This window comes from Parus major, chromosome 1A (genome assembly GCF_001522545.3).
Source record: "Parus major isolate Abel chromosome 1A, Parus_major1.1, whole genome shotgun sequence".
NCBI classification, from domain to species: Eukaryota; Metazoa; Chordata; class Aves; order Passeriformes; family Paridae; genus Parus; species Parus major.
In genome coordinates, this window is record NC_031773.1 from 40591185 (window position 1) to 40735363 (window position 144179).

General features: G+C 37.4%; 1 protein-coding gene across 2 annotated transcripts; it reads right to left on the minus strand.

Annotated features, from left to right (window-relative positions):
- Positions 1 to 47033: 47033 nt before the first annotated feature.
- On the minus strand, positions 47034 to 103248 carry KITLG (KIT ligand). 2 transcript variants are annotated; one of them, XM_015629187.2, is made up of 10 exons: positions 102974 to 103246; positions 77539 to 77652; positions 68497 to 68559; positions 63857 to 64036; positions 61864 to 62026; positions 60907 to 61002; positions 54280 to 54389; positions 53694 to 53770; positions 52196 to 52279; positions 47034 to 51018 (listed from the first exon to the last, which is right to left on the minus strand). In XM_015629187.2, exons 1-9 carry the CDS (start codon positions 102986 to 102988, stop codon positions 52240 to 52242), a joined length of 858 nt encoding a protein of 285 aa, XP_015484673.1. In that variant the 5' UTR covers positions 102989 to 103246; the 3' UTR covers positions 47034 to 51018; positions 52196 to 52239. The 2 variants fall into 2 exon arrangements, with proteins under 2 accessions (XP_015484673.1, XP_015484674.1); XM_015629188.3 differs by lacking the exon at positions 60907 to 61002 and having other exon boundaries at positions 102974 to 103248.
- Between the last annotated feature and the right edge of the window lie 40931 nt (positions 103249 to 144179).

Genomic DNA, 144179 nt, shown 5'->3' on the forward strand with positions numbered 1-144179 from the left:
AAAAAAACCAAAAAAACCCCAAAGATGGGATACACACCCATACTCTCTGTTAGTTGTTTTATTCTCTGAAAAAATTACTGTATAAACACATAATCAACTCCCTTGTAAAATATTTTTATGGATGTTTTCTGGAAGCTTGCATCCAAGGCAGAAAACCTCTGGCTGATAAAGCAGCATTTAGATCCAGAAAAGTTTATAAAAACAAGAATTTATTATTCATGCTTTATATAAGAACTGCTCCAAATCATATAAGGCTAAAATAAGATTAAACAGTTTCGTCTGAAGACAGACCTTAGATAGAATCACTTAGTATGACCAAATTTTTTTTAATTGTAACCTATAGACCCCACAAGAAGCAGTACACACACACACACACACACATATATATATATATATATATATATATATATATAGACTTGGAGGCATTGGATGCTTTGTGTTTTTGCAACACTAACTGGAGAACATGAAGAACAGCAGGCAAAACAAACAAATTCAAATCAATTGCTAAAATACGACATAGAAGAATAATTTAATCTATCAATCTTAGAAAAAAGAATTGGGAATAGTCAGAGCTCTTAATAGTGTAAAAAAATTAATCTGTTTTTGTTTGATGTGAAATGTTTGATTTTGGAATTTGCATATTGAAAAAAATGAGCTATTAAGAAGTCATTGTTTTCACACTGAAATATTGTGAAAGGCTACTATATGTTATCCTTGTATAAGGTATACTAATGAAAAGACATAATAATGACTAATGAGAAGAAAATATTCCATATTTACCATAACAGGAGATATTATGAATTAAATCAGAGCAGAGAAAACTTCAGTTTCAAAACATATGTGTCAGGTGGGGCAGATTTTGAAGTGAAGATGTGGAGGGAATAATGCCAAATATGCCAGAGGTTAGGGAACATGTGGTAGCTGTGTTTTAATGATGGCTGATGGACGTGGTATGTGACATATTTAGCAGCCTGTGTAACTCCTAGTAAAAATGCAGTAAGGTTTGCCTTACTTGTACTTTCTTGTATTTACCATCAATTGGCATGCTATTCCAGAGTTTTTTTTGCAGTACAATGCAAAATGTTTAGTAGTTTAGACAGTTCAAGTAATGCAATGTAAGTATTTTTTGGTTTATATTTCTATATCTATATCTATATCTATATTTATGTGCACATTGGTCTGTAATGAGAGTCTGTGAGTTCATCAGCATTTTCATTTATTTTCTGACAGGTTGTGTGTCTCTTCTAGAAGCTTGAAGTTTGACCAACCTCTTAAGAAATTCATCATAAATCCACCTTTTGTTTTTGTTCAGACAGATGGATCTTTCCTAAAACCATATTAAAAAAGTAGCATTAGCTTTTCTGTTGCCTGTGTAACTGGTCCAACTTTGGGATGATCAGCTTTGGTGGATGTACACATGCTAATTTAAAAGCTTGTCTACATGCAGTTAAACACCATAGACATGGCATGCATTCACTTACATGGGCTTTATACAGTGTCAGGCTCCACAGTTTGAAAAACTTGTGATTTTATTTTACAGGGAATGACAGCAAGAAAGGATACATGTATTTTACCTCAGCTCTTTTTAGAATTATAGAAAAGATTAATCCACAGTTCTCTAGTCCTCCAATAGGATGAATATTTTAATATTTCAGACCCTGATTTCAGGTGTCAGGACTAGAGGAAATGCTTTTTATTTTTCTAAAGCCCTCCTGAGGGCTGGATGTTAAGTTGGCAATAGAAATTGTCACACCTTCATCAGCTGAACCATTTTGTGTCTGAGAAAATTTTGATGTCTCTAAGCCTTAAAAAAATTCTGCTGCAATAGCAGCTGAAATTACAAATTTGCCTAATCTGAGGAAGAAGGATTTGGTGTGTTACTTAAGGTGTTGAATCTTTCATTCTGTATATTTGAACATGGCTGCAGGCATGTTTGTTCTCAGGTATGGATAGTAGTTTAACAGTCCTTGAAAGAAATCATAGATCTCTTGCAAAAAACCAGTCAATTTGAACCATGTCAGAGTTTTGTTTACATGCAGACAAGCAACATTCAAATTAACATTTCTCAGAGTTAGGACCACCCTGCCTCCTCCAATAGAAGCCAGTGACATGTAGTTTCTTTCATTTTTATAGATTTATAATTAAAATAGCCTCTGGAAATAAATGTTGAATTCTCTTCAAATTCTGCAGGGTTGTACTAATTCAGGCTGGGATGGAGTGACTTTTCCCTATGGCACCCTCATTTTTCCAGGGTGTGTGTTGGTGCTGGAAAGGTGTTGATAACACACCAGTGTTTGTCTACTGCTGAGAGGTGCTGGAGCAGCACCAAAGCTGATTCTGCAGCACTGTCCCCCCTCCAAAGGACAGTAGGCTGAGTCATGGGCAAGAGATTGGGAAGGAGCACAGCCAGAACACCTGATCCAAGATAAGCAAAGGGATATTCCATACCATATGGCACCTGTTCAGCAATAAAAGCTGCATTTGTTTTCTGGAGTACTAAAACCCTACTTGCCAGAATGTGGCTGGTCATCACCTGCCGGTGGGAAGTAGTGAATAAAATCACTGGGTTTACCTCTGCTTCCATGCATGACCTTTGCTGTATCTGTATTAAACTGCTTCCACCTTGACCCACAAGTTCTTTTTTCATCTTTTTCCTCCCTGCCCATGCTGCTGAGGAGTGATAAAGCAGCTTGGTGGGCCCTTGGTTGTCAGCCAAGGTCAACTACCACATGGGATAAAGAATGATCTAATATGTTCCAGCTGGAGCAGTCTCATCACAATCAGGATAGTAGAGAAAGTGAACTGAAAAGAGGATGATTTTCCTTTCTTTGTGCCACTACCCTCCTCCTCCCTGCCAATAAACCTCTTCTTTTGGAAATCACAGAAAATAGAACCTTGTATTTTCCATGTTACCTACTAGACAAAACTATTTCCCAAAACATAAACTCTTCTCCTCACACCCACATAACACAGTCACCATCCAAAACATATCTTCTCTTTTAACACCTTGATTAGGTAGGATAAATGAACTCTTCCTTAGTCCTAGATTTTTTTGGGACATCCTCTTTATCCACACCTCAGCAATTTTTTACGACTTAGTTAAGGACTTAGTTTAGTCCTTAGTTTAAGGACTTAGAGTTAACTTAGATATCTTCACATAGTTTTCTCTTGTAGTTCTGTCTTGCAGTACTTAACCATATTCTCTAATAAATGACTTCAGAAATTATTTTTCTTCTTTTGTGTATACGTGTCTGTCACGTTTTGATATCCCACATTTCGGCTGTAGAACCTGCAAAAGCCCAAAGTGAATGTAAATATTAACCCTTCTAATTCAGGAGTTAGATTTCTTAAATCTTCATGCATGCCTGCATGAAAGTACCTTGTGCAGTAAGGCAGGGATGATATATTGATAAAATTGGCTCTGTATTATAAAATATATACATCTATGGAGTTAGACATATGGAAAAATGGTGTAGTAACAATTTCATGAGGAAAAAAACCTGAACACTTTTCTTGATATTTTCGTGATTGTCAGCTGTTTCTTTGGAAATTTTACCAATAGTACTATAGTACTATAATAGTATAATAGTACTACCAGTACTGTAATACCTCTGAAAAGTGGAATGCTGAATTCACCGTCACTTTGAAAATGTGAGAACCCTTGACAGCATGGACTGTATATTTAGGGAACAAGAAAAAAGTACAGCTATCAGTATAAAACCTCTATGAAAGAAAACAAATTTTCTTCTACTTCGTTGTAATCCGCATATAGAAAGTTAAAACATCTTATTAGTTTTGATTCTGACATGTCCTTTTCCCTTACGTCTGAATACTGCTTCAGCTTTACATTTTCAAAGGGCTTGCTCTGAAGGTACAATTTTGTCATCAGCTATGCTCTCTGAGTTCAGCCTACTAATAGAGAAATGCTTTGATCCACAGAGATGACAACAGGCTTTACTCTTCTAGCCCATAAATTCAGAAAGTTCCAAGTCTACAAGCAGTCATAAATTAGGTGCACATTTTAGTGTTTATGTAGGGAAGCTATTGTGTTTAGAGAATGAGATTAAGCAGAATGGTCACAGAAAACTGAATAGTAAATCCCATGCTGCTAGTAAAGCCCTAGATCTCTAAGGCATGAAAACAGTGATCTGCCCAAAGCAGGGCTGTATTGAAGGTAAGAAATAATACTGCATGTTTTTTGGTAAAATATCATGTTTATAATAGTAAATTACCCTAGTGAGCTACTCAGTGGATTCTCCCTCTAAGTTCATATTTTCATTTTTACACAGTACTCAAAATTTATAAATGCAAAAAGATAATCCCAACTACTTTGTTGGAAACAGAAAGAAAATGTCAATACAGGGTTCAACAAATGAGACATATTTAACAAAGTAGATCTGTATTTATATGTAAAGACAACATTTTAAAAGCTGAGTCTTTCCTATAAAAGTAAGAATGCATTAAAAGGGTTAAATTTATAGCTATTATTGTCAGGATTTGATTCTTAAGAATTTGATCTGAAATAAGATTTACAGGACCCCATCTCTATTGAAAGAAGGAGTACATACTGCAAATCTATTTATGAAACAAATTTCAGGAGCACAGAAGAACAGATGTTCCTAATTGCTTAGTTACTGTTAGTTGTCAGCTTAGGTATTCTGGCCAGAAAATTCTATAATACAGCAAAAGTAATTGCTGTACTGATAGGCCCAATTTAAATGATTGTTTCTAGTTTTGAACATAATCTCATTACCTGCTAGTCATGTAGAAAGTTTTTATAAAAAAGCACAAATAGATTGATTTGGATTGTTGAACTTAATTATAACTATATTATTTGACTAATGAAAAGGAATAATTTTTATAAAAATGATAAAAAGTTAAATAGTAAATAGCTAATATGCTATTTAAATATCTCTTACTCCCAGGAAGAACAGTTTTGTTGGTTTTTCCCTTGCCTAAAATTTTTCTTCTGTCAGAATATGATCATGTTCTGTCTGAGACTGTAGTGGACAATGTATCATAGAATCATAGAACATTCTGAGTTGGAAGGCACCCACAGGGGTCATCAAAGCCCAACTCCTGTCCCTGTACAGGACACACCATATTCCTGAGGCTGTTATCCAAACCCTTCTGGAACTCTGTCAGGGCTGGTGCTGTGACCACTTCCCTGGGGAGCTTGTGCCAGTCCCCAGCCATCCTCTGGGGAAAGAACCTTTTCCTGATATCCAACCTAAGCTTCCCCTGAGATGATTTCAGACCATTCCCTCGGCCTGTCACTGGTCACCACAGAGAAGAGATGAGTGCCTGCACCTGCTCTTCCTCTCATGAGGAAGTTGCAGACTCCAGTGAGGAGTCTCCTGTCTCCTCTTCTCCAGGCTGAACAGACCAAGTGACCTCAGTGATTGCTTGTATGGCTTCCTCTTAAGGCCCTTCATCACGCTCATGTTCCTCCTTTGGAAACTCTTTAATAGCATGATATCTTTTTTATATTGTGGCACCCAAAGCTGCCCCCAGCACTGGAAGTGAGGCTGCCCCAGCTCAGAGCAGAGCAGGACAATCCTTGCCCAGCTGGCCATGCTGTGCCTGATGCCCCCCAGGACAGGGTTGTTCCTTCTGGCTGCCAGGGCACTGCTGGCTCAGGTTCAACTTGCTGTCAGACATAAGGCCCAGGTCCCTTTTCACAGCTCTGCTCCCCATGATTGAATTCTCCAGCCTGTCTGCTCATCCAGAGTTGCCCTATCCCAGGTACAGAATCCAGCCATAGGAAAAGGCAGATGAAGGTGGTACTAAACTACGTTTGTTTTCAGTTTTTCAAATATATATGAACCACAGCAAAAGATGTAATCTTAGGTTATTTATACCAAAAATATTCTACATTTCTCAACAATTAGAATAAAAATAGCTGCTTACAGCAACTTAGAGGATCTGACCCTGGTTCCACAGTTAATTTAATCATGCTTCTGGCAACCTAACATGGTCAAGTGCAAACAGATGTTCCACAGCAGTGAGATGCAGTTCAAAACTTGGACACATCAGTGTGGGTTCTGCCCAAGCTAATTAGCTGTGGTGAGAAAAAGCTCAGTATTTTATTAAAGCCACATGTTTTTAATTCTTATATCAAGAATTTGAAAGAATAAACTGAATGTCATAAGCAGTGAACAAGGTATAGTAAAGAGTTTTATTAGAATATGATCCATGGCATTTCATTACCTGGAAAGGCAAATGCTGTGGGTCATATATGCAGCCACAGCTAAATACTTTTTCTCTAAAGCGTACTTACCTGTGTTTAGGATCAGAGCCCTCACCTAAGAAAAAACCCACCTGGAGCAAAACATGAGGATGTTCCAACCAATTATTAGATCATTAATTAATAAAATAAATTGTTTGTTGTCATTTCTTTTTATTTACTTTTGCTTTCTAATAATTGAGGATACTTCGAAGCGCATATGAAAGGGATATTTTGATAGCATGAAAATCATTGTTTTACCTTTTTGGTATATTTTTTCTGTAAGTAACTAAGATATTTGATATTGATGGGACTAATTGTATGCAGCTTTACTTTGGGGTATAAATCTTGATAAGCTTTGCCCCTTACTATCTTAGATAATCAGACTTATAAATTATAGAAATAAAAGGCTAGAAGGAATTAGCTTTCTAGTAGCAATCTCTGATTGCCACCAACCCTTTAGCCTATTTCCTATTTATTTTTAAACTTTTAAAGATGTTTTGCTTTTTGCTTATTTATTTTTAGATTTTTGCTGTTCCTTTCAGTGGATATTATAACATATGATGTTCAGCTGCAAATCATCTACCTGCTCAAATCCTGTCTCCAAACCTCTAGTTGTAGACTAATGAAGTTATTACTGATTACTTTAATAGCATATGGCTAATGAACACAACTGACAGAGCAGTACTGACTGTTTAAATACTGTATAAATACAGAGAAAAGCATTGGCAACTTCTGAAGGCAGTGCCCATAAACAGAAGAGCAGAGATATGAGTTCAGCACTGACAAATGAGTGGTGATGTAGGCGTAAATGTAAAGGAGATTTTTAAAGAGGAATTTAAAGGGAAAAATAAATTGATTTTGTGAGTAGTTATGGAGACCCCAGGTTGGCCTTACTGCGCTAAATCAGTAAGAACTGATCTTCTAGGAGTAAATGAGATAAGAGGAAGGGTAAAGGCAATCATGGTCTTGATTTTATAGCTTTTATATAGTCATACAAGTAGCTACTTCTAATGAGATTAAAGAGGGAGAAGGTGGAAGGATACAGAGTTGCAAAAAGAACTGAGAAATGGACCAAGGAAATTATCTTTGAATTAGCATTTTGCTTCATTTGTTTTGATCAACTCAAGCTGTTTGTTATAAAGAAAAGCCATTGAGATGATTTAAAAAGTTATTCTTAACCCAGCTGTATCCTCTAGTTGATGTCCCTGAATTCCTTGCTATTTGTTAATAACAATTTTTAATAGGAATTTTGTTACCATTCCTATTAAAACCTCTGGAAATACTCTGACTGATACTCCTCAATGGGGTTTCTCCAAGCCAGTAAGACAGTATTAGCTTAATCACACTTCCTCTAGACCTCTTCCTAGGTAAACTATCCTTTCACATGATTAAACTTATAAAGGCACATGAATGTAAAAAGAAACTGATAGAGTTTGAAAATATTTTAAATATATCTTCTTACTTTAGACAACATATATAAGAATACCCCCCCATGAAAATATAGGAAAGATAAAATGCACTTTCATATCTCATTTTTCTAAACAATACTGAACCATGCACTAGTCAAGCTACCCTGAAAACAGTATTTCATACATATAAGATTTCTTAATAGAAACTTCCACTTCTACCTCTAATCTTACATCCCAGTGGCTTTGACAAGAGGACCTTTGTAGCAGGATTCTTCATTTCCAAATTCCCTTTCATCTATGCAATTTATTTTGTACATCAAATATTTCTTTTTCTGTCAACGACTATTAGAAGCATCTCCTCAGATTCAAATTTCTCTTTTTTTATAACTTAGTTAGCCTTCCTGTCTTCCTAATAAACTCTCCTGTTGTTGTTTGAAGAAGTCAGTGCTTTTGGAGTTTTATTTTGTTCTTTGTAAATGACTTCCTAAGAAAATAGGCTGCCGTGTGAGGCACCTTCCTCAAACCAATTACTGAACCATAATTCCTCACTATGAATGCTAATAGCATTCAATCTCTCAAATATAGTAAGAGTAAAATCATCCACCCACTAAAAATACCAAAATTCATAATAGCCTATCTCTCACTGGCTAACTTTCCAGACAGCAGCAAGATCTTACAGGCTGAAGCAATGTTTTGCCCTTCCTCTAGAGATGTACTCTGAGTGACTTGGCATAATACATTGAATTTAGGCAGGTATTTCAAAGGCTGAGACAGGGAAAAGGAAACTTGAGTTTCCATTTGATTGGTGTTTTTGAAAAGCCACCTTCCCACAATCACTGGAGAAGGAAGAACTGTTACTTTTCCACTGAGGTGCATTTCCTGTAACTTCCAGCTTTATTTTAGAAAAAAGAGTAGAAGAAAACTCAACATTACCCTATAATTTTTATTGAGGTTAGGAGTGACTAATTGCATAAATGCAGTAATGATGGGCATTACTATTGAGAAACCATTATAGTCATCTGAACACTGATTTGAACTCACATGTGCTACCTCTTGACCACAGTACTGCTGGTACCTTTAAGTAATAAATCTCATATCTAATCAGTTCAGTTCTGTTTTCTGTATTGGGACTAACTAGCCTTATTCATGAGAGAATTTACATTAAATTTTCTTGATGCTAGAAAGTACACTTTTAAATCTGATCAGCAAGGGTCAGGATTTACCCCAAAACTTAGTTTAGATTCTTCTAGATAGTTGCAGTCTCTCTGGTATCAATGAAGCTGCAGGCTGTAAAATAGCCTTGATATATTTTCTAATCATGGCTTATTTGCTTCCTTCATTTTTTGAAGGAGGAAAATTCCTGATATAACTTTTGGGAACCTACTGCAACAAGTGTATGCCTATGACAAGTACATGATCAAAGGCATTATATTATCAATTGTCACTGCGGGGGTATTGCAAGAGATATCAATCACTCTGATCCCCATAGTTATCATTGCTTGAGGCATTTCAAAAGGACAAAATCTAGCAATTAGGTGATTTACATTTGGTATTAGAACCTGCTGTGTAAAAAGATAACAAAATGCTAGAAATCTCCTTTATTAATTTCGTGTTTCCATTGCTTTCTTGTTGTTCTTTTATTGTATACTGTTTTCTGCTATTTCTATCTCATCAAAAATAAATAAGGAGATAAAATTATAGTCAAAGATAATTTCACAACATTTGAATATAATGAACTCTTTTAGATGCTAAATGTTCTAATGCCTGGTTCTTAAGTAATTACTATGATGAGACTCTGTGTTAATGAGACTCATTTGACAGATTAATTAAAAAAATACATTTCTTTGTTATATAATCCCCATTTCATCAGAGCTTGAATGCTGGCAGAAATGTAACCCTACAAAGAACTATGAAGACTGAATATGAAAATGTTGCTAATAATTTGGTTGAAGTCCTTGCGTAAATTTCAGTTCACATCTTTTCTTGTATACTGTTAGGAAATTTTTCAGCACATATTTCACACACCCTTGAAGCGAAAAGGAAAACACCCAGCACAGCAGTTTAATGCAGACCTTCACTTTGCACTGTTAGCTGCCACAGAGTCCAAACTGAAGTACTTTTTTCACTGATACTTAAGTTTTCCCTAATGTTGCTTACAACTGAAAAAAATAGCTGGAATGCTTAAAAGCATTACTTAATCAACAATTGATCAATATTTGTTTCATATACACTGTGTTGTTTCAACTTTTGGCTAAACTGAACAGAATGAAAGTGTCATTTTGTGGAATTCAGGATAAAAATAGCCAAATTTAACCAAATTTCAGCTAACAATTGTGCAATCATAAAGGAGAAATTATACCTGGCTAATATGATAGACTTCTGTGATAAAATGACTGATTTGATAGATGGAGAGCACTAAATGTTGCTTATCTCAATTTTAACCAGGTTTTTAAGACTATCCATTAACAAGCTCATAGAACCCCTTATAAAATACAGGCTAGAGAAATGGTAATGTGGGCTGAGAACTGGCTGAACTGCTAGGATCATAGAATTGGTATCAACACAAAGTCCACGTGGAAGACATGTGGAAGTCACCAGTGATGTGCCTTAGGGATGAAAACTGGCACGTATTGTGTTTAACACCTTCATTCACGACCTGGATGATGGAAGACTGATCTGTCAGCAGATTTGCAGCTGGCAAGAATCTGGGAGCAGTAGACATTATGTCAGTGGATCATGCTGCCATCCAGGTGGACTGGAGAAGGCTGGAGAAATGGGCCAGCAGGACTCCCATGAAGTTCAACAAGGGCAAGTGAAAAGTCCTGCACCTTGGGTAGCAGGAGGAATAACCCCAGGCACCAGTGCAGATTGAGGCCAAGGAGATAGAAGGCAGCTCTACAGGGAAGGCATTTGGTGTCCTCATGAGCAACAAGCAAACCAAGAGCCAGCAGTGTACGCCCTTGCAGAAAAGAATATCAAAAGTACCCTGGACTGCATCAGAATAATGTTGTCATCAGGTCAAGGGAGATAATCCCGTACTGCTCAGTGCTGGTAAGCCCATGAGTGGCTGGGTCCAGCACTGGGTTTCCCAGCACAAGAAATATATGGACTTACCAGAGTGAATCTGGTGCATCTTGCATGAAGATGAGTAAGGCATTGCAGCAACTGAGAGCCAAGACTGCTGGGAGTGGTCAGCCTGGGGAAGAGAAGTTTCAGGAGGATCTTATCCATGTGCGCAAACCTGGGAGGAGGGAAAGAAGAAGAGGCAGTCACCACTTCTCTCAGATGTGCCCTCTGAAAAGGGCAATTGGCACAGATGAAAACACATGAAATTCTATCCAAAGACAAGAAAACACTTTTGTTTTTTTTCCTGTGCAGGTGATCAATCACTGGATCACATGGCTCAGAGAGGCTATGGAGCCTCCATCCTTGGAGGTACAGAAAACTGGAGTGGTCCTGGGAAACCTGCTGTGGACTGGGGGACTGGACAAGATGATCTCCAGAAGTCCTTTCCAATCTCAATCATTCTATGATTCTCTGATTGTGTATGTCAAACCATCTAGTTTGAGTTATTGTCAACATTGTTTCAAATTCTTTGAAAAATGTCTTCTAGCATTATGATAGACATGGGAGGATGTTTAAAACAAGAAAAATATTCTAGCAGCAACCTTAATTTTCTTGCTTTTACTAACTGGTATTTTGTTGTTTTTTTGCTTTTCTCTATAATTTCTAGCTTGTGAGAAAAGCTACAATTCAGTGTATGTAGAGTACAGAAATTTACTATGATTTCTTTTGACTCTGGCATGCCTACAGAAATACTAGAAAAAGTGATTTAAATGCATCTATTAGGACTAGATATTTCTGGTTTAAATGCTAAAATATAGACATATCTTTAGTTAAAGTTATTTATGGTTTCTTGTTTTGCAGTAAGGAATTCTTCAATCTGTTCTAGAAATATTTTGGATACATAAAACACTGATGCAAACCATGTAAAAGCTTAATTTGTCAATGTATAGCGAATGCAAAGATAGCGTTGAAAAATGAAGGCTATTCATATTTGTGTACAAATGTGTCTGATTCATTACAAAAGCTAAGAAACCAAATAATACTTTCAATTTAATCCCTATAAATATTAATAAACATTTAAGATTACATTTTGCAGCCCAACAAAGTTGCATCCAGGCTAGTGATGAAAAGTTCATCTTTTCATTTAAAAGAACTACTGAGAAAAGTTAAAATGTAACTCAGACATAAAAAAAATAAAAATACTGGAGAATATATGATGATAGCAGTACTTGAAAGGTTAGTTTATGGCATAAGCAAACTACAGACACCTGCAAGATACCAACAAGCTGATAATTTGTTACTGGTGGAGTCATATAACATAAACAAATAAGACAATTAGCAACATTTTTTGTTTTGCATATACAAAGAAACTTGTGATTAATTATCAATTACAAAGTCTTGCAATCAATGACAGCAAACATACAATAATACCACTGTGAAATAATCAAAACAAGTTTCTGCCATAGACCAAAAAGATCTTTCATGCATTCCTAAAATGGCAACTTCTTCACAGGAACAATAACATGCGTGCACTACGAATAAATTTACTCTAATATTTACTAATATTATTCTAAATTTCTTCTTGGCAAAATTCTGTGGAACAAAAGAATCTAGAAGAGATGTAAAACCATTCAGAAGTGAAACACAATTTTTCATGCTTTAGTTAAGTTTATTTATGTAGTTAAAATGCCACAATATGAATCATTGGTTTATAAGACACCTACTTTGATGGGTAAACAGCAGCTCAAGTCCCAACTGCTTCCAAAGTTAATCAGACTTGGAGTAGAGATTTTCCAATGGGTCTTTTCTCCTATTATCATCATTTATTTTCATGTATTTCTATAAGAATATGCAAAATATAGAGAAGATATTAAGCTATAATACTTTTCAGGAAGTAATTTCTTTATAGTTCACTGACTTGAAAAAAAAACATATTCTAACTAAAAGCCATATGAAAGTTAAAAAAATTTATATATTATTTATATTTATACATATATATTAGTTATCTAACATTTTAGTTAGCTATCCCATTTTTAATGCAGGAATTTTTGTTTTACTCAGCCATACCAGTGTACAGTAAAACTTGTTTTTCAGAAAGCCATGCAATGTTTTCTAATAATTTTTAACAACACTCAAAAATGAACAGACTAAAGCTAGAGAGAGTATCTCAGCACCTCAGTAAGTACATATGCAGATGTAAAATGCACTTTATTTATGCTGTGGTGGCATGCATGATAAAGACATATTTTCAATGGAAGTGCCCTGATAGACTAACAGGAGTTAGAGGGCAGAACGTGATTACTATAACCCCAAACAAACATTGGTGTATCCTGCTCCATTAGTGGTGTCATATGAATGCTGTACTTTTCTTTCTACCAAACTACTTCTAAAGAATACACAAACTATTTCATTTTCCTTCAAAACTATTTAATCTGAAAATTAAATCTATATACACTACCTAATGCAGAGTCAGAGACAACAAACTGAGGAACTATCTAGGTAGCCAATTAACTGATGTTCAAAACTGGAGGCAGAGCTCTCTGTAGAGCAGAGCAGCAGTTCTGTTGTTGGTGCATAGGGTACGAGTGAAAGAAAAATAACCCTTCTTGAAAAGTAATCAAAGAAAAGGTTTGGGTTGATTTTTTTTACTTTTTTTAAGAGAGGGGCAAATGTTGGAGTCTGGAATACAGAGTGTGTGCCCTTGTTTCTGATACTTAATTATAAGATCTAGAAAAACATTGAATTTCATATAATATGAAATTCATGAGCATGTTTTCATGGTGATACATGAAAACAAATATTAAAGTTAGATGAAAAAACTAAAAATGTAAGTGTGTAGATTAGAAAGGTTTTTAAATCACTGGGTGAAAAAGTTAGTTTAGAGAACAGAAGATAAGATGGATGATTTAAGGTGTTGTCCCTTGTCCCTTCTTCTTTCTTCTTCATGTTCATCTCCTAGAGGTTTTTGGGTAATAGTAAGTGATTGGATAGAAAATGCCACAGTGCATCACAGATGTGATGGGTCATTGGGTCATTAAGAAAAATAATATACGTGTCTATTGTTAATTGGGTAAAAATAGGTATAAAGATAAAAGAACTGCGTAGTCTTAACTTTGGAAGTCTTCCTTCATAAAGGAGCAAAACTTCCTCCTTTCAGGAGCAAAACTTCTGTTTATCTTCATGCTTCATGCTTCATGCTCCCATTCTGTCTTTGGCTGCTTGCCCTATGCTGCTGTTCAAGGCCTTCACTGCACTTATGCTGTGTTCAGCCTACCTCAGTGGAGAAGAACAAACTCCACTTCCCTGTTCCTTCCTAGAAGAGGTGGCACCAAAAAGCACAATCCCAGCCAGCTCTGGCAGCCTTTCTCTCCGCTGCTCAGCCACAGTCTTGTTACAAAACACACAGTTTGCATTTATGTAACGCAGGGTTATGTCAGTTGTCACACACAGGCTGGAAGATTGTCACGGTGGGATCTAGTTTCAGACAGCCTGAAAATAAGAAGGGAGAGCACAGAAAGTAGATTCTAACTGATATTGCTAAAGATTATTATAAAATGTTTGCACAGACAAAAAGAAATACAGACAAAAAGAAGCACAGTCGAAAAGTCCAAGGTGCAAAATGAATGAGCCATAGGGATCAGTTGTGACTCAGAGACGAAGCCTTGTTTCTGAGGCAGGACAGAGAACTATTATCTTGATTTGATCATGTGCTTTATGTTCTCATTTTTTGTTTGTTTGGTTTTTTTTTGTTTTTTTTTTACTTAAAAAGTCAGTTGTAGTCAGCCGATTGGTAGAGGTTCAGCAGCGCAGACAAAAATGGGTTTACACTGCTTCAATAAGAGAAGAATGGATTACAAAGTAGCTGCATGAGTTGCAAATGTTTTGAAGACCTAACAAAATCATCTAAATGTATCTAATAAAAGCAAGGAACTAGTCATTGCTAGGCTAGCCCATTTAATTTCTTCTCCAAAACAAACAATATGCTGAAACAAAAAGGCAAATATTTTGTAAGCAAATAAAACATAATAAGAAGTTAAGTAACAATCAAGATATACTTCTCCAAATATGTTATTTAAAAAAAAATAAAAAGTAATGTTCTTCTATTTGGTAGGTATCCAATTTTTTTAATTTTTTTTTTCTTTTGCAAGAGGGGAATTGGCAGATATTTTGTGTCTTACCCACTTATTCTTAAAATGCAGACCCATGACAAAGCTAAGGAAATGGCAACTGGATGAGGCAACTGCACAGCTCATCGGAAATACATATCTAGAGGATCAGTCATTCATGTTCCACAGTCAGACAGGCAGCTAAATAAAGGAGGTTTCTGTGGGAATCTCTCCTGCACCTGTGAGTGTTTGACACTTCTGTTAGTGACTTGGAGGAATGGCTGCGTACATTTTTGAGGCAAATTTAAAATTCCAGATCGTCTTGGCAAATGAGAGAATCGGTCTGATAAAAACATGCTGCAATTCAATAGGATAAGTGAAAAATCTGTCTTTACAGAGAAATGTTTGTCTGTACAGATATGGCACGGGTGGAGATACACAAATACTTGAGAGCAGAATGTACAGTTACAGTAAATCAGATGATGAAAATTAAGTACATCTCTCATATTATTATTAAAAAGGACAAAAACCATACATTACAAATGAATCAATTTTCTGTTAAATGAATGAAATAGATCTGTGCTATCTGGTGCAGTGTGATCAAAGTTTATATAAAAGATCTGAATTGTTCTTGAAACAAAATGGTATATTTACTCCAGAGGAAAATAAGTAGAAGGAAGCAGTAAAAAAATAAATAAAACCAAAATTGTTTGTTTCTTTTTATATAAACTACAACTATAGTCTCCAATAGTAAAAATAGAGTGAGCTGCAGGAAAGTTCACCTCAGGTTATTAATTTTCCATGGTTGCAAGATATTACAGAAATGTTGGGCAAATCTTTGGCATAGCTGTTTTTATCTCTGGCTGTGGAAGAAGACTTGTGAGAAGGTGAGGAATAATTAGAGAACTGCGCTGCTTTCTTTTCCCTACCACTCCATCAATAAAAACATGGGCTGGGAAAAAATATTTGTAAATATTGTGGCTTTTCACCAATCAAATCCTTTTTGTGTAATATTTCAAATTTTTCACACACACTCACACCCTCCCCTTGAGTGTATTTTGAAGTAGCATGCAAACTTAATTTGAAGATTGAAAGGGGAAGAAGCTCGCTAAGTACAGACCATCACCCACTATTTGTAAGGGTTTATATACACATAGATTTTAATGCCTAATTACAAATTTGTGACAATTGATTCTTGCTCTCAGAGCTCTGAGTTGAACACTTAAAGGACATTTCAAGATGAACATGGACTAAATGGGAAATTAGTCTCAAAAGACTTTTGGAATCCAGATAAACACTCTAGCAAATTGATGTTGAACAAGCAGGAAATTTTATATTTTTTACTTCAATGTGTTTTTTAACATCAACATTTTTTGGCTGTTACAATCCCTATTGTCTTTAACACAAATTATATCCAGTTTATTAAATTTTTCAATATTTAACTGTTAAGTCAACTGCAAATGGTCAACCAAAAAATGCAGATATTTTGGGTTTGATTCAGTATCTCATGTCCTTTAAGCTGAACATAAAATGTCTAGCAATTAAAAAGGTGTAACAACTTTACAGGGGGAAACTAATCAATATATATTAAAAATATTTTAGATAACAAGTTTTTCAACATCATAAGGAAAATCAGAGTTGTATTGTTATTTGTCATACATTCAGGCCTGGTTTTGCCCTCTTCCATGTATGAGTTTTAGCTATTCTAATAAATTCCTTTGAAATAAAAAAAAGTTTTCTGTTCAACAGTGACTCAAATTTCAACAAGCTTCCTGTTTTATAGTCTCACTTTGAAGCCTTTCACAGCCTATTAACTTGTTATTATTATTTATTTTTTAAAAATAATTTTACTGGAAAATATCATTAATTAAGCCAATAGGGCATAAGTATCTTTCTTATTCCTAACTGTATCATACATGTCTCTAGGGAATATCTTTTGATCTCATCTTTCTTTAAAAAGATTCAGTTTCATTCTAAAAATTCCCTCATGTACTAATGATTAAACTAACTTCTCTAGGGTGCAATAAGAACTGAAAAAGTGATATTTAGCATAAATTTTATAGAACAGTTTCTTGTAACAGCAGGAAAGCAATAAAAGAACATTGCGTATGAAATATTCCATGTACCATTCTTCTACTTAAAAGCACACATGGGGATTGTTAAATAATAATATATTATTAGGTGTTCATCATACTGAATTCTCAATAGAGACAATTACCCTTTTGTTTCCATCAGAAAGCAAATTATTCTTTGTGGTGATGAGTCTTGTGCCTTAGTTATATTCCCATGTCTGATAAAATTTTTGAATAATTCAGTTTGCAGCAGAAGTTAGGAAGAATAGGAGTTTTTTTGCACGACACTACAGTCACGTATTGGGAAGCAAAAATTTCCTGACCTGTTTTACTGACAGTAGTCAAAATGGCCAACACAAACAGCTTTATAACATCTCATGCCTTTTCTATTGTCTTCAATCTCTTCACCTTGTTTTTCACACAAATATTTTTGATCAAACCCTGTTGTGTTTCTTGAAAATACAACTACGCTGAGATGTAATTTGACAGTGCTGTTGAATATCCTTGAATATCCTTCAATAAGGACAACTTGAAACCAAAGGTAAGTCACAAATTCTTGTGACCTGCTGTCTAATCCCTTAGCACCTGGAGTTAAGTACAGTCTCCTTTACTGTTGTGTGGCTTTTGCCCTTGTGTAGCAGGTGCAGTGCCAGTCACAGAGGGGAGCAGGGGCAGGGCTGCAGAGTCAGAGAAACACAGAATCACAGAATAGATAAGGCTGGAAGGGACCACAGTGGATCATGTGCTCCCTGCTAGAGCAGAGCCATCCTGGAGTGCCTGGAGCAGGATTGTTACCAGATGGTTCTTGAGTATGTCCAGTGAGGGAGGCTCCACAACGTGTGGTTATACATACTCAGAAGCACCTCTCCATTTGCTACATAAGAAATAATATGACAAATCTTGGCTGAATCTTTTCTGAGAACTCTTGGCTGTGATTTTCTCAAGAGAGCTGTTTGCCTTTGCAGGGAAGTATTCACTGAACCAGAGAAAAATTAAGAAAAAAAATTAAATATTAATTTGAGCAGACTTTGGAGTCCAGTTCTTCTTGTTCCCAGGTGAATTCCCTCAGGATCTCACTTTTTCTTACATTATTTTGTTTCATGAATGTTTAATTCTACTATCTAAAGTGGAGCAGATTAAATGGGTGATGAGAAACCTAATACTTGAACATATAATAACCATGTTTTTCACCCAGGATGGTAGGTACAACCCAAACTTCTGAAAGTGCAGTGAAAATGTAAATGCTAATAGCTAAATCTACAGAGCAGTGAGAGAAATGAGTAGGAAGCAGCCCTGATCAGGGTACAGGAAAGTAAAAAGCAGAAATATCCACTCTGGGATGATCATAGATGGATCATAGAGAACCAGTTTTCTCTGTGATTGTTTTGCTACAAAAGGCTTGAAAATTGCTTCTTTGGAGATCCCTGTGTGATATAGTGGGTGACATTTAATAGGAAAAGGAGATCTTTACTTTTCCATCCCAAAGCACCCTGAAGTTATTTGGCATGCTTCCTGTCCTTGGGTCCATTGGGGTGCAGTGAGGCTGCCTACAGGAAGCACAAGGGAGAAGATGTATGTCCTGTCTGAATTCTGACTAGTTTTAGACATGAGGCAGATGTCTAGCAAAAGGTTGGATACACCACTCCTGGTCATTTCCAGAGGCTCAACTTCAAATTTCTTATTTGCAAAGTCTAAGTGTCCTTAGTATTTTAATGCCTTTGGAATTGGGCAATAACTTAAAAGTGATTTAGAGAGTTTTGAACAGGGTGTTTACTTCCAAATTTTGCCATTTAGATCTTTTCTGGATATGGTCTTGGTGCTACACTACAATGTGTTTTCCTTTGTTTCAGTTAATAAGAACCAATATCTCTACCTATAAGCCTGTAAAATATGTTCTAAAGATTAACAAACATCAACTGCTTTGAAATGCCCTGCTCATGAGTTATTTTGATAAGCGTCATTTAATTAAATCATTTTTAAGGCAAAAGACTGATGAAAAATAGAAACATATCTGGCCTGTCATATAAATATTTTGTTACTATATTTACATGGTAGAAAATTCTGAAACTTAAAAATCTTTCAAAAAACGTTGTTGTTATACCAATGAGGGATGTTTCACTTGCTCTGACAGAGTTGTGTTCTGACATGTGCTGATCATACTGAATATCATTAGCAACCATAATATTTTGCATAGCTTTCATAAGAGAGACATCAGTACTCCACAAAAAAAAATTCTTTTTTTTCCCCATCAAAATGCTTCAGTCATGAAGTTGAAGTGATACAAAAGTTTCTTATATACATGAGATCCTGTTGGCAACAATTTTCACTTATAACAAATTAGAAACAGAAAAATTTGAGACAATTTGATCAAATCTCTTTTTCCTTTTAGGCCTACCTCTCATCGCCTACTTTGGGAAAAGGGCCAGTAAGGAACTGAAGCACATCTGATCCTTGTTTTGCATAAAAGAAAAAACAGTAGAGGTTTTGGAACATCAGAACCTACAATTTTAAGTTGCTTGGTGAAAGTAGGGCTCTCTCATCTTTAAATGTGGCTTAAGGGAATTTGGTTGTACTCAGTATAACTGAAACTGATGCTTCTGAAATTTCTCACACCTCCGCAAGAAGAGAAGCCACTGAATAACCAAACCATTCATACAAAATATGTTATGGCCTCTCTAATTTGGAGGTAGAACTTGAAGCTGGGTCTCCCACTGAAGGAGCAGCTAGTTAATGAAATCTTTTATTTTGTGTATATGAAACAGCTAGTCATGAAAGTGGAGAATCCAATTATCAGTTTTAATTTGTAGAAAATGCAGATAGAACAAATGAGTAAATGTAGGAGCTGCTAGAGTCCAAACATTTTCACAGCTATGTGCTGAGCTGTTGCAGTCCCTATAGGGCTGCTACAGGCATGATCCATTCTAGTTGGACTAGTTGTCATCAGCTATCTCATCCCAGAACTGAGTAACTTCATAAAAATTTTGGCTCCAGTCAATCAGCATCTTTCAACAAATGTTATTTCACAGGAAAATTCTTCGATCAATTTTAATTACGACAGACTTGAGTCTGTGAAGGTGTGATACTTGTTTTGTTGACTAAGTGAAAGAAGTCAGAATGTCTGGTAGATTTGAATTCTGCCCCAATTATCTGTAGGATAATAAGTTACAGGATGTGTATGCAAGTTTGGACAAAGTTACACAGCAGGCCAAGACAAAAAAGGAAGGGAGGAAAGGTGGGAGGGAGGGAGGAAGGAAGGGGTTTTTTTCCAGGGAGAAAGATGACAAGGCCAAAGACTAATTATATTTTTGTGCATTCTTCCTACAGCAAAATAGGGGACTCCTAGAAAGAGGGGAAAAAAGAGGTTAATAGGAAGAAGTTATTTCAGATGACAATTCAGAAACTCTAAGATGTTCTGAATTGCCCCTCTGGAATAGCTCATGTCTTTCCATTAACTAAAGAAAGAATGTAGCATGACTTCTCTGGAACTAACCTCTGTGTACAGTCACTCAGCACTGCTGTGCAAAGCAGTAATGCATACATTTGTACACAGTGTCTCTGACTTCTGGAACTCATCACACATTCAAAATGTTCCAAGTTTCTATAGGAAAAAGACAGGATTTGTTTTATGTTCAATTTCTAGGAAAAAAAAAACAACCCAAAAACAAAACCAGAAAAAATCTAAACTATTTTACACAATTAGACTCTTCAAATTATACTGGCCTTCCAAAACATAATCAATTTTCCTTACAGATTGCCAAAACTGCAAGTGCAGTCCTAACCTGCTATAAAATCCAATGTGGGAACCATGGGCACTTTTTCAGCCTTTCTGTTGGAGCTTGGCAAGTTCAGCAGACCAGAAGCTAGTGAGCTGCTGTGGGAAGCTGGAAGACAAATATCTTTCTCTGGCATCAGTTTTCCTTCTCGGTTGTGCTCATGGCAGGTGAAGTGGTAGATATGGGATGAAGATATGGGTTCAATATTTTCACCACTGACCCAGCAAAAAGAAACTTAGATTTATCAAAAAAAATGTGCTAATGGAAATACAACATCCTCATAGCATCACAAAATATAACATCTCTTAATCACATTGTGGGGATGAAGTGGATACACTGCTGTTCTCTCCTCCTCTCAGAGCAGAAGGAATACTCATTTGGAAGCCTGGTGTGTCCATGTAGCAAAGTCTGAGAAGATTAAATTGCATTCCTACAGAATACAACCCAGTAAACAAATCTCATCCAGTTGCTTAAGGCTGAAGCCCAGCAGCACACTGCCATCTACAAATACAGCAGGGTTGATGGCCCACAGGGCAGCCCAAGCAGAACTGAGCTCAGCTGACCTTGCTGCAGGGGATGTTGTTTATCACTGCTTTCCATTATTTCAGGCTGGGGCCAGGAAACATTGGCTGTGTGAGCATCCTCAGCATACTGCCTTTGTTCCCAAACACCATGTGGTGTGGCACGTGGGAACAGTCACCATACCACCCCCTTCTGTGGGAAAACAATGTGGATGTGACCTGCAGGAGTGTCTGGCATCTTAGTTTTGTTCCTGGTGGTGAACGTCTTTTTGTCAGTAATATGCCTTCTCTTTTTTGTATACTTCTGCTATTAATGTTGCTGTTGTTATTGTGCCTGTCTTATTCCACTGCTTTGTGCTTCTAGTAAACTGTTATCCCATAGTCTCTCCTTTTTTGTTCCTCCCTTACCGAGGAGGGGTGAGGAAAGGGGAGTGGCTTACTTGAGTTTAATTTCCTGCTGGTGTTAAAACCAGCACGGTGAACTCCTGGGAGCTACCCTGATCAACACTCAAAACAGCAGGAAGCCTTCAGGCATTCTGAAGTCTTTCAATGTATTATGGAAGCCCTGAGTGCAGACATTTCAGAGAAATAATGGTGATAATGATTTTTTTTTTTAATTGTAGACTCCAGGCTGTTTGGTTAAAATGTTCTTACATTTGCAGCATTGCTCATTGGGCCATACTCTCACCTGGTATAAAACAGCTACATGCCTTTAAAATCAGTGGAACTGTGCCAAGTAATACCTAGAAAGGATGTGACCCATCCCTTTGTAAATACTTAAATGAAATTTGTTTGTTAAAGCAAACAAACAAAGTACCTTTGGATTCTGAGAATTCTCTGACAGATTTCACAGAAATATAACCACTTATCTTGTCTTATATCAGTCTGATTCATAGTCTTAAGAAAGTGTGCCAAAGGAGCACCCAAACAGCCAAACTGTTTGACTCCTCTCTAACAGTTAAAGGTGTGTTCCTCCTTCCTGCTGCTCTCACATTCATCCCTGTCCCACCCAATTTATTTCTCACTTTGTAAAATGTGTACTTTTACTACTATATTTTAAAATTACCCAGTGAACACACCATTTCAGAATAGTTATATTTCAAGAAGTAAAAATCATGAGCCTGATTTACTAAAGGCCATAGGTGTCCAAATCTCAAATTACCATCTGAAATACCCAGCAATGACCCAAACGTGAAAGTAGCTAAATATATGATCTCTCTCCCATTTTGACTTGACAGCTCTCTTTTTTTGTATTTAATGACTCGTTTTGTGAACATATTGCATTGTCTATCAAGGCAACTGAGTGGAAAATTTCCAGCATGGGTTTTCAAAAATTGCTTAGAAGGAATACAGAGAGGGAAAACATAGTAGTGTTGCTAATGTGCTTTGCTAAAATTCTATTCTTCTCAAAATGAGTTTATTGATTACCCCTCACCCCTTTCTCCCTCCCCCAAATAAATATATTATAGTACGAAAGAGTTTGCTTCTGATGTCTAAAAACTTAGAGAGGAAGTGAAAAGTCAAAATTTAATTATTTTTCTTACTTGAGAGAAATTGTTCTCTGTTTTTTCAGAAAAATCATCTTCCTCTACTCTGTAAACCATCACAGGTCTTAAAAAGAAAATATGTTTGCCAGGAAATTTAAGTAAATATTTATGGTTTTCCTCAAAAGTTTTCTTCCTAGGTGAATAGTATCAACTAGAAAAAGATAATCTTATCAATATTTCTTGTCAAAGTTTTAATTCTTGTATTTCTAAGTAACTAGACAAGATTATTAACCAGATATTCACTCTAATCAGATTAACAGTCCTACCATTATCTTCTTTACTCTAAGAAGCCCATTAAAAAAATGAAGAAATAGCATTATCATTCTCAGCTAAACACCTTTGACCCAAAATTTCCCTCACTTTTTACTTCAGTTTTGATATGATTTGCTGGAAATAATTTTTAGCTCCTTTGAACTGTATAATTACTGTGAATTTCACAAGTAGGCTGGTACGTGCTCCCTAACTATGATTGCTAACTCTTAGATTGGTTCCTAACATCATTGGAAATATAGGTAAGTCCTTTGTCTTCTAGCCTAGCTATATCAGGTAATGTAAAGCCTCAAAAGATGACATTTTACCATATAGGGTGAGTATTCTATCATTTTAGCTAGTTTTTGTAAACATTAGTTGCACAACTGCTACATTATAACCATTCTTTCTCAACAGAACATCTGATATTTGCATTATGTATTGTTCTCTATATGATCTGAGAAATTCCAGCTGTCAGTTATCCATAAGATTATTTATTCCCCAAGTCAATTGGGGAATAAAATACTGTATGATATTTTAATGACTCAGATGCTCCATACAGAAGCAGAGTAGGTGATTTTTTTTTCTCTAACACATTTTGTCAAAGAACATACTTTAATGGTGTTTTAGAAGATTAGCCATATTCATTTGGAGCTAAGCTTATTACTAAGACAATCTTATAAATCCTGGCTTCTATGCATCTGATAACAACACAGACACAGCCCCTCAGTGTAAACAGTGTTCCTGTTTAAACAATCATCATGATGCACTGAAAGACGTGTAGGTCCTTCGCCTTCTCCTCACATTGTCTTACCCTATTGAAAGGATATGGATTGACCTAATCTATAAATAATTTATATAACCTTCAAATTAAAACAACACAGTCATTCTTTTTACCTCCCTTGACTTCAATACTTAGACATAAAACTCTGGATTGCATACAGAATTTGTATTCAGCTTTTTGTAATGTATTATTCAAGAAGTCTGCCGTTAGCTACAGTATATATTGCAATACCAGCTGCTGTTGCAACATAAATAGGGAACTGCCACTTCTCCATTCTGTGATCAGGAGTATATGCTGAATTAGTTTATGTAGTGAAGAAAGCTTTGCTCAGGTCTCTTCTAGTGGGTCTCTTTTAAACTCAGAAATTATCTGTGTGATAGGCTCCTCAGCTGAAGTGCAAGGCCTTGATTTCTCCTGTGTATCACAGACCTGCAGATCCAACTGTCTGACTCATGTAAATGGCAGAGTAGCTGTGAATGTGAGAGAGAGACACACACTACCAGACTGAGATTGCTGCCACAGCATGGAGGTTGTCAGATTAATAAGTAGTACATGAGTAAGAAGGCAGCAGACCTCTTAACTCTTGACATTAACATCATATTTATATATCCCATTTCACAAAATCAGCCAGACATAAGTGGCTTGTGCTACACTGATTTGTACCATGGCAGCATGGTCATGCTAAAGTATAAACTCATTGACCATATCCACTTCCTAGCTCTTGGAAAGCCTTTTGTAATATGCAAAGGGCTAAAACATCACCAAGGGTTAGATATTAGGACCACTTAGCTGTTATGCCCACTGAAGTATTTTTAGAAACAGTTTGGAAGATGGATACACAGTTTTGAATGATACTACTTAAATTTAACAGAAGTCATTGTAAATGGACACATTGCTTGTTTTGAATATTCAAGGAGGCATCCTGGGAAAGGAAGTATATATGGCTGAAAGATTCTTTACAGCTGTTTACATCTCTGATCAGAAGATGAGCTGTGTTATATGAGGGTGGGAAATCAGTGGTGAATGAAGGAGAAAATACTTCCATCACAAGATCAAAGATGGGAATAGCTGCTTGGAGGTGAGAGAGAGCAGAGGAAGAACAGAAGAAACTCTTTTGTCTCAAAAAAGGACAAGCTCAAGTAGACCTGTAGCAGGAGACCTGAGGGTAAAATGTCCATAGAAGTGACGTCTGTAACAATACATTTATGTTATCCAGAAGTTTGGAAAGATAAAGGAAGTCCATTCCATTACAGAGAAGCAAGGAGGAAACAAGAGGGGAACAAAAAACTTCTGACTTTGATGTGGCAAAGGGATTGCATTGGCCTCATGTTACTGAGACACCAAACTGACTGTAACATCTACTAGACTGAGTAGGACCATTATCCAATGTCAAGTTATATGTCTATGGAAAGAGGCAAGATCCCTCTTTCCATAGACATTTAACTTGACATTTTTTTATGGCAGCAGTATTTCTTATCACCAGGGCAGGATAAAAACATGCCACAGACATGGTGAAAAGTGACAGTCTTATCTCACATTTTTAAAGGGCACAAGAGCTGGGAGTTAGAGGGGTTTATGACTTCACAGGTTCCCAATATTTGACAATCCAGCCAGACCAGAGAAGTTGTTCTCCCTACTGAAAACATACAGGAGCCATGCTTAAGGTTTCCTTAAAGAGGAACTCGGTACATATCCATGGTCATGTCAGTCTTGGCATTCAGTCAGAACAGTAGTTATGCTGCCAGAGGCTTCCTGACCTAAAGAAATAGCTTTTGTGACAGGCAGGAAGAGACAAGGGAGTGTTTGGGAATTATGCCTGGCAGGATGCATCCATAGGACAATAAAAGTCCAACAGATTTCTCTGTTCTCTCCCATGGACAATTTTTACTGATGGCTGTCATGGATATTCCAGTTCCAACAGAGGAGAAACAACTCTATTTTTATAAACTGCTCTTTGGCCTCAGTTTACTGCTGTAGGTGAGACTTTATTCCTTAGTTGCCTTGAAAGGCCAAGCAGTAGCATTGCATTTATGTGTATTCCATTACTTCCTCTGAGAAAACTCCCTACACCATAGCTTGAAAGAGGGCCTCTGGGAACATAAATCTCAAAGGCTTTGAGAGAGTCCAGATGGCCCTGGTAGGAAAGGGTAGTTTTCACTGATGTGTTCTCATTGCACCGTGACTAATGTGTGCTGGACAGTAGGAAGGCCTGGCCAAGATGTAAATATTCTCTGTTGTTTTCTATTAGCTTTCCAAGAGCGCAGTCAGTCCTTGAAGATGAAGTCAAGCATGGACTGGTTTTCAGGGCCAACACAGTTTGTACTCTCCAAAAGAAAAATATTTTCATATTTGACAATAAAATATTTCTGCACTTCAAAACACTGTGTCTGTTCTCTTGACTTCTATGGAGAACTCTTAGCTGTCTGCCTTCCACCTCTCCTCCCCACTTTTGGTGGAGTCCAAAAGCCACTGACCTGCACCTTGATCTAGGCAAAGAGGATCTCTGCTCCTGTGGGGGGAGGACTTCATATGACCCTCAAGTTGTATACTTAGGAGAATAAATACAGAGATAATGAGAGTCTCGGCAGTGAGCACCAAGGGACAGGAGGCAAGACAACCCCCACAGAATTGGGTTTGGAGGAAATTTGGAGGAAAGTGGATGGATGGTTATATTTTAGTCACTTATAAAGAAATTTTTTTTTCATATATATATAAAGAAGAGAACAGGGAAGACCTGCATGGGCTGAGCACCCTTAAAAAATTTTATGGCAACTGAAGGAAAGCCTCCACAGGCAAATGAGACAGAGAAAGGAAAAACTGTCAGAATGAGAAATGAGAGTTGTCTTGGAGGAGTATGGAGGGTTATGTGGTGTGCATGGTGCACATGTGAGGAAGAAGCTATGTGATGACTGTTGGATGCTAACATAGTTCTTGGTGCCCCAAGAGGAGCTCGGTGTGAACATGTCCATCAAAGCTGGAGGGAGCTTGCAAGTCTGCTAAATTGCAAGGAAGGAGCAGCAGTAGAAGATGGTGGTCAAGCACAGCACATCAGCTGTGGATGTGCTGGGGGAGGACACATAATTTTCACTCTAGGTTAACTTCAAAACCTTATTTTAAATTTCTTTTTCTTGGCACACTTTTGGATGCTTCAGCAAAAGCAAATAAATATGTCTCATGAGCATTAAAATGAAAGGGGGTGGATATTTGCCTCAGAGCTATCTAGTTATCTGTATCTAGGATATTTTTATATTGAATGGGCTTAATAGCAAGGATAGTATAAAAATTTTACATTAAATTTGGTAACCAAGTTTAAAATTAGAAGATGTTATTTTTTTGCACATTTTTATTTAAATGTATTAATTTAATTTATCTTAGAAATAAGTATCTTACTTTTGTAATACTTGTGGCATTTGCTTTTTCAGCCACAATACTTTGTAAGTCTTTTTGAAAATTTATGTCTGGGACAAGCTTCTCAGATTAAGGACAGAGGTCTTTGGGGTACGATTATTTTAATGCTGGAGAGCTGTTCTGTGCCAGTCTCTGCTTGTTTCTCCAGCTTGATCAATACCAAATTTAAAGAAAACCCAACCCAGATCCATACATGCAGGTGTTATGTATGTCCTATTTCTACTAGCTCTTCAACTAAGTTTTGAAAGCACTGTTTTAAACTCAGGATCAAAGTTCATTATGTTTACTGGGAAGCAGGGATGATAGCTAGCTCTATTGTCACTGAAGAGCATTCCCTGGTGGCTCAGACAGCAACTTCCTAAAATTACTATATTAATTTGCCCATATATCTGGAAAATGAGAAGCAGAAAGTTATTTATGATTATGATGATTTCATTTACAACAACTGGAGCTTTCTTCAGCCATGTGCAATGAAAGCAAAATGTATGGGGTTTATTTTATTAATTCTATTTATGGAAATAAAAATATGGTATGAGAAAGTATGCAATGATAAAGGGAAATTGAAATTAAATACAGTGCAAGTATTATTAGTGGCACCTTTACTATATTGCATTGACTGACTAACTTGCATTGCTACACTAATGCTGCATTCAATAATATTCGTGTTCATCACAAGAAACCTGAGGTGTAATTAATGAAAGAAATTAATTTTTTGCTAGAAATGAAATTATATTAGCACCTCACCAGAAAAGTCCCTTTTGCTCTCAGACATTTGCATTAACATCCTTAAAAACTGCTTGTTCAGCTTACAAGGCAGCATGCTCTTTCTACTGCTCTTCAATCCTTTAGTGAAAAGCACTGGGGAACTGAATGTTGTTAGCCTGGACCAGGACCTGCTTTTAAGCTCTTCATGTAAGTAAGAATGGAATGCTCTGGGGTCAGGCAACACACTTAAATTAGCCTTTATCTCAAACTGGGCTATGTAAGAACAAACAAAAGAAGTATTTATTTACCAAGTATAAATACATGGCACTGTTTCTCAAACATTCAGAAATAAAAGGAAGTAACATATATCTATGTAGCATTTTAGCTTTCAAGGGCTGTTTCACCCTTCAGAGGTCAGCTAGGAAGCTGAAAGATGCTTCACAGCTTTCATGTCTGACGTCTGTTTTGCAAACAACCTGACTTAGTCTGACTAAATTTGTGGAAGAAAATCCTGGATTTGCTGTTCCTACTTCACAAATACCATAATTCTCCTGATGAGGTTAAACAGAATTAAAGTTCACTCTGCAAGACATAGGAATTTTGGGCAAAGTTTCAACTTTGCTGCCACCAGAGAAGTGTCTGCTTAATCTAACCTGGAAAAGTTAATGTTTCTTGGGTATGATCCAGGGCTAACTTTATTTTTCCATAGAGCAAATGAAATATTATTTTCAAGGTAAGCTGAGCAAGAAGCTAAGTCATTCATTGTAGGGTAAAAGCATTTCCTATTTCCAAAATGAATGGTATTCCTTAACGTTGACCCTGCTATTTTCTAGGAATAGCATTTTCACAACATTTTTGCAAACAAAGCATGTTGATTACATCCCTAGATTTTCACAGTAAACAGCATTAGCCTAGTTTAGACTACGTCTACATGAAAAAGAAAGGATCATATCATACAGGCAGGTAATATTTGTAAACATTGTGGTTAAGCAAAAATAGTTAACATAATTTGTTTAACTTTAAAGTATCAGCTTGGGTGAGAACCTTTTCTGCCTTCACCAACAATTGATCTCCGCATTCGTCACAGTGTGTCTCAGTACTTGGCTACAGCCCTGAGTTTAGCAGCTTATGCATAAATATGTTCCACAGAAATGAGAAGTGGCAACCTATGCAAAACTCGCTTCTACTTTTCCATCTGCTTTTCTTCTATTTTATGTCTCTTTCTCTTCCTTACAAGGGCCTAGCAGATTCTGCAGAACTTCAGGAAGAAAGCAATTTGCATACACAAGTGCAAACAGAATAACACCGGAGAGCAACAGAGTGGCAATTCGATTATCTCTCCTAGTTAAAAGCCGAGAAAATCTGTGATCCAAGGGGATTACTCAGAACATTTTAGGAGGCTGTAAAAACTTTACCCTGATAAAAGTCACTTTGAATATATCATGTAACCTTCTTCTGTGAAAAAGTGCTTCCCTCTCCCATTCTCCCGCTGAATTCTGTCAATCTCCTTATAGTATCTAAAGCCACTGGGATTTCTGCAGCTTCAGGAGACAATCTACAGAATCCCAAGGAATCTACATTAGCATCTCTGGGTTTTGGCTAGGTTTTGTCTTCCTTGTAGACTGCTCTGGGGATTGTATACACTTTATGCCAGTGTGTTGATGGATGTTTCATGAGGCTATATAAATATTTTCTTACTTTTGTGTTATATTAAACATTACAGGTGGAGAGTAGGTATTTCATGTCTCAGCTAGGGTGATTGTGACAGACCTTATCAGAAAGGCCAAGTTAAAATGACTCTTTACATTTTAAAATTCACTTCCATTTAGGACACCAGAAAAATGCTGAGCATGCCACATCAACTTATTCTTTGTTTATATACTTTGCAACTGCTCCACTTTCTCTAAATATTCTGTTATAAAAGCATATGGACATATTCAGAGAAATACATGTCACACTACAGTTTGTTCTAGCTCATTTGCTATAGGGTGCCTGGTATAGTAATTTTCAATTTTAAAAAGGCACTATGTTCTATTTCTGTAGGGCGTCAAGAACAGGATTTTATAAAGAGCTATTCCCATGGGCAAGCCTGTGGGAAAAGTTGTATTAAAGTGCCTCCCACCATTGTATTGTCCAGCAGACAAAAAACAAACAAATACATGTCTTCCTTTCTTTTTAAAGAAACATGTATCTTTGCAATTCTTTTTTTAATCTCCATGTATTATGAGTAATGTACATGAATAAAAACCATTGAAATCTAATTGCAGACAGTTGCAGGATCACCAAAAATAAGACTGGTCTCTCAGAAAAGAAATAATGCAACACTCTTCCAATCCATTGTGAAAAGGTCAACAATCTTAACACCATTGAAAATCTTTTTGAGTGGCCTTCTAGTACTTCTTTTGCTATCACTTTTCTTTAGTAAAGCACCTCTAATTCAAGATGACCACTTAATATCACATCATTCAAAGCTAATGACACATTATCTCATTTACTAGAAAATCATGCAAGTGAAGAAAGAGAAAAAAACACTGAATTTTTTTCCACAAGCAGTATTTTTTTATAACTTTTTTTATTTATATTTTTACTTTCTTGTATAAAAAACACCACAAGAACCTGTACAGCTACCAAACCTAGATACACTTGTAGCTGCTTTTTGAGAAGGATTGCCTGCTTGAGGAGAATTTCCAAAAGGCATTAAAGCCACAGTCTATTTTGGGGAAGACAACAACAGAAAAAATATGGCTCAAAGAGAGGCAAGGCTGATCCCCAGCCTAAACAGCATTTCATTATTGTGGAGAAAGCACAGAACAGGATATTTAGAGGATTTCAGGCACCTGGGCACAGCATCACCCTTCCTTCATGCAAGAATTGAGAAAAAAATCTTGTCAAGGAATATGATTTAGGGGACCAAGCTGCAAACAATGCCAGGGCCTTCCTGCAAACCAGCAGGCTTGGGAACCCTTGGCTCACCCACAGTAACCTTCTGAGGTACTGAACCAGGATGTGGTATCATACCCTTTCGGACAAAATTCTTTTGGATAGCTTTTGTTCCCTTACTAGGTAATAAAAGCTTATTTAGTTGTAGCTAAATAAGAGAAAACTAAGCCTACCCAAAAATTATTCATTGAAAATAATTTTTCTACTTAAAAAGAAAACTATTTTTTGTATTTTCTTTGGGCAATCTCAGAAGACTAATCTTAATGAAAAGTTCTCTCAAGCAAAGAAACCAGCAGATAGCAGAAGCCTGTCTGCAAAGTTTGTTTTTGATATAAAAATATAATCCTAAAAACAGAAACATAAACAGGAACTGTGACAGATGATGCAGACTGTGTTCTGCAGTGCCAGGTTTGGGTAGGTGAGCGACAGGTTCACAGATCCTCTTTGGAATTTGAAAAAGACAAGTGTGCCTCCAGCTCAGAGCAAGCAGACAGCTATTTAGGAAGACAAGCTGCCAGTGACTTCACTCTGCCTTTTCCTTAGCACTTCTTTAGCACATAATAAACTTGATAATTCTTTCCTAAATTCTTGTTTGGAACAAACTTGTCAGTTCTCACTCTGTGTTGGAGCCCAGGAAGTGCTTCGATCCAGTCATGATTTCTCAAAATTTCTCTGGACAAGGCCTGAGTCTCTCTGTTCTGTCCTGCCTTGAGCACTGCCTCAGCTAACTCTCTGCACCTTTACTCCATACTTTAGTGTATGGCATGTGTACCATGGCCATCCCACCATCCTGCTGGGCCCTTCAGCAATCTCAGTTTGGTGCTTTCAACAGCACCATCACAACAAAATAATACAGCTTTCAGCAGGATACTGCCTCAGCATGCATGCTCACCATGCATGCATGCATACAGCTTGTGTGCTTCAAAGAGCATCACCGTCTGCAGTCAGAATGTGGCCCTGGCTCAGCAGCCTGGCCTGGCCTTTGGGGAATGCTCCCAGGGGACCCTGTCACTGCCAGCACAGATGAAGCTATGGCCCAATAATCTGTGCTTTCAGTGCAAACTTAAAATTGCTTAAAAATCTGGGTGCTGTTCCAGGGGCAGCTTCATGTTAGTTGATCAGTTCCAGCTGATATATGTTAGGGCTAAATGAAGGCATGAGAGAGATAATTTTATTCAGTGAAAAACATCATGTAAGCTAAGGTGAATAAATGCATTTAATACTTCCTTCCCAGGCATTAATGAAATGGATTTGGGCCAGCCTGTTCTCTCTGTTTTTCTCTCATTTTCAGTACCACTGATGTGACATCTAATTGTATAAAACTTCTAGGGATATCCACTTTTTAGATTTAGCTCAATGTGTATGTGAATAGTTGATGCGAGTTCTGAGTTTTCATAAGATTATGAGGGAATTATTTCCATCTGGCATCCTCAAAATAATAGCCAGCATACTTTAACAGGAAGTACATTTTGCTTTTGAAATGCAGAATCACTCAAGCAAGGATTGAAATGCTGCATACTTCATAGCCTGTGTTCATATCACATGGCACTTCTGTGTATTTCAATGCTATTTCATGTAGTGAAAGATTATGTCAGTTTTGATTAGTGTGATATGGTGATTTTTTTAGTATTCAGGTGAGACCCTGCAAAATATACTCCTTCTGATGAAAATTATCTGATCCAGCTTGTTAGCAGGCAATGCCTGAATAAAAAGAAAAAGCTGCTTCTATTTGAGGTCGAGTTATTTTTAGTTTGCCTTCCCTCAAATCTAAGTTTATGCAGCTTCATTCACGCAAGAGTTTTTATAGATTTTTCTGAGGGGGGATGGGAAAGGGAGGGTGGGAACAGTGTAGTAGTAACTCCCTAGTTATTTCCAGGCATTCTGACTAGAATATTTATACTCTTTATCTGTAGAGATTCCTCCAACTTAGTGCATTATGGATTCAGATAACCATTTTGTTCATTTAAAAATGGTCCAATTATGAAAACCAGCAAAATTGCAGTTTTATAAATAAAAATACTTTTATTGTGCTGACATACACAATCCTTGAGTTGAGCAAGGGAGAAAGGAGTTAACAAGCTAAACGTATCTTAGTGGCTACTGTTGGCTGTTCCTCACAGTATTTCAGAAATATTCCATATGGAATGAAGCAGATTTGATAAGGTTCCTCAAGAGGGAATCAAAAAATAAGAGATGAAAAAAGACAGAGAATCTTCTGTCATAATTAGAAGCATTTGGTCCCTCAGTTTTGACAAGTTTGCCAAGAGGAAAAGTAAGTTTCCTAGGAAGGGATGGTAAAGAGGAAAGAGAGATGACAGAAATTCTCAGTCTGAGATACTAAAATCAGAAAAATAAAAATATGAAGTCAGTCTTTGACACTAAGATTTTTGAATAATAAATACTATTGTATGTGTTTGAGGTCTTTTTGCCTTTGTCATGTTTTTAGTTTTGTTTTTTTTTTTAATTTATTGTGTAGTATTTCTCCAATGGGATTACATACATCCACATTTATGTGTGGAGCTTGTAAATAGAGAAGTAATTCCATATGTAAATAGTCCCCTATGGACAATAGTCATTATTACATTAATGCCATATCTTAATTAAATTTGAATTCCATTGTAAAAGGGTTTGGTTTGATTTTGAACAGAAGACTATGTGTCACGGTCTCAATTAATGGCTCTTTCACCTGGCCTGTCATGGTTCTTTATGTTTTTCCTCACTGACCTGCTTCTGTCACAAACCTCCTGCAATCCATAGAAAATATTGCAGAATCCTACACTCAAGTTTTATATTTGCATCCCCCTAGGCTGAAGCTGCATGCCTGCAAGCACCTGACTTGATCTTGTACCCTGCCAGAGCAGATGGAAGTCAGGTCCTGCCTCACCAAGTCCTCCTCCTCATTCCCAGCCCTTGTGCTTGGTTCTCCTCACATCCTTCCACTTACTGCCAGCTGCTCCTTTGTGAGAGGAGGCAAAGCTTTCTGGGAGCTAGGAAGAGTTAAGCAGAAACACAAGATAGAGACATGGTGCTTTGAACAGTTTGGTGGGGATGAGCAAAGGAGGAGAGGGCAAGGGGAGATTTTGGCACATGCAGGATGTGTGTGATCAAAGGCAGCAGGAGAACAGAATGAGGGCTGGGCACACCTCCACTGAGGACAGGACAGAGGATGGTCGTGGAGGGCCAGGCAGAAGCTCTCTGAAACTTTTCTGGTATTGTTTGTGGAAGGAGCAATGCTGAGGGCTAACTGTGATGCTGCCAGGGGTCCCCAGGGACCGAGAGCTGTGCTTTTACCCTTGCTGTGCAAAGCTTTCATTTGCTCCCAGCTTCCACTGAGATAAAGGAAAGCCTGAACACTATCTATGGATCTACCTTTCTGTTTGAAGTCTGCTAACTGCTAAGCTGCCCTGAAATGTACTTTTGATCCTGTAAGATTAGTGAAGGCAGAAGATAGGGCAGGATTATAGAAAGGCCTTGATTTTCTCTTGATACTTGGGTATTACTTCACTAAGTAGATTGCCATTTTATAGATTCCCTGCTCTACAACCTATGTCACCCATAAGTGTACTGCTGTTTTGGAGTTTGCCCTGCCTCAGTGCTTTCTGTGACTTCTAAAAATAGATGACCATAATGTATTTTTTATTTCCATCAAAAAACAAATTTTTGCCTGAAAAGTTCCAAATTTTAAGTGAAAAATTATTTACATCATTATAAATACATTAAAATATGAAAAGAGGGAGCAGCTCCAAATATCTAACCTGAGCTTTATGTCAGGGTCTGCTTTTCAGAAGTTATGGAGAAGAAAGCTACCTGCAGTCTTTGATGGCTGTTTTTGATGCTCTAATATAATATATAATAATAATATAATAATAATATAATAGTAACTAATAGAAGTTCTGAGTACCTAAAGAATGGGTCTTGTGATCAAGTTAGGCAGTTAATTTCTGGCAAACACCTTGTAACCCAGATATTGTAATTTCTGGTGTATCTACAGATAAACCATATCTATAAATTTATTCCTATTTCTCTTCAGTACAATATAAAATAGGTTAATTACATCTTTTGTGAAATAATATTACACCTGGAAATTTTGCTGAAATTTTGATACTAAGAGGTTAATTTTTTTCAAAATATATTGATATTATTAAAGGCCAAAATAGAATTCTGCTACCTTTTTTTTTTAATTAAGCTGAAAGGTTTATTATATGAAACACCTATGTTTTAGTAAAATTTTTATTCACAATATAATCACAGTGTTTTGCTTGCATAACTAGAGAAATAAAATTACAACAAGTCAAAACTACCAAGAAGACACTTCTCTTGCTCAAAAACATTCAGGTCTGACACCTGAGTAAGATTTTTGTTGAAAAAGCTTTGGGTTTTTTTCCTTCTTATTAGTGTTATGTTTCAAGTCCATCTGCTTTGCCCTCTCAGAAACCCACAGCTGGTGTTGATACTGCAAATCCTACACTGGATCCTAGATTTGGAAAAAAACTCATGATGAAGTGCTTGAACAGTAACTCTTTTCATTTGCATCTTATTTTATTCTGGGCTTGTTGTGCAGACATGATGGAATACCACACTAAATGGAGACTTATGAAAATCCTCATTGAGTGTTAGTATCTAACATCTCAGTACTCTGGCATTTCCTTCCAAATTAGTTGTTTTAATATTTAAAAGAGATTAATTGTTCTTTTGTTGAGCCTGATGACGTGTGGCTGGGAAAGTCACTGTCTGGATCAGTTGTTCCTTTTGGTTCAAGAACTTGAGTCAAATTACAGCTGTTTGCCTCCTTCTGCAAAACAAGATGCTGTAAATAAATATAGAAATAAAACTCTGAATCTTAGTTAGATAGTAAAATTGATTTGGTAAGAGATCTTCTGTGATGGTTGACTTAGCATGCTTTTAATTTAAAAAAAACTTCATATAAAGACTCTCTATAAATATTAGTAACTTCATTGCTTTCAAAAGAAGAGGCTTGTATATGAAATACATGGAATTGCTGGTATAGAAAAGATCATTTTCTAGGAAAAATTCACATCTCATATGCTATTTATTTTTTTCCTTTTTTCTTCACTGGGGATCACTCAGCCCAGGTAATTTTTGTTTGCTATGGGAAATTACTAAATAATTTCACTTAGCTCTTCCTTTTTCTTCCACCTATCACCTATCATAGTACTTGTTTACAATTGTCATGTGGGTTTGTGGTTTGTAGTTTTAGTTAGGTTTTTTTTTCACTGACCAGTACTAATAAGGAGTGGATACTGAGTTTCACAGAGATTAAATTTACTGAAGGCATAGTGTGTGAGTAGATTTGAAGTGAGACAGAATATAGATTATTGCTGTAAGTATACAGAATTAGACTTTTCTATGCTTTTTACACTTTCATGGGCCAGAAAGGAATGCTTTCTCCTTGGGAAAATAGAGGCAGTAACTGTAAAATCTATAGTGTCTAGGCTCAGGTTTCTGATTCATTCACTCATCATACACGCAGCACAACACTTTACTGCAATGCAATGTAAACTCTTTTAAAATGCTGAAAGCTCTTTCTCTTCTTAGTCTCCCTAGTTAATGCACAAAATTATCTTATGTCTTGGTGCCTATGCAAAAACAAACAAAAAAAAAAACAACCCTCACAGAAATTTTATTTGAGTGTAAAGCAGATTATATGTTGGGTCTAACAGTTCTTCGTCTGAAGGGTGAAGTGAATTTATGCAGTGCTTTGTATTCCAACAAATTTCCTGTTAAACAGAAGGAATGTAATCACTGAGAGTACTTCATTACTTTCTGCTTTTAATGAAGGGGACAGGGACTCACAGTATGAGGGAGAGAGAAACAGATCCTAAAAATCCCTTCAGTGTGGGTATTGTACCCTTCTAAAAGTATGCTAAATATTGGCAAGCTTTGAACCAGGCACCCTCCATGCAGCCCTTCCAACCTACATTCTCATCCTCTATTTTTGGTCAGATACTGTGATTTAAGCATAGACAAATAAATTCTTACCTGTCAATTCTTCCACTTTGGGGACTGAAGTGTCCCTTTTATAGGTCTATTACTGGCTTTGGGGTTTTTTATGTGTGATAACACATGCCTGAGAAAAGATATCCACTTGCTTCCCTGTTAATCTTTGAGCTTTCTTAATGTGCTGTAGGAAAAAATCGAGAGCAAAACAATTCACATCCCCAAGCACTCTCAGTATTCCTGCTAACAATGGAGAACTTGTCCTTTCACCCTCCCCTAAAACCCTCTACATGGTACAGTTAGCCCTGCCTTTGCTTGCCTTTGGTTGAGACCAGCCTGCTGTGTCCAGGCATTGGAAGCTGGCACATGCACAAGAATGTTTCATGGGGCTGTGCATGTTCAGATGAAATATGTACACTCCAGTGTGTTCTGCTGTGCTCGTGTATCTGTCCTTCCCAGTCAGGAGGACATGAGCAGCTTCCCAAATAATCTGTTCTGCAACAGCAGAAAGTCCATTTGGGGAGCTGTGTTCCTGGAAATGCAGTGAAAAATAGGGAAGTCAGAAAGGCATGTTCTGAATCAGACTACCATACTAAGCAACAGTCTCATTAATGGTGCTTTCTGCCAAATGCTGTTTCATTTGCCTTCAGAACTGTCTGCATTAATGACTACTTCCACTAGCTAGTTATTTACATAAAGTATTGTTCTCATGTCACAGCTAGCAGCTATATAGCTGCTCCTTGTTAGGTGAGATGAAAAAGCAACAGATAGACCAAGATGCAAATGAATTTAGAGAAAGCTGGGTTTAATGTGCTGTTAGGAAAGATGAAATATTCCTCCCACAGTGTCCCCACCACGCACAAGGTGAAATACATCAACTCTGGGAATGCCCTTACAAGAGACCCTCACCAATAGATGAAGGGGATAGAGCAAAGGTAGTTTGTGTTTCCTTGGATTTCATCATTTAATGCATTTACTTGTTTCTCAACCTTTTCTGGCAAAAATGGGTGAATTTATGTCAAAAAAAAAAAAAAAAAAAGAGAAGAAAAAGAAAAAAGAAGAATATCAAGATTCTTGAGGAGAAGTCATAGGAAAGAAGAAATTGCAGACCTGCTCACTGTCCATGCTAGGTAGAAGTTTTCCACTGTCTCTGGAGGACAAGCATGGTGTTGAGCCATCATGAGCAGCAGTCATACAATTAAAGAAGTCACCAGGCTGTCTGCCAAGTCTGCTGTTGCCACACTGCTCCCACCCAAGTTTTGAATGAGCTTCAGGTTCCTGGTGGTGGATAAGCAAATGCAAATCAGTCTGAAACTTTAAATTCCTCCCCTGAACTTAAGTTTCTTCCCAGAGAAAAGGAGACCATTCAAATACATTCATATCATACACATTATTACAAATACACTTTGGTGTGATTTAAATTGTGCTCAAAAGGAGCTTCTTTTGTGCTTTTGGCATGTGACACAGAATTGGCTATAGATTGAGAGGCTTTATCTGAAAAACAAACCTTACCATACGTATGTCCACTGATAATAAAAGTCAGTTACAGACAATTCTAATATACTTTGAATAAGTTAGAACTCCAAATGGTGCTGTATTGATATTGCAACTTGATAGTGACTCTTCATCTCAGCAAGAGAAAAACTGAATATAAAGCCCATGTCCAAAACCATAGGTTTTGCTGCAGTTTGCTGCTGAAACATCAGAGCCAGCTGATCTTATTCCAGCGTGACCCAGAGAGCTCTTCATTGTTTTGATTAATCTGCCCAAAAATATAAAAGCTCGTGACTTAAGATGGCTGTAAAGATTGGAGTCCAAAAGTTCAGAGCATTTTGACTTAATTGAACAGGTATTTGGAGATTATATAATTATTATGTAACTTATCTAATGTGCACTTACTGAAGGCAATGAAATAAAATATATCAATATTTTGAAAAATTCCTGTAATCAAATACATTGATATCTTAAGTGAATAATTAGTTCCCAGAATAATGTGTGTTTTCTATCTTTGTACAACCCATTGATCTAAAGTATTTTGATACTTTTCCACTTTTGGCATTTTTATTGCACCAGAAATGTGGTTGTAACAGTGACTTAGCTGCAAAATTAATTCCTATCAAAGCACATTTTAAATTAAAGCAAAAAAAAACTTATTAACCCAACTTAATAGACTTTAAATGTATAGAAGGCTTCTGAAGAGAGAAAGGTAATAGTCTGTTCTCCATGCTTTAGGAAAGCAAGTAATACAGCAAGGGAGCAATAAGTGAGATACTAAAGGACAGTATTTTAAAATAAAGACTGCTGTTACTTGAATAGACCCAGACAGATGATGAACTCTTTAGCACTGTGAAGTAAAAATTACTTATTTCAGAACTGATGAAGACAGCAATGACTGTACTGAATAGAGGATGGATGGGTTATTCTTCTAGCCTGTTTTCCTAAAATACTGAAGTAAGAAACTGAGCAATTTTAAAGCTTTACAACATAGTAAGAACTTTTGATAGAACATTTCATTTTATATTTCTAGACACGTGGGAAAGGAGAACTTAGAGATAGTTATAAGCAGGGGGAAGAAAAGAAGGTGGTATGTCAAAACCTGAAATATCTGTCTTTTATTACTTTGAGGCTTATTAATATTTGTATCTTTGTTATGCTACCTACTTAATATAATGAGATTTATCTAGACCCACCTTATCATGCCAAACCTGAGTTAGATCCACCTAATATTAAATACGTATTCCAAAAAACTGGTTGATTTTTTTAAACTGAAAAGTCTTTAACATTTTTGAACACTTTCACTTGAAGAAATGGTCTAGCTTTTCATTCCTAGAGGTAGGCACATAAGGTCAAAGATTTGAAGACACACACAGTCAAAAGTGGGTTAAATTTAAGAGAAAAAGATTTCAAACTGTTGTGAAGAAGGAGGGGGAAAAAGGGAAAAAAGGAAAGTACGTTAGTCTTTGGAATAAATGCAGAAACTATGCTTGGCTGAATTCTAAATGTAAAATTTTTGTGCACAGTAATCAGTTTCAGACATGGTAAAGTAAATATTCCCAATAGATGGATAAAATGTAACTGATGTTATTTTCTAGGTCAAAAACTGAGTCTTTGTCCTCAAGGTTACTGCAGGAAGCAAAATCTGCACATCAGTGCTTGCAGCAAACAACCCAAGTGACTCAAAAGCTTTTCTTGAACCCAGAGTTGTAATTTTTTAGGAAAAAACCCACACTTTTAAATTAATTTCCATTACATATTCCTTTCCAACTGCAAGAGCCAGTAGGTTTGGTTATTTTCACCCACTGGTGCTCTGAAGTCCTGCCTGTCATTGAGAAACTGGAATGGGTAAAGTGTACCTCAAATAATGGGAAAATAGGCAGGAAGGGAGATTTTAATCTTCTTGATAATTGTAAATCTAGTTTCTAGGGAATAACTTCAAAACTGGAGCTTGTCCTTTGATGTTTCTGAAGATCCTGTAGTATGACCAAGTATCAGCTTTTGTGTTGCTACGCTCAGTTTGTTCTCAGGATGGCTGATTTGCCATCCTGCTCTGTCAGCATGTTTGTGTGTTTATTTTTAGTAGCAGACTGCAGACAGATAATTGCTATTGGCTGCAGTGTGATTTCTTCACATTTTCAGGTGTCCATTATCAGTCCTTTGCTGGATGTTGCCTCTCCCTCCAGAACTGGCAGAATGTATGATGAGGTCTGTCCCCAACCCTTGTAGTGCTCTATAGCCTACCTCAGCTTCATTCATTAAATAGCAGCAATTTTTAAAGTGTTTCAAGTTTTCCTGGTTGGTTTGGTACTGAAACAGTGAGAAAGGCTTACCTGAGCTGTTCTGCCAGCTTTGCTCCGAAAGCAGTAACCTCAGGCAGAGGAGCTGTGATAAATGGTGGGAAACTGTAACACATACAACCACTAGAGACTTCTCTGCAGGTAAGTTTTCACTAGAACTGTAGCTTTGGTTGATTTCCAAAGTGCTAAGATCCAAAACATGTTGAAACACAAAGAATCTTGTAATGAGACTGGAAAAAATTGCAGTGGAGTTCAGTTCAGAAATGTGTTTGGTGGCTGTGAAGGCAAATTGCTGACCTTACTGATGGAGCAGAGAAGTATTTAAGGTCATAAAAAGAGTTGTCAACAGCAGAGATATCTTGCAGTCTTCAAAGAAAAAAACCACTTGAGTTCTTTTGCTGCTTCCTCCTCAAACAGATTTTTATTTCCACGAAAAGTAACACCTTATCAAGTAGATGGCATGTTCTGATATTTCAAACACTTTATTTAATTGCCAGAATCAAATGATGCTTACCTCTATGTCCTGCAGTTGAACTTTGCCCTTACTAGAGCACTCTTATCACTTTATAGAACCTCACAGAAAAGTTTGAAGTGGAAATTATATTTATTTTTTTACATAATGACACTTAATACTTTTCCGCATAGTAAAATTGCTTTCTTATCACTTTCAATTAAATTATCAGATTAAATGGTTATTTGCAATGTAAAATGTCTATTACAAGTTGGCAGATTGAATTCAGGATACCCTGTGTGAAATTCCATGGTTTATGTGCAGGAGTTTCATATAACTAACTGGTAAATATGAATTAATAATTTGCTATGATCTCCTCTTCTTTTATGCTTATTCTGCTCTCCAAAGAAGTCACAGAATTCCAGAACCTGGAAGTAATTTTGTCTAAATAGTGAATGATATGCACTCCTCCAAAACCTGATCTCTTGAATGCATAGCTGCTGTATATGACTTATTTATTGGATGTTGGCTTTTTTAAGTTTTTGGGTTGCTTTCTGTTGCTATTTACACAGCTAGGCAGACTTCGTTGAATTTAAAACATTATCATTTTTTGTAAAGGCTACTTAATTTTTTTGCTGATGTACAGTTTCTCAGTTATTACATTTTCCTAATTTTAAAAATGTAGAAAAGTCAAAGTTTCCAGTTTATTTTTAAGACACTGTCATGATATTTAGATATGATATTTAGAAAACCATCAGGGAATTTGGCAATAATCTTGGACTTCATTCAGTCATACTGACTTCGTGCATTGTTACTTATCTTTTTTGTTTTCTTTAGAAAAGGTGCTTTTATTTTGTTGCTTTCATTTTTAATGTTGGGAATGAGGGACCTGTTCCCCATCCTGCCCCAGTCCCATCATTGCACACAAGAAGAATATATCCCTCCTATTACTCAATAGCTAAATCTCTAAAGCATGTCTGTGAAGGAGGGAAAATTAAAAGCCTTCTCAATCCCCTGCTCACCAAACTGGGTGCATGGCCACGCTTCTCTCCCCCTTTGAATCTGGCTTGCTGTGCAAAATGTAGTGCAGTACTCCTGAGACCAGGGCAGATGGAAGCCAAAGACTGGCACTGCACGGCTTCCCACAGCCTGTGGGGCAGACCTGATGTTGAGGTGTGAAGAAGCAATGGACAGTGTTTGCCTCCAAGGACATATGCCTTTGTGTCTGACTGGTCAGAACATGCAAGCCCTGCCTGCATGGCCATAAGAAGGTGTAGAAGGTGCTGGAATGGGTGAATTGCATGTCTTTGGTCTGGAAACACGTGCCTCAGTCAACACAGCAAGGTTTAGTAATGGACACGGAGTTTTGGGTGGGAAGAGCACAGAGCTTGAATTGACCCATGGTTGGATAGGCAAGGGCCACAGGAGGTGATGGGGATTCAGCAAGCTGAAACCCAAAATGGATGCAGTCAGTCTGAGAAAGATGAACAAGTAGGTCACCAGAAGGAAAGGTTAGACTTCAGTCAGTCTGTTCAGGAAGTTCTATCAGCAGGAACCCTATGAGAGAGGACTGCACAAAGAAACATCTGACTAAATTGACTAGTTCCTGCTATCTTAAATCTGATGGGCAAATATTTTTAGAGGAAAACAGGGTAAACATATTTATTCAGCATAAACTGTTTGTTCTTCTGAGGAAAATTGTGGGAATTTTTGTGCTCTCAGCTGGCACGCATACTGCTGTGCAGTGCAGTTTGCAGTCAGACTAGCAGTACCCCGGTTATAGCTGACCCCAGAAGTCTCATCTTTTGCTAAACATTTTGAAGTGTTCTCTTCCTAAATACTAACCCAATTGTTTACTGTCTACAGAAAAACTGCTAATGGTAGGGCTGCTAACTACTACCAGGATACACGATGCTTTAATTGCAGAGTATGACTCAAGAGGAGAGCACTGGGAGTCTGGGTGGGGGCTGAAGGAGGGCCTGGATAATGACAGGACACAAAGGTGTGTATATGCAAGACAGGAAACCTGGGGCTTTGCCCAGTTTCCAGTTATAGTCCAGGTTGAAATACAGAAGATCAGTTATGCAACCTGGAGCCATATTTTTGGCCCTCAATGAAATAACGTTGGTGGCCTGTATGGGAATATAAATGGATTCATTCCCTGAACCCCCAGGGAGCATGGTAGGTGTGTGTGGTTCTGGCACAGGCAGCCATGGAGCAGGAAGGGAGATGGTACTGAGCTGCCAAAGGCTGGGGAGCACAGCACAGCGTGGGATGCCCAGCAAACCTTTTGATCAGTACATGGAACTTGGCAATCCCGAGGCTCGCTCTTGCCAAGGGTTGGATTTGTGAAGAGATTCTGTGACATGCAGCCATTCCTTCAGGGTATATGATTGAAGTTCATGGCAGTTATCTGATTTGCTAAAAAAATTTGCTGCATTCAAGCACTGCCTCCTCCTCCACCCACACCAGCACCCCTCATCCCACACACGTGCACACTACATTACAGGTACATTAGGAAGCCCACTTAAACTTTGCTATGTATGTGTGCTGTTTCTATTTGAAATGCAGTGATTACTCAATTATGGTGTTTAATAGCATTCTTCATCCCCACAACTCTTTGTTTGATCCAAAGGTTAGAGCATTTAAAATATCATCAACAAAACACAGTGCTTACTGACTGAGGCAACTGGATTCCTCTGGAGCAATATGAAACAAGATTGAACAACAAACTGCCAAGTGGTACCACTATGTCAATGAGATACTTTCTTCTCAACTTCTGGCAAAGGAGTAATTGCCTCTAAGAATTCATTGCTTTATTCTCAGGGATGATATTTAAAAGATTTAGATGCTATGCCTCTGCATTCACTGATGCTATTAATCGGTTTTGAGACACATCCCCATTTTGTCATTTCTAAAGGTGAAGGCTGTTCTGTGTTTTGTTAATGATGACAGCAGTGCTGAGAAAAAGGAAGGTCTAAAATATTTGACTTTAAGAACATGACAGATTAAATAACCTGAGGGGTCCTAATAATCATCATTCACAATGTAGGAGATGACAAGGGGAAATTTCTAAGATGACATTTTGTCACTTGTGGTAGTCACTTAAAATGACAAAAGCTATACATTCTGCTCTGCAGCTTCTTTACTCTAATTGGGCCAATTTTGCTATCATGCTATTATCCAGCAGAGCAGAACTGGTGACAAACAAAGAGGCTTTTGTGATCTCAGCTGAATATTTTTCCATGAGCTGAAGAAAATATCTTGCCAAAAGAGAATGAAAGTTGTCCCCACATTTTGTGACTGGCCAGAAACCTAAGGCTCATGTCTGTCTGGAGAAAGTATCATCTGTATTTTTAGTTCCTGCTTGCATATGGAGGGATTTTGCAGAAGTGGCTACAAGTCAGAGGAACTATAATTGCATTTGGGATTTTTCCCAAGTGAAATAGTGAATTAGGTGAAATAACTTATCTTGGGATACGGCGTGGGAAAAAGAGGGCTAAACTTCCCTTCCACACTCTCCGCAATTTTGGCAGCCTGCTTTAATTCAACCATATTTTCCACTATGCACCAGCACATAATAATTCCCTTTAAGTATGTGATGACACAAAACTTGATTGTGTTAGCACATGCTTCTTTGTAGCTATTGGGAAACTTCTAAAAGCGTTTGAACTTTGGGAGAAAATTTATCATCAAGAGCTACATTGAGAGTAGTAAGGACGTGGTTCTATAAGCTGTTAATGTAGTGTGAAGTCCTGAAACGACTCATCTTGTTAAGATGTAAATATATCTATTATCATTCAGAAACTTTGGGCCAAAATATATGTAGTAACACATATTTGTTAGCATGGAATAAAATTATACTGGAGTGTAACATGGAGTGTATGTGGAATGGGCATATATCCAGCTCATCTAAAAACAGTCATTTCATGGGAGTGTTAAGCTGTTAAAACGTATTGCTACTAAGAAACAGTTGTTTATAATAATAATAAGCATTGTTTTTCTGCATGACAGAAGTAGGAAAATGTCATTATTAATGCTGTCCATGATTTGAACAAAGATAGTCTTTGTTTCTGTCTACTGAACAAGATATTTATATTCATTGTTTTTGAGAAACTAAAATTGGAAAACTGAAGGTAAATATTGCTCTCAATCCTTTAGCACATTTAAGTCTGCGGGGTTCAGATTAAGCAGTGGTGGTGGTGTTGTGCATTTAGTCAGCACTATGTAAGGCACCCAATATTGTAAAACAGACTACCAAAAATATTATGGTTGTGTCACTTTGGCTGAAGAGCTGCATGTTTTCCCAGACTTTCTCTCTTGCCCTTTACTCCATCTGCATATGCTACAATTCATAGAATTCTACATCAGCTTGGGTTGGAGAAGCCTTTTAGAGACAATCTAGAACAGCCTCCTTGAAATGAGCAGGAACATCTTCAGCTCAATCAGGCTGCTCTGAGCTCTATTCAACCTGACCTTCAATGTTTCCAGAGAACCTCTCTGGACAACCTGTTCCAGCATTTCACCTTTCTGACTGTAGAAAATTCCTTCTCTATATCTAGGCTGAATCTATTATCTTTTGCTTTAAAACCATTGCTCTTTGTCATATTGCAAGAGTTCCTCCTAAAAATTCACCATCTTTCTTGTAAGCCCCCTCTAAGTAGTAGAAGGCTGCCATAAGCTCTCCCCAGAACTTTCTCCTCTCCAAGCTAAATAGCCCCAACTCTCTCACCCTTTCTTCATGGAAACATATTTCATCCCCCTAACCATTTTTGTGTTCCTCTTCTGGACCCTCTCCAGCAGGTCTATGCCTCTGCTCTGTTGGGGCCCCAGAGCTGGATGCAATACTTCAGGTGGAGTCTCACCAGAGTGGAACAGAGCAGAGGGCCAGAGTTACCTCCCTCAACCTGCAGCATGCCATACTGCCTGTTTATGCAGCTCGACATACATTTGAGACCAGTCAGCTTGGTGCTGTCTGTAAACATGGTAAAGCAGTGCTTGATCCCTTTTTCTGTGACATTGATGAAGATATCAAGCACAACCCTTCCCAATAGAGACCTTTGAAGGACAACTCTCGCCACCAATCTCCATCTGGACATTGAACCAGATTGAGTTACTAGCTCCTGACTTCAGCGAGTTTTGTTAGCTAAGAGTGTTTGCGTCTCATTTCTTGGTATCCTACTGTTACTTCTGCCTCCTGAATTTCAAGGTCAAACTGGAGTTTTGTTGCATTAATGAAGCTTCCTCATGAAGTATCCTTGTTTCCAACCCAGCAGCTACATGGTACTCATGTAGCCTTAGATGAATTGAGTGCCATCCTACTGCTGGCCCGCCTGAGCCTCCAGTGCTGCTCCTCAGGGCATGACTCCTGCTACACCATCAGGGAGGGCTGCTCCATCAACTCCATCAAGCCATCAACTCTGCGCTTCTGGCTGTGTTCAGATCAGCAGCCATAGCTTTCATTCATAGCCATACCCCAAATTCTGACATCTCCCCTGTTCCCCTGTGTCCTAGTCCATTAATCCTGCTCTACTCTTCCTCATCAGTCCTGTTTGTACTTTATCCTTATTTACAAATCTCCCTGTATCTACCCACTGCAACTTCCCCTCTTTCTTCCTCTTTCTTCATTAATTCTCTCTGAGGCAGGCTGAAAGTCTCAGCAGGTTTACCTCTTTTAGCTGGCATCTTTTCATTCTCTCTCAGGAATGAAGAGGTGCCAAAGCTCCTTGAGGAGCTCAGGTTTTTTCCTCCCAAACCCATCCCCTCCCAGATTTCTTAGCGAAAAAACACAGTAAACTGCTGAAAACTTACAGGAAAGATGCCATCCTTACAGGATAACCTCTGGTTTCTGCTGAAAGATCCTGGTAAATGCCCCTCACTTCAAAAGAAGTGCATCAATACAAAATGTCTGCATCAAATGAAGGAGTCTGTATCAAATAGCACACGTTCTGACAGAGAATTCTTTCAGATGATTACACTTAAAAATGTCTTAACTGACACATGTAATATACTAATTATTTGACAGTGCATAATATCTTTATTTAGAACAATAAAGCATATGTATATAATGTAAATTCAAAATCTGAACTGATATAAAAAGGGATCTGGGAAAACATCTATCTTTAAGAGAACACATATGTACATACACATCACAATTTATAAACTCTGTTGATTACCTTCAGTCAGAATGTAACTATGCAAAACTGTGCTGACATTTACATTAAAATAAATGAATCTGCCCATTATGCAACCAGTAAATGTCTGTGTCTCTATCACTAAAGAGTCTGAAGCTTCTGCGTTCCATTAATTTGATAACAAAATAGCAACTTGACACCATTACTGTAAATCTGCATTTAAGACAATTGAAACAGATTCCTGAATTGAAAAATGTTGGATAATTCTTAAATATAAATCTAACTCAAAATATCAGTATTTTATGAGTACGGTTAAATTTTCAATTTAATAATTCTATTTTGTGTACTGAACAGTTTCAGCATATTATGTAGAGCAACAGAAAAAACAGAGCTGCTGCAGATGAGAATCTAAAAAATGTGCAGGTTTTACAGATACTCCATAGTAAAGCACTTGCTTATAAAATGACCTTGTGATGAAATAAGTACCATTAACTCATCCAAGTAAACACACATCTAAAGTAGAACAGTTACTCAGTATGACTATCTGCTTTTTTATTCTCACAAGGCCACTAGTAATTGCATGCAAATTCAACTATTTCAAAGGAAACCTAAAAATGTTATGTTTCTCACCAAACCACAGATATCCAAAAGCCAAATCTGGTTGACTTTTATATAAAAAAATAGAACCCTTTTTTCCCCAATTTTATTTTAAGAGGGAGGGCGTTGATTTTCCAACAGTATTAATGCATGGGCTCTGTCTACCCAAAAAGAAGATTGAAAAACTGATCACTCTTTAGAAATTAAACTTCTTTAGAAGTTAAGAAGCAATTCAAGGTCTATTTCTGCCACCCCATCTCCAGCTGAAGAGTACCTTAATCTATTTCCATTGATTTCAAAGATGTCTCACAAGTCAGTAGTCTTTCAGAATCTCACTGATGTCCCAAGTAAAGATCTCCTCAGTGGGCACAGAAAGTTCCCAGTAAATTCACAATTCCACTTCAAAGTGCCATGCCATCTGGTGTATCCACGGCTGTCCAGAAGTCTCCTTCTGCTTTGAGAACACCCCATCAGATCTCTCTTATGTTCAGATCTCTCAAAAGGAGGGCACAGAATGGGAAAATCATGTGGTCCAACAACAGTTCTGCTACTCCAGGCGTCATAGGACTTCCGAGCACATTCAAAGAACAATGTTTGTGATGTAAAGTCAGAAGTTTATACATGAGCTTTCTTGTTGTTCTCATATAAATTAAAATTTACCTTGCTCCAAAGAAGAGATTAAAGTATGACATTATTTGGAAGTGACTTACTTTAAGATGTTTTTGATCTTGTTTATTGTATGTTTCAATTCATAATTGATATTTTCTATAGTGCTGAAGATTAAGAAGCCTAAAATATTGTGCTTTTGAATATCAAAGTATAATTTGGGGCACACTAATATGACCCAAATTATCTGTTATTATTTGATTTTCTAGAAAGAATTCATTTAGAAAAATGAACATTTTTTATCAAAATGAACATTAATAAATACAAGATTTTGGTTTTACTGAATCTAATAAAAAAATCCCAAACCTCAAATGCATAAGCTAGCCTCAAGAGCACGTTGTATGAAGTATTTAAGGTTTTCATACAATGTATAAGGATAATCACTTCCATTTACTGTGAATACTTTTCCATTCAGTCAAAACCAATACACGGTCATTCTCTGCATTACCAATAAGGTGCAAATTTCAATCAGTTAGTTCATGCTGACATTTCTTTTAGGGTAACTCTTAAATAAGTTTGAAACTCAGAGTCTGGGGGCCTTTTGAGTAAAGAACTACATTGAGCCAAAGGACACTCAGCTGAGGAATTCCATTGTTTGAGGAATGTACTTGCTTTTTAGAAGTGATGAGCAACCCTAGTTATTAACTGGTGAGTGCTCCAGCATCTTCAGAATAAATATGAAGGTCTGATTCTGACACTGAGCTTCTTTTGATCCAGTCTAAGAGAAGCACCTCAGGTGACATAAACCCCAAAGTTATCCTTAATGGAACTATGATAATTTATACCAGCTGAGTAGGACTTGAGGACCCTTTTCTGACAAACATGAAGTGCAAAAAGGGCCTGACTATAAATAAAAATTCCACATGATCAAATTCTTCCATCAGTGAATTTATGAGAAATTTCAACTTTGATTGCAGTAGGGTCACAATTCCACGCAGTGTGGTTACATGCCACATCATTCAGTATGGTAAGCTTCTGAGATTTTTTTCTTTTTGTAAGTATGAAAGACAGTTTTACCAATAATACACACACACATACACACACACACACACACATACACACACACACACACAAACACACACACGTATATATTATATGTATGACATATTCTTTTTATGCATGTTTCTCAGAAAATTGAGCAGAAGATTAAAACTTTCACAAGAACTCTTAAAAAATTTAGTAACTATACATTTTAAGGAGAACTCCAACTTTATGCAAAATTGTAAAAGGGTTGTTTTTGGTTTTGGGGTATTTTTTTTAAGTTTTCAAGTTATTTAACCTAAAACTCTTGCTGACCTGGTCAGTATCACAACTGATGACAGTTTGTCACTTCATGTGAGCCTCTACCCTTTACCCTTCTGAATTACCACCCCTAATACAGGTAAATAATTCTTATTCATTATCTGGGAAGAGAGAATATGAAAAGATGCACAACTACACTTATAGCTTTTACCACGGTATTTTTAGGATTTACTTGAAAATGCACATCTGTACATCAGTCCTGTTCATATTCCATGGATACTGTAACAGTAATAGATGCAGAAGACAGGTGGGAAACAAAGCCTTTCTCTTTTGTTTCAAAAGAATTAACTTTCAAGAGTGGAGAATGCCAGGATATTAAAGCTTACTAATCACTTAAAACACAATGCAAGCATTAATTACAGCTGATGTAAGTAAAAGCTAAATACACTCTCAGGATCTTTCAGATTTTCTATGCTATACATTTAAAGACAAAGTATCAATGGCATGCATCTTCAGAATTTAAAATGCATTTCACAGGTTTGTCTTTATTGTGACATTTGAACGCAATTCAGACTCTTTACATTGCCTTAGCATGACTGGAAATTTCACCAGTGTTCACATACCCAGCAGTTACTCTTAATTCTTCGAAGCTCCATGAAGTACATTCACCTCCTTTTTACTTTGTCTTCATCCAGTATTTGCTGAACAGAGACCACCAACGCTGAAGATTTCTTGAGGCTTTCTGGGGTGGGCAACCAGCCACCTGGCACCCGGTAGAGACCACGTGTCGCTGTACACACAGCCTTTGACAGGCATGAACACAGCTCCTTATAAGTCTAAGTCTAGAACAAGAGCTCATGGCATGACTTTGCTTTCAAGTTTTATATACAATATTGAAGAGTATGTTATCTGTATCCATTTCTGCATTTTCTGTCAGTTCAGAGACCTTCATCTGAAGACATCAATTTAAGGTAAAGGACACAGAGTTTAAATTAAGGATGCAAAGGTATTTATGATTTGCAATGATTACACACAGTTGGAGGCATTTGAAAGATGCGTTTTTTGTTCAGGACATAGTTTGTTTGCCAGAGTCAGCTGAAAGTATTAATGCAATTTTAAAACCTCAAATGTCACACAAGGTAGATATTCACATAAGATACAGTCCTGCTAAGTGCACACTCTTCTTGTCATCGTTCAATTCAGTGTTGGTTTCACAGTAACAAACACAAATTGTCCTCATTTCTGTATCATGTCTATGGAGTCATGGGCAGCAACAACAGATGCAGACTCAGTCTGTCACTCCAGAAGGAATACGAATGTGCTTAAAGCTGCTTCATTTATGAAGCGAACATGGAACTGTTACCTGCCTGAAGAGAAAAAAAGAAATTCTGATTTTGTTATCTTCCCTTTCTGTATTACTAAGCAGTAGAGCTTTTCACAGAGATAAAACATAGGTATTTTTTCCTTACAGTTTTGGAAATAAATTTAATGACACTTGCATAGAGATTTCTTTACTCAGAAAGAAAAATGTTATAAGGTGTATTTTTCTGGTCCAAGAACACACTTGCCTGCAAAAGGTGATTGATGTCATCTAAGGTAATGGAACAACCCTCATGGTTTTACAGAACTGCTATGTTTGGGCATTTTGGTATCGGCAATCTCTGGCAGCAAACTTCCCTTTGAAGTCATCTGGACAAACCAAACTGAGAATCTTTGGAAAAATGGAACAATGTGTCCCATGCAGTGACAACTTTCCTTTTCAATGAGCACGTGGTAGAACAAAGCACTTAAGAACACTGAAAAAACTCTCAAGTTGTAGCTAAGGCAATCATATTGAATACCTGAGAGAAACTGCTACAGGATGAACTGTAAAACTGAGATTGTCTGTTATGCTCTTGGGCTGCTCTTTCCACTTATGATAAAAAACAAAGAGTTCAGTGCTGTCTGAATTTTCCAGACTCTTACATAGATGCCATGGGCTAAATACAGCACAGTTTCTGTAACAAGAAGCATCTTGCCAGAGAAGTGCTGCTCTGTAGAGGACAGCTGGGACTGAGAAACCTCACTCACCTTTGCTGTTCCCTCTTCCGTACTAAAGCAAGACTGATGTATCTGATAAGGCTACAGGGACTACAGAAATGTGCTGACTAAGCTACAATTAATAAAAGCTCAGCTCTACTTGGCATACTCTCCTACACTCACCTGCTAATTTTAGCAGATTGTGTTTTTTGGTTTACATTGCTTTGCAACAGCTGAAGTGTAATAGCTGAAGGCTTCTCTGTATCAGCTCTAACACCGAAAAGGAGCTGTTCTTTATTCTGAAATCCTTGTAAATTTAATTTTGAAGAATTCAAGTTAAAAATCAGAGGTCTAAATTAATGATACAGAATTAATTAAATTAGCTGCTAAAGATATTATACACAAATGACACCTACTGATAGCAAGACTTCTTTTTTTTCTTGAAAACAGACTCTGAATCACTGTATATTGCAGCAGCTGAAAGTAGTTAAGTCTATGGTAAAACTTTCACCATCACCAACTTACCAGTACACGAAACAGTAACAGTGTAGAGGGAGAAAAAGCAACAGCTACACTTGTAGATGTTCCTTTTCTTTTTGCTGCAACACACTGGAAACAAAAAGGTACTTTATTACTACAGTTATAGTCTTTCAGGGAAACAGAATAGAAGGGTTTGTAAATCAGTTAAAATAAAAAGAGAACCCAAGGAATTATAATTTATATTTGATATTAGTTCTTCCTACTTATAGATGAACATTTCTCAGGGAGGGGAAGTTGTAATATTCATCAAAACACATGCCATACATTTAAGAAGATAGAGAATACAATCTGTTTCAAGTTCCACAAAGGCCATCTCCTGCATTTAACTGTTTCATCTTTTCTTCATATAGAAAAAAAACTTTTGTATTTTCTGTGAAGTTAAAAGGAAGATGTATGTTCCATTTCACACCATTTAACACGTATAAGGATGACATCCAGAATGAGCTATTTGTAGCAACTAATATGCTTGGTGAAATGGATACACAGTCATCTATTCCATATACTGTATATTAAGTAAATTTGTTTAAAGAATTGATTATTTTAGCAAGCTTAAACACTGAAAATTTCAGCTCCTGTGACAAAACTGCTAGATCAAAACCTTGCCTATTTGTCCCTTCACCAATGGGCAGCACCAGGCATTTCACTCAGTGTGAGAACACTACAGGACATGTCCTTCTGCCACCTGCATCAGATCTTTCCCTAAGTCTAAAATAGTTAAAATCTGACCAAACATCATGAAATACAAAGTTAAACAATACTCTCAAAATGCTTTAGCATAGACTATTTTTACTTAAAATTTCCCTAAGTCCTTTGCTGGATTTCACAGAATTCCTCACCCAAGTCATGTCCAAGGAACTTCAAAGCTTCAAACTCTTATTTCTGAGATATATTTGATTGGCTGAGAACTTTTTCTCTTTAAAAATCAGATAAATGAATGTATAAGTAGGAAGAGAGCTGTGAGTCATTTCAGGATGACCTTAAGAAGTTATTAGCATTTGAACGAATTGAATTAGCATTGAAACATAGTACCCTGGGGAATGTAAAAAAAGTTAACTTTAAAAATGTTATTGTAAGAGGTATTTAAAAGTATTTAGGGGCACAACCAGAAAGACATTGCTTTCTATTTATTTCCATAATTTTGACCTAGCTTTGCACTACAGAGCAAATAACAGCATTTACCTTATTTTGCTCCTTTCCCTATTGGTCTCCTTTCTCACAGTGGAAATAAAGACAGACAAAATAATGTCCCCATAATAAAATGCTGTATGCAGAACTATCCTCCATATCAATTTCTATGTTTAAACCAGAAAGTCCTTTAAAGGGAACACTCTAAGCACATATTTTACCTCTGCAGCAAGAGCTTGTTTGGGCTGCCCCAATAATGTTTGGGGCTGTTTTTGTGTTTGTCACAGAGCTAAACAGGAAGTAGTTCTCAGAGATAAAATTACATATGTAAATACAAATTTTAAGTGAAACAACATACCTTATCTCATTTTCCTCTTGATAGTCATGACACTGTGTAGTTTCATCACTTTCTGGTCTGGATTTGGGATGTATTTTCTAGGAAGAAAATGCACTAAATATAAATATTCTAAAACTATAAATATTCTAAAGCTTTCTTTAATAACTAAACAGTTATATGTTTTCATTTGCTTCAGTTTTCAATATCAAAGTCCTCTTCCAAAATGTAGGCCAAATCTTGTCCTATAACATACATCTACTACTGATATAAATTTTGCTATTGAAGTTTCTGTATTGTATGCAGGGGCATAGCAGCCAAAAGCAAAAAAAATTCCTTTCTCAATATACAATAGGAGAAATGGAAAATGGGGTGAATCTCATGATTTTTGTTTCCAATTACAGAGCGATCATGTTGATAAGGAAGGATTTGCTTTTTGATGATGGAATTCAAGAATTTGACACACAGATTTACATCTGCAATTCACAGTTAAGTGAAGATCAAAAGGGATCTCTTGCTTTCAAATACAGAATGGTTCTCTTATTCCCACCTCCCTACAGCTAAGAAATGTAGCATCACTATGTAAACAATTATATGTAGTATCTCTTACCTTCCAGTATATGGCTCCCAAAATAAAGCCAATAAGGAGAGACAGCAATGATGTCAGAGCTATGCTGATCCCTTGCAGGCTGGAGCTGCTAATGAAGCCAAGTGCTTCTTCTGTAATTAAAGATACTCTCATTAGTGAAGACAGATTTATAACAGAAAACTGTCTTCAGGGCAACACTATTAGCAAGAGCACTTTCATGCACCACCTACATAACAGCATCTTAAATAGCAGAACAGATACTTCAAAGTGCAATGTACATGAGATGTACTTCATACAAAATCTTAGAGGAAATTTTTGACCACAAGGATGCTCCACCTACTTCTGAAACAACAGTGATGAAAACTACCAACACCAAATCTCTTTTTACCATTTGTAGAGAATTATCTCTTTCCCACACTTCAAAGTTTTGTATTTCTTAATTTTTGAAAGTCTTTGAAACACAAAGAAACTATTTGGAAAAGAATATATGTTAATTCGTGAATTTGCATTAGTTCCATCAGAGATCTCCCACTGACTGCAGGCACTTTGCCTTGCCACTAATCAATGACTAACATGAGAGCTCTCAAGAGAAGTTAATTTAACAGAATAAGCCCGATCACTTCCAAAGCTTCCTGGAAAGTTACTGCCGACTTCAGCAAGATCAAACCCTTGTACCTTGAGGTTTAACCGTGTGTTATTTGTTTATAAGTATTTCTTGATAGCTTTTAACGTTTTGTACAGAAGAGCATCAATCCTATTATTTTATGTACATGAATAATTCCATTCCCCTCACTGGGACCTGCAAGCATGCTGAAACTAAAATCTGGCCCTTCAGCTATTTCATCAAGAGCAGGATGTGGAAAGTCCTACAGAGTCACCTGGGGACCCTCCTTCTGAAATGCAAAGTGAACCTCAGGAGACTGGTATTTTAGACATTGTCCACCCAGTTTTGGTTCATTTTAAATTGGGTGTCTGCAGCTCCAATGGTGGGTGTATGGACAGATTACAGGAAAAGAACCAAACTGTAACCACTGGAAAAGTGTATGTGATTGGATACACAGAAATGAAAATGAACTGACAGCACTCAAAATTTGTGTGACTCATGCAAACAGTAAATGTCTAAGCACATACAGGATGATATACTGGGTCAAACAATATGTGTTTAGTACATTATTAAACAGCCTTCAAGAAAATAATTTGGTTTAGAAAGGAGCGCTCTTATAATGAACTAGAGTTTCATTTTCAACTCTCAGATTTTCTTGTTAAATTAGTTCAAGTTTTAGACAAATATTCTTTTTATCTCAGAAATTCAGCTGTGTTTTCTAGGGTCAATGTAGGTGGAAATAAAAAAACAACATAAAGTCTCTATCTTACATATACTACATATATCTCTGTGCCCCAAACACTGTTTACAAAGTCTAGGTTCTGACTGTAGCGGCTTGAGTTGCACTTATATCTGGTAGATTTAGCACACTAAAAGGAAACATCAGTCAAGCAGAACCAATGCTAGTTTACCGTGACAGAAATCTGTCTACAGAAGGGAAAGATAGCGGGCAAAATTCTACAGAGGTGAACATCAGCTGAAAAAGAGAGGCTACTGATTAGTCTGCCTCTGTCTGCTCAGACATTAAAGCCAAGAGCAGACATTAACTGGGCGACATAACCTTTCTAACTTTCTGTCCCAGATTAGGCACAGTGGATGTTTGCTTGCAGAACTGATCTTCAAGAAAACTGGGCAAACTCAAGTGGACGGAACCAGCCTGACCAACTCCAAAAATGCTCTCCTGTTGTTTATCTGAATTGTATTCTCAGAAGAAAATTCTGATATTGCTCTTGTGCTCTATGCAGGTAAAAAGCAATCCTCATTTGCCTAATGCCATTCTTCTCAGTGAGAGACTGCTGAGCTTTACAACTAAATTATGTAAATCATATGGGGATGGCCACGTTTTCTGGATTTCACCCTGCAGACTTCAGAAAAAGATTAAAAAGTGAAATAAAAATCAAAGGAAAGACTCTTCAGGTCATGTAGAGCAGAATGTGTTTGATAACATGTTATGGTAGAGGTTAGAGGTAACTTCAAAAACCCTCTGCCTACCTCTGCAGTGCTGGGCAGCATGTCATGGCAAGCATGCTGGTTTTTACATGAACTACTAGAGAAATGTTCTGTATGCAGGGTAATCAGTGATAAATCTGTACCTTTGTTTTTAACTGCATTTTTCACAAACTCATGCAATTTAAGACAACAGAAGAGACCCCTTTACAATGAGGTATCTAAAACTGGAAAAATATGATTTCTGAAAGTTATCTCCAGTGCAGATGATTTCTTCATCATCTATGGAAAACTGAAAGGAATTTATAATTATCTTTCTTTGTGGGGAAATGCAATCCAGGGACTGAGCCTAAATACAGTCCCACTGTGACACTCTCCTTAATCTCCTTACCTTTTAAAAATCACCACAGATTTTTTTTTTTTTTTTCAAAACCTGGCAGTGTATGAATTAAGTTGGAAGTTGAGTAACCCTTAAAAAGCAAGCAACAGATTGCTTTTACTTAATTTCACTTTCAAGTCCAGAAAAAATTCTCTTGAAAGATCTGGGTAGAATGAAATGAGTCATGGCAGGTTTCTTCTGTGCCTTTTATTTATATTAAAATTTATAACAGAACAGGCTGAAGAATTTTCAGTCTGGACCTCTCAGGGACTTGTGTCTTAATGAAGAATAGGGAGAGAAGGAAAGAAAGCTGGCTACCACAGGAACCTTTTCCTCTGTTAGAAACTTTGGATCTACACAGAAAGATTCTGATTCCCATCAGTTGTAAAGGCAGAGCAGGATAAGGAACAGCAGGAACCAGGTGTACCAATAACTTTATCAAATCTTTGGGCAATGCCAAAGGATCTGCTGACTCTATCCAGAAGAGTGAAAAAGGGGAGTGAACACGGGCCAGAATCTCTGAGATCTCTCACTCTACATCTTGTGGAAGATTCCCTAAGGAAGTGATCTCATTTGATGCTGATTTATGTATAGTCTTCATGGACATTGGGATGTTAAGCTGTAAACAAAATATTTTTACATTAAAAGCCACTTAGCTACACAATGAAATTATTGAGCTGCTTCCTACCTTGAGCCATGTGTGATTATGATTGAAAGCACTGGCTTAATTTTTTTTTTTTTTGCCATAAATATCTCAAAGGAATTTTCAGTTTACCTCTGCTCAGTTCCAACACAATTACCACAAGATCTTATCTGTAAAAATGCAGAGCAGCTCTCACCTTTTCATTAGGGTTTTCCATTAGCTATTAATTTGGAACAGAGGAACAAAAAGACAGAAGGCAGCACCAATTGCATTAAGCCATGAGTGAACATTTTCAAATTGTTGTGCAATTACTGAATTAAACTATGGTATTTTTTTCTTAATTAAAAAAGGAGACCTTCTTCCTAATAACAGTTAAAGAGATTTCTGTGTTTACATGTTCTTTGAGCTAGTCAGTACTAAATAATAGGGCTAAATTATTATGAGGAAATTGCAGACAAAAATGGAAGGAGGCAACACTGAACTCTTCATGAAATTATGAAAAACGTTATGGCATTCAGCTGAAGAAATTTAGGCATAGCTGGTAAGTTCAAGCTTTGATCAGAGCAACATGAAATTCATTTGATGGGTTCAACCACTGAACAAAGAGATTAGGACTCAAGACTTCTTATGCTGACACTTCTTCTTTACATAGGATACAATCTACATTCTCTAGATTATGTGTGATATAATCATCCAGAGAAATACAAGCAAGACTGGAACTTTAACAGCTAATTGGAACTTCAGTGGACTACAGTCAGGTGTCATATAGAGGAAAAACCAAACCAGCCCAAATAAATTTGGGATGGTAGCAGTGGTCTTTTGAGAATTTTATGGGGGAAAGATGAAGTGGAAACATGTTACAAGTCTACATTCAATATTACAAGAATGAAAAAAAGGACATATACCATTCAAAAACCAATTAGAATAGCATAATTGTTCTACTTTTCATTTAGCTGGGCTAAGATTTTTGTGTATATTTGGTTGAGATTTTATTCTTTCATTCTATTCTTTCATTTTTTGTTGTGTAAGAAAAATGGAGTCGTGAAATCTGACTCAACAAAAGTAGCAAAAATAAAAATCCATAACTTAGCTCATTTACATACCATTTCTATGATAAATATTTCACCCATTATTTTATTAGATTATGCACTTCAGGTTTGCCTAACTTAAAATCAGAATTGGGGCAGTTCAAGTCATCTGACTACATAGACTTCATTAATAGTTTCAAAATATACTAATCTAGAGGGGTTCTTTTGCAAACACTGAATGCTTCTAAATGCCCTAGAAACTATTAAACCGAAAAATAACTCAAAACTGTTTAAAATTAAAGGGTTAATTAAAAAAAAATACTGTAGTTTGTGTCTGAATATGCTTTTTTTCAGGCTTCCCCTCTTCTCAAGGTTTTCCTTTCTGAAATTTGAATCTAGTGGTTCTTTTATGAGAACAGTACTAAAGCTAGGGGAATGCTGTGCTGGGGAGTCTTCAAAGGGGAAGTACTAAGGTTTATTCACTGTTGTTCCTTCCAAGAAGGTAAGGAGTAGCTAAAACCAAAATTTCCTCAGCAATAAAGTCAAGATAACACTAAGATTTGCACTAAAGGCCATTTCAGGGAATAAAACAGTGATGTCAATAAAGATTCCACAGCTCCCTCCCTGCAAAAAACCTCCAAAGGAGTAACTACAATGTAACCAGTCAGCATCCAAATTAATGTAATTTAATCTGATTATGTGTTCAAACTGTCCCCAGATGCAGCCAGACATGCAGACCTCATGTAATTTCTAAATAAGGCTGTTAACTGATATCCAATTTTCCAATAAATTGCTTAAGAGAATGATAATCAGTTAAAACACACCTGTACAGCATATGGTAGCCAAGCAATTTACTGAATTATTTTAATTAGGCTTTTTTTCCTACTTGATTATCAGTTCCAATTATAAAACAAGATTAATAATCCTGCTTCAGCACTCTCCTCCACAGTACAGATGTAGGTGCCACACTCCAGTGAACTGCCCAGCACCCCTCCTGTTACTGTACTTGGTCAAACTCCTTTCATCTGAACTGCTCCTGTAATCTGTCTCTCTTTTGGCTTCTTGATTCACTACCATTGCTTCAGGCTGTGACTGAATATTTTTCCTCTAGCAATGACAGCAAAAAATTATCACATGTTCAGACCTGAGAGATAGAGACAGGTATGCATTCTTTAACCCCTTCCTAGTGCCTCAGAGTTGGCCCTGGGCTCATCAGGTTATTTGCAGACATGTCTGTGACTTCCTGGCAAAGAATCTACGGCACTGTCTTTTTTCCAAAGACTCAGCCTGGCAGCCAGGAGTGGAGGGGGTTTTTTAATTCCTTCTGAGGGTTCTGGGCTATGATGACTTAAGACCTACTCTTAATTAGAAAGCAATCAAGAAGGGATTCAAATTTGACAGCAGTTGTCAGCCAACTACAAGGTAGCATGTATGGTGCTAAAAGCCCAGAAGGTAACTAGATTATACATTCCAAAGAGGAGCATGAGAAAAAAACTCAGGCCTAGTAGTAACTGTGTCACGACCATCAGGAGCTACCATTGTGCCCTCTAGACTACATCAGGCTGCCCCTCTGCACGTTTCCTTAAGCACAGGGAGTACCAGTCACATACTTCATCATCACACATTCAGATAACACAGATATTTGTGAAGTGAAAGGGGAAATTGTAAAGAGAGCTAGATGCACATTGTCATCTTGACGTGTCTGGGAAACAGGAACAAGGAAGCAACAAGGTTAAACTTTGATCACCATTTCAGGAGCCTCTAAGGAAAATCCCCTCTTGTTCACATGGGAAGCTCCAGACAGTGTTCACCTTGTTGTACATGATGTCACTAAAAGCCCTGAAACTTCACTGTTTCCTTCCACTTCAGATTCCTGTACCCTTTCTGATCTCGTGCGAGGCAATGTTGAGGCTCTGACAGCCACCATTCTGTTCTCTTATCAGAGAGTGGCCATATAGCGCAGTGACCAAGACAGATAAGAAAGATGGACATGAGTATGCCAGAGAGAAGATTACAGCCTGCCAGAAGGGTAGTGCCTTTGTCATTGACCCCAAGAGAAAGCATGCTGACTGTGGAGGTGGCCCTACTGCAACTACAGCAAACAAACCCAGGGACTGTCCTCAGGGCTGGGGCAAAGCTTGGGATGCAATGTACAGGTATCCTCTTTGTTCACGTGAGAACCTTCATCCGATCTAGGATAGCTATTCTGTTCACTTGGAGCAACTTCATTTTCTGAGTAAAAATGAGGTGTCTGGCCAAATTTGCTGAGGCCATATGACTAGTGAGACCTCATGACAGCCAAAACGAAGAGGCCTGCCCTCTCCAACTTGTAGAGAGCTGTCACATAATTGTAACTCAATAGCATCTCTACATTTTGATTAGATAAGTTCATTGCATTTCAGTATGACAGCTGAGAAACACATGGTACACCATCAGGAACATGTAACTTCCCATTAATTTGCACAATTAATGACATTCTTTTCCTCTGAGCTCTCACAACCAGCTAGCAGAACAAAACGGAGACATATATTCAATCACTTGTACTTACTGTTACTGTTAGTGCTACTGCCAATGCTGTCATTCCTAAGAGAGCTGGCAGCAACAGGAGGAAACAAAAATGTTTTTGTGACAGCGACTCTGGAATCTAAATAGAAAATGAATGTGTCAGAATTACGAAATTTAAAATACAGTTCCCTCTATATAAGATGGTGGGTACTGGGCTACTGTGATGTGGCTATAGGGCTGTTTTAAAAAGCTGGCTGTAGGACGGTTCATAAAGTGGATTAAGCCAAAAAAGGAAGTTTTATTAAGAGTTTTATTTATTTTATTATGCTGAGCTGCTGCTGAATAGCTAATCTGGAAAAGCAGTTGGTGCTTACAAATTCTTAGGTTATGGCACTGATCTGCTTCTAGTTATTACTGATGTAACTCTACAGCTGGACACATTGCCCTAATTAAAAAGCTAGTATCTGTCACTAGAGAGAGTAAAAGAAAAGGTAATATAAACCCTCCATTTATATGGAAGGATATGGAAGAGCTGCAGGAGCTTGACCTGAGCTCGTTAACATTTTTTAATGAAGTAAACATTGCCCTGTTCAGGAAAAATGGGATGAAATTGAACGTGACTTGAGGCTGCTGCAATTTACAGCTTGTCTTAACTTCCTCTCCTTTCAGCTGTGCAATCATAGGCTCTTTTACTGCTTTATAAAAGCATTTAGAGAAGACAAGAAGAACAATGTAAAAAAGACAATTCAGGATATATCTTGGATGAATAGAAACAGAGCAGCACAACGCAAGGTTATTTTGATTATGCTGAGAAATGATGTATCTAAGAGTGATGGCGCCAGAACAGAAACATAACCTTCAGTGTCAGTAGTTACTTAAATTTGCAGTAAAAAGGTGGCATGGAGGCATGGTATCAGATCCTTAGCATCTCTGAAATCCAAGGAAAATCACACATTTATATCTGCCTAGATTCTGCTCCCCAAAAAGACACCCCTCTTACCATTTTCCGGTGTTCCTACTGTTGAAGGCAGAATGCAGTCATTCTTATCCAATCTGTCTGCAGACTCTTTGTAGACCTCAATGGTACTATTAAAGTGCCTAAAAAAGTCCTCAGGAATGAAGTGACCTTCTTCATAAAGGTGACCATTTTCTTTTACAAAATCCTAGAGTAAAATATAGAATTCTGCTTGAAAGAAGGTCAAGGGAGATGCTCATTTTGACACCTCAACAAATGATAAAAATATCCAAAGATGATACAAAATCGTTTAAATTTTTAACCAGCAGACAACCAGATTAGCTGTATAAAATCTTCATAAAACATACAAGCCTTCTGATCCGAGGATTTCAAATTAGCTTTGCAAATAGAAATGAATTATTAATACAGTGTTGCAAAATTGCTAAGGAATGAAAGACAGTTTCCCATCCTATACTGAAAACCAAGAGACCTTTAAAATTCTCCTCATTAACAAAAACACCCTTGGTTTCACATTACTTTGGAAAGTTTCACGAGTCTTCTAATCTGAAGTCATGAACACAACAATCACTGGTATTGTCATTAAGAGAATGGGGAAGAGAATACAATAGCTGGGATACACCACTGCTCAAAAACAGGCTGAGATCCCTGATAACGCACCTAAAAATAAGAGCCACTATAAACAAGGAAGCCCAGTCACGCTGAGGTCTAACAGACAGGTTTGTTATGCCAGACTAAACAACATGATTGAGATCCATGTTGATTGATGGTTTTCTTCTTTTTTTTTTATGTCAGCAAGTCAAGTTTGGCCTGGGGTTACTCTGTACTCCCAAGAAGAAGGACAGTGGTTAGAACATGGTCTAAGTATGTCCTACAGAAAACCTCCTGGTTTTGGCTCCAAAGTTATTTTATGTTTGATGCTGAGAGTACTAGACTTAAGATCATTATTCTCTAAGGAAATCAATAGCTAGCTGTTTTGCTGAATTACAGGATATTTACTTTTCCATTCTACAAAATAAAATTCCTCTTCCCCAACCACATCCCAGATGAGTGCTTTGAATCATCAGGACTGAAATAGAAAAGAAAAAAAAATATATATACACTGAGGATTGGAGATAATTCAGTTTGAAATGGAAAAGTAGGGAATATCTAAATACTAAATAAATACTAAATGCTATCTAAAACAATGCAATGCAAATACATAGTGAGCTTCCAAGGTTATTTCACTCTAAATGCACCTGAGTGTTTTAGCTCATTTGATTTATTCTGGCTGTTGAAAAGGTGCAATTACAACAACTAAGGACTTAGCTAATAAAAATAACTGAACATGAAGATAAAATACTTGCTATAATAAACACAGTGGATTTTACCTGTTTTATTCAGTGGGACAAAACTTTGAACTACAGAATTTATTTTTAATTACTGGTACTGGTTTAATTACTGGTCAGATCTGGATAACTAGAAAATTAATTTATTCCCCTCTTCCCTGCCTGCACAGAGAATCAGACATCTCTTGAGTGAGAATCCTTCCAGCTGCTAGCAGAATCCAGAAACAGGAGGAAATGGACCAATATCCTCTGGTCTTTGCTGTGCCTTTGTATAAAAGAGTTAATTAAACCACGGAGAAGCTTTCACACACTGTGATACATACTAAGGGCATATTAATAACTTCAACTACATCATCTTTAAATTTACATTAAGATCACTAGCAAAATACACAAGGAAGATTTCTGCTGGTTTTAAAAAGACCAGAATGAATGAATGATCTTAAAGAAGATTGCTGCATTTCTGACTTTAAATAACTGCATACAGGTCACTGTAGATACTGTAATTCCTTGTAAGCCATTTTTCTTTGAAACAGTGCATTTCTAAACAAAGCAGTATTTCATATCCATGGAAATAGAAACGAAAACAAATCTAATAAAGCCTTGGATATTTCTAAACTATTACTGAATATTGTGCAACAGAAAGTAAAAAAATAAATATCCAGTACAAAAGCTGAAACTCTGTATAAGATTACCTTGTTTTTATCAAAAGCAAGGCATGCCATAAGATCATTAATTATCCTTGTGAGATTGTTGATGATTGAATAGTTGCTTAAAACATCCGACATATCTGGAATATCTGAAAATTTCTGGAGAAGATTATGCAGACTCCTTGAAAATTCAGGCACCATCAAATGCAACCAACAGTGATTAGGCTGACAGGGGATAAAAAGAAAAATTGATGTAAATTAAATATCAGACATTTGTAAAAACTGGTTAAACATCTCAATGTGCAAAAGTAAATTAGACTGTTTTTTCCAATTTAAACTATCTCAAAAGTATAAAGTACAATTCTTCTTTACTGTGGCCAATTTCCTTTTCAGTCCTTTTGGTAATATTTCTATTTTCACTGATACTGACATATTTATGGTTGTCAAAAGCCATCCCTTGATTAAATTCTCAATAAATGCCAAGTGTGATTGTGTTGAGCATTTGAGCCCTGGAACATGTTACTATGAACCATAGTCCATGCTTTCATTAAGCTACTTATTTTCTTATCAATTCTTACTGCCTAAACAATTCTTTAAATATCAGTTTTCATTTATTGTTGTTACCTTACATGACTCAGTTAACCCCAAAGATCCTTAATTTAAATTTCTTATCAGGAGGGTTTTCATAAAAATTTTGCATGAAATCCCTGTGTGCTTTTATCCACCTTTAAACTAGTTATATGGGTTAATTCATTCTCTTCAGCTTTTTCACTAAATACCATCACTGGGAACAGTTTCTGTATCTAAAAACCTTTTTTGTTCCTGAGTCTTTGATAACAAAAGTGTTCTGCACAGCCTGCCACTGTACACTAACACCTATGCAATTAGTTTGTGGACAAAGTTTGTATAGCTGCTCACATGACTGAGACCTGGTAATTCATCTTGCTGTCTTAGAGGAAGTCATTAACTTCTTTTACTTAGATATATATAACAGTAGTCAAATAGAGAAAAAAGTCACCCAGCCCAGGAAAATCCCTAATTCAGTATGATCAGCAAAAGTACAGGTAACTCATTAGTCAGAACTGCAACTTGTACCTTCCCAATAAAAGCTAAATTTTTAATGGCAAAGGTTATGAGAATTTATTCCATATATGACATTATTTTTCCAATATTGAAAATGTCTCATTAGAGTCTTCCAGATACAAAGATCTTGGCCCAACAAGCCCTAAGTATCACTAAACCAGTTTCCAATTGCTGCCCAGTGAATAGGCAGCACCCACTGAATCCACCTTCTGCAATACACAGCAAATGTTTGGCAATGTACACACTTTGAGGCTTAATCTCATTTTACTCAATTTTTTCAACCAATCTGCATTTTCTTTATTAAATCCTTAAAGATTCTTTATTAAAAATAAAATATAAAAAAAAAAATCCACATGTGTTGTTCTGCTTTGATGTGTAAATGTTTCTGACAAGAAAAAATACACTTCACATTTTTGAAGACTAATCTGACTATTAGGCTTCCAGGCTTAGAGAACCAAATGTAAATACATTATTCAGCTCCACCTGAATTTCCACTTCTGTGTACAACTCTTTCACAAAATGATAACCTGTGGCAAGTCAGTGATATAACCTTTTGTAATTACCTCAACAATGACTTACAAAAGAAGGAAACAGAAAGAAAAATGGATAGCATTTGGCTTATTTGGCTTGAGTCTGCTTCACTTTTTTCCTTCCAGGACAACAAGTTGAGGGGGGAGGCAGAAACAAATAAATCAGAGAAAGAAACATATTCCGTTCAAGCAGTGTATGTTGTGCCATGTCCCACCACCCCCATGAGACAGGCAATGCATTTTTCTTTCCTCTGCTTTTGAGTAGGAACACTGACCCAGAACTACTGTGCTTCCTTGAACTGGAAACCTCCAAAACCTTTTCCTTTGAGGTTTTGTGGATGAGCATTCTCCTCTGGCAGGGACTAGCATAAGCTTGCTGCTTCTCCTAGTGAGCATTTGGCAATTCCAGCAGGGAGTCTATTTTGTTGCTCCTGCGGTTTAGCATGCGTGTGGGAGTCTCCTCTAACTGAACTGTTCTGACCTACAAAGCTGTATTTCACAAAAGCTCTAAGTTCTCTTTTCAGAAATGTCAAGCTGTGCAAGCACTTGCTATGTCAATACCTACCAAACATGGGGATAAAACTGCTCTAATTGAAAAATATGACATTATTTGTAAGGAGAAATTGACGTTTAACTCTGATATTTTGTGTAAACTCTGACCAAGATTTACATTTTAGGCCAACAGCAAATGGGATTTCCCTCGTACTTCTCATTTGGCTTTTACTTTCTACATCTATGTAAAAGTTTGAATGTTATTTCTTCCTCTGAATTCAGCCCTTTGCTGTCAGCTCTGCCTTTTAACCTTCAGGTTCAACTACACCGTTCACTCTATACAAGACTTTTAAAGCCACTCAGTTGCCTTGAGCTAGTGCATAATGCAATAACCCTTCTGTTTAATGGATGGGTCAGTCTGTTCTTGTTACATGCACTACACTGCTTTGCATTCACCCTGCCTTCCTACCTTTAGTTATCTACATTTGGGACTTGCTACCTTGGGTACACTTCCCACTTTATTAAGCACGCACTGAAGATTGTAATCTATTGAAAAAAATTGCAGAGCACCATTTCAAACCAGTCAGAGTTGAGCAAAGGGCATTTACTTTAGGCAAAGCCATGGATTTCCCAGCTTGCATGGACCAAAGCAAAGCCTACTTATTCAGCAAGCCTTGCTGTGGTATGCATAACACAACCTGAAATTCCCAGAAAGGAATTTGGCAAAGTGGAATCTGAATACTGCTGAATACTTCCTCCTGTGAAGGCATGTGGCCAAGAGCTGCACCTGCCATTACTGTGACTGAAAGTGCTGTGCAAAGGGAACACGGAAATCTCAGCTCCGAACTTCTTCCCTTTTATTTCTTGGCTGCTTGTTGTAAATGTAGACTAGATCTAAATTTCTGGATATGATACACCAAGATGACATAGAATGGAAAAGAACCTGCATACTGGCAATCGACACTGAACCATGGAGAGAGGCAAGAGTGAGAACAACCAGGACTCATTGCTCAAGCAGGTTTCCTGGCCTTCTTCATCTGCCAACACCCCAAGAGAGCAATGGAGGGAACAGCCTCAATCCAGCCCAACAGCTAATGGGCTGGAAGCTGGGGAAGCAGCACTCAGGCTACAGCTGTCCTCCACAGATGTGAATATCATCACACCAGACACCAAGATAAGTGAATTTCAAAAAGCCCAGCAGTCAGGGAACGGTGGCAGCCAGTCTTGCTTCCTTTTTCTCTAAATATTGGCTATTATAAGAAATGGAAAATTCTCCATTATATTGATTTATAAAGGATCTACTACCTCACTTCCATAACATTTGTTCTGCAGAGTTTTCCTGTCTAAAGAAACAACTTTAAACTGGGTTTTCCAAAGTACTCTAAGTTTTAATAAAAGCCTCAAGCTTCCAGCAAAACTCTTAAAAACACGTCTACATCTGACATAACCCTTCATAACCTCACAACTCAGGGCCCTTCACTGTCCTGCAGCCTCCTTTTCCTCCTGTCATCTTCTTGTTTTTCAGGACTGAATGTTGCTTTTGGCATCATTTTCCAATATCAATGGGAATGTTGCTAGATTTGCCACTTTGTTGTAGGGTAGGATGCATTTTTATATGTGTATCACATACAAATTGGATTCTTACAGTGAAAACTTTGTACAGACACAAAAATAGCTTCTTACATCTAGCAGATAATTTTCAGCTACTGATGTATGTATACAATGATTAATTCTAATACAGGCACAGTATTGTTCAGTTTAACTGACAAAATCATAATGTTCTTACTTTTTTCCTTGCCTTAAAACAACACAGTATTCAGCAAAATTTGTACTTTCACCTTCTTCCCTTTTCTCCTTTTTATTGCAATGTACACAACAACCAACCTTTCAGTACATAATTTCAAATTTTCTTTTGTTAAATTGAGGAAAAACAAAAAATATTTAGTAGATTGAGCAATAAAATAACATGAGTTTTAAATAAAAATGTTATAAAATTTTAAAGTGTATAAATAATGTTTATTTGAAAGTATCACTATGTATTAAATATGGGATTATATAGAAAGAATAACACAAAGCATGTTTGAAATCCTACTGGTTTGTTTAGTTAGTGATGCTAACATTTGCTGAATTTGAGGTTCTCTTTACTGGCTACTTAGTATTTCTTGTGCTCTAATGGCATTTCCATTGGCTGAAACAAGAAGGACTTCTACAGTAAGTTCCAAAGTACAATTACAGAGAACCTATTTCTTTAAGAAAACAGTATTTTTTCAATTGATACAATTAAATAATACTGACAAAATAATAGCACAATGAAAATTTGACTTTTCCCAGAAAAAAAAAGTTAAAAAATTTAATATGAAGAAACTTTTTTCTAGAATTCCTGCAATTAAAATGTTTTAAGGGACTGCAGTAATCTCTCTACATTTCTTTTGAATAAATACTTGGGAACCATATGAAAAGTGAAATAAACATTATTTAACAGTAACTTGCCAAGATATAGGACTAGGTACAAAATGTTACAGCCACCACTGGTTACAGTGGACTATTTTATTGGGATTAACTTGAAGTGGTTGTACATACCAGACTATCCATCTTCGGGACATATTTAAGGGTTATCAGATAATCATTTGGGAGATTTCCAACCTAAAATAAACAGATAATAAAAATGTTATTACTTACTACACAAAGTAAGACTTTATTTCCATTACTGCATTCAACAAAATCTACCAAATATTCAACGCTAATTTTCAGTAATTTACCAGTTTCAGGCAAAAATGGTTACTTACACACTCACTTTACTGTGGAACTGCTGTTGACACTCACTTGCCCACAAGTGAACCATCTTTCCACAGCTCTGTAACATGCTCAGATCTGATCTGATCATGTTCAATGCTACTGCTTCCCAGCAGAATTAAAGTGAACAACGAGTTGAGAAAAGTGATCTGATGTTTTTTATTTCTGCAGAAACTCCACTGCCCTTCCATCCTTTAATGCCTTGAAGTGTTTGCATGACAACTTCGACTGTAGACAGTAGAGGACCCAGAAGAGGACCCTTTATCCTTCAAGTAACATCCAACTCCAACATGCATCTGAACCTAAATATTTGCCTGTCTTGTGCTTAGTTATATACCACGTCAGAAAAACACTTGAGCACAACTTCAGCTTTGGAGTTGTGCTTCTTACTAATGATGAGCAATATCTTTATATCTGAGCAGTGTCCTGGGGCAAAGGAGAGCTTCCACACACATAGGCTGCAGCTTTGCAGATATGGGTGAGCATGAAGTGTGCTGCAGCAAAGGCAAGGAGTGGAAGAAGGGTTCCCACTGGATTATACTACACAGTCTGCCACAGATGCAATCCAACACTACTGTGAGACATGGTTGAACATCTGGGGAATGTGCTGAATTGGGAGATGAACAGTCCAACCGTCACTGGGCTGCCACAAATCCACAGCCTTTTGAAGTATTTTTCCAAAAGATTTAGCTACAATATGACGCTTAATGATACAGTATACCTATTTTCTATCAATGAAAGCATCGTTTGATATTTCTCATCTTGGTTTGAAATCCACATAGTCAAAAACAATATGCACAGATGTAGCTCCTTTGGTGGGAAAGCATTTCTGCTTCGGGTTAAAGATCATTCTGTTATGGCTGCTTTTGATTCTGCTGCTATAGCAACCAGCACAGGGATTTCTTTTCCCCTTGAGCAGTTTTTAGGTAGTATTTTGTTTGGCAAAACATAATGTTTTGTTTCTTAACTAAAATTTTGTTTCAATTAAAAATTAAACCAGTTATTTAAAAACGTTATGGTTCTAGAAATGATCAAGGGTAATTCTTATACACAGCCAAACACAAGTGAATTCCAAACATTTTTTAATTTATGTGGGTTAAGATACAATTTTTCAGATCAATGACATCTATCTTTCTCCTGCTTTAGAACAGTTACTATATAAATGATCCTCAAAAAAATTCCCTCACACAAATCAGTTTTGTTTCTTCTTTTATTCTTCTTTTATTTTTATACCTACACATTCCTAAAGCAGAAGTGCCACAAAAATTCTCTATATTAATTTCTATTTATCTGACATTTTGATTCAAGATGCTATAAATACTGAAAAATATTTCAATATACTTGTTCTTTCTTCAGAGCATCAGATTTATTCTAAATCCTCATGCAAATTTTTTGTCTATTATTCCTTTCTTTAAAACATCACAGCATCGTGGCATACCAATAAGTATTCCATTTTTTTTCTAGCTTCCTTTGCATTACTGGAGAGGTAGGATTAGCAGCACTTCAAGCAGCATAGATAGTGAAGATGCTACTCTATGTGAAAAGTTTCCCTTACTCACTCTAGAGGGATTCCACACTTAGCAATGGCAGCAAAACCACTGTTCTATAAGAAAGGTCACTGGAAGATTAAATTTGTTCCATATCAATGAACACTACAAGAATTGATATGCATTATGTATACGATCTACTTTCCTGGCATCAGAGCACTTCAAGCACTTTTCACGCACAGTTAAAAAAAAATTAAGTGCCCAAGAGCTCTTACACCTTCTCAATCAGAGCTGGAGCATACAGCTCAGCCTCAGATATTTCTCTCCTTGACAGACTGTGAATCAGATAAGATATTTTTGAATTTACTACTAAAAATGAAGATCACTGGGAGGAGGGTGTCAAAATACATGCACTGCCTCAAGACAAAATTTGTTAAAGTTTTGTTGACTGAAGTCCACATGTCAGATGCAGTGCTGGTAAATGATGGATCTCAAAGAGATGAAGTTACATTTGTGTCTCACTTGGACTTCCCAACTCACACACAGAAAATAGGGTAAAGCCCCTGATGTAAGAGTGAAGGGTATGTCTATACTAGGTCTGCATTTTGTACTCTCTTGCTTTGCTGAAAATGTATCTCGAAATTTTGTTGAGCACTAACCACCAAGACTGAGCCAAACCCAACCACTCAACTTTCATCTGCTGAAATGATCCTGAAAGGAATGAATGGACTCTGCACACCCACTCTGTGCAGGGTGCCTGGCTGCTGTGGCTTCCAACAAGGAGCAGATGACAAGACAGCTCTGACCTGCCTGAGAAAAGGTGTTTGGAAAAGAACTGACCCTTCAAAATACCTGAGTCCTGGAATGGTTTTTTTGTCAGTTCCTCTAATCAGCTCCATGAGTACAGTGACAAAGCCGGGGGGGCCACAAAACACCTGCCTGCGTGATTTACCTTGGTTTAAACAGAAGTAAGTTTTGGTTGATATAGAGAATGTGAACTGATAATCTTGCAAAGGAATATGTAGAACCAAAAGCATTGAATTGCAATTAAAATGTAACTAAAGTTTCTCTGATTAAGTGGCTGTATGTGATTTCAGATATCCTAAGCTAACAGGCTGAGAAAAGTTGAAGAGCAGGGAATCTAGACTTACATCTTTAAATCCATATAAAACCAACAATAAGTGCTATATTCCCAGCTGTAACAAAATCTCAAACTGGGGAATGTAAGATTGCTTTTGGCATAGAGAGGTCTGAATATTTAATACAGCACTGTTAACATTGCATAACCCAAACATGTTTTAAAAAATGCTCACGGTCACATAGAGGGGGAGATGAAAAAAGGAGGTAAAAGTGATTTGGGTTCCATAAACTACTCTTTCATCCCAACAGCAGACATGAGAGATGACCTATCTGCAATCACGCTTTGAAATGAGCGCTACTGCTCTTGAAAATTCCCTTTATTGCGATTGTTATGAAAATTGTAAGGAGACAAGCACAGATATAGATTTTATACACATATAAAAAAATAAAGTATGTTAATAAAGTAAAATATACCATTTTGCATTTTCAGTGTTTTCTTTTTTACTTTGAAGCATATGATGGGAAAAAACATACTTTCCTTTTAGATATTATTTCAACCCTAAATTTCTGTCTATTTGTTTCTCTTTTCCTGTTCTTTTCATAGAATAATAGAATGGTTTGGGTTGGAAGGGACCTTACAGGTCATCTGGTTCCAAACCTCTACCATGGACAGGGATATCTTCTGCTACACCAGGTTGCACAGAGCCCCACTCAACTTGGTCCTGACTCTTTTCCAGGGAAAGGCCACTCACCACTTCTCTGGGCAACCTGCTCCAGTGCCTCACCATCCTCACAGTAAAGAATTTCTTGCTTTTGCCTAGATTTCTCCTCTTTCAGTTTAAAGACGTTCCCCCTTGTCCTAGCACTACGTGCCCTGGTCAAAAGTTCCTCTCTAGCTCTTTGTCACAGCTTCTCTGGCTTTTGTTTTCCTGCAGGAGCTTCCACTGTCTCCTCCATCTCTGCAATCTACTCCATCTCATCTGCTAATGAAGCAGTTAATAAAATCTTCATCATTTGGCTTAAGACAACATGCTAACGATTTCCGTTCACACTTTTTACAGTCATAGTGGCAGATTATTTGCAGCATAACAACTCTGGATAATTTTTTATAACCCCTTCACTCAGGAGAGTTAGATCCATTTAAAAATAAAAATCAAATGTGGCAGAGAGTGTAAAGTACATATTTACAGCAAAGATGTAATGTGAAAGCAAAGTATTTGACAGCATGTCTCAAACAAGGAACTGGTCAGTAAATCTCGATTATTGTTTGGGCTTCCAACATTCAAAAGAAGAAAATTACTTTAGGTAAGTAGTTCATGGAAGAAGAGGTATCTTATATTTTGATAATGGATGAAATAAAAATATGTAGGTATATCCTGTACATACTGCACAGCTCAATGAAAATTCTATTTATATATAGGTTTTGATGTTCATATTTAATGAACATATATGAAACTGATTCCTAATTCTTATGCAAAATCAAATGCACAATTACAGCGATGCAGCTTTCTGTTGACTTACTGTGCTGAAAAGAACAATGGGGACAGACATTATTGACAGGAGCTGCAATTACAGTTTCATAATACGGAACATTTGCTCATCAAGTAATGTGCTTCCCTCCAGACATCTTCATTACAAAAGAAGCAGGAGGTCATGTGATGAGTAGTGCAGCATGAATAATCTCTAGATACTTTAATTCTCTATAGGTATGAAATTATGCCCTTTTAGAGTTCTCATCATTAAAAAACAAAAATTACTATTCAATTGTTCTTTGCCTCTTAAGATCATTTTACTTAGGCTATATTCTTCATATGATAAAATTATATTAGCTAGATGTGAATAAACTTAATCTTACAGAATACACAAGTCATTTTTTTATGAAGACATCCCAGTCTGATTTGGTCTTACATTGATTAATGTCCAGAAAACTAATGAATTTATTTCTTTCTTTCCAATTCTTTCTTCTGGTGTGAGTCTAGTCATGAAAAAATCCAGATTAAGACCACTGAAAACAAGTTGTGCCACACATCTGTTCCTTAGTTTATTATTCAAAACAAAGTTGATTAGGCAAATAACCCACATTTTCAGGCACTGCACAGCATGCCTTACTTTTTTCTCCAGTAGCTTAGGCTTAGTAGACATCTCACATCTATATTCACCGAGGGTCATGACTGAGGCATGTTCTCATAACCCTTTAGCACAATGAAGTTGAGCAGAACACAGCCACATGCTCAGGAGCTCTCTACAAGGGATGTAGAGGGTTTACAGTACTTGAAGCAAGCCCAGTACCAAATAAACAAAGACGAGGTAGGAAATTGTGGCACTGTTTAGCAAGCTGTAGGTTCACTGCAGTGTGTGTGGTGGGGGGGGAAACACATTGGAGAAAAAGCCAAATGAGGGATATAGATTCATACTGCAAAGAATTTTTAGCATGAGATAGGAAGAGGATGGGAATCTGCCTGGAGTTCATCAAGGAGCATCTTTCCTGCAGCCACAAACAGTGTAACAGATACCATGGAAATAATGAGGAGAAGCTGAGGGCAAACTCAGCATGTGTTATGACAACACAGGCAGTGTTAATAGTACCTTTGAAGATAAACCCAAGAAGCTTGCCATTGATAGTGGAAAAAAAAAGGAGGAACAGCTTGAAGGAAATAAGTAGGTGATAAAGGGTCAGAGCAGCATGTGAACAGACAGAAGAGCAAAACTACAGAAGCTGAAGCTAGAAAAAGGTTTATCATAGACTAGAGTTTAATCCACTGAGAATTTGGAAGAAAAATCTACTTGTTTGTCCAGAGAATTACAGACTTTTTTTCTTCTATTATGACAAGAAAGACCATGAAAGTTTTAAAAGTGAACTTTGAAGAGTGGGGAGAGATGGTAGTATAACTTTACAGTGAGAAATGGCCCAGGAAAGGCTAACATTTTGGAGAGATGAAAGACATCCCACTCTGCCTCCAAGAAGGATTCATACCAAACTAGGCTCTAGACTAGTTATGCCTGACAATTTGTGATGAGACAGGAAGAGAGGCCAATATCCTAAGGTAAGTGATGGTATTTGTGCACTACTGCTGAACAGATAGTTTAGTGCACACAGAGATGGGACTATACTCATAAATGTGGACAAAAAGGGTTAAAGAACATGACACTCTGGCTGAGAATAAAGCATTTAGGAATAACTATTATATCACTGTGTCCAAATGTGACAGAGTTTGTGGATAACATCATAATAACTATGAGCAATAACTGTACATGTAACAATTCTTTGAAATCCTCCGGGCTACAATTTGTTCTCAGTGTGAAAGGGGAGCATATTTACTAAAGACCCTGTGTTCTACAGGCACAGATTCTTTGGATCGGTGAAGAAATAAAACTTTTACTTAAAGGCCAATAGGATCTCCAGACAAAGGGAAAGGCTGTGGGTGTTGTCTACCTGGCTTTGGTAAAGCCCTTGATACTGTCTCCCACAGCATTCTACTGGAGAAGCTGGCAGCTCATGCTTCGGACAAGTACACCTTTCACTGTGTAAAAACTATCTGAATGGCTGGGCCCAGAGACTGATGGTGAATGGTGCCAGAACCAGGTGGTGATTAGTGTTCCCCAGGGCTCACTATTGGGGTCAGCCAGTATCAGTTTATTATCTTTATTGATCATCTGGGCATGGCGACCAAGAACACTCTCAGTCACTAAGTTTAATGTTAGAGCTGATCTGCTGGAAAGTGGGAAGGCTCTGCAGGGGGAGCTGGACTGGCTTGATAGGTCGACTGGCACCAGTTGACTGAGGTTGAATAAAGCAAAGTGCCAGGTCCTGCACTTCTCACAAGAACTCTGCCCTGTGCTACAGGCTAGGGGAACAGTGACAGCCTGGAGGAAAAGGACCTCAGGGTGCTGCTGGAGAGCTTGCTGAACATGGTCCAACATGTGCCCAGGTGGCCAAGAAGGCCATTGGTATCCTGGCCTGTATGAGCAATACTGTGGCTAGCAGGACCAGGAAAGTGATTGTCTCCCTGTACTTGGCACTTGTCAGACCACAGTTCAAGTCCTTTGTCCAGTTCTGAGCCCCTCACTACAAGAGGAACAGCAGAGAAAGGCAGCAAAGCTGGGGAGGGGTCTAGAGAGTGAGTCCTATGAAGAGTGGCTGAGGGATTAAAGATATACATCATCAGAATATCCTTCTTTAATTAAGTGAGTATATTGTGTTTCAAAAAGCAGAAATGGTACAAATTTTTTGCTTCAATTTGCAAGAGTTCTAGGGTCTTCTGAACCATATTTTTAAGCAATGTAATGTTGGAGTCCGTTTTATATGTGCTAGGGATATAGTTCGCAGAGCATAAAAAACCTGTACTGGCTACAAAGTAGTATGATCAGTCAGTATTCTTTGTAGGCTTTTCCCTTCTCATATTCACACTGTCAGCTAACAAGGATTTGCTTTAGAAGTACTTATTATGTATTTTTAAAATTTTGTTCTCAATGTCTAGTTGCAACGTTGTAGAATTTCAAAAGAGAATGATCAACATGCAATATAATCATATTAATTGAAACAAAGAGTTCTTATACTAAATTGAGGGCACTAAACTTAATTTTATCTTATCCTTTTAATTCTCATATGGTTTGATTGAAATTATTTCTGCAAATATTAGCACAGAAAAAATAGGGAGATAGACTTTCCTCAAAACATTCTCAGAACTCATGCAACTCAAAACAGAGAGAACCAAAGTGTCCAGGGCTTTGCATTTTCTGATCACTCTGCTATTTCTCCAACACAAAGTATCTCTGAATTTGCTTGGTAACTTGACCTCAATTTTGCATTTGTGGGGCGATCTGAAAGCCACGGGTCCAAGTCAGGAGAATGACCATAGAGCATCCTAATGGAGGAGTATCCAAAGAAGTGCCCAACTCCACTCAGGCTTGGTAGTAGCAGAAGAACAGTGTAACCTGGACAGTGTAATCACACTTTTACACACACACAAAATTATTCAAGCTGCTTGCACATTTATTTATTTATTTTTTTTTTTGGTAACCTATATTTATACAATCTTGATGTTTAAATTGTACTAAAGGGAAAGTTAAAGCATTTTTCCTCAGGACACATAATTGACAAAAAGTTGTTATTATCTCTGCACTACACAATTTCACCAGCCCTCACAGGAATTCTGTTGTTCTTGCATGCTTTATACAGGTTTACATCAAAGCTTAATACTCTTCCAAGAGATGAAATATTATCTGGAATAAATATGCCAATACTTCAAAATTCTGCCTAAAGATATTTGAATCACTAAACATTTAAGTAGGACTAGAGTACCCCTAGAGATTTATACTATGTGCCAATGTATATAAAAAGGACCAAAGAAAAGAAGTTAAGAAGACTGCACAGGCAGCAAATGCTAGGGGCTCCAATTTAAGTGTATGATAATAATAACACGGATGTTGCAACTGTTTTCCCACAATAAAGCTACAGTTTTCAGCTAGATTCAATATGCAGATGAAGATATGCTTGTTAAGTGCTCAGTACATATTATTTCTTAAAATCTTCAGTGTTATATCCTGCACTACTGCAAAATAGCCTAATTATTAACTTCAGTGGAGCTAAAAAAACAATTGACTTTACAAGCAGATGCAGTTTTTCAGGTTAATGCAGTGGTCAATTAAGTAACAGTTACAACTTCCTTAAATGAATTTAGTTTTTATATGAAACTGTGAGTCCTTCAGACTTAAACTTCTGGGTACAGCAAGTAGCAAAACATATAATGCATGTAACCCACTCACACCCAAAGATTGCTAAATCTGTTCAATTGTTATTGCTTTGATTGCTACAATGATGTTTGCTATCACATTATTTTTATATATGGCACTTATCTTTCATATACCCACAGTAAAGACTTCTGCTTCAACTCAGCTGTGTTTGCTGGCAGTCTGCTATGGAGCAAGTCAGTAACACAAAGACAATAACCTTTCATCTGCATGGGGAACAGTCTGCTCCGAAAGAATGTTTAAGGAAATAAATATTTTGGACAATTTTTATTGAATTTTGGAGTCAGGAAACTACATATGTATATATACTCCATTTTGGTCACGGTAATCTCTTCAATTAACACTGCAAAAAAGGGTTTCAAGTTCAAGTTGTTCAAGTGACAGATGTTGATGGATTTTCTTTTAATATTCCCCTAGTTCTAATACAGACTTACTAACTTTGCTTAGAAATGTAAGTGCCCCTAAACACTATTTTTAACATACAGAATAATGTACAATAAAAGGTACTTACCAATTTTGCAATGTCATTCACATCATCTGTGACTGGATTCCCGCAGGAACTCTGGGCTTTGACAAGAGGATTAAGTAGGAGTAGTTGAAGACAAAAGCAAGTGATAATCCAAGTCTGTTTAGTAAAAAAGAAAAAAGGAAAAAGAAACAAGAAACCCCAAGTGAGCAATCACCAAATATGAAGCAACAAGAGATTGTGGTAATGGTTTTCATATGTGAAGTCTAGAGGCAACAATACTCTTTATCCTTCATGAAGGCATACTTGTACTATTACAATATCATCTTAATGGAAGGAATCCACGAAATTGCACTTAATTGATCTTTTCTGGAAGCAAATATCTTTAGAGTATTAATGGAAAGCCTAGTACTGAGGCAGCAGGTTACTTGCACAGGATCACACTTAGCTGGGTTTTTGCTAAGTTTATGGCTACCAAAGAAGAGGAAGACACAAACTTTGCAATATTCTTTATCACCAAAATACAGTTATTTACACACTTGTCATTCACCTGATAGATCTGCGGTCGTAATGTGATAAATGATAAGGAACAAAATTATACCAGATTACATCAAGACAAAAGGAGAAAGTTAATAATCACAGCCATTTTGTTTGAGTACTTAAACTGCAAGCAAACCCACAACTGGACTCTGCCCAAATACTGACATCTCAAGCAGCAGTACAGTACATCTTCTCCAAGTGACGTGCTCTGGCCTCTCAGAAGTGCCAACTTGGCTTTGGCACTACACTCCCCTCCTAAATCCTTTTGGAAACAGCAATGCAATGTACTCACACAGCCTTGTGAGACTCACACAGAAAAGCACCAGATAACTAACTAGCTGCGATGCACCTGGGTGTCTCCTTGGCTACACTGCCTGAACTTCCTCGCCTTCTGTTGTTCCTTGTGCTTCACTGGTTTCCCACAGAGCCCTGTGCCAAGTTTAAGCTGCAGATCTTTATTTCCAGAATGCTAAAGCATTTAAGTTATGGATAATCAAAAGTTGCCTCGGGTTGTGAAGCTTCTTGTGCCAGCTGACTGAAGCTGTCAGCAAAAGCCGATGATGGTGTACATTTATGGCAAGTATGGAATTTGCCTGTGCAGGCTCCTAAGCCTCCATAAGGGCAGGACTGAGATCAGAATTTGCTTTTGCACAAACTAAGATACAGCTCAGCTCCGTCTGTTCTGTGTGACAGGTAGAGAACTCCAGCCTCCACCCTTGCCTTCATATGCTCCCCAACCTTTTTCCAAGTAAGACCAAAACAAATGAACCAACAGCGACACAATTCTCCAGGAAAACAAGAGAAAAATCACAGATTAAAAAGATGAGCTATCATTATAGTAATCTGGAGGGCCTAAGAAAGAATGATAATAAAGATTGTTCAGGAACTTCATAAACTTGACAGAACAGTGCCAGGCACTTTACCTAAAAGAGCTGTTAAATGACAAGAGTAATCTCTTTCTTGTATCTTTTATCTCTTAAATCTTGTATCTATCCTGCAAATAAAACTGGTCGTTTGCTTTCTTAAAATACAGCTTCCTGACACATTTAGGTAACATCAGTGTGGGCTGCTGGTAGAAAAGACAATCCAGCTTCCTCTCCCTACCTCTGGCACTGGTACTGATGGTTCAGTCAGTTGTACCAGGCTGACAACCTCCATTTTTGTTTTCCTGTAGTATTCTTCAGCTTTTTGATCCAAGTAACTGACACAGTTGAAATGCTCTGTCAAAGATGAGACAAGCCAGGACTGCAGATTTCAGTGGAGCCTGCACTTGCAGGCTTTCCCTAAACTGTACTCTCAGACACCACAGAGAAAGAAATCAAAAGTATTCTGAGCAAAGTGAATTTACAACATTCAAGATGTCTTTTGTGAATGTCTCTTGCTTCAACAAAACTAACACTTAGAAATACTTTTATTTTAATATTTGTACAAATAATTACTGAACATATTTACCAATGTGAAGGATTGAGAATAATGAATAGTTCATCTTACAAAATTTCTGTATTATGCTACACAAAGCTTTGCAGTTATATATATATATATGAACAATTTGAGCTCTGGGGAAATGCAAAGATGCTCTTAGTTTTAAAAAGAACCTTAGAGAGCTCCTTGCAGTGCATTAGAGCTCAAAGATATTTAAGAACTGGTTTTAAGTGAGCAAGAGAAAAGTCTCCCTTTCCTACATAAGCTCCAGAATCACAGAAGAAACAAAAGGTGATGTCAAGTTAGCAGTCTACTACCTCATTCACAATTTTTGGAAATAAATTGCTGCAAAAAAGGCAAGAAGCTAATGACAACTAGCTCCAAAATGAAATAACAATACTGCTTTCAAGAACAAAAACTCAGTAGTTCAACCTTTGGAGTAAAACAGTGCATTAGCAGTGACACTGGCAGGGACCTTTCCCTGACGTGTTCATTGGAGATGGAGCTCACACCAGGAACTGGCAATTTCTTTATTGGATTCCTCAGCATTGATTAGTATGTAAAGATGGAATTTGTTCACTGAACTGTGTCATGGTCATAGGATGATGTTCAACCTAACAGTCTAATAATCAAAAATATAACAAAATTCTTTAACTAGAATTTAAAAAAAATCTTTAATTAGAATTTATCTATTTTTCAGCAGATCAACTAAGTAATATTAATAAACACATTAGCACACTCACACAAATAGAACCAGAACTTTGAAGCACCTTGTAAATTTTTGTACTTCTGAATATAAAGACAGCTCATACATGAAGCTTAAAATCACTATACATTTTATTATTATGTAAAAAAAAAAGAATACTTTCTCTCTTATGAAAATAATGGGATTTTGAATAATTTTATAACTGCTATTCAAACCAAATGATTTTTAAATTCTGAGAGTATTTGAGGTTTTTCTTTATTATTTTCTCCCTGTGTCATCCAAAAGGAACTGAAAATCTTCAAAATACTGCTAGTTTCAACATGCCTATTATACAAAATCTTTTAATTATTTGCACTTACAAAATATTTATATTACGCATGCCTTCAGGCACATTATATGTAAGGACTGTACAGATCAAAGTGTTGAGCTATTTTTGTGTTATTTACTAATGACCAAACCTGCTGTTTGAGCAAAACTTGACTAGACTGAATTAAATCAAGGACAGAACAAAAGGGAACCTTAAACAATAGCTTTATAAATAGAGATGCCCATTTTATACTTTACTAAGCATAAATAAAAGTTACCTACACAGCACTCACAACAGATTTACATATTTAATTACCCCCAAGTTAACATGGGATTTTTCAAAGCTGGCCTCAGAATTTAATCACACATCATCTACTAGCATCAAACTGAAGACATATAGAGACAGGAGGCAGACCTGTACACCAAAGCACCTCTTCCTATTTTCGGCTCAAAAATCATTCAATAGTCTTTAGATTCTGAAATCTCTTAAATAATGAATATTTAAATTTGAGCAAGGGGAAAAAAATAACGATTAGACTCAAAAGGATAAACTAAAGATTTCAAGTATACACGTTTGTTTATTCTGCAAATGATTTGCGCTATTGCTTGTAAGCCATAATCTAGAATTTCAGTAAACAGCATTTTAGAAGCTTAGCTAGTGATCCAATGTGTTGAAGACCATCCTTTCAGTAGTAAATCAACATCCTTTTCATTATGTCCTTCGTTTACAATCTGAAGTGTTGACAAAGGCTGCTGAGTGAGTAGTTTAGCATCTCTTTCACTCTGTATGCTATGAAAGATAATCACGTTAATGTTCAGCCAATTCCTTAAGTGGAAAGCAGCTAGGGGAATACCACATTGCTTTATAAAACAAACGTTGGAAAGTCTGGACATTTCCAAACATCTAGTTTGTCCTGCTAACAATTCTAATCACAAGTAGGAAGAAGTCATAAAAAAAAAAAGGCAAATAACAAACCACAAGAAAACATTAAGCACAGGGAGAGGTAGTAGCTACACAGATGAATGGGTTTTCCATTTTAAAATTTCTTGTATTCAAATCATATTAGGCATGGAATTTTTCAGCCCAGTTTCCTGAGCAAATCATCCAATTAACCACTACCAAGCCACACCTGAAGTAGGTTAGCTGACAATATGGAACAATATTCACCCTGGGCCAGGCTTCCCAAATTTTTTTCACTTCTGTTAATGTTGGAGTAGGAGCATCTTCCAATATTGGCCCCTCAGACAGTGTTCACATGCTGCTTTGCTGAGACATGGCTTGTGAACTTCCACCACAGACAATATTGGTTGGTCAGTCATGGACAGCTAACTTAATGTTCATACTTAGACCCAAAAAGCCTATTAAGACAGTTTAGAGAACATGTAAATAGCAAGAAAATATATTTCTTGGTTTTTTAAATTTTTTTTTAATCACACAGCATCCAGATGCATAGAAGCACAGTAACTCTTTCCTATGTCTGTTTGGTTATTTAGCTGTGATAGAAATTAAATAATTAAAGTCATGGAAGATCTGTCTTAAACCAATTAAGTGCCAGAAGAGAAAAATCTTTAAATGAAAGAAGAGAATGCATAGAGAACGTATTCCAATTGCCATTTTCATGGTTTTCAGTGACACCTTTACACCTGCAAATTTCCATGCTTACTTGAATACCCCACATGGCTACACCTAAATATTGTTTAAATGGTAAACACTGCTCAAGCCCCCAAAAAAGTGAGTTAAGTGTCTAAAAAGAAGTCACCCACTCACAACTACCTCTTTCTGGAAACAGTGAAGTACTTGGTAAGCACATTTGGAACTGGCAATGTCCCCTGCACTCTCTCAAGCACCCAGGAAATTACATCAGAGTAGCTGAAGGAAGCACAGCGTTAACTCTGAATAACGCACAATTAAGTTTAGTGTACATCCCCTGTCCATCAAAACTGGCACTAGTCTCACCAGATACAACAGCCTGCCAACTAGGGTGCTCTATAAGTGACACATCTGGCTTACGTTTCCTGTAACGAAGGGAATTCCAACTCACAGGAGTTGAGCTGTGTTCCTCTGCTATATCTACCTTGTAATTTCCATGGAATCATACAACCATTTAGGTTGGAAAAGACCTCTGAGATCATCAAGTCCAACCATAAACCCAGCACTGCCAAGTCTACCAGAAGACCATGTTCTTAAGTGCCACATCTACCACTGGACCTGATTTCCAGTCTGTTTTGGCCTCTAGGCTAAGAGGGGAAAATGAGGGGTACACTGGAATTCCTGACCCTTATTTTTCACAACATTCATGCACTTCACATTGTCAAGACAATATGTAGAAAAATAGACATGTTCACTGAACAGGCATCAGAATGTGTGTATCCTTGTCTCACACATGCTCTTCCATCTGGGCACCCTAACTTCAGAGAAGCTTCCCAGTCAACACGTGGGTTTTCTTGAACAACCTTTTGGCAGTCCAATGAACAAAATGCCTAACTTCAGCTCAGTGAGTCACTCTGCAGGGGTGAGACACCTAAAAATCTCTGGATCACGCCCTCCATGCTTTGTTATGATTACAAAATCCAGATGCATATTTTTCTAGTGACTGATACCATTCTTCATTTTTTTTAACAATGATGTGTAGTAAGGAGTATGATTATAAAAGTAAGCAACAGAGAGTATCATTTTCTGTGTTTTGATTTAAACACAGACTATAGAAATACTAATCACTCTTTTTCTGAGTAAGTTTTAGATTGTTTTGGACAGAAAATATTTGAACATATATTTGGTTATTTACAAAACACAGTATATTTTGTACTCAGTTTTGCATGTATCTAAAATACATAATATAAGGGTACTTCAAGGGGTTAAGGGGAAGGAAATTAATAATTTCATACTACAAACATGAACAGGAAGAGGTGCCATTGCTACCTACATTCAAATTAGTTCAACAGGCAACCTGCTTTCACAGCTGCTTGATCTTTTTGTGACAACACTATATTTGCCCTTCTGTGACTTTCCCACACCTAGAATCTCTTCCCCCACACCTTTGCACTCACTTGTGTATCCACAGGGGACTTCTAGAATGACAAGAATGGGAGTTTTCATCTAACTGTTCATTTGGTGGCAGAATGTTAAAGTGGCACTTGCTGGACTCCACCAGCCATATGTGCAAAAGTAAAGCCAATTGCTGTATTCAGATGTTTATAGGCCAGTTCCCTTCTACGGTACACTCTTCATGAACTGGAAATAATTCTATTCAGGTCAATGGATAAAAGGTAGTCCCAAACCTGTTAAGTGCTAATGCAGAACTACTTTTTCTCCAATATTTTTCTTTTTCAGCTGGAAGGAGAAGGCATTCTCTAGTTCTGCCAAGTTATGCACATCTATTTCCTGCATCAGACAAATTTAAGATACGTAGTCTTAACAGTGCTGAGAAAATGATGAGTCACACTATTCTTTCCCACCATCCAGACCTTGGGAAAACTGGGAATCTGCTTAAGACTATATGCCAACTTCATTTCATACAACCTCAGGCCAAATGCTATTATCCTCTACCCCTTGCAGCTCTTCTTGACAGACGCAGCTGGCTGCTCCAGCCAACGTGCTGCTGTTGCACTTGGTATGGAGCACCCAAACTCCGGCTGAGGTTGGTTTGTGTGTTTCAGCTGAAACCAAGATGAATGTGATAAGCAAGAAGTGTAAATTGACACACAGTTTGCCTTGCAAATCAATGCAATTCAGGTATTTTGCAATTACATTCAGTAAACTATAAAAAGGTCTTTTTAATGTGTAAATTAACATATTTATTTTCAATCTCTATAAGGATACCATTGCAAAATATTTGGCAGTTTTAAGAATATAAGCTCTTGTTCTTTAAAAGTGTTATCTGATCCATAATAAATTTTGTCCACTCTTTAATCTCACTTGACAATCAGGGATTCGGGCAGTTTCCATGCATCCTAAACTTGTCCTGGATGACAGCCAGTTTGTGTAGTTCCCAAGTACTGGGAAGTGAAGTTACCAAGAGACAGGTAATTATACACGAATGTTGCCTCTGGAACTTGTGTAAAAAGCATCTGAATAAACATTTACTGATAATAATCCATCAGGCGGCATTCTAGTTCTGTAAAAGATGCAGGAGATTTAAAGGACAAAAGTGTTTCAATTGGAAGAAAGGATAAAACTTTTTAAAACTTCTATATTTTGAAAGAAATCTTCCTGTTAAATCAGAATCAGAGATTATGAGGATCTCCAGAGGGTCCTGCACTTGGCAGTCTTTAGGACGTGTGTACTGGCAAGAAGAGATTTCCTTTGCCACTTCTTGTAAAATTCCATAGCACACATCCGGGATCAATACTGAAACTTTTCGTCTTTCTGTCTATAAAGAGAAAAAGGCAAATACTTCCTTGGTCTGCAACGAAGGTACTGAGGTCCAAATACATGCCCAATGAAAATTGAAATAAGCAGAAGACCAATCTTCAGTTGACTCAACAAAACCTCCCACAAACTCTAAAGAGGAAGTTGTTTTTTTCTTCCCCTGCTGAGAACTTACAGAAGAGTTTTCTAGCACAGATCCAAAGGCATTTTAAAGTAATTTAAAGGGGAGGGCAACATAAGATATAAGATTATCTTTGCAGGGGGGACAAGATCCTCTCACTGTATGGAGGTGGATGATCTGACTTCCTCAGGGAATAAAAAGACATTCTCTTAGATAAAATACTTAATTAAAGATTTTTTCTAAAGATCTATTTCAGAGGTCTTGTTTGTTTGCCAAGTTCATGCAAAAAAAAGTCCACTATATTGAGTATTCTTTTGAATTATAATGAAAATATATACCAAGAAATCTTCTTTAATCTTGGACTTTCAAACACAAGTAAAGGAAAGGAAATAAGACTTGTTACAGAAATTCTGTACTGGATCTTTAATTCTTACCATCTGCTACAAATTATATGGTGTTTGGGTTGGAGGAACTATTACTCTGGCAAAATAAATTAAAATAAATAAAATCATCTAGAAAAGTGAAAACAACAGCTATTTTGATACTTGGCATATGCTAGAACCCATGTACATGATGAAAATGTCCCATGTATATCATTCTTAGTATGAACCAAAACATGTTAAGTGGATTCTTACTCTTTCATGCACAGAAACTTTGTTAGAAAATAAACTGCATTATAAATCTGAAGAGTTTTCAGTTCATACTTGAGCCTGTGGAAAACAAAGATTGGGGAAAAAAATCCTTATACAAAATGAAAAGGAGTTTAGTTGCTTATTTTTTTTTCCCCTTTTCAATCCTTTTATACTTCTTTGTATAAAAGAAGCAGAGGATGATTTTTGAAATATAAATCATAGAATCATCAACTTGGTTTTAAATCAAAGACATGCTCTCAGAAAGATTCTGTTCTGTTGCTGGAGTCTGAATTTTTTTGATAACATCCCTGATAGGCACTGTATCATTATAAGGAAATAAATCCAGAGTTAATTTCTCTGACCTGCTTGATATGGAACCTTGTTAAAGGATAATTGCTGAACACAGACTGAAAACTAGATGCCATTACAGTTGAGACTGTGTTTCATGCACCTACCTTAACTGTATTACATTTTTAGAATTACAAGCTTTACTGTGATTAAAGAACACGCTTTGGAGCTCTAGGATATGTCAACACCGATATAAGCTTTGACAGTGCTGATGGATGACAATTTTTCACATCAGTATTGTACTACATACTGTAAGACTTTTCATTTCCTGAGTTTTTATAGTTGCTGTCTACTTTAGTGGTCTACAAGAACACTCAGGATAAAGTGAGGAAATAGAATTTGCATTAATGATATGGTTTTTATTATGATAAAGATCATAAGATCCAGCCCCAGAAGCTTTCCTCAGTACCTCCTCTCATTGTGAAGGTCTCATGACCAACATCAGGCAAATGTAGTCCTCTGCAGTCCATCCAGAATGGCTTTGGCATCATCTGCTACTAAAGGCAAATGATATCAGACCTGAATTCCAACATACAGGGATAGGTCTAGCCAGTCCTCCTTGACAGACATTCAGAAGATTGGTATTCTTGGAGCATAAATTTCTTCAGTAACTTTATCTGCCCCACACCACAGAGGTATCAGTTATCAAAGTCACTGTGGGCTTCAGGTAACCCCTGGGACAGGTAGGCTTCAGTTAACATTTTTTTGTCCCCCTCCTTTGATAGCTTACATTTTTAATAGCACTGGGTAAAAACAAATAGAAAGAGTGGAGTAAAGTGGGATTGGAGGGAACAATCACAGAACAATTAAAGATGGAAAATACCTCTAAGACCAAGTCCAACTGTAAAGTGAGCATTGTCACCACTAAACCATATCTCTAAGCATCACATCTACACTTCTTTAAAATACCTCCATGGATGATAACTCAAGCTTCCCTGGGCAGCCTGTGCCAGTGTTTGGCCACCATTTTGGTGAAGAAATTTTTTCTAATGTCCAATATAAATTCTCCATGGTACAACTTGAAGCCACTTCCTCCTGTTCTATTGCTTGTTACTTGGGAGAAGAGATCAACTCTCACCTGGCTACAAACTCCTTTCAGGTGAACTCTCTTTCTAGAGAGTTTATCATTTTCCTGAGATTCCTTTCCTCCAAGCTAAACAGTTCCCCAGCTTCCTTAGAAGTTTCTCTTAAGACTTGTGCTTCAGACAGCCCTGCTGCCTTTCTCTGGACACACTCCAGCACTTCAGTGTCTTCCTTGTAGTGAGGTCCTCAGGACTGAACAGAGGATCTGAATTGAATCTTGGGAAATTATCCCAGATCTTCACTGTTCTGAAGGTTAATAGCCGGGTACTGTCCCATGTAAGTGACAGTGGTTTATATCAATGCTGCTCCATTGCTTGTGTATTTATCCTCCCATCTTTCTGGTGTGTTGTCTTCATGTATTTATGAAAATCAATCCTATAATTTGAGTCTTTGCTATGCATAATGAAAAAGTCCATTTGACTTTCTTTGCTTCATGACAAAAGAGCAACATAAACCCCTCCCCCCAAACCTCATGGAAATAAAATTTTCTCTCTTACCTCTTCTCAATTACAAATATTATTTATTTGCTTTCTACAGTACCTTAGTTTCACACTCCTCTCTAGAAAGTGTAAATGTAGGATTGCCCTGACTCTTACTAAGTATTGTTATAACTGTCACAATGGGTGCAGTATTCAAACAGGTGGTTGCTTCTGAAGTGAGGACAAGCAGACCAACACTAAGTCACGCAACCTTTAAATGGGATCCTTCCCCATTAGACAAAGCAGTTTCTTCCATTGATAAGTAACTGTTGACATAAAAAGTATTCCAAATTTGCTTTTAACAAAAACTGGCTTCTTTGGATATATTCCAGACAGCAGCACCTGCATCAACTTAAAAAGGTTTGAGTCAGGAAATAAAACATTTCACTTTGATCCCCGAAACACCCCAGCTGAGAACTTTTCAAATTATGAAGTAACATGTATGTTGGCGAGGAAAGTAATTTTGTATTTTGAAGAGTGCTGTGGTCTAACCCCAGATGGCAACTAAACACCACACAGCTGCTCATTAGCTCCTCCTCCCCAGTGGGATCTGGGAGAGAATCGGAAGAGTAAAAGTGAGAAAACTTTCTAGGTTTAGATCAAGACAGTTTAAGGGGACGTAAAAAAAAGAAAATAAGGGTAACAATAGTAACAAAATAATTAGAATATATAAACCTAGTGATGCACAATGCAATTGGTCACCTGCCAGTTACTTACTGAGCTGCCAGTTCCCAAGCAGCAGTGGCCCTCAGCCAGCTTTCCCCCCAGTTTATATGGTGAGCATGATGCCAAATGCTATGGAAGATTCCTCTGGCCAGTTTGGGTCACCTGTCCTGGCTGTGTCCCCTCCCAGCTTCTTGTGCCCCTCCAGCCTTCTCACTGGCAGGGCAGGAGAAGCTGAGAAGTTCTTGACTTAGTCTAAACACTGCTTGGCAACAACTAAAAACATCGGTGTGTTATCAACATTATCCTCATACTAAGTCCAAAACACAATGCTATAGCAGCTATTAGGAAGAAAATTAACTGTATCCCCACTCCAACCAGGACAAAGAGATCTAAAAAAATAAAACAACAAACCAATCAGATAGTTAGCCAGCCCTGTGCTGAAAGTTTTCAACACCAACTACAACATTGATGAAAGGTCATTCTGCTCTGCAGCTGCATTAAATCTTGGATCTTTTGAGAAATAAATAAGAGATATTTTAGGTTTCCTTCTATCATCAGTAGTGATACCTAACATTTTAAACCTAAGTAATAAAAACTCTTATTAATTTTTTTTTCAAAATTCAAAAGATATTTCTATAAGCATTATTCTAAATCTAAATAATTTCTTTGGGGTATGTATGAAGGATGAAAAGTATTTTGAACACATTGATCTCCTGTAGCATGAGGGAGTGTCATTACACATCTAGTCAGCTTCAGAAATGGGGCAAAGTTATGGCCTTCCATAGTGAAGCCTGCATTTCCTATCCTTTTCACTATTTTTCATCACAAAATTTACTATATCACACATAATGTCTATTAATGATGTGCTACTCATGATTTAAAACATGGCTTTACAGACTGAACGCTGTGTTTCATAAGCACCTTGCACACTGTGCCATAAGAGAATGAATGAGGAAAATTCAACAAAACAGTGCCTTGTTTGCTAGAAACAGTTTGAGATTTAAATAAAATACATAATCCTTTCCACATCATGTTCTGTCTGTTTCAAATAAAACATGTTGTCTGGCAATGAAGTCAGCTTCTGGTCCCATAAACAGCCCCTGTGGACATTTTAACAATTATCTACAGTCAATTTTTACAAAAATTGACAAAGGTTTTGTCAGGGGAAAACATTAAAAGCACCTACAGGCAAGCTGCTTAAGAGCCAGCATACTAAAATACAAAAAAAAAGTGAAAAATGAAACCTGTATCTCCTGTCCTTGGTATTAAGTTTTCATCTTCCTTCATCAAAAGATACGAGGAAACCCCTGAGGAATTTCAACATGTTGAACACCTTTGTCACAACAAAACTTCTGCTCTTTGTACAGAACCTTTCTTGGTATATAGTAGTTACCTGGCCATTAGCCACTGTAATGTCTGCAAGGTATTTCCTGGGGAAATGTGTAAGTTTAAACCTCACCATTCAAGAACTTGGAGCCCATGATTCCATATGTGTCAATAACCAAGCAAAGTTTAATGAGCTGGTCACAAAAACACTTCTAGGCTTCGACTCCTCCTAAAAATGTACATTTCTGAAATTTCACTATATCTTGATACTTCTTATCAGTTTACCTAAGAAGCTGAGCTGCACATACTAATAGTGCTCCAAGGAAAAGTTTGTGAGAATCATGCAAGTTTATCTCAGCTGTTTCCAAATAACTCAGAGTAAGACAAAATCAGGTTTAAAACACTTTCAACAGGGAAAAAAAGCCCCACAAAATGCCATAATGTTTTCCAGATCCTGATTTCAACTCAGTTCTTTCATATGTCAGATAGCATTTTATTTCTCACATAATCTGAGTTACATGTCCTCCGATACATATACAAAACTGGAGTGAACAATTTGGCTTTAATGTAATGATCTGTAAAAGGATACATTACATTTACGCTGTTATTAGACTATAAGTACATTAAGAATGGATCTATATTTTTTGTAAAACGAATATTTATCCAAAGCAATAGACCAAAGGATGAGATTATTCTCAAATGCCTTGAAGCTTGTGAGACTGCAGACAAATCAGGTAAGACCCACATCAAATTAGAAACTAATCTTCAAAACATTTAAGTGTGCTTGCAAGACAACGTAAGTGCTGGGCAGCCAATAAGCCATTTACCTCAGCAAGCTGGAATTACAAACACATTATGCCTTGTCTTAAAGTAATTACATTAGTATATTAGTAAGAAAAAATCAACTGTATTTTTTTTTCAGGCTTTTGATCTCAACTGAAACATTTTCATATGCCAAAAATACTTTAGTTGTTATCAATATTCTAACTGCAAATTTTACAGTAGAAAACAAGCATTAATTCCTTTTTCAAGATGTACTAAAATTCATCATGCCATTGTTAATTTTAAAAATTCTTTCTGAAATTATTTCCTGAGACCCTATGTTGGGTTTTTTAAGAAAGCAAATTGTCAGAATGGCCATTTTAGAATTTCAACCTACATGTAAGGTTTTTCCAGGAAAATTCAAGTTTAAGATGGCAAAAATGGGACGAGACTGATCAAAATGCTTCATTTAACACAAAAAATACAGCAACTGCATTACTGCATCAGAAACTCAAAGATAATTTTAATTCCCATGCATCTCTAAAAGCAGACACACTTTTAAGTGCTTTTTCCTGCTAACACTGAAGTTTTGTACAAGAATATCTTTCAGGGATGGTGCAGGGAAACTCCACTGTTTTCACAGGTTTTCAATGGCTAGAGCTGTGCAACAACTTTACATAAAATTTTGAGTTCTCACCATTGATAGTCGCATGCTAAAAGAATGATCGTTCAGTATAAACATCTCAGCTGTCATTACTTTCACATGTAATTGAAGTTCAGCTACAATATATCTTAAAGTGTTTTCCTTTCCTCTAAGCTAAAGGCTGAATTGTTACAGATGGTGATTTTGGCAGATGGTTGTATATGAAACTGAGTTTATAATTAGGCCAAATCTGACTTGTACAATTAAGGCAATGAAGATTTGGAAAATAAGAAGTGTCAGATCAGCACAAGATTGGTCTGGTGCCCACTGAAAACTGAAGAAACCTGATCATTCAGATTTACAGAATATATTGCCTATATGAAAATTTCTTCTGAATTGCACAAATTAGAAGATAAGAAAGATTTCACACAGAGAGTGTAAACTAAAATAACCATGGCGTTTTACCTACTTAAGTGTATAATCCTTTTTTCTTCAGCCAAGCCTAATGAGATGGTCTGAAGCCATCTAACAGCTCCCTGCTGCTGAGAGGGCTCCTTCTCTGCAGCTTCCCTCCCTCTGACATTCACCCGACCCCTAAGCAAGCCAGTAAATTCAAAGACAGTGACTAGCCAATTCAGCTCAGAGACAAAAAGTAATCCCTGAGGAATGAGCAGAGGAGGAGATGAGATGTGCAAGGATGAGAAGACTAGGACTACCCCTTTCTGAATGTGACCTCTTGGGCTCACTCTAACATATATCAACCTGTGTTTCAAGCCATAATATATCTAGTGTCAAAAACCTTTCCAGACTGCTAATTTTGTGTTAAGGCAGCATTGCCTGTTTTAGCTTCTTCTGTTAAATATTTATTTATTCTTGTACCAAGAAAGGATCAGTAATGTCCAGCAATCATTCTCTCTACTACTTCCTGTATATCATCAATAGTTTGTTGCAATCAACTTCCAGTCTCTCTTCATATGCAAATTGCTCCCTTGTAATGCTTTTGCCTGTTCTAAGATCCCTATTTCTGTTATGCTCTTTTTTACAATGGGAAAACCAGAACTTTTTTCAGGATGGCTGATGATCACTATCATAAGAGCACTCCCCTTTCAAATTTCTCTTTCTGCTCCTACTGCATCCAATATGCTGTCTGATTTGTTCTACTATGGGCACAATATAGGGATTTTTCATTAATTTTCCTGACCAAGCATTGCTACAAGAACAGAAATAAAAGCTTGTAAGGAGCTTTTAGAAGTAATTGAAACTGCCGTTATTAATTCTGTTACAATTAGTTCAAAACATTCCTTCCAAAATGCATTCCCCCTTGCTCCTCAACACAACAAACTCCACTTGCCATCATGCCATCTGTTCTCCCATCTCCTCTAAACCTTTACAAAGTTCCTCAGAATCTCTTTTAGTTTCAATTAACCTGAGTAATTTATGTAGCTTGCACATGTTGTCATCAATCTGTGAACCCTATTACCAGATTGAACTATATGAGGTTACTGACAATTAGAGAACATTACCTTTTAGGTTTTTGCCACGTTACAAATTAATGACTTGTTCCTACACTTTGCTTTCTGCTCTACATTTTTTTTTTTACTCAAACTGTTTTGATAAGAGAGATACACTATGAAGCTACTTAGGTTTTTTTCTTAGGTCTTTCTTTTTTAAGAATCTAAATAATTAATTTGCATTCTTTCTCCTTATTCATCCATTTTGAAACACAAATATATTTCGTGTATTGAATGCACTTCTTTTACAGGAGCTGGGCTTTTCTATTCCTTTCATTGAACTCTATTAATATGGAGTTCCCATCTGCCTTCTACCAAGTGAATTAAATAAAGCAAGATTTGCTAGCAATGCAACAATAGAGGCAAGCTGGTAAGAAAAATTCTTTACAGCTATGGACATATTCATTAATTCTAAAGACAAGAATTAAGAGTTAATGTGTTAAGAGGTACTATATATTCAAGAAAATGAAAAAAACACCATGCTCACCTATTTCTGTGAAGTTATAATCACCTTGTCTTTACCATAAATTTAACCCAACTTACAATTTATATCCTGCCCTTAATTTTACGTGTGTTCACACAAACTGTATTTTTAATATCCTGGTGGTTTGTGGGTGGCTTTAGAGGTTTTTTTGGTGGGGTTTGGTTTTGTTTGTTTTTGGTTTTGATTGGGATTTGTATAGACTAACAACTACAAACTCCATCAAAGTGTTTCTGGTATTCCAGTGTTTCCCCACAATTCTCCTATGTGTCCAGGAAGAACAGGCATATGACTGTGATATATACCAACATGCAAGCGCTCTCAGCTTACAGTTAAGAAGGACAGGATAAATCCCAGCTAACTTCACCATTACAGAATTGTGACTACAGAATTAATATGAATGTCATTCACATGATATCTCAATGTTTTTGTTTGAGTTATGCTAACTGGAGAGAACTGTAAATATCTAATCTTAAACCTGAAGCTCCACCTGTGGCTTTCCTTAAAAAAGCAACACAGAACTTGTGGGGTAAACATTCCACAATGAGTTTAGTCATTCAGCTTACAGTTTGGAATGACTATGAAAATGCACACATAACTGGAACAAAAAAAAAAAAAACAAACTAAAAACAAAGAAACAAACAAACAAAAAAAAAACTGAGGAAAAAAGCTCCCTAACTCTGTACAGTTCTGAAGAAATAAAAATACCTATTAGATACAGATGCCTATAAAGCAAAACTCTTACACTAGTAACACAGTATTATGAATTTAGTTAAATGACTGATATGAAATATTAGGTATTTCCACAGCTTCTGCAACAATACAACAGAACACAACACTTTTAAAAAACAGCTATTTTACCTTACTTTTACTGACAACTTTCACAGGAGTTCCTCATTAAAACATGGAATTTTAAATCGCATGTAATGTTATACAGAGCTTTACATTTGGTTAAAAGTATTCATGTGAATTAGAAAGAATGGCAGCTGTCAGTAGTGAAATTATTCTGGTACATGTTCAACAGCATCCTTGTTACAGATGTGCTGATAGAAAAACTCATACAAATATTGACACAATATAATATGATTTCTTGGATTATTTTTACACCTAGTTCTCAAATGCTTCCTAGGATCATTCTTGTTAGAGAAGACACATTAATTTGCCTGGCCTATTATGAAATTTCTTTGGCTTCCATAATTAATCTCACAGAAAATATAACCCATTGTTGAGAAGATTAGTGTAAATCTCCTCAGAGCATATACTTTTCAATGTCTACACTGTAAAATTCCAGTAAGACTAGTTATGCATTTTCATAATTGCTACAATTTTTTAGCAAATTTACTTGAGTGACACATCAATTTTTACAGGAAAAAAAAATCTTCCCAGTTTTATAGGGGTTTTTCCATTTAGTTTGAAATAAGTAATGGAGTATGTGTGTTAAGAAGACGATTTCATGATAGTGAATGAAACCAAAAAGAACATAATTGTTTGACAAATAGTAGTTTGAACAAGTACTAATTCAAAAGTAACTGAAATAATGTTCCTGGATGCAATGGACTTGTTTCAATAGAAATAAACCAGAGTTTAGTAGGCTAAAAGCAGATTAACTTCACATATGTCTCAGGCCATTTGAAAATGTCAACAACATTCTGTTACTGTGGGAAATTACCAAGAGTACTGTAAAGAATCTGACCATTACTGACAAAGGTTCAGCTAATTCCTAAAACCTGAATGTAAGAGGAGATTTTCTTTTTAAATGCACCAAGGAGAATGAGAAGATAGAAATTCACTATTATTTAAAGAACTTATTAGTCCAGAACATTTTAAAAGTAAAAGGAAAGCACTAAATCAGGTATTTCCTACTTGGTTAGGTAACAGAGCTGAGAGGCAGAGGGGAAAGCAATAAAAAATTCTTCTGAAAGGATTTCCTTTGGTCTCAATAAGTATCTGACCATTAAAATAAAAAAAATAAAAAATTAAAAGCAAGAGTTTTCTTACTATATTAAGAAAATTACCGACTTTACAGAGAAAAAAAGGTATTGTCACTTCTAGAAATAGCAGACTAGTATTCCAGAGGGCTCTTCCTAACTGTAATAATAGCTTGCAAGTGTTGTATAACACAAAACCCATCACATTCCATGGAGCAATTAATTCGTTCGAATCCTGTCCAAAAAGACACTTTGTTTCTACAGATGATGTAAAATAGAGTAACAACAGGTTATTCAGAGGACTAATATTTTAAGTAGGTCCCAAAAACTAATGAGAAACAAAAATGTAGAGAGCATGCACTGGACAGGGAGCTTAAGCTGTATGGGAGCAAACAAGTTAGGACAGACACACCTTCAGTACTGTGGATACTAGAAGTGCAGAAGTTCTGTTGTCAGAGGTGAGAACACTGACTTAAACACAGCAGAAGCCAGAAAAGGTATACAAAGAAAGGAAGGTAGTTTTCTGTCTTAAGGGGAAGAGGAGAAAAACTTGCAGTCATTTTCAGATGTGGCCATGAGCTACAATGATAGGGAAAAAAAAATTCAGAAGAAATGGATGGAGTATGATGAACACCATCTGTCTTGAGATTGGAGTAAATTTTAAAAATAGCAAGATTTTCAATGATTTTAGTAGCCTGAAACACTGCCTGTAGTATTACACTGTTAATGGAACAAACACTGAAGAAATATATCTAAACAGTTTGGAACAGTCTTACAATTATGGCCAGAATTTTTAGAGAGTGCATGGTAAATCTAGGGCACATTCTTTGCAGGGGATTATGATACATAAGATCAAAGCACCTTCAGTGACAGTATTTACATTTACAGCTTATAAGAAAGGTTTGCATTTCCTAGAAAATACAGCAATGTCCATCAGAATCATTTAAACTGGTGTCAAATGCAGCACTGGTGTTTTTTTGCTGTTAGAATAGAAGAGCAATCCACACTTCGCTGAACCACAATAACTTGAAAAAGACACCAATTATGAATACTGGAGATATATTTTTTTCCCTCCTTTTTAAAATAACCACCAAAAATCTCTGTTTATTCAGGAACACGTTTTTTGATCCAAATGAAAGAGGGTGCCAAGCAGTGTTATACAAGCTTCCTAAATTCATTTGGCTGACTAATGTTCCTATTCCTGCGTGCTTCAAAGTAGTGAAAGAAAAACAAATCTCAGGAAGAACTGACGTTCAGATCTATATCAGTTTAAAGACATAATGTATAATGTTGTCTGCTTGCTATTTAATGCAAAAGATATATTTTGCTGAGTTCACTTAATAATGAGCAGATGGAGGGTGGAAATTAGAGGGTTGGAACTTAAGACTTTTTTACAATAGACTATTAGCATGTTTAAATTTCAACCTCCCTAAATTTCTAAGCACTTCTTTTCATTTACTGAATTATTTTGCATATATACAGCATATTATTAATTTAAATGTATCATGCCTGACTCCTTAGTGTCTTACTTCAGTTAGACCACAAAAGCCAGCACCTTGATATCATACTCCCATTTTATACCATTATGGAATCTCCATAAAGAGACAGGAATTTTTTTGGACCAACATGAAATGGAAGAAGAGACTTTCCTGCACACTTGAAACGCTTCACATTTACAGGCACTTTGCAACATTAAATATTATATATTATTTTTATCAGTATTATATATTAATATAATATTTAAAGTTTAAATATATTATATTAATTTATTTTAAATTAAATTTTTATATCAGTATTGATATAAAAGCAGATATAAAAGGCAGTATCGTGGTATTACACCACAGTCACTGTATGCTTTGCACAGAGTTCATTTTTAATTCATTTGTGTTCATTTGTGTTTTAAACAGAGACAGGTTGCCAGGACATGCACAACTTGGTTTTACAGTCTGACACTGCGAGAATAACTTTTTTCCAAAAGTAATTAGAGGTTCATGTGTTACTAAGCAGAGCAAAGAATCCATCCAGCAATGATGTATCATGCTGCAAACATAAAAGGAAGACATACCTTAGTCTGCTGCTATGAAGCAAGCACGAGTTAATGAGAAAAGTTACAAAACAATGTAATTCATTTAGGAGGAAAGACACTGGCAGGTTATCAGTACAAGTCATCCTGACTCTGCTCATCAAGTACAGAGATTCCAGCAGTACCAAATGTAGAATCTAGGTCCGCAATAAATACACCGCATACACTCAGCATATCTCTAAATCTGTGTTTAGAGTGCTTCTAAAAACTTCTCAAAGTATAGCTAAAGAAGAGATGACAGAGCTAATTGGACTAAATTTATCCTTGGCCTTAACTGTCAGTGAACCGATGTCCCTGAAGCTGATGGTAGCAGAACAAATGAAAGGCAGAAGGCCTGCTAAATAAGACACTGGATAAGGGCTTATTGTCACTAAGACTGTTAAGGTGATTGAAGCCAGGTTCTGTCACATGGGATTGGCCAAGCCACAAGAACAGATATGAGAGACAGACTCATATTTTCAGACTCTGACTTGAAAATGCTTAAATCTTTCTGAATGGAGGTTCAGAGGGTGGCATGATTCACAATCTGTGAATTAGGACTTGTGGTCTGAAATACAGTCTCCCCCACATTCTCAGCTCATGTGTAAGCCACCCTCGAGATTGAACAAATAAACCTTCAACAGAACAGCTTCAACAAGACAAACTAGATAGTCAGAGCCTTCCCAGAGACTTAGGATGCTACCCAAGAAAATATGTGAACGTGTGTCTCTCTTGCTCTAGCGTGCAAGCTTACGTAAATTGTTCTAGATTAGCTTTTCAGACTGGATTGAATCAAGGTTGTTCGCAAGCCCAGAGATAATTGCTTTAGACCATACATCCTTTTGTGACAGCTCAGACTAAACCTGCAGACTTTGCAGAGAATCAGTCTAAGCTGAAGAGTGTAGCCCGCTGCCTGGCCCAACTCCAAGGCTGCCAGGACACAACACCCCTACCAGGCTTCCTAGCCCTGCTGCTCAAAACCAGTGAGAAGCCAATGAAGGTAGAAGAGGACTGAGATACCCAGCTGGACTCCTAGAAGTTCTTCACTGGAACATTAACAAATACATGTGAATGACTGTTACACAGGTACCAAATCACAGGTGGGACAAAGAGTGGCTTTTGTGGCTTGGGTTAAATATGATCTTGAGGGTCCTGAACTTGATCTTCTCCATTGAGCAGGTTTGGCAGCAACAGAGACAAAAAAGAAAAAGAACCAAATACTGCAAGCCCCTAAATACAAATATTCCATAGCATCAGTGAAAGTTTAGGGCTGTGAGGTAAGTGAAAGGTGACCTTTCAGACCTGCTTGAGAGATCCTTCGGAGCACTGACCACTGTGAAGCAGCAATCAGCTATTGGCCCAGCAACAGAGGAGCCTGCACTCAGTCCCCCAAGCCTGCACCACATGGTCTCATTTTTACTGATGCTTCAAGTGGTGATGAAATAGCTCAAAGCTAAGGATTTGCCTCCCCACTTTGCAAAGTGTGCTCCACAGTATGGCTGCAAAGCAGTGAGAACAGTAAGGGACTTCTTCAGGCAGTATCTGAAGTGATAACTTAGACCTGATGCTCTTTTCACCTTGCACCAAAAGTTAAGTCTGCTCCACACAGCAACAATAATGGCAAAATACACACAGAGCAGAAAATTCCTAATGAAATTTAAAATCATTACTGTATCCATCTACCTTGTGTAATTTAAACATGGTTTAAACAGAAACAGCAACCAATCATTTATCCAGTGGTTATTAGATAAGTGTAGGAAATTAGATGACGATTATTTCCTATACTAATATGATCCAAAGTATTCATTAATCTGAACTCCTTAACTGGCTTCTATTCAGACATACAGTAGAATTAATGTCTTCGTTATCATACTATCAATGTCCTCTGATATTATTACATGCTACCAGGTTTAATAAAATAAAATACTTAACACCATTTTTGTTTTCTCATATTTTCATTCACATACTAACAGATGTCTGATACTATTTATATTTATCAATAATTATAACCACCCAGCAAAGAAATCTGTATTTCATGTGTTCCCTGCAGCCAGTTACTTCAGCATGGGTAATATTGACGAAAAGTCAGTTTTCCAGGTTTACATCTGACTGAGAAGGCAATACAAACATGGGCCAAAAAATAAAATTAAAGTGAAGTTCTACCCCTTGCCACTCACCTTACATTCATCCATCTCCTTTTCCCACAAACACATGGAGAAAAACACAACCAAGAAAAAACAAGCGGTTTTACAGTGTGTTTAAAAGGCTGACTAATCTCAGGTTTGGCACACCAAAGACCAGGGCGAGAACAAGCACTTTCGTTTTCATGTCAGCTCCCACAACACTCAAATGGAATTGCGTAGGGAGATTTTTCCTTCCTTTGCTTCTAATAAATGGGTGTTGTGTTTACATACTGCATACTGAGCATTGCCCATCCGAAGCCAAGGGCTGCATCTTGCCAACTCTTAACTTTCATACAATATGGCGATTACATGAGCCAGCATACCATTAAATCACATAACAAAACTTGGAGAATGGCACTGTCAGCTTGCAGAACTGTACCTGAAGGACTGACATGCAGTGCATAAAGGCAAAAACTAGATTTCAGTGCAGTGGCAGAACTGGGTCAGGAGAAGACTGGGTTACTGGCCTCACTTTAAACGACAAAGCCAAGTGCCAAATAGTTCACAGAAATAAAAACTTGCAGGCACATAATAAAAGGAGGTGAAGAAAAGAAATAAATAAAAAGAACACTTAATGTGCCTTGCAAAATGCTCCCCCACCCTTGAATCTTTCAGGTCATCTGCCTTTTATTCTCCATACGACTCTATTCCAGCTGCAGTACTTGCAAACTGGCTTCCCTTGAGCAGAGTCAAACCCAGGGGAACAGAGGAGACCTTAGTCCATTGCTTAACACGAATAGCACATCATGTATCTGGCTCCAGCAAATTCTCCTTTTCTATTTAATGAGCAGCAGATCTATACCTGCCATGAGCTCCAAATGTCTTCCAGTGCCTAGTGTTCAATTTTTTTTGCAGAATAACCAAGAAAGACTGATCAGAAGTCACTATTTCCCTTAAAAGCAAGCTCACACCAAGATATCAGGTATCTGATTTGCATTTCTGATTTATCCTGCTGATATGACACTAGAAGTGCCAATTTGAGTACAAATTCTTTTTCCAGGTACCTGTCCACAATAATTTCTACAGAGGCTTCCACTTTATTGACACAAACATACAGATAGGACAACCTAAGATGGTAATTTAACCACCAACAATAATGCACACATTCAAAGGTAGAAAACTGTGCTGAAATTAAGACCCTTTTAATAGTGCAGTTTCTAAGAGGATGTGCATCTAACTCACTGCAGGAGATCAAGTGCCTGAACCATGTATCTGTGATACCTTATCAGCCTTCAGAGCTACCCCACAGGTGACCCCTCTTTGCAACATGTTTCTTAGTAACTTAATCCTATTTAGACTGTCTTCAAATCACACAAAGAAAAAGCAAATCAGAAAACTGCTAGGTGTTTTTGCAAGATCATATCACACTGGCATCACTCACCCTGTTTTTTCAAACTGTAAAAGGCTGTCCAGGCTTCACTGACATTTGTTGTCATATTAGCATGCAAAAGGACATAAACTCACTTCTGATAATAGTTTTAATTACTAAGTATATAAGCCTACAAATCCTCTGATCCAAGTAATCCCTCAATAAGATTAAATCATGGAAATAGCCTCATTGAAAAAGGATTTGTATGACTGAACCCTAAATGCTTAATCACTTCTTTAAAGAAATCAAGATTTAAAAAGAAAAATCCAGGTGTTGGTATGTTTAGAACAGGGGGGTTATATATCCATCAAACCAGAGTTTCATAAACATCACTTCTAGGACTGACACTGTTGGGGAATGTGCAGTTCCTGTGGTTTCTCAGGTTAAGACTGATTTAAATAAACAGACCAACTTGCTCACGTTGAATCTAGTGCTCAGCACGACTCTTTTCCTTCAGCACTTTCGTTGTAGGTATGACTCAGCTACCCCTTCAGCTACACTAGTTACATATTATCACTGTACAATATAACCTCAAAGATCAAAATCCCTGATTTATTTTAAACATCTAGGTATTACCAAGTGTTTGCTGGGCTCAATGAATGTGTGGTTCTTGCTTTCTGTACTATGTCTATTGCAGAATATTTTATTGTAAGAAATATTAACTTATTTCCTGGTTTTCCAATCTTGTTCTTTTCACTATGACGGTTACCAGTCTAGACAATGACAGAAGCCACAGGAGAGCATATAGATTAAAATTTACTTTAATGTGTCGAGTGCCCCCATGTGCTTAAGTCCTCTTTCTTGTACCCACTTCACTTGTTCTCTCTCTTTGCACAGGGTCTTCATGGTTTTAATGGCAAGTCTTCTTGAAGTATCTCCTGCTCTGATCCCTTTGGAATGAATAATGGTATCACTTTTTTTTTTTTTTTTGCTACTCCTAAAAATATAGGAAACAACCCTTTGGAGAACTTGGAGTCTGTCAGTGCTTCCAAAAAGCAGGAAGCATAACTGCTTGAAGGCTGACAGATGCTTCACCACCATGACAAGAAGCTGTTCCACAGGCTACAGCTTGTGAGCCCCTGAGTCAAGCCATATGGTCCTGAATGCCAAGACTGCCTGTCTTTCCCAGTTTACTGGGAGAGAGGGATTGTTCCTGCTTTGCTCTGAATTTGCAAAAGTAGTCTGTTGACTTTTATAAGTTTACAGTTTAGAGGTAATAAAATGCTTGACTGCTTCCACTCATAAATCCTCATTGGTAAACACATAAACACGGCTCTCAGACTTTAAGAGAGCTTCCACAATTGATAATCTATTCAGCACATCCAAATAATTATGTATACAGGGTCTGAAATATCTTTGTTCAAGGCATCTATAGTAATCTAATGTGATTAACAGCAATGAATATATATTGCTAAAATTCAGAGCTGACAGTTTAGGACAAAACCCCGGTGTACTTCAGCATCACAAAAATTAAGCCTCCAAGTTTTAAGTTCTTAAACATGGGTACATTCTCCAGTGCTTTGGCCAGGTGAAATTTAAATATTTCAGAAAGTGAGTATTTCTAATTCCTCTCATCTCTTGAAAAAATATTTAACTACCAAAAATACTTCGGTAAGTTTTTAATTTTTTTTTTTTAATATGTTTTATGTCTTTTCCAGTGACTGTATTCTGAAGCGTCTTCACTGGTGTGTAGGTGACCCAGCAACTGCCAAGAAACAGACGAAGGCAAAAAGTATCTCGCTTCTAACCCAGAAACGTAGGAGGAGGGAAAAGCCCCCAGCGCAGAGGCAGCGGTGCGCGTGTCCATGCATTGTTCTCTCCCGGAGCAGTCCTGGCTCTCGCTGGGTCTGCCAGGATACAGGGTATCGGCACCTTGCGAAGTCCAGCCTTAAACTTTCTCCCGTTAGAGTTTCCTTGAGCCGCTTCTTGATAAAATTTTCCACTCATGTCTGTCCCTTGCTTCCTTCTAAAAAACGCACAGCATAGTGACCACAATCTCTGCAGAACCTGCAGAAATAATGGCAGGAGCCCCCGCAGCGGCACTGAGCGGCACTTCCCGGCGGGATGCGGGAGGACGAAGGGCGAAACGCCGGGGTTCCCACAGCACCCGCCCGGCGCAGCGCGGCGTGCGGGGAGACACCGGCAACCGCAGCCACTGCACTGCTGCCCGCGATTATTTCACGTTCTCGCACCCCTCAGGGTAACACAGACAACTGATTGACTACGGCAATTTTCCCGAGATCTCCCAAGGCTCGGCCGCCTCTCCGGCCGCTTGCCTGCAACTTTTCCGCGGGCTGCGGACCGCCGAGGGCAAGACCGGGCGGCAATATGTTTGTCCCCTTCACCTCGCTCCCGCAGCCCGTTTCCCGGCGGCAGCGGCTCCCACCCCCGGCGGGTACCCCCACCTCTCTCTCGGACAGCCCGGGAGCCGCCGCCCCCGCTGACCCGCACTCCCCGCCCGGCGGCCAACCCGGCCCGCGCCCCCTCCGCGCCGGCGGCCCCCGGGCAGGTGGGTGCCCCCGCCGCCGCCCGGCCGCACTCACTTGTGCCTTCTTCATAAGGAACGGCAGCGCTGCAGTCCAGCCCAGCCGGCCGTGTGCAAACTCCCTTCAGCGGAACTGTAGCTCCAGCATAATGCAGCAGCCGATAGTCCACGCATTGGGGTTGCCCACGGCGAGCCCCGCGCTGCCTCCGCCTGTCCCGCCGCCGCTCCGCGCGTCCCGCTGCGCCCCCTCCCCACGGCCTGAGCGTCCGCTCTCACTGAAGCCACCGCCGGCCCCCGGCCAGGTCTTTTATATCTCCGATCTGCCTCCAACAGCGGCGGCGGCGGCAGCCCAGGCAGGACACGCCTTTCCCCTCCCTCCCGCCCTCCCGGAGGACCGGGAGCCCAGGCAGACCCTGCGGGGCGGGGGAAACCCGAGTTAACTTGGGGGAAGTTGGAGGCAGGAACAAGCCGAGCCTGCCCCTCGCCAGCGCCGGAGGGGAGCGGGGCGGCGGGCGGGCCGCCGGTGGGGAGCGGCGGGCGGGGATGCGGAGAGAGAGGGGTGTGGGCATGGGGGCGGGGGGCGCCGGGTACCGGCCCCGGGGCGCCGGCTGCAGAGCGCTCCTCCCGCCCGGTGCCCGGGACAGGCGATCCCGCCGGCGATCCACCCAGCGGGGCGAGGGTCTCCGGCCCTGCCCGCGGTGGGCTCTGGCAGCGTGCGGGGAAGCCGCCCGCCGCCGCGGCATTTGAGGTCAGCCAGGCTGCGGGCGCCGAGCCAAGCCCTTGGGTTGGGTCCCCTCACCCACGCTGGCGAAAAGCGGGGTGGCCCCCGGCTGAAGCCGCCGCCGGGCGCCGCCTGGGCCCGCGGCGGGGCGGGCAGCGGGCTCGGAGGCTGGCGGGGCTCCCGGCCGGTGCCCGGTGTTCCCAGCGCAGCAGCCGCGGCGGCGGCGCGCACGGCCGGGGTGGCAGCCCCGGCTTTGCCCTTGCCATTCCAGGGCTGCTTTCCCATACTCGGTGAATGCAAGTTAAACACTGGGATAAGCATTAGAGCTGGAGCTTAGAAACTCCTTTTACCTGCTCCAGACACAGAAAAATTGTTGAGCAGTGCCTCCTAACGCTTCTGCAAAGGTGATCCTGCAGGTCTTTTCACATGCTATTACAATTTGCATCCCGTGTAAATAATGCATTAGTGTTGGGTGTAGAAAAGCGACTTATTGCTTGGAGTCTTCTGGCCAATCCATCCCAGCAGTAGCCGCAGAATTTGAGTCCTCTTTAGAGAAGGCAGCTCCCGAGGTTAATATGGATTAAATTTTGGGTGTGAATTAAATGGAATGTAGAGCAGTTTATGGAACTAGTATCTCCTGAAACAGCCATACTAGGTGAAAACTTAAAGAATATTAAAATGAAGAAAGAATAGTCAGCCCCAGTCAATGGTCATTTCCTAAAGGATATTAGGTATGTTCAGAGTGTACACTAAGAGATTTCATTGGAAAAATCAGTCTAATTTTCACCTAGAATTAATCATAAGTTTTTTAAAGACTAGATTTCTGCCAAAGTAAAGGAGAGATCTTCAGGTACAGAAAGGTTTTGACCTCATCCCTAACTTTGCTATATATTTGGAGTTCATCAGCTAAACATCTAATATAATTTTGAAGATAAACATCTAATATAATTTTTCTTCTGCATCCAATCCAGAAAAATGGATCAATAATTTTATTTTACAGCATGACAATACTGATAGATTCGTTCCCTTTTTGTTGTTTTTTTTTTTCTGCATTTCATAATAATTACTGAGCTGAATTTGTCAGACTTTTATATGCATATATTAATAACATCTTCCTCTAAAGCAGTAGACAAGCAGTGAAAGGGAGGAAGCCTGTAACAACAAAAGAAATCAAGGACCTCATTCACTGAAAGGACAGTTTGTGTATCATCTAACAGTGATCAACCAAAGCTGCTTTCACTGTCTACATATTTAGCAAATAGGGCCAGGAAATTAAAATGTTATGGCATATTTCCTCCTTAGAACAGATGACCAGTTTAGTCTCCTGGGGAGAGGGCCTGGAAAATCTGAAAGAGCAGTCTGTCGCAGCACTTACCTATCTTATGGAAAACACTTCTGGTCTTTCTCTGTGTTGAACTCTATCACAGTTCACCATTAGTCACGACAGGAAAACTTTAGTGGACACTCTGTATGCAGTTATCTTACTGGTAGTTCTGCAGAGACAACAACACTCTTGGGCACAATTAAATTTCTTTACCACCCTGGCATCATGCACCTTTTCTCTCCATCCCCAATCTGACTTACTGAACCTGCCCTTGTGTTTAATGCCCAGCTATAGAGGAGTAGTGACCTTTTCATCTCTTCCTTTTGCATTGGCAATTTTCAAGTGCATTATTGTTGACACTATCCTTCCTCAGTTTGGTTTGGGAAGACTTTTCTATGAAAATCAGAACTTAATAGTTTAAAGCCATTAATATCTTATGTCTGTATCCCATAAGAAAGCATGGTTTAATTAGTCTTGCTCAACAGAGTCAGAAAACCAACTTTTGATTTCCCAGGTGACAACTGATTAGCCATGGACCGTTAGAGTACTGACTGCTAGCTTTCCAAAGCACAACTGCAAACCATGTTCAGTCTTCTATGGCCTACCTTATTTGCATTTCTGGATGCTTGGAGGTGAACACAGGCCCTGTCATAGTTTTGTGAAAACCTGTTCCTTCACAGGGAAGATATGGAAAAGAACATTAGTTATCCCAGCTCTTCTCAGGATTTAGTTCCACCCATTTGGCAGGATTGTCCTCACCAGGAATACTGTTCAGCCTGTATGGAAATACCAGCAACTGAAAATTAAGCCTTTCCAGACTAACATGAATAAAAAGGCTTCACCATCTTTGCCAGCTGAGAAATGGCTCTTAAATGTTTTTTTTATTCTGGAATTTTATAGAATATCTGTTGTGCTTTCCGTAGTTTCAGCTGTGTGAAGAATATCTGCACTTACTCTGTTGATAGCTTGGCTGCTGGCTGGAACAGCTGGAATTTGGGAATATGTAGGATCACATCCAGCCTCAGCCACTGAGATTGCTGGATTTAAAAGGGTTCTGTGTCAGCTTGGAAAATTGAAAAAAATTCTCCTATGAAACCATTTAAGCTGTGAAGGCAAGCACCAGTGTGTTCGTATTAGAAAGATATCACGCTAATCCCGTCTAATCGGTTACAGACTGAGCCTGTGAGCGCTTTGCTGGCACAGAGACCTGGCCTGTAGCATCAGCTCAGTTAAATCCCCTCTCACCAGCCTTTTTTAAGGACATAGAGTACCAAGTACACACATTCCTAACCTACTTCAGACACACAGAATTTAAAAAATTGTATTTAAAACTGAGGTATGTAGAGCCAAAAAACTCAAAAGATGGCCTCGGCCTTCTTTAGGTTTTATTTACAGAAGGACATGATTGTAGAGGAATGACTTTCTACAGAAAAGACAAACCTTGCAAGCTTGCAAGATTTACAGTAAATTTTTGGCTATGAGGAAGAACACTGGGATACCTGTCTCCTTGAGAGGTCCTTATCTTTGATACCACAAAATGTTCCAGGTGTTAGTCTATGATTGTGAACTTGTGCATTTTTATTTCAAAGCACAAACACAACCAATATTTAATATTCCATGAAAGTACATATTTTGAATTTTTAATTGAGCCTTATGCTCAACAGTTACCAAAGGGACTGTTAGTTTCTTCCAAGCATCATACATCTTTTGTGCTGTGTACAATTATAATATATTACAGGGGGAATTTCTGCAGTTATTCAATATCATTGGTCAGTGAGTAAACAAATGACTCAATCAATACTTAGTCCATGAGGACATGCACACCACCACAGAGCCACTTTCTATTTCATTCAGCACAAGAACAAAGGATTCAGGTGTATTTTTTTTATTCACATGACCTGCCTCTAAAGATTGATTTGCAAGAAGCAGTTTCCATGGAACTGATTCTTCATAATATATTAGCACAGACTTGGATTTTAAAGATAATGAAGTTATTATATGGTAAAATCATAGTTCATTTAGCAGAGTATCTGGCAGACCAGCTGTAAGGACTTAAAAGAGCACAGTTGCCTGTCTCAAACACTGCTAGGGCCACAGAAGGACTTTGTCATGAGATAAGCACAGGATGAAGCAACTGGATGGCACTAACTCCAGGTCTGGTGGAGGCAAGACCCTGGTAAACACTTCCAGACAAAAATTCCCACTGTGGCAAACTGTGTAAAGAGGCAAGTGCTCCTACACATATCACCAGCCAAAGATCACCCCAAGTTACGGGACAGATGGCATCTGTGACCACCACCAACCACTGAAGCTCCCCTGAATCTGCCTCCATGGATGCTTGGAATTTAGACTGTAAATTAAGCCACCACAGGGAACTTGAGATAAGCAAAAGATGGGTTTATCTCAGATCTAGGGGGAGGTTAGCAGGCTGGGGGAGAAGAATCTATCACTGATAACGGACGTAAGGAATGCAGAACTTACAGACCACAAGGAAAGCCAACACAGCAGCTGTGCTGAAATCAGCTCAGACTGGCTAAAAGTTAATTTTGGCAGAGGGAGATAGCGATCACAGACTCACAACCCATCAACCCAAGAAACCCACTAACTCAGAAAAAAGTCTGAACATGGGACTAAATAACTTTAGGAGTGAGAGAATAATTTAACCAATAGAACGAGAGAGCTTTGTAGCCAATGAGTATTAATTCCTTTGCTTGTTAAAACATATAAATAGTGAAGTTTTGAATGACCTCAGAATCCCCTCCACTGAGAAGCCCAGAGTAAAGAAGGACAAATAGAAACACTTGTTGGATTCATTGGTGGTGATTATCTTCTGCTTGAACTGTCTCTCTCTTACATCCATTGATAAATAAAATCTGTATTAATGACTTTGGCATATGTTCTCATTTGTACCTTAATTCAGGCAGGGGCATCTCTCATTAATCAGATCTTAACACCAGCTGGGGGAAAAATGCAATATTCTGGATGAACAGAGATATCTCCAAAGGAAAAAAAAAAATTGGATTGAAATTCAATTATTTATTGAAATGACAGAATGAGTATCTCAGTATCTCATTATGATGCATCTCCAAAACCTATCGAAATGAAAAAAGAAGAAACAAGCAGTACATCATAGGAGTGGAGCCAGGGATCTTCAAACTATTAGAAATCTGTTCAAGAAGTGCCAGTAAAGGAGGCTGGAGTTATATGATTGTGTGAGATTTATTTTCCCAGAGGCAGATATGGAGACAAGCAGGTAGAATAAGCTAGAGGTTAGTCTTTGTTATCAGTAGAAGGAAGGTGGTCTTTGTTTATTTGAGAATGATCCTGGTCTGAAGTAGTGATGGAGAGAAGGAATGATGGATTTTTATTGAAAGTTTAAAAGTGCCTTTGTCTATTGGTGTCTTTACTGGTTTAGTTCCCAGTAAAATGACAGTTTAATTAGCATGCAAAGGATACTCTGTTTTACTATGAGAACTCTTTGGCAAGGAAGACAATCCCAAAATAGGAAGTTGTACTGATGCTGTTAAAAGTCAATCAGAGTCTGTAAAAATATAGCTGTAGATGCTAAAAAGTAATCATTACCTGACTTACAGGAAATCTTATTTCTACTATTCTTGCAGTATGCCACAGTTTTAGCCTCTGAAGGTCTCACTGGTATGGGTGAATTCTCAGCTAACAAAAAAATGGTACTTGGAGAACAAAACCTGGGAAAAGCTGATGCTGCTGAAGTTTTGTGATCCTTGGCAATCCCCTTTTGGCTTCTGATGACCCTCATGATGTTCACAGATGTTAGCATAAATGTGAAGCTCCTTGAAATTCTCGTAAAATTTTGCAGCCACTAAAGTTCCAAGAAGATCAGAGGACAGCAGCATTTCAAATATTTTTTTGGTCTTAACTCCCAGGGTTTTCTTCACATGTCTGCCAAGAGGGGTCTGAATCTGGGATTGCACTAAGAAACACTGTGTTTTCTTTTGAAGAATTATTTATATGTGTGCTCCTGAAAGGTCAGGGAGACTGATGGCATGCCTCTGTTTTCTTCTATTGGGGGGCAGGGAGGTTGCAGGAATAAATGGTGCCCATACAACTCTGATTCTTTGCATTCAAAAAAAGACTGGAATATCCCTGGGGATGGACAGGTCATCTGTTTTCCAAGCCTCCAGGCTGGAAACACCATGCTGTGGTAGTTGTTAGTGGTTATGTTCAACAGTGTTCAGCAAGGCTCAGTTTACCAGAGTACAATCAACACCTTTTTTCTTTATCTGAAATGAAGGAATACCCAGCCCACAAGGACAATTTGCTCTTCCTTGCCGAGTTTTTTTGTGTTTGGTTTGGTTGGAGTGTTGGAGAGCAGTGCTCACATCTCTGATCAGCAGATGCAGTTATGAGCCCTAACTATGAAGAATATTCTCTTGCTGAAGTTTACCAGCCATCTGCTGTGGGATGTCCCTAGAGATGTTGAATGAAAAAAGAGCAGTTATTGTATTCTACAGATAGCAATTCCTTCAGAGTGCTGTAGTTAATATGACTACAGCTCATGCTTCCAAGGAGCATATCCAAGGACAATGTAAAACACTCTGCCTACAGCAATTGAAAAAACTTATAGTTACTGTATTAATAATCATTATTTCCCCAACATTCACATGATTTTTCACTTCCCTGACATTTTGCTCATTTTTCAGTTTGGGAGGAAAAGAAGATAATTATGCACTACAATCACCAAGCCAGGCAATATTGGAGATAGGCAGATTCAAGCTGATACATCCCCTTGAACAACTACAGTGCAACCAGGTGTTTATTACAGGACAGGACCACTGCTAAATTAATTATGCATTAATTATGCATTAATTATGGTTATGCAAGCACAAAAAAAGTGTTACTTTGCTTGTACAATTCTTTTTCCAAAGAAAATAACAGTTTATTATTTGTACCATAATTAAGTAGAGCCTTCTTTTATTCACATATTGATTCCAGTAATTTGGAAGTGATAAATGTATGAGAAATAAATATCACTGTTCCTAGATTTGCTGCCTACATCTCTTGATTTGCATTAGTCTGTCTCATCCTAGTCACAGTAATTACAACCCTAGGGAGTTTCACAATAAAACGGGTTCATTTGGAAACAAAATGCTGTGTAAGTGGTAGCAGATATAAATATTCCCTGTTTACAAGGAAAATCGAGACTTTCCTCTTTAATGAAAAATTGACATATTTTTTTCAGAAAATGTTTTTAGTCTTAAGGAAGGGAGAGGTACAATATCAGGTGCAGTGACTTCACAGCCATATTATGTCATCCCTTTTCTCTTTATTTTATAAAGTCGGGTTGTGTTAGGACTGTAGCAAGGATTAAAACATAGGAGTCGAAGGACTTCCTAGGCTGAGATACATGCCATCAAGAAGAACTGTATTATTCACTTCTTGATTTGAAGGTTTATCCATTTTCAGCACAAAATGAGTTAACCTTCTTGCTCTTTCTCTTCTATGGGAATGTTTCTTTAGAATTTGACTCACCTTGTGGTTGGAAACCATATTTTAATTTGAAGCCTAATATATTCATTGTTAATTTATACCTGTTTGTTCTTGGGCTGGAGTTATGCTTTACCGTAAATAGCTTTTTCCTTTCCCTACTGCTTTTTGATCCTCCTCCTCCTCAGACTACTGACAATATGTACACTAATAAATGAAACAGAGACCAAGCCTGAGCTCAAGTACTGGCATGCAATGGTCTCTGCAGCTTAACTTTTAGCACTCATTTTGGCATGGGTTCAGTCCAGCCAGCATTGTGATCTCCAGGCCTGAGCTCAGAGGAAAAGTACAAGCCAGGACCTGTTTTGAGCAGGCAGTTTCTGGGTAAGGAAGAGTTTTGCTGGGTGGCTGCAAACCATCCTCTGCCACTTACCCTGGGGCCAGAGAATGTGTCCAGGCCTAAAGTTGTGGTTTGGACTTTCTCTTCTAGTGCACACACTATAAATAGTATTTTCAAATTATACTTAGGGGGAAAAAAAAAATGGTTGGTAAAACAGATGTTCAGGAAATAACCAACCACAGCACCTGTGCTGTAAAAGCCAACCTTAATTCTGGAATTTCCTCTATTTTGAGGTTTGGAAATTCAATCAAAGCATTCTATCAACAAGAATGAAGAGAAGAATGCAGAAATTACCTTATGCTGAAGTATTCTCTCCCACACTAAGGTCCTCTACTCTTGGAGCTCACTAAATGAAAAGAGATCTTGCTGTACCCACATGATGTTATGGTGCACTGAGAAACTTTCACCATCCTGTATTATTGCACGGAAACACTCAGCTGAAGCTTCTAAAGTGCTGAAGAAGGGAGGATGGGGAGACCAGTCAGTGGATCCACAGACTTTGCAGGATAAAGAGACAGGAAATGTAGAAAGTTAATGACTATTTTTCCATTCACAAGGAGTCAGTGTCACCCAGGTGTTTTCAGTGCTGCTCTAGAGAAGCACCCTGTTCAAAACAGGAGTCCTGGTAAGAATGATGATAAATGCTTGAAATTATTTCTTTGTGCAATAGTTTAAATCCCCCAAACTGATGGTTCCGCTTACAGCATAAGGAAATACAGAACTAGACTCTTTTAGTTTGATTTTCATTTTCATTAAGATGGCCTTAATCCACACAGAACCCTGAGATCTGACAAGATGCATCATCAAGAAATGTGAAGATGACATTTTGCTCCCACCTTTCAGTTTTGGAAATAATGCAAAATGTGGAGCTGTGATACATGAATTAGCCTAAGTCATTCCTCAGATGGATTTCATGTAGGATTAACCAACATATTTCATTAAAAAAGTGCCACCTGTATTTTGAAAGGATAGTGTATTTTCCTGTTCATCTTTCTTAGGATTTTGTGTAAAAGTGGTAATTCTCATTTAATACACTCAATCTGTGAAAGTTATTCATTTAATACATTTAATAAGTAATTCACTTATTTTAAAAAGTGGTTTAAAAAACGGAAATGTAGTTCAGTCTGTTTTAATTTATAAAGTGATATTAATTCAAAGTACTATTGTTATAAGGACAGAATCATGTCACAACTCTTTCCCCAGAGTTTACATCTCTGGATGTCTGTGTTAAATGACTTTCACTTTTTTGTTTTTCTCTACATCATGCAATGCTCTGACAGTCATCACCCTCAGATGTTTTCAGAAAGGTAGTTTTCCATATTTTCTTCTATAGTCATAGATTTAGTAAAGGGTTATTTCAGAAAGCATTAGGAAATCATGAGTGAAAGAGAGAGGAAATGTAATGCAAATATTTATGTTATCCACTTCATTTTAATCTTAAAATTTTCTGTAGTTATTCCTCAATTTTTGTATTGATATCAATTTCACAAGCTGACTATGCATCTGTAATATAAACATATATATTATATTATAAAAATAATAATATAAACTTCTTTCTATTTTAATCCAACTGCCTTTCAATATAATTTAGTTACCTTGTGTTCTTTAATTATTGTAGAATTTACAGAAGTGCACTTAGTATCCTTTTGGTGCTTCATTGTTACACTTCTATCTGTTTATATTTTCTCTAGACTAATAATGTAACCTTTTTAGTGCCTTTTTACAGGGAAATCACACTATGACTTTGATAAATTCCATTTTCTGCCTTTTATCATAGCTTACCCTCTTAAAAAGAAGCTGAATGAAGGCATGCTTTTTCTGTTAGACAGGAAAGGAGGTTATGTAGTGATGCAGACAGCATACTTAAGGCTGGTACTGGAAATTACGTGGCTAAATCTGATGGGAACCGGCAGATAAAAATTGCCATCAACAAATTCTGCTGCTCCTAATGTCAGCCTTTCCTCAGGAGGTTTGGCCTTCTGTGCTTGAATGGCCTTTCCTCCTCCTCCTTCTCAGACTCAGCCCTAGCTGTCCCCGGTACATCCATTTGTACAGGAGAAGGAGGAGTGTATCCTTGCCAACTCCTTGCCTCCTAGCCCTGGCACTGAAATTAGTTGCTGTTCCCTTGGCAGTGTGTGATCCTGGAGCTCTACAGCTGTATACTGCAGCTAGTGACAAATAGACAGCTTTGAGCTGCCAGCTTCAACTTCTCTAAGACATTTACTTTCTCAACACATTTCTTTCTAAAATGAAATATTAAGTCCAATCCTAAAAGACAAAAATCAAAAATACAGAAAGCAAAGGCTTTCTTTAGCATCTGAAATAACATTTTTCAGTGGAAATAAAAGCTTTGTAAAGGAAATAAAGTAAGAACATCTGAGCTTTGAAATATTTTAGAGCCACTTGTAGATGTGGAAAATGTAGATAAGGCAATTGGTCCCCCCCATACACCCTGCAGGGGTATACTGCTGAGGTATGAGGCTCTCCTGAGTTCTCACCTTTAATAATGGGTGAAACATTCTGTTAATACTGTCTTAAGAAAAATTATTAATTTTGAATACCAGTAGAGAAGGTTTATTTTGGAGACATAAAGACATTGAGGTGCTGGAGTGAGTCCAGAGAAGGGCAGAGATTTTGATGAAGGTCTGGAGCATTTGAATGATCTGGGCTTGCTTAGCCTGGAGAAAAGGAGGCTCAGAGGGGATGTTATTGCTCTCTGCAACTCCCTGAAAGGAGAGTGTAGCCAGGGGGATGTAGATCTTTTCTCCCAAGTGACAGAGCAAGAGTAAACATCCTTAATCTGTGCCAGGGGAGGGTTAGATTGGATATGGAAAATATTTCTGCACCAAAGGGTTTGTCAAGCACTGGAGAAGGCTTGGGGAAGCAATTGAGTCAGCATCCCTGAAGTACTTAAAATAAGTGTGGATAGCACATAGGGTCATGGTTAACTGGTGAACATGGTGGTGCTGGAATAATGGTCAGGCTTGATGATCTTAGAGTTCTTTTCCAACCTAAATGTTCCTCTGGCTCTATGAAGGAGATGATATGTTGTGCTGGTAGGAAAGGATTATAGGTGGCAAGAACTAGAGAACAATGCCATCTCTTGCTGTCCTGCCAGAAGGGTATAATAATCTTAACTTTCTGGTGAATATTAGAGCATGAAATTTGGTTTTTACCATTTGGTTTTTACTAATAGCCAGTATGCCTTTATAGGGTGCTATGTAATACCTCTCTAGAGTGAGAAGCATTTCCCCCTCAAACATTGTCACTGATGTCCTTTATAGTCTTCTGTTTGCTCTTTCTACAGTAGAACCACCTGATGTGATTTTATGTGGGATGTAGTGTGATATAAAGGAGATAAAGTCTAAGAGAGTTTTCCCTAGCCTGCACAAGGTAGTGGCACATCTCTTAGTTGCTGCAAGGATCAGTATGTGATCTAAGTTCTTCATATCATATGTTGCTATGCAGTGAATCAGGATAAATATCTAATCACACAGTAAAGGTAAACTAGAAATGAAATAAATTGTGTTGGAAGGAGTTGGCAATATCTTAAACTCATCTTTTACAAGACAGTAATGCCAACAAGAAGTGATCTTTCAAAACATGTAAGAATATGTCCATATTTTATATAAAGAGACATTGATCCTTTGCTGGTTCTGTGACATAAAATAGATCCTCAGCCGTTTAAATCCCTTCTCTCTGTGTTTTCCATTTGTCTGGGGGAGATGTGTGACATGTGCCAGGCTTTGGATGTTTCTGACATGTTCAGGCATCCTCAAGCAGTCCTGCCAATTTCAATGCTCTGAGAGGGTAGAAGGGTACTAGAAACTGAAGAGCTAAGAAAGGTGCTGGAAATGGCTCTTATCTCTGATCCAGGTTAAAATGTTATGGGGCAGATTTAGTAATGGGTCTCACCTCTGTTCATTTTTAAAAAAGCCTTCAATAATCATTGGCCAAAGTACAGGATTAAAAGGGACCCCACTCAGTTCTAAAACATAGTTGCCAGTTCTCTTGGATTAAGGGAGTAGTGAAAAAACTGCAAAATTAAACTAAATGGGCTACAGCAAAGTATATTCATCCTATTGAAAAGTTCCTTTAGCCAAATGAAGTTTTTATTTAAAGCAATTTAGGCTTGATTCTGGATTTTCTTGTAAACTATTGCAAAATGCTGTCATAGTCTTTATCTTTTTCCATTTGCTTTTTAAGCGAAATCTAATGTTACAGCAAGATAAGGTAATATATTCTAGTCACTGTACGTGTGTCCATGTGTTTATTTTTAATTGCTATTTCTGTGAATGCCACAAGAATAAATTAGATCTTTGGCCAGCTATTCCAACAATTTCATCTTACTCAGTGGAAATATTCTTTATTTATATACATAGTCACATGATCAGAATTTGACCTTCTGTTTAGAATTTTGTTATGCTGTATGAACAATAACAATATAATGAACTTCTGCCATTTCAATGGTTGCTGTGACATTAACAAATGATCCTGGAACACAGCAAAGATTCCTCAGCAAGATAAGATACGATAAATTTAGCTACTAGAGCACTGCAAGAGATGATGCTGAGGTTTGATTTTTAAACAGAATAGCTGTGTTAATCCAATCTCCATTGAATGTTTAAAGGAAGAAATCATGGTAATTAGGAAGAGACAAATGGCAGCATTCAGTTCTGGAATTCTGGGCGCACATGAGCATGCAGTAACCACTTTAGGTCTTCAAGTTTCTTACTTGGCACAAAAGGAATTATATACAAGGGGAACTAACATACTGGAAGGAGGCTCCACTCTGTCTCCAGACATACAGAACATCTACAGGATGTGTGGAAGCAAGTTTATAATAATTATACAGGGAGATGAAAGCAGCTCGGTTGACTACTATGTTCCATCTTCATTTTATATTTGTGTTTGTGTTAAATGTTCTAATATCTCCTCTAGGGATGCTGCAAATCAACAATTAAGCCTATAAAAATGTGTTTTCCTTTGTCTCATAAAACTCTCTTTGAGTTTGTCTGAATTAGAAGCTGCAAAACACATGCAGTTTCTTTTCTGGGACTGGTATTCCCCAGAAAAACCTTAGCAATCTGGTCAGGTGTTAGCTGAACATGAGGAACCTGGAAATGAACCTGTTCTGTTCTGCAGAGGTACAGGCAGAACTGCAACTGCCCTAAAGCTTTTGGAGCCTTGATAATGGAAGTGCAAGCTGAAAGAGAAAGATGGGTTAATTATCTCTGCTTCCCAGCCTCAACAAAGTACAAGAGTCTAATTATGGGACAGAAAAGGAAACAGGATGGACTTGGCTTTCAGGAATGGTAGTGGTAGAGGAGGCTCATTTTCTGATGTGGAGTAGAAGCTGGCCTTGGCTGCTAGCTATTGAAATTAGACTGGCAGCTCAAGCTCAGGTCTGCTTGTAGGCTGAAGGATTGAGTTTAGGGGTTTTCCCTGGTCATGTTGCTTAATTTGCAGACCAGAAAATTCTTCACCCTCTCCTTTTAAATTAAAGATAGGAAATTCTCTACAGAAAGTGTGACCACTAGACTGCATTGTATTGAAGTTACAAAATTTAGGGGTACAGGTCAGGATACGAGTTAGAGTACAGGTGTACCAGCCCCCACCACACCCCTAACCCAAACCCTAAAGAGCACCCCTAATAACACCCCATTTCCCTGAGAGCAGTAGCAGACTGCAACCCTGATGCAGGACAATTCCAGAACACCCCCAAGTGCAGGCAGTAACCCTAATGCTAGGGCTAGGCAGGTGATAGGTGGGGGGTCTACAGGGTTATGGCTCTTTGCTTACAGAGCAGCTCCCTTGTCGAGGCTGTGGTCTGCAGGCTCAGCACCACTACTGCCACAAAGAGTTCATCTCTGTAAGCCTCTTTTTTGGGGTTAGGGTTGGGTTAGGGTTAGGGTTGGGGTTGTATTTAGGATTTGAGTTAAAGTTAGGGGTTAGGGTTATGGTTAAGGTCATGGTTATGCTTACATTTAGGTTTATGATTAGGGTTTAGGCTTAGTGTTAGGTTTAGGGGTTAGTGGTAGCATTAGTTAGGCTAGTAATTGTCCCTAGTTGGGTAATAAAGTGTTCTCACATTAATATTCTCTTTAAATTCTGCAGTGATTACATCATGACATCAGTGAGAAAAAGGCTTATTCAAAAATCCTTGTCCTAGAGCATCAAATGTCTCCTTGTGAGGTACTGGCAAAGTAAATGAAAGCTTTATTTTAATTGCAAAAATTTTTTACAGGGAGCTACTCATTTTATTCCTGCAGTCTTTCAAGATGCTAGGTCTGATGGAGCTTTGAGAAACCTATTTTAGTGGAAGTTGTCCCTAAACACAGCATGGGTTTGGAACTTGGTGATCTTGAAGGTACCTTCCAATTCAAAGCTTTCTATGATTCTCTTATTCTGTGATTCTGTGTCTTATTCATGAGGAATTTTAAACTTAATAGAACTTTTTGATGTTGTTGCCATTGAAAATTTACTTCCTTGGATTCCATGGAAACAGGATGAGACCAATAGCATTGACTTTGTTTCTTTGTTTTATTGATTACGTCTGTCATTGGTTTGATAACCTTTTGGATCTGGTCCTACGCATCCTTTGGATCTGCACCAGTGGCAGGAGAGGTTTGGGATAACACTGCATTTTTTTTAATCATCATGGCAAGAATCAGCTAACAGACACCCAAGGAATGAATTACAACTTTTTTAAAAAAAATAAATTACAAAGCTCCTCTCTGATATCCCAGAAGAAACATTTGGTGAACATTATGAAAAAAACAGTATAATTAGTGCCATATTCTAAAGTCAACTTTGGGAAAATCCTGATTTAATTCTTGGAATCTCTGGACTGCTGACTTGTTTCTTCTGTCCAGGAAACACCAACAGGGCTTGTACAATATTTTAAGAGAACTTTTGTGTCAGAGGCATATGTGATTCTTTTCTAATGACTGAATCAATATACTTAATGGAACTAATGTAATCCTCAAACTATGGTGGTCTTTGTGCCTCAGTAGGGAGCTCCTGCAGGCACAGCCTGGCTTTCTACTGGAAACCTAAAGTAACAATATACCTGTCGTCACCAGAACTGGACTTCAACTGCCTGCTTTCATTCTCTTGATTTATGTTCCTTATGAGTTCATTCCCTCTGGCAGAAACTCAAAGAGGGAAATCTGTCTCTCCTCTTTCAGGTTATATTTCTTTTAAAAACATTGTAACGTTTTCCTCCTGAAATGTTACAAAACAGCAGCCAGAATCTCAACCAGTGTAAATTGTCCTTTTGTGTTGAATATGATTAACTTTGCTAGTTTACATTCACTGATGATCTGGCCTATGCTTTTTAACTTTCAAAATGCAGAGAGCTTTTTCAGGGACCAAAAAAGCTGTCCTTGACCTTTAAAATTACTTACATGCAAGTGAAACAAGAAGAGAAATGCATGTGTTTGTTCTTAATCCCTTACTGCTCTAAAATTTAAACAAGGGCTTTAAAAATAGTTAAGGCCCATGTTAAGCGCTTTGGTTGGGCTAACAACATTCTCACTTTTTTCATTTTTTTTTTTTTTTCTGAGACCTTCTCCAATTTCATTTTAGCCAAGGTTAGACCTGCAAATGCTGAGCTAACTTTGCACTAAGGAATAGAGAAAGTCATATACCAATAAAGACATTTTCGTGTTTTCCTTGTTACTGTCCAAGGCTGTAAGTCAACAAAACATTAGAGCAGCTGACCCAGAAAAGAATTCACAGATAAATTATAAGTTTTTCTAATCATGGTTCTCAACCTGAGAAACAAAACTTCTCAACAACCATACTGTCTTTCTCTTCCTTAGCTTTCATTCCATCAAGTCTTCCAGTTACAATTGTTTTATTATATCTTTGGCCTTTAGCACCCACTATTCTTCCTTGACAGTGGCAGTGATGTGTGTCAGACAATTTTTGTTGCCTGTTAATATAAATCTAATTGCCTGAGTTGGAGATTCAGGGCTTTCACTTCATTACCTTGTACAGCATTTAAATTCTCCTCCTGGTTTTCAGGTCAACACAGGACCAGTTGTGCCCAAGGTTAATTTTGCCTATGCCTTGTTTTTACACCATAGTCATCTCTATGCAGGGCAACTTTTGAAGTCCAAAAAACACAGAATTTTATTGCATAGCAAGTTAACAGGAAACACCCTTACAGTGGTTTTAGGGCTAGGTGCCTGAAGCTAAGAGAAGCAGTATAATGGCTTGCTACAGTTGGTGATTTTCCAGGTATAGTCATCCTCAGGACCAAGTGGCTTTTCTTGTTCCAGTAACAGTCAGCCATAACCCTGTTGCTTGCAAGGATGATCCTGCAATTCTCTTATCATTCAGTTGCACCCTGTCCTCCATGTTCAGGGGTAGAGAGGCTGTGCAAACAGTGAGGACCTCCAGCAATGGAAGAAGAAACATTAAGCATGGAAGACCATGTGTTTCCTAGCCATAAGCCCTCCCTCCTCCTCCTCCCCCCCTACAAATGCCTGCATTGCAGCCACACCAGCCCTTTCAGCAGGGTTTTGCTTCTACCCTCAAGGAGGGTGTTGTCAATGGAGTATGCCCATTTCTCATACAAAATTTGCTGCTCTGAAGATCAAGGTAGAATTTGGTTTCACTTGCACAGATGAAACTCTGAGCTAATTTTTTTATCAGCATAAGATTTATTTTGTGTGCAGCCAAATCAGAAGACTGTTGACACTCCTATTTTGGAGGCAGGCTTTATGTGCCTGAACGTGTTGATTCAGTGCAGTAGTGTAGTTTTGAAACTGACTCTTGGTCATCCCCACACGATACACATCGACTTGGCTACAGAGCAGCTTTTGTGTACATGTACTAGTTTTTGTCTGTGTGAAATTCATGCAGAATCTTTTCTGCAGGAACTTAGAGATGTGTTCTAACCCCTAGTGAGGGTCCAAACAACTGACCAGTCCTTGGAGCAGCTATGAATCATGGACATGATAGGGATGTTCAGTTCAAGACATCAGACCAAGTCTATTCTGAAGGATGATCCCTCAAATGCACAAAATGTGGTTGTGGGGACACCAGTAGCTTCAGTCTGCCAATCTACTCTTTGCTAAATCATATGTTAATGTACATGTAGGCTTAGATGCCTGAAGAGAGATTTATGGGCTCTTCAGACTTTCTGTGGATGTAGCCCAGAGCTAGAAGGAGGAAAATGAAATAGTCTGTGGTAGATGATGTCTATGGGAATACCTAGAGGCTTATGTTTTATGAAGTTGTTTGGTGCAAATGCAAACTCTGTGCCTTCATTTCCTGGGAAGCAAAAAGCACTCTACAAAACAGATGCTCTGTTTTCAGACGCTCTTCTTTCCTTCCATGTTGGAAGCTTAAACTTGTATCAGTTCTTGAACTTGCCAGTGGACATAAAAAGCTCAGAGGCATAGACTCTATGTAGCTTTTGAATCTTGTTTATTGGCTGAGCTCAAGGTGATGAAAGTGAAGAAATCCATGTCACAGAATATAAGAGAAAATAAATCCTAAGATAATATTTTTATTGACTTCTGCTTGGTTCCTGAATGTCTCTGGTGCTTCACTCCTCAATACCTATATGAATAATTCCATTTTTCTACCCCCGTCTATGGAATAATATTATTTATTTTTATACAAATGTATTAAACATATCCTGTGTTTGCCTGGTGCTAACAAGACCAGAAGTCTTTTTTTTTTCCTAAACAAGCTTAAACAATTCTGCAGTTTACAGTACTACATATTTGAGTGAGACGTTAAAGGTCATTCTAAAATATGTTATCATTTTTCATTGTGACACATCTTAATAGCAAGTTTCATGTGTATGAAGGAGGTATTCAGAAAATCCTCAGCTTGCATAAAACAAATGTGAATGAAAGACTTCTATACACCCATGAAGTAAGCCACATGTCATTGAAACATATTCATGGATATGACTATCAGTCTACAAAAAGAATCTCATAATTAAAAGTCCTGCAAGTAAAAACAAAATACTGTTGGATTTTTATAGTCATTCCTGTACTGGGCTGAAGTTACTCTGGCTGCAAAACTGCTGCATAACTTTTGTGTGGCCTTCCTTAAGAAGCCATTTATATGTGCAGAAGTGTCTGTTTCTGCTGTAATGTGACAGTATGAATGTTCTTCAAGATATAGATGCAAATCACATCATCACTCCTCCCACAGTATACCCAACCTATGCTTTTGTCCTTCCTGAGGACTCCAGCCAGTAAATGCCCAAAGGCCTCATCACTGAATGCAGTAATTTCTGTGATGAACATATTCTAGCTACTCACCAGCCCAAGCTACTTTGAACAGATAATTATTCAGGGGAACCTGAGCCAGATTATTTCGTTTACTGTCCTTTATAGGTGTCAAGTCTGACTGGATTTACTTTCTGCACAAAATGACATAAATCCTGAAAGGGTATAAAAATGGCATATCCTTAATATGGCTCAGGTGTGCCGTTTCTATACAGGTCCTGATTATTTCCCATCCCAGCTCATATCCTGCACAAACAATTTTCTGTAGGCTTGGGAGTTGAGGGATACAAAAGGATACTCTTTTGGCTTCCATTTAACTCCATGTTGCTTTGTCTTTAGCACCCTGCTAACTTTGTTCTGTTTTTATCCAGCTCTCTTCACCTGCTACTTCTCAATGACTTAACACTTGATTTACCCCATACACTTCTGCTGTTCCTTTATACTGATTCTTTCTGATGTATATTTTGATGTCTTCCACCTCTTGTATGATTTGTTTCTGCTTCAGTTGCACCTAATGAAGCAAAAGCCATTCCTCCTCTCCTCTTTGTGCATCAGGTTAATTGTGTTTCACAAGGTTTCTTTCAGTAAGTACTTGCTTCCATGCATTACTCTTCCTTTTATCTACCTTCCCAGGAGATCAAACCCACACATGCCTGAGTTAGATTATAAAACCTCTGATTTACTGCCATTGTTTTGTTGCTTTCACTCCATCACTTCCTTGCTCTTTTTAGAGTGGTACGGCAGTATTTTCTGTTCAATTGCATGCAAATTATTTTCCATTTTCATATTCTCAACCACTTCATTTATCTATTATTCTTCCTTAAGGCAGCAGCCCCCTAATAATTTCCTCTACCTTCCAGATTAAAATGTGAGCCTGAGCGTATTTCTGTATCATGCTGGAGTCTGGGAAACAAAACTTCTTTCAAATTTTCTCTTAAAGAACTCAAATAGGATATTTTAATCTATTTAATTTATGAGGACTTCAATATTATTTCTTCTTGAAAGCATTAAGATAAAACTCAGAAATGTGAGTCTTGTTTCTCGAAGCTGGAAATACAAGTGACACATCCAGCTCGCAGAGGGGGTGAGTTCCTACTGAGCTTGGGTTTGACCATGAGTTTTCAATAGGGTTTATAATGCATACATATGGATAAGATGCAAACTGGTACACTGGATTGGACTGAAGCCCAGATATCACAGTAGCATGGTTCTAGCAGGGCTGAATCTTAATGCATCATAGAAATACAGGAAATCATTCAGGTTGAAAGGCACATCAGAAGATCTCTAGTTCAATCTCTATCTTCTCAGTAGCCTCTTCTTAGGTATTGGAGGGAAGGAAGACTGCTATTAAATTTGTCCTAAGTCTTCTCTTCTCCAGGGGCAACAAATAAAGAACTAAGGAGAGCTTACAGTATTACTTCCCTGGAATACTCTCTGGACTTTCAAGAATTTGTGGCTCAATGCCTAAATTGCTGTGTCAGAGATGATTTTTTTTAGTTGCCCTTGATTGTTTTGTCTTTTATTAGCTCTTTGAAAATTTCTGGCATAAAGCTTCTTAGCTCAGCTACATTATCTTGTTTTGACCCAGCAAATTATAAGTTTTATTTGATGATTTCTTTTGTCAAAGATGATACAGTCTATTCAGTAGCATACTGATAATTTCTGTTTTCTTAATACTTTTAGACATTGCTTGTTTTTCCTGACAGTTACTGAGTACTGAGCACAGAAACATCTACATCCTTGAACTCATTCCTGTGGGGTCCATCAGCATTTTTTCTCTTCTCTTGTGCAGCACTTCACTGAGTTTTTTCTTCCATTTTAACATCCAGCCATTATGTCTTATGCTTTCCTTCTACACTTCATTGCTAATGCTTATTTTCACTCTCCTTCAATAATGAAGTAGTCACATAAAATACTGTAATACTATTTTCTAAAAGTTTGGGCAGCACAATCTCAGCACACATACATGTAGACCTTCTTCCAAAGATCAGATTGATCCTACAGTTTTCTATCTTTATCTTGTCTTTAATTCATGTGTAAATATTAACTCTCATTCTATGTCCCCACAGAAGCTTTTGATGGACCACCTCATTCAATGCTTTTTGAAAATCAGGTAGACTTGAGCAGCTGTGTTGTGGTTTAACCCCATGGCAACTAAGTCCCATGCAGCCACTTGCTCACTCCTCACCCCTCATAGAATGGGAGGGAAGAGAGCTGGAAGGGTAAAAGTGAAAAAAAAAACCCATCAGTTGAGATAAGAACAGCTTAATATTATTACTACTATTATTAATAATAATAATAATAACAATGGAAAAAATATAAAAAAAAATACAAGACAAAGAAGATTCAAATTAAAATAATTGCTCACCGCCAAACAACCAAAGCCCATTCAGACCCCAAGCAGCAGCTCCCTGGTCAACCCTCCCACAGTTTTTAAGCTAAGGATATTTCACACCATATGATGCCATATGGTGTGAAATATCCTTCTGGTCAGAGTGGTCCATTGTTTCAGCTGTACCCCTTCCAGCTTCTTGAGTATCCCAGGCCTCCTTGCTGCTGGGGCACTATGAGGAGAAGAAAGTACCCTGATGTCACTCAGCAAGAGGTAAAAGATCCCTGAGTTATTGACACCTTTTCCATCACAAATCCAAATACAGGCCCATACTACTATATCTACTAATATTATCATACTAATATTTCTACTATGGAGAAAATTAACTCTATCCTAGTAAAAACACCACAAGCTACATATGGCCCATGAACAAGCTTATCTCCTTTGTAGAATGCCAGGAGGCTTGTAAGGTAAAGCCTTCCTCATGTGCCTTGAGATCTTCTGCAAAATGTTGTATTTTTTCATGCATCTGCTGATTTCTGTTTATCGCTGCATTTACCAGCAATTTCAGAGAATGGCTTGGGTTGTAAGAAGCCAATAAGATCATCTAGTTCCAACCCCTCTGCCATGAACACAAGCAATCTCCACTAGACCAGGTTACTCAGAGTGCCATCCAACCTGGACTGGAACACTCCAGCCATGGGGAATCCACAATTTCTTTGGGCAGCCTGTTCCTCTGCCTCACCACACTCAGTAAAGGATTTCTTCCTAACATCTACACTAAACCTACTCCCTTTCAGGCTGAAGCTATTTCCCCCTTACCCTCACTACATCCCCATGCAAAAAGTTTCTCTCTACCTTTCTTGTAGGCTCCCTTCAGGTATTGATAGATTACAATTAGGTCACCTTGAAAGCTTTCACTTTTCCAGGCAGAACAATCACAATTGTCTTAACCTTCCCATCCCTCTGATCATCTTGGTGGCCTTCTCTGGACTCTCTCCAGCAGTTCCATATCCTTCCTGTGCTGGTACCCCAGAGCTGATGCAGCCCTGCAGGTGGGGTGTGAGCAGAGCAGAGGGGCAGAATCCCCTCCCTGGCCCTGCTGCCCACGCTGCTTTGGATGCAGCCCAGGACACGTTTGGTGTTCTGGGCTGGGAGTGCCCATGGCTGGCTCGTGTCCAGCCTCTCACCCACCTGCACCCCAAGTCCTTCTCCCAGGGCTGCTCTCCATCTGTTCATCCCCCAGCCTGGATTGGTACCAGGGGTTGCCCTGACCCAGGTGCAGCACCTTGCACTTGGTCTTGTGTAACCTCATGAGATTCCCACAGACCCATTTCTCCAGCTTGTCCAGGTCCCTCTGGATGGCATCCCATCCTTCAGGTGTGCCAACAACACTAGTCCAATTTGTATAGTGAAAATGATAAGCTTACTAGTCTTTAACTCATTGGTTCTGTCATGGATCCCATTTCAAAAAATGGTATCACATCTGTTCCCTTCCAGTCTACAGGCATCCAGACATTTCCAATTCAAAGACTGTATATCACACTTACTGGCTGAACTATTTTATTCTTGAGTTCCTTGGTGAATGACACTTGGTCCTGGACGTTATCCTTCTTTTTATCTATTCCTTCCATAGCTAGCACTTAAATTTCAGTCAACTCTTCTATGAGTTCTCAGTAAAGAAGTTTTGTGGTCTGAAAGTCTTTTCATGTGCATCCACAGTAAAAAAAAAAAAAAATTAAGGTTCAATTTAGTTTCTTTTTTTATGGCCCTGTCTTCCTTCAGTGCTTCTTTTATCCTTTGAATATCTGCTGGCTCTTTGGACTCTCTGACAGATTTCCTGTGCCTAATATATTTTAAAAAATATTTATTGTTGATTTCTGAGATTTTTTTTTTCCAGTGGTCTTCTGGTTTGTCTTACTCTGTTTTTTTATATTTAACCTGAAAAAGTTTCATCCTGTCTAGTTTCCATATTTGGACACCACTTCAACATCTTCAAACTTGCCTTCTTGCATTTGCTAATCTTTCTTGTACTGTTGTTTAGCCATGCTGGCTTCCTTTAGCTTTTCTCAAATCTTTCATGACAGGAAGTATGCATATCCTTTTTACCTTCAGTGTAGTCTCTAAATTGTCCTCATTCTGCTGGCAGGGATTTAACTCTTTTAGTCAGCTTTTTAGGTAATTCTTTTGAAATTGACTGCAATCATTATTATTTTTCTACTTTGTTTTGTTTTGTTGTTGCTGCCAATGCTTTAAAGCACATTGTGGTCACTTTCATAGAGTTGTTATTTTTCATTAAATCATGATGAATATAGCCGAGATGAATTGAAATAGAACATACCTCCAGAGGGTAAAAATACACCAAATTTTTTTCGTGTTTCCTAAGTATAATTATTTCTTCTCTAAGTTTTCCTAGAATTCTTCATTTTGGACTCAAACTTCCCTTTAAGCTCCAGGCTAGAAACAGGCTAAACAATTTTGTGTAATGCAATCTATTGCATCAGCATCTGTTTAAGAGTGTAAGTGGAGCATACAGGCAATTATTTTTAAAATGTTTTAGTATATCTGGTTAGACTCTGTTGCAGAAGCATCCTGCCTTGGTCTTGGCACAGTCATATGCTAATAAATGTCAGAATAGCAGAATAAAACAGGCTGCTTGGGCCCTAGAGATTCACTTAACCTGGAGGAATCTTCATGAGACTCTTAAAAATACAGTTATAGCCCTTTTGTTTCACTGCATTCAATCTCACTAATATAATTTAAATTTAACAGCATATGTTCAAAGTACATGAAAAGAGTGTATGTATTTCACATGGACTGATCATGTCTACCTTTACCCTCACTTTATAGAGCTTCTCTTGTCTTCCATAACTGACTTGAAATAACCTGCTGAGTTTACTCTAGCAAGCACTGTGGTATCCCTCAGAACAGCAAGTTTCACCATGGTCTCCAATGAACCAAAAAACAGTTGTGTTAGTAGTGCTGACCACCCCTGACTGTTTTTATGAATATGGGATGAGATTCACTGGTCATTAAACATATGGTACAGAGTACATCAGCTTGTTTTCTTGCTGTTTCTTACAGAATTAATAACCCCACTATTTTTCTTTAAAAAGTAAACTGCACAGCTTCGTCTTTTGTTGTGTGTGCCACAATGAATCCCTGAATGTGACCCCACACTTCCAGGGCCTGGAGCACACCACCAACAGAACCAACTGGCAAAGACAAAGGAGCAAGGGACGGGTCCTTCTTTGGATATCCCAAAAGGTTTAATCTCTGAAGGGGCCCAGGGACATAGACAAAAATGATCTGAGGGCACAGCATTAAATAGAGGGTGACGGGGGCGGAGCTGAGGGTCAGGGTCCAATTAGAACAAGGGATAATGGTGCAAAAGGTGTGGCCAGGGACTGGGAAAACCAATAGGGTAACAGGGGTGGGGCAATGCAGCAAACTGGGGCCAATAGGAATCAGGGAAAGGGAGAACATACTGGGGATTAACCATAAATGGCAAATGGGAGCGGAGTGGGGATTACATCAATTTGGTGAACCAATAGAACATCAAACCTTGAGAACAATTTACATGTGTCTGCAAAGGTCCATGGGAGGGAGGCCTTTTCTCACTCTGTCCGAAGGGAGTTTCTGCCCATTTGCCTTTGTCCCTCTAGGGCCACGGCATGACTGTCCTGGTGGCAGGCTCCTGGATGTCCACAGTCCTTTGTATTCCAAATAAAATAAAATCCACATAGGTATGTTGAGGCTTTTCTAATGCTATTATGTCTAAGAAGTTTTTTCTTCAGCTAATTCAAACCATACTTGCGTATTTTTAACACATTCTTCAGCCCAGTTGGACTCCTTGCTTAAATAGCCCTGTATAGCCCCAGGAATGAACAAATGATAGAGTATTTAAATTAAACTGTATTAGCCATTTAATTTGGAGGACCTCAAGCAGGAGCATAAGGCTGTAACATAATTTTTAACCTAATCTACATTGGCATTACCAGGTTTCTATTTGCCCACTCGAGCTCCATCCTGCATTTCAAGTCAGCATTTGCAGTCATCTGATTCCACAAAACAACAACAAAAAAATGCTTAGTTCAAAAATTTGGGGGTTTTTATTTAAAGGAATTAATTTTATGCTGGGCTGGCTTTCAGATCACCATGGAGTTAGAACATTATGGGAACTGGTGGTAAACTCAGAGGAGGAAACAGTAAAAGCAGAAGTTTCTGAAGTTATGTATCCAACATATACAACCTTTACTTCACTGTTAGCTAGAGTTTTGTGACAATGAACGTTTATTTTGAAATTGTTAACTGCTGTCTTCCAAGGCACCATCTATCTGTAATTAATGGCAGCCACTACAAAGGAAAAGAATCTGAAAAAACCAAAAATATGTGATTTGTTGCAGTGACTGCAGTAGAAAATTGTATTTTTGAAGTGTGGAGAGATATTTTTATTTTTTTTTTACAAGAAGAGGAGAGGACTAAACAAGAGTTTTCAAAATACCTTACTCTCAATTACAGTTTTTCCTACTTTCTTAATAAAACTGTAATTTTTGCCAATTTCTACATTCTCTCACAACCTTGAGAACTGCTCTATTCAGTGAGACACTACAGTTATTTTCCTTGTAATTACAATTGGCAGAAGACATTTTAGAATAAATCTGGGTGAAGGGATTGGCACTATCCTGGTTTACACTACATGTTGTATTTTTAGGAAAGAAAAAATAAGAACATTTTCTTTCAATGAAAGGTCAAGCTATGAGAAAATTGCACAGCAGAAGTTGGGCAATTCAGATGATTATGAAATCCTCACATTTTTGTCCAGGATGTGATGTATTTAGCTGCCAAGTCTGGAACTTATGTCTTTTTGTCACAGAGGAGGCTAACTCCCTACTTACCACAGAAACTATCCCACAATGTACTTCATAAAATGGAGGCTGTTTACTAAAATTGAAAGCTCAGAGAATAGATATCAGATCTCTCTTATTTTGCATCATGCACTATCTTTGCCATTGCATATGACAGTCCCCTAAGTATTATTTCAATTTATTGCCTATTGAATCTGTCCCTTCCCTTTTTATAAAAATAAAAATTGTTAATTCTTTTATGTTCCCAGTTGCAGTGGCTGGGCCGTATTTGATCAGAGTCCATTGCAGCTGCAGCTACTTATCAACAATACATCATGTTTGAGAGAAGAGTTTGCAAGAAAAATTCCTTTCCACTATCCCCTCACACGAAGCATTAGTGTATGTTGCCCTGCTCTTAGTGGATGATTCCTCTGTCTTTCTTGATGAATGGGACTTCAGCTGAATGACACTCTAGTGATTGAAGAAGACATGAACTGGTTGAATTAAAAACACTGTTGGCTGTACAGTGTCTCTGGTTGGGGTATGGAGCTGTTAAATAATAAACCTGTGTGTGAGATAATTAGCGTCTGGTTCATAGCATGTGTATCTGGATAATCGATAGGTTTTGGCTGCTACCACTCCCAAATATTTTGAATTGGATCTTCATATGTGGTGAAGAGAGAATATGAATATTTAATTTACTGATATCTTCCTTTCTTTTCTTTTTTTATGTATAATAAAACAGCTTGCTTTAGCCTGTTGTGTTTAGAATTGGAAATTCACATTAGAGACCAGTTTGCCATCAAGATGTCTATGGGAAATGTTTCAAATATTTTAGTTTGATTAGCTTGACGGTTTACCGCAAAAGTAGTGTAATCTTCTACAATGTTAGTTTGCAATGTAATGCCAGAAATGAAAAAAGTTTTAGTTTTCAGCTAATCTACCTTTCTGGTACTTCTTTTATGATTGCAATGCAAGGAGTCAGAGAGTATTAAAAGAAGGAAAATAATGGGAAAATGCATTATAATGCTTCAAATATTCTAACAGGATCCAATTAATTTTATTTTGGAAGTGGGACAAAACTGACAATAGAAGACACAATATTTTTTAAAAAACACCCATGAATTCTAAATTGTAACAAACAACAAGTTTTCTTAAATTTCAGTCAGCTCGAAAAAGGAATTATTTTTTCTTATGTTTTTGCATTAATCTTGCTAACCTCAGAAGGAATTTCTTTGCCTCATTCCTCTGAAAAGAAAGAAAGAAAGTGGCATGGGGATTTTAAGGAAGCAGCTGGAGATGAGGGAGACTGGAGCACTAGTGCATAGAGCTTGGGGCAGACCTGAGAGGTAGGAGCCTGGTAGATTGGAAGTAGGACTCCTGATATGGCTGGAAGAGAAAAAGGCCTGAAATAGAAGGGCTTAGTCCTTGTGAAAAGCAATTTTGCACATTTAATTCTCTTAATTAAATTCTGTTAATTAATTCAAATTTAATTCTGTTAATTGTATGAGCAATCTTGCTAGTGAGCTATGTTTTTATGTTGATGATGTCATAACTAGGAACCCATCTCTATCTGTGATGTCATCACAGACTGAGAAGGATGGAAAATATTGAAAATGTAATTAACAATAAATGATGCTGTGAATTTAACTAATGAGATGTAACACTAGAAAGTGTTCATTGAGAGGTTGTTTTTCTGATTAAGGATAAAAGCTTGTTCTAAAATTTCAGTTATGGATTCCCTAATGTTACCACAGAATTATACTGACAATAGTTATGTTTTTTTCCTATTCATCTTTAGCATATTGGTAATTGTATTGATAATACAGAGTCCTGGAAATTGGTGTTAGAGAGATTTGAAATTAAAATTAGACTGTAAAAACAGCACACTTACTCTGCATCTGATTTCCACATATTAGAAACTAATGCTTATTTCAATGTCAAAGCTGTTTTTTTAATGTGTTTTTAATAAGTGTTGCTGCACAAGTTAAGTATCTGATTTGTAAATTCAGTGTTGAAAATTCGAATATAAAATCACATATATTAACATTTTTTTCATTTTCTTTGCCCTCCACATGTAGTTTTTCTATGATTATAAGCACTTCTACACAGGGGCTATGGATTGGATGGCACCACAGGCTGTAGTGTTGTGTGAGGACAGCCAAGGCAGCTCTGAAGATAATGGCATCATTCTGGCACAATGCTCAGGGGAGTTAAATCTCTGACATACAAAGTACAGTGGTTTTCACTTCATCTTGTGTCTTGGCTAGGTATGTTCTGATTCTTGTTTACTAGCTAGCTCATGGGTCACACCAGCACACTGCCATCTGTTTTGTATGTCAGACTATTTTTCTGTGTTTGTTCTGGACACTTGGACAGCTCATTGAGATCTAATTGGATCAGGGAAATGACCATACTCATATTTGATATTTATCTTCTCTAATGTGACAAAAGAAGTTAATTCATATTACAGTGTGAAAGTCTGGGATTGTTTAAACCTATATACATCACTGAAATTACTGGTATTTAGAAAAAAATTTTGTCACTGGAATCTCTAAGGCTAGTTTTAAACCTGTTGAATATATTTCAATGCATATATTCCTACTAACTTCACATCACTTTTGTGCCAGGTCTTTGATATACACATGAGAAAGCCCACAGTGTGACATTTCAGAATGAGTATGCAGGTTTGGCAGAATTACAAGAACATTTATTATTTGTAAACTGAACAGATACAACACACACACACACAAAATTTGAAGCATGATGCCAGTTCAACAATTTATTTTTTAAGAACATAATCATAATTTTAAAGCCACATATCTACCTTTATGATTAGATAGGAACAAAAGCAGTCTTTCCTTTCATGTGCAGATATAAGAGGTGAGTTTTAACAGCTCCTGTCCTTAACTTTCTTTTGAAAAGGCTAGATTAAGATTCCTGATGTTGTCAGTGTAGGGAATTACTTCATTTCCTTCCTCCTAAGACAATAATGACAAAAATATTATATATAACCTTTCTATATTGGAGAGGAGGAGGAAGTTACACCTATTAGAAGTGTAATGAATAATATAATCATCCTTGGCTGTTCCACCCTGGATATGACTTCAGGGTCAGAAAACTGTAAAAGTAGCTATGACTCTCCTTTGACCGTCTGAGAGATTAAAACAATATTTAGTTCTACCACTGTTACCATGCTGTTCACATAGAGTCATGCATTTTGCAGCAGAGCTAAAGGAAACCTTTAAGATGCATACTAGCATTTACTGTGTAGCCACCAGAGTTCTGTTGCTAGAACTAAGCCACTTCATTATGAGATTTTATTTAACTCTGGCCAAGAGTATAGCAAACCAGATTGTGCAACATTCTGTTTTTATGGTTTCTGTTTAAACATATTAAATAGATTTTTGAAAAAAAACTTCATGATACAGTCATTTATTAATAACAAACAGAGAGTTATACATCTGATTTGTTATTGACTTTTAGAAATTCTGAATATAGGAAACTTGCAAGATTAAACCTGAATATTATTGTTCTGAATACTAACAGGATTAAGTTGAGTGAAACTCAGGACATGCCAGCTCCATTGAAGTCTTTTAGAAAAGATATCTCTTGTGAATACATATGTTTTTGCCCATTCATTCAAAGCCTGTTCTCTTTTCTTTTTTTGTGTGTTCTCTAACTTGAAGCCAGAGCCATTCCTCTCTCTTTCCCACCCTTGATTCTCTTCCCAGTTCCATTTTTCTGGCACAGAAAACTCTACTTCTTTCTGGGTTTCTTCCAATCTACATATCTCTTCCTTTCAACTGTCTTCTGCTTACAGTCTTTCTCTCTCCAGATTAGGTAGACTCCACATTCTACCTCATCAATCCTTCTTCAAGTCCTCAGATTACCTTCCTAGTCCCCACCACATCTTGCTTTGTCCCCACTGCTTTGAGAGTTGTCGCTCTCCTAGGTTCTCAATCATTCCCATCTCTGTGAGCTACACTCCCCCAGCTGCAGCTGTACATCTCAACCGGTCCTAGTGCCAGACTTATCATTAAACCATTAAGGTTGGAAAGGACCTTGAAGATCATTAAATCCAACCTTTGACCGAGATCCACTGTTCCCCCTAAACCACATCACAAAGTTCCATGTCTACTCATTTTTTTAATACTTCCAGGGATGGTGACTGCCACTTTCTTAAGGAGCCTATTCCAATGCTTAACCTGTGTTTCAGCAAAGAATTTTTTCCTAATGTCCAGTCTGAATCTCTCTTGGCACAACTTGAGGCTGTTATCCTTTGTTCTATCACTAGTTGCCTGGGAGAAGAGGCCAACCCCCACCTTGCTACAACTTTCTTTGAGGTAGCTGTATGACTTCCTTTTGTGCAATTGTAGAGAGCGACAAAATTTTCCTTAGCCTGCTTTTCTCCAGGCTCAACAAATCCAGCTCTTTCAGCTGCCCCTCACAGGATTTATGTTCCAGCCCATTCACTATCTTTGTTTGCTTCTCTGGACACACTCAAATGCCTCAACAGTCCATAGGGCCTGCTTTCAGTTTTCCATTGTTTACTCACTTAGAGGTTTGCAAAAATGTGAGTACTTCACCAAGAACTTGAGCTGGTCAGCTAACATGGTTTGATTCAGTGCATAAGCAGTGTGCAGAATGGTAGAATTTGAACTGAAATGTGACTCTAATGCAGCAGCATAGAGGTACCTACTCAGTCTCTCCTGTTATGTCTTCCATTTCTAAGGGAACAGTTATATTTACAAGGGCTCAGAAGTAAGAAAGTGAATGAGTTGAAAAACTTGTGAGTCTGCCAAATGGAATGGCACCATATAAAAGAGAACATAATAAAAATTCCTAAATGACATGACTATGACACAGAGAGAGTGCCCTCCTTTTAGCACATGCCAGAATTAAGATTGTTGTGAACAACAGTACTGCTGCAGAACACTTCTTACAGGTATCAGACAAGGCTGTCTAGCAGGGCTTTAAAATATTTTTGCTGTAGTTTTCTAAACTAGCATTTGGTTTTGTTTGTATAAATGTCAGAATAATAATTTCAGAGACTATGAATTGGTGGTGCCTATTGCAGTATATAAATGTGTATAAAAGTAAGAACAACACATCACAGCCTCAAAATCTTATAATTTAGTCTTTTTGTTTGCCCCCAGAAATTTGAAACAGGGAAAGAAATAATCACAGTCACATTGTGTTGGTTTTCATGTGTGCCATTAAGAATTGCACTTTATGATGCCTTTAACTTTCTTAATTATACCAGTTTCAATTGGTCAAATACTTTTGTGAATATGCTCTAAAATGTAATGATTCTTTACAGTTTGGGTTTTATTCATTATATTCCACTAAAATTATCTTACTTCATCCCCTTATCAACATATATTTTGCTTCTTTAATTAGTGCCTTACCCTCCACTAAGTAAGTGGATAACATATCAACATAACTACTGCATTCTCAAATAAGCTGCACAGATTTATTTGAGCTGAGGTTTTGTTTCTAAGCATTTAGACATAAATAACAACTGTGAATAATAATTTTTTCTCTAACCATATCTTAATAAAGAAAAAATAAAACCTCTATTAATTTCTTCTTGTAAGTTCCTTCGTTAAGCACTTAAAAAATCTGTGGTTCTCTGAACAGTTGCTAGTCTGTCCATGTTTTTATTTTTTGACACACATTTTATTACACATGTAGCGTCACCATGTGTCTCCAAACTAATAGAGAATAATTCCCTGTAGTGTGACAATTCTTCTCTCTGCTTTAGATGTTGCCAGTATTTTTGCTGCCAAATCTCTCACATTTAATTTATTGAACATGGCATCTTTCAGTCATACAACACATCTCAACAAGTATTTTGTCTCTGTATTTTCTTCTCCAAATTTATTGTAGTTATTTGCTTTTGGATTAGATTCTGATAGTTCTAATAAAGCTGGTACAATTGGCATTTTATATCAGAAGATTTGATAGTAATACAAGATGATATAGGTTGTCAGAATGTGTAATGGTCTGTTTCTTGAGATATTCTGCTCATGTTTATACCCTTACTCAGGACTGTATACTAACCAATTATTTTCAATTGTGTGGAAATTTCTAAATTTTTATAACCTATGAGTTTTGTAATTTATTTTATATATTGATGATATTGCAGTAAATGGTATTTGCAGAAATCTCAAAAGACTGAGAAGGATGTAATGCACAAAATTAAAGAGAATTCAGACAATAGAAGATACTTTTTATGTTGATTCATGGAAAAATATCATATGACTATCCTTTCACCCCTTTGGAGTTCTTCACTTCCTGAAAGATATCATGAGAAGTGTTAAGGAAAATACTGATGGATTCTTTAATGAATATTGGAGTATTGTAATGAATTAAATACATTTTAAAAAATGCTTTTTTTTTTTTAAGTGGAACTGTAGAAAATGGAAAGACATCTAATCAAATGTTGCATTTCCTGAAGAGCAGGTGTCTTGAGACATGGCTGAATAACTTTCAGGACACTAGATTAGCAGAGAGAATAAAACCTTTGATGCTGAGAAGCAGCAGCTTGAATTTTATTCAATACAGAATTTAGAATAGGCATGAAAAGGTCACAACCACAGGGAAAACACAGGCTTGTGCTTAGAGTGTCTTGAGTCAAAGTACCTTGACACCTACTTGTTAAAGAATTTCAGAGATGAAGATTTGAACAAAAATCTGTGCATTCAAGAAGAAATAAAAATCTCCTCAAAGGTAATTGAAGCCACTGTGCAGTAAAAGAATTAAAAGATTTTTAATAGAGCATTGGTTTCAGTTGAACTAATAAATTTGGTTAATAATTTTAATACCTAAACTGACAAAGGTACTATTCAAAAGGTGTGATTTTATAGATGCAAGAGTTCCTTTGAAATTTAATTCACCATTTTCTCCCTTTATGGCTACGTGTTGAACAGCATGCCTTTCATTCACTTATTTCTTGTTAGCTAGAGGTAAGGACTCCTGGAATTCTGGCAATGAAGAAAACAATCCTTTATTGAGGAATGAAAAACTAAAGTAATATTAGCATTATTATATTTCCTGGAATAGTGTAAGAAAGATTTATTTGTGTTGCAAAGGTAGAGTGATAGAATCATAGGTTTGATTTGGAACATCTTGTTCCAAGTCCCTGCCATGAGCAGGGTACTTCCCCTTAGGTCAGGTTACCCAAGGTCCCATCCAACCTGGCCTTGAACACTTGCAGGAGTGGGGCATCCACAACTTCTCTGGGGCAACCAATTCCAGTGACTCGCCACCCTCACAGTAAAGAATTTCTTCCTAATATCTAATCTAAATGTACCCTCTTTACCCTCTTTTAGAAGTTGAGGACAAAATGATATTGAGGAGTGTGTGTGATTGGTAGTGTTAGGCCTCCTGCTTGCGGCTGAGAACAAAATGGTGTAACTGGCTGTCCTGTCATCACTGGTTTTGATTTCTGGTGGTACCTAGCAAAAGAACAGGACTTGCTGTAAGCACAAAAGAGTTCAACATTTAACAGATTAACAGGTATATTATATGTAATAGGCAGTGGAAGAGAAACCATGAGCAGTAAGGAAGCTTTGGGAAAGAATGTAAAGAAAAGTCTTCAGAATAAAAAAAAGTCAAAGATTATGATTATCATCACAACCAATGATGACAAAGATTTTCTTAGCATGAATACCTCACCCATACAAAGAGTCTGAGCGCTTCCTGCCCCTTTCTGCTCAGCCATTTCAATCCTTGTCTTTTATCTGCTTTTGGACACTACAGCAAAAGGTTTCTATCAATGAAAGCTGGAAAGGGAAAGCTGTCTGGCATGCCTCCTACTCAATCTCTCAGGAAGCGGGGGTAAAAATACCAATAACACAAGTAAGACTGGAAAGTATTCAACAGTATTTGGCATAATCAGCCAAGTGTAAACGATGGCAAAGCAGTAACAAGGGTAAATTGTAGAAGGGGCATTGCTGAACAACCTCAGAAGGTGAACCAGCTTCTCTAGAGGGACCAGCTGGGGACTGCTCATCATTTACTAATCACCATCAGTGGTGACAGATTAAAGAGGCTCAGGAGAAGACAAGGACAACCTAGAACATGAATGTCTGACTTTTTTGATTATGGTACTGGGAAAGGCTTTGATTTCTTCAATCAAGAGTGAAATTCTAAAGAAGGAACAGAGGCAGAAAATGCCTTTGTGCACAAATTAGCTAAATTGTATTAAAATATGACTAGTGCTTTCAAATAGCACCACATCATCAATGTTAACAAGGCAAATTGGTAAAGAGAAGAAATAGGGGACATTTGAATACTTGTAATATGGTCATAGAAGACACAAAGAAGAAAATAGTATGATAATCTGAAATATCCTCAGTGTTTAAGCAGCATAGTCAGTAAAAGAAGACTTTGAGATCTTGATATGTTATTTATTTTCATTATTATTTTCATTTAGTTTACACTTTAAGACATTTTATTTGGAACAAATACTTCCTATAAAATCTAAAGCCTATGACAGTATTAGCAAACAGTCCCAGAAGCACACTGGGACATAGGGACACAGTCACCTCCTCTTCGAAGTTAGCAATTGAGCAAGTTGGCTTCGAGCAAGGTTTTGGCCTTGAGCATGGCTGCAAGTAGAAGAATAAAATCAAAAAATTTTGGGATTTTGTCTTTTGTTTTCTAAAAAAGAAGTAATATTCCTTATTTCATCTGCACCTCCTCTACGAAGAGATCACAGTCCTTACTCAATTCCAGAGATCAGTGGGTGAGAATTAAAGAGCAGAAAGACAGGGAGCAGGAAAATATTAATTTTTATAAATCCTAGACAACTGGAACGTTGACTAGCAAAGTGAAAATTTATGTCATTGAAAATTCCCCAAAATAATTTAGAAGAACATACATCAAGAATATTTTTAAGGATGGTTGGTTTGGCCTTTAAACAGTGAACTGAATTAGAAGATACTTTGGATTTCCTTGCCCTTCTTTGATAGCTATTGTCCTATTCTAAATAAAATGCAAAGAAAAATATAACTTTTGTCCTTATTTTAACATTATTTTATTTGCACAGTGCAAAAAAAGTATTACCAGGGAACAGATAAGAATACTGACTCCTTCCAGAAAAACCAAATCCTTTTGTGACAGCAACATGAAAAGAGGCAAAAGGGTAATAGTATCTTTTAGTATTGAAACACATAAAATAAAGAGCAGAGAAATTGGGAAGCAGTTATTTTTTACTATCAAAAATAATCAGAAGAAAACATTATGAAACAAAGCTCTGAGTTTTGTTTGCATAACTAAAGCTGGCTGTCATGTTCAGGATTATTAAATGAGTAAAAGCTTTTAAGTATATAATATCAACACCCTTTTTAAACAAGTTCTTACAGAACCTTTGTTAAGGAAAGAAGTCAATAAGCCTGTATAAGCCTGTGGACATCTACAATTAGCTAAACCAAAGAAGATTAAATACCTAATGAGGAAAAAAACATTGAAAGTATTTTTATGTGTTTGAAAATAAAATCTGTGTTTATTTAATGTATACTTTTGATGCTAGACTATTACTGTTATCATGTATCTAACATTTACCCAAGCAGAAAATATTTAAACAGAGCAGCATTTATTAGCCCCTGTAAATACAATCTGGAGTAAGGAGTACATAAAATAAAAGGCATTTTTAGTTGGAAACAATATTTTTTTCGACTTCTTTTGCTTTAATAACTGACCAAAACTCAAGACTTGTAACTTAAATGTCATAGAAGTATGATAAAAAGCTGAAGCTTCATCTCCCTTGTTTAATTCATCACAGTCTCTATCATGACTTGCGGAAGCCCTGTTTTAATTTTTAACTCATTCATTGATTATTTGATTCCTTTGCTTATTTGATGAGAACAAGCCCGTCATTAAAATTGGAAGTATAATTTTTTGAATTGGATGAAGGCAATGTAAAGAAAGATCAGGGCCTCATTTGTGATATTAAACAAAGAGAGATCTGGTTTTCAGATGGAAAGGTCAGTCATGAACACTGTGAATCTCAGTCTAAACTTGCAAGGTTTTCCATTACATTTTTTGAAAATATATCTCTATAGGACATGAGGGCATTTCTTAGCCTACAGCTAGCAGCTAACATATGGTAAGCCATATTAATTTTCTTCATAACGATGAGAAATGTATTAAAACAAGAAATATCAGAGGTGAAAAAGGCCTTTTATTTATGCAGTTTATGTACATTGTAGAAAGAAGAGTGTATTCAAAGAAATAGCTGGAATTTAAATTAAAAATATTTTCTGGATGCAAGTCTGGACAGCGTTCACAAAGATATACTTTAAATAAGACCCTCAAACATAAATATTAATGCACTGAAATAATGTGTTGTCTACTACTCTGCCAAGGAATATTAGCACGATGGAAAGTAGATCGTTCTCCCTCTGCTAGGAAGAAACTAAATCAGAGCACTCAAAATATGAGCAATAAGAGAGACTTGGAGACAGAATGACCTTGGAACTGTGGTACATACAGCTGTTTTCTCATGTCACAGTGGACACTGTAGAGAAAAGGTGTTAGCTTAGAGTTCCATTCTCTACATCTTCCATGGTGTGTCTGGACTTCAGTGATCTCTTCAAAGTGGGCCCTTTGACTGTATTAAGTTAGGAGTCTTTACAGTAAAGCTTCCATCTACAAGCCTTCTGGCCAGCTAGACAAATAGTTCAGGAAAATAAGCTTGTAAAATTAGGTATTTAGGGTTAAATATTTAAAGGTCAGCAATGTAAATATTTCCAATTTAAGCTCTTTTAAGAAGAAGAAACAGGCCTACAATATTAGGGTTTTTTTTCATACTTGCAAATGAGTATACATAAAGTATAATTTCAATATGTTTGGTTTAAAATGTGTTGAATGAATTTCTAATTACAATAACTACTGAGTACAGAGACTAGCATTGTCCTGTAGTAAAGAATCTCTGAAGTGCAAAGTCCTAGCCAGTGTTTTAAAACTAAATAGAACCAAAATTTGGCACAAGGATGAGTCTAGAAAATAATCTGTTTTCATACTGAACATAACAAACAAGGGAGAACGGGGCAACAACAGTTGCCCATCTTAAAATATATCCTTGTTGAAAAGCTGATCAACATCTGCTCCCCCTGCTTTGACACACACAGAATAACTTTCTCTATTTAAACAATTTGATCTAAGAGAAGAACAACAGATGTTCAGTGAATTGCATTTTCTGCCTATTGGTAATTTGATTTTGAAGAGGAAACAGGAAATATACACTTTTGTTTAAAAGCGAAACACTGGTTCAGCCCCCACTTCATCTTTGTATTCAAATTCCACAGATTGGAAATCTTCTCCTGCAGAAAAAAAAATTAAAAACATCTGATATGTTTTTTCATGTTTGTTTTTTTTTTGTATCTCCCTTTACTTTAAGATATTTCCATGCAGGTACCTAAAGACCTAAAAAAAGTAGAACCCCAAAACCAAACCAATGCTGTATAGAAAACACTGACATTGATAATTAAATAATTTATTAAAAGTTTTGGTTTAGAATGAAATGAAATTAATTGTAGTAGCAATCTGGAAAGCGTCTCCTTATTGTTTTTATAAAATGAGATTTCCCATTCATTTTAGTGGGTTTCCTCTCACTAAATGCCTATCCCTGTATCCAATGTTTTTAGATGGAGAGAAAAAATTATCTAATCAATTTTTAAATACATTAGGGACTGCCAGACTCTCATAAGTGTAGAAAATTATATTTCTGTGTAGCTACTATGGAAAAAAATGTACAAAAGTACATTGCCAAGTTCTTGTCTGAGATCATCCCATACCTACTGAGGCTAGAGACTGTCCTGAATTTGTGAAGGGAGTGTAATTAAATGTAGAGAAAACACTACTCAAGTAGATGTAGAAAAGTTTTGAGCAATGTACAAGGACTTTCAGAAGACTGTCAACATGATGGTTTAAAGAAAATATGCCTGTGCTAATAACACATTATTAAAATGTAAATAATCTGTTTTATAGCAAGTCTAACACTGAAAATTCTTCTTTGGTGGAAATTTGTTAAACTAAACCTAGGGACTTCGTTGTAGATTTATTCACATAAATTCTACAGTATGTCTCAACTTGTGTTTAGCGTGATGTTAATGCAGCAGATCAAAGATATTTTTACAGCAAAACTAAAGTGAAAATATCTCTGGTATTTGAAGAGTATAATTTGCATAGTTGTCTTACCTTTTGAACTTTTCTTTCAGTACGTAACAATCTAAGCAAGGAAGGGTCTGCTATCAGTCTTCCTCATGAAAATAACGAGTTAGACATATAAATCCACCTTCTGCGCAATAATAGGCTTTCTGTAAGGTGGGAGGTCAAATGGGAATATGTTAATTAATTTACAGATTGTCTAATTTTTTGTTTATTATTCAGAATAAAACAACTTTTTCACCTATGACTGGATATTGTGTTGGAAAGCTCAATAACCTTGTAGACTAAAGGCTTAAAAAACTTAGGAGAGTAGAGAGCATACAGAATGTAGCTTAAGCTTGTTAGTAACTTTCCACAACTTTTCCTTCATCCTTGTTAGAGAGTAACAGTGCTTGCTTTGCATCTATCCAGCTGACCTTTTTCTGTGAAACCATTTAAGTGTTGCTGAAAGATATCTGAGGTTCTGATCTTTTCAGCATTGGAATGGTGAGCTGGTCAAAGGCCAACAACTCACTTTTGCACAGCCCATTGATGTTAACTTGTGTATTCCCCTCCAAATGTCTTTCTAATTTTGCATCTTCTCCCAGAATAGTTTTTGTGAAACCTTTTTTTTTGCTCTAAGCAAATGTAAAGAATATGTTTTCTAGCCGCATTGATTTATTTATATTTCCTGTCTGTGCAATTTATAGTTTTCTTCCTTTACATCATAGTGATTGATGGTTATCAATATGATGTAGAAGAAGGTCCAAATTCTGGACAAAGTTCTGCATGGGGGACTCCTACTTTGTCAGTCATTTTTTATTTAGTCCTGAAATACTGGTTATTCATTCTACTGAGCTTTTGATGCCAGCCTGCTTTACACTTTCATTTTAAGAGGTAGCTCTTTTTTCCTCGGCCAGTCACACATACATGTATTCCTTCTCTGAAATTTCCAAATAACCAACTAACTCTTCCACTTCTCAATTGCCATCCAAATTTTCTTTTGTCATATACAGAAAAAGGCTAGACAGTCATTCTGGAAGGTCTTACCAGCATGGCTGCTAGAGGAGAAAAAATATATTTAGATCTAGAGATTAAATAAAAAAAGCAGTAATGAAAAGAATTAAAAGAAAAATTCTGTTTATAGTTGTGCTATAAATCGTACTTAATAAATTAAGTATCATACTTGATAAATTAAAAATACTCTAAAAATTTGATAAGGGTATAGGAGTAAAAAAAAGAAAATGTTCTGATATCAGAAAATTGCTCTATACAAGAAGTTCAGTCTGTTCACATCATTAAAAATGAGATAAAGTAATAACTTAATAAGACTTTCCTCATATGGAGGACACTGGTTCAGCCTACGCCTGACTGAAATGTGGTGTATTTTCCAAGGAACAATAAGGCTCAAGATTTCAGAAGATAGTGTAATCTTAAAATGCTTCCATCTCTTGGAGTTTTTATTTTCAATTACTGAATGCCTTTATTAATAATACTCTGGATAAATGCCAGTTATTATACCTGTAATGGAGTTAGTTGTGCAGTCTGCAAGACTCATTGATCTAATAAATTTGGATAATTTAGTTAATTTTTGTAACCAAAGTAAAGATTTCTGTAGGAAATATGGAATGATGTTAAGTGTTTATTTCTGATCATTGCATGTTCTGTGTCCCAATGGTTTCCAATATGGTAAAATAGTCAAGGTATCAGATATTAATTCCTTAGATATTTTATTTTTCTACCTGAGCTTTCTTCTCTACTAAGAGGAGCTGTTTGATGCCTTAATTCTAAGAATATGGGTGGGCTTTTATTTATTTTTTTTTTTCCAGTGAAGCTATGTACTAATTTACAACAGGGCCTTTCCACAGCAGTCTGCATATTCCCACTCTGTGGAAACATGAGAGAGCCTATCCTCTAGAGAGAGGAATAACCTCCCTATCATTTACCTACATGTGCCTCAGGGTAAGAGCATTGCATATTGTAGTTCCTGAAGAGAAACTGATGTGGCAAAGTTTCAAACATTGATGCACCTTGGAATAACTCGTTTGTCTGCTCATGTCTTTAATTTTCTAATTTCAGGAATGTTTTCAAATGCATTTTTTCACAAGCAGCAAGATGGCTACCACAATCCTGTGAGTTTGGAGAGGGAATATAGTATGAAAACATATTTTTATAAAATGAGAGAACAATATGCTTTTGTGAATCTGTATCAACTAACCTATGGTGGCACTTTTTTTTGTAAAATAGAAAAGGAAAAGCAATTTTCTCCTTATCTCCATTTAATCCTAATTTCCCTATTTGAACCTCATAAAATCAATGTAAAAGTAGGTGTGAGAGCAAGATTTTCTCTTCAACCTCTTGTTGGTCTTATGGCGCTTCTGGTCTTAATTTCTATTTATTAATTCAAAATTTATGCTGGTATCTTGAAGTGTTTCAAGATATGTGAAGCTGAGGTGAAACTAATAATGAACCACTTACCTTGAAATCAGAGTAGTGAAAAATTCCTTGGTATTCTTTGTTTTTGAGAAATACGTCCTGTTTGGACACCTGGACTATTCAATATATATACTTCATCTCTATGCCTAATTAGCTCCTTTTGATTTGTGAATTTTTGAGCTAGAGTACCTTACATCCTTCTTTTGTTGCTAAACAATTTCTTTCAGCTTTTTTCCTTTTTAACTGACTTAAGTACTACAGATTCAGGATGTTAAGTAAATCTTTACTTTAAAAGGTTGGTGGTATTTGCTGATAATTATGCTGTTAGGTAGCATTAAGGCCTTCACTGAAGTTTTTTATTATAATTTTATTATAATTAATATTTTCATTAGTTAGTGTCCAGGACTTAGTCTTTCCAGTCTTGTTTCCTGTAGATTTTTATCCCTAAAATTATGAGCATTGATGTAGATTCACTTGAGCAAAGTCTTATAGACTGAAGGCATTAGATATTAATAACTTAGAAGACATAATTTGTTAAAACTGATTTTAAAATTCCACACTGATCTCACAGTTTTCAGCATCATACAGTGTCATTGTTATCCCCAGTGTGAAGGGAAATTCAACAGTGTTGAGAAAGAATGAAGCAAAGGTCTAAGTTGGAAAACCATATTTCTGTGACCTTGCTTCAGATTAATTTTTGGTGTAATAATGGCCTTTCAAATGTAAAAAGAATTCCTGGGAAAAATCTACAGATGTTGCAGCTGTTGAGTTAACAGCTCATAGTTCATTCTTTGTAAAATTTCTTTCTAGTTTGTAAATAGGTAGGGGGAAAAGTTTATTATCTTGATGGTTCAGGAATGCATATATCTCACAGTCCACAGGTTTTGTGAAAGCTCCAATGAACAGCTTTGGAAATGCATTTTATAAACATGCTTTTTCTCTAATAATCTCTGTAACCGTATACCATACAAGAAATATCTGTTTAATTGTTATTGTTTTACAATTTGGAATATGATTAAGTGTTTATTTAGCATTTGAATTGCTATTTGTAGGCAAGAAATAATTGAATAAATTGTAAATTGTGATTTTAGCAATTATTTCAAATCATCAGATGGCCTTTTGAAAGCCATTTAGAAAATTTTTCTGTGATTAGAAAGTAAGTCAAGGCAATCCAAGCCAAGCTTCTTTCATTAAGAAGCAGAAAAAGTATTTTTTATGCTCCTATGGACTATTTTAAAAGTATTATTGCTGAAAATGATTTCTAGTAATGTACTCTAAAACTTCACTTGCCAAAATGCTTCTTGTGTATTTTTTCTTTAATTT

Bases quoted from the DNA above. Each gene is read 5' to 3' on its own strand.
- KITLG (XM_015629187.2), bottom strand. The intron at 68,560-77,538 runs GTAAGTACCTTT...TGTTTATTTTAG, and splicing joins TGAATGACATTGCAAAATTG to GTTGGAAATCTCCCAAATGA. The intron at 61,003-61,863 runs GTAAGAGGGGTG...TTTTCTATTTAG, and splicing joins AGTAGGAACACCGGAAAATG to ATTCCAGAGTCGCTGTCACA.